The sequence below is a fragment of the Leguminivora glycinivorella genome, chromosome 24 (genome assembly GCF_023078275.1).
Source record: "Leguminivora glycinivorella isolate SPB_JAAS2020 chromosome 24, LegGlyc_1.1, whole genome shotgun sequence".
Classification (NCBI taxonomy): Eukaryota; Metazoa; Arthropoda; class Insecta; order Lepidoptera; family Tortricidae; genus Leguminivora; species Leguminivora glycinivorella.
Window position 1 is genome coordinate 157,333 of NC_062994.1, and position 144,179 is coordinate 301,511.

The 144,179-nt window shown below is 39.5% G+C and overlaps 4 protein-coding genes across 6 annotated transcripts; 1 reads left to right on the plus strand and 3 right to left on the minus strand.

The window, feature by feature from the left end:
- Positions 1-5,088: 5,088 nt before the first annotated feature.
- LOC125238643 (aldo-keto reductase AKR2E4-like) lies at positions 5,089-13,681 on the minus strand. The gene is made up of 8 exons (XM_048146010.1): positions 13,579-13,681; positions 11,994-12,089; positions 10,560-10,736; positions 9,728-9,835; positions 9,002-9,118; positions 7,501-7,668; positions 6,671-6,868; positions 5,089-5,402 (listed from the first exon to the last, which is right to left on the minus strand). The coding sequence occupies exons 1-8, from the start codon at positions 13,627-13,629 to the stop codon at positions 5,103-5,105; spliced, it is 1,215 nt and encodes a 404-aa protein (XP_048001967.1). The 5' UTR covers positions 13,630-13,681; the 3' UTR covers positions 5,089-5,102.
- Positions 13,682-15,670: 1,989 nt separating this feature from the next.
- Positions 15,671-35,014, plus strand: LOC125238813 (aldo-keto reductase AKR2E4-like). Of its 2 annotated transcripts, none has more exons than XM_048146257.1 (8): positions 15,671-15,813; positions 19,300-19,407; positions 24,092-24,199; positions 25,642-25,713; positions 26,935-27,051; positions 27,354-27,521; positions 28,564-28,767; positions 34,779-35,014. In XM_048146257.1, the coding sequence occupies exons 1-8, from the start codon at positions 15,712-15,714 to the stop codon at positions 34,965-34,967; spliced, it is 1,068 nt and encodes a 355-aa protein (XP_048002214.1). In that variant the 5' UTR covers positions 15,671-15,711; the 3' UTR covers positions 34,968-35,014. The 2 variants fall into 2 exon arrangements, with proteins under 2 accessions (XP_048002214.1, XP_048002215.1); XM_048146258.1 differs by lacking the exon at positions 34,779-35,014 and adding an exon at positions 33,164-33,367.
- A 3,524-nt stretch (positions 35,015-38,538) lies between these two features.
- On the minus strand, positions 38,539-78,458 carry LOC125238763. 2 transcript variants are annotated; one of them, XM_048146193.1, is made up of 14 exons: positions 78,352-78,458; positions 76,802-76,870; positions 76,364-76,411; positions 74,754-74,810; positions 74,236-74,289; positions 73,655-73,715; positions 72,141-72,223; positions 70,456-70,603; positions 46,448-46,499; positions 44,363-44,557; positions 41,892-41,998; positions 40,979-41,067; positions 40,200-40,297; positions 38,539-39,017 (listed from the first exon to the last, which is right to left on the minus strand). In XM_048146193.1, the coding sequence occupies exons 1-14, from the start codon at positions 78,455-78,457 to the stop codon at positions 38,808-38,810; spliced, it is 1,377 nt and encodes a 458-aa protein (XP_048002150.1). In that variant the 5' UTR covers position 78,458; the 3' UTR covers positions 38,539-38,807. The 2 variants fall into 2 exon arrangements, with proteins under 2 accessions (XP_048002150.1, XP_048002149.1); XM_048146192.1 differs by having other exon boundaries at positions 74,236-74,292.
- A 1,514-nt stretch (positions 78,459-79,972) lies between these two features.
- LOC125238733 lies at positions 79,973-101,074 on the minus strand. The gene is made up of 13 exons (XM_048146154.1): positions 100,999-101,074; positions 99,284-99,367; positions 98,570-98,669; positions 97,560-97,723; positions 95,503-95,687; positions 94,843-95,035; positions 92,863-92,947; positions 87,859-87,945; positions 87,321-87,447; positions 86,528-86,671; positions 83,944-84,077; positions 81,634-81,820; positions 79,973-80,716 (listed from the first exon to the last, which is right to left on the minus strand). The coding sequence occupies exons 1-13, from the start codon at positions 101,072-101,074 to the stop codon at positions 80,534-80,536; spliced, it is 1,749 nt and encodes a 582-aa protein (XP_048002111.1). The 3' UTR covers positions 79,973-80,533.
- Between the last annotated feature and the right edge of the window lie 43,105 nt (positions 101,075-144,179).

Below are 144,179 nucleotides of genomic sequence, written 5' to 3' on the forward strand. Positions count from 1 at the left end.
TCAAATATTAATATTAGCGCCATCTAGCCGAGCGTACCCCAAAGGTGTATCGCCATCTAGCTCACCGTACCTTTTTCTGTATGGTTTTGAGGTACGTTTTTTTCTTAGACTTTATCTGTCTATACGAAGTTATATAAGGTGACGGACCCAATCATGGACAGTTTAAGAAAAAACTTCGCCTGTTTTTGATATTTCACTGATAAATGTAAAAATTCTACCGCCAAGCGTGTTAAATCTTGAATGTCTTATCCTTCTTCTACATTTCAAGCGTATTGCAGAACAGATACTCCTATTGGTTTCTTCATAGTTAACAAATTAAAACTAGGTGTTTTTTCTCCAATTATGGACGGCAGTTCTCCAGTAATGGATCCCCCATTATGGACAGTGAAATAAGTTTAAAATTTTACTTTTAAAGCCAACTGATACGCAATTAGTCAATTTTATACACCATAAATACAACGAGTTTGGGTTATTTTAACATAGGATTGTTTCTTGTAAATTTTGGTTTTGTAAATTGTTCCTTGTCCATCATAGGAGGTAGGCAATTTTTCGGGTCCAGTAATGGACACTCGCAAAATAACGTCATTTCTTTATATCTTTGGAGCAACAAACTAGTATGTTTTATACCTTATCTCATGCTTAATGCAGTAAGTAAAACGCATTCAAGATTACACCGTGCGTTATTTTTTTATTATTTTATACATGAACTCATCTCTCTTAGCAACATTACTAAGAATTCGTCTTGATATTTTTTTCAGTAAACTAGTGAATTTTATCTTGTCTCCAAATCCTTCAGAAATAACCGAATTAATTGAAACTTCAAAATGAAACAGCTCTACAACTCTAGTTTATGGTACATAGCCGTCAGGTTTTAGAAACTTATTTTAGATACTTATTTTTAAGTATTTGTGTTTTTTTGTCCATAATGGCATCACCGTCCATTATGGGGTATTTCACCTTAGGTCTTTGATAATATTAAGTATGGATTGTCATTGTCAAGAGGTCGCTGTTATTCTGATATATGCGGTGACAGTTCAGTATAGTATGAAGATAATAGTTGTAATGAAATTCCGCAAGATGGCGCGTAGTCCTATATTTCTGGTGAAGCTTTAAATAGTTTTGACCACTGTGTTTATCTACTTTGCCAATACTCGAAATGAGATTATGATTACAAACCGATCGGATTTGGCGATTTCTCAGTTTCTCACATCAGTCACATCTACCGTAAGGGCATTTTCATAAATCGGGACACAAAATTAGTGACAGTTGTTAACAAAAAATAACTCGATGTCAGTTTTGTGACAAGAATAAAATTTGTCTAAAAACCAGCTTTTTTTATGTTCTAAATGTAGATTATTGCTTATAGTTTACGTAATTAACACAAAAGCAATGTTTTTATTGTAATTTCATTCTTAATTGTCGTCAAAAAACTGACATCGAGTTCATTTTTGTTAACAACTTTCACTAATTTTGGGTCACAATTTCTGAAAATGCCCGTAAACGAACCAATATAGTCACAAATATGTTATTATTCGATTATAGACAGCACAGTATTATTTTAAGAGGGGGTGCGGTCCGGTCTTTCAATGTAATGACAATGTCTAAAAAGTCCTTATAAAGAACGTTTTCATATTATCCGATCCGATATCGGATGTAGGACCGATATCAGATACCTTAAAGGCGCCATCTTCGATTTTTGCCTGTGTCATCCTTTCTACATCCGATATCGGATAGGATAATGTATAAATGCTCTAAGGATCTTTCAATAAGGTTATTTTTTGTTTAATTTATTTTTAAACTGTTTAACTTTATGCCATTGCTAATCCTAAAGTTAACTTGGTACATAAAAACATTTATAGGTACAGTCAACCAATTAGAATCCTAGGCCATTCTAGAACCCTGTCGTATTGACACCGTGCTTTATTTGCTATAGCAGTCACTTTGACTTTTACTGTGAAATGGTTCTACAGTGGCCTAGGATTCAGATTGGTTGACTGTACCTGACATTGTCATTAGATAAATCGACTTTAATATTGTAGAAGTTCATTTTTTACCACGTCGAGAGTAAGGAATAAATAATTTGTAAATAATATTTATATTTTTGTGTCCTGTAATAGTTTTATTTTTCTCATTTTTTTTTCTACGAAATTTTAACGGACGACGAAACTTATGTGAGGTTGTATTTTTTAGATAAATGAAGACTTGGTTGGCATTTATTCTACTTGGTTGTTAAGGAGAATTCTCGAGCGGTCTCGAGAATTTTTGAGATTTTTTCTCGAACATTCTCGGCAGTTTTAACCCTTCTTGACAGAAGCTACGCTCGGCTCCAGCACAATATTCCTTCCTTCCTGCATTGTGACGTGGGCGTTGCAAGGGTTAATAATAATGATGTCTTTAGACTGATAAGTAGTCAATTTATAGACGGCCCACATAGGGGTATTTGACTAAAAAAGCTGGCCAAAATTATTTATATACATTTTTATAAGTAGTTCCATTGTGTCAATCCAAATATGCTATTTTAATTTATTTTTATTTTTTCTTATTTGTATCGAGTAATGGCCAGGTTTTTTAGTGAAATACCCCTATGTGCGGCCAAGCAAATTTTGTCACTAAAATAAGCGCAAATTCGAAAAACGTAGGGCGTAGTTTTATCGCCCCATAAAAAAATTGAATTTCGCACCTTTTTAGGTGACTAAATGTTCTTGGCCGTCTAATATCTTTCATTACTTCGAGAATGTTAGATTATTTGCTTTTTGTTATTTCTTGGTTATATTTCTAGTTTGCGATTTGCTGGAAGTGCAGATATACTTGGTATTCTATTTCTTTTATTTCGTTTCTTCTATTTATAAGAACCAAATGTATCTACTCGGCTATCAGTCACAAGCTAGATGTCTTATTTTTGTATTTATTTATTTGTTTTGAGTTACCATTTGAGTTATTAACTTTTAGAAAATTCTCGAGGCGTCTCGAGAATTCTCCACTTATCTTGAAGGTTCTCGTTTCTCGCAACTTCTGGTATCGAATTTACTAGAAAGAGAATAAAATTGTAATAAAAAATACATTGTTTATTGTTTAACAATAAAGATGTGCCAAATAATAATTATGTGTTTTATTTATTAACAAGCTTTATAGTGCGCACAAAAAATGTAATATCAGTAGCTTTTTTTTTTTAATTTCTATCTGCGACCAAAAATTAGCGTAAGTTGTTAACAAAAATTAACTCGCTGTCAGTTTTGTGACGATAATTAAGCATGATAAAAATATTGTTTTTGTGTTAATTAATCTACATTCGGAACGTGAAAAAAAGTTGATTTTATAGACAAATTTTATTCTTAATTGTCACAAAACTGACAGCGAGTTAATTTTTGTTAACAACTTACGCTAATTTTTGGTCCCAAATTCTGAAAATGCCCATCTGAAATTCAAACAAATTTTCGTAAAATTTCATTTTCGTAGAATATGAATACCTATACACCGTGTGTTTTTATTTTCCGTTAAATTCGACACGTCGCGTCGTTAGGTTAATTATCAGGAACCACCCTGTATATCACGTTTAGTTATATTCGCAAAAAAATGTATACATAATAAATTAATTTATTAGTGTGAGAGACCCTTAAGAATAACATTCAAGTTAGTGTCAAGCAAAGAGGATCGAGTAAAGACTGTATCGTTAAATATGGAGACAACTTTGAGTAGCCGTATTTATTTGCTATTATATTTTTTTCTTATAACAAGACATGGGCTTAATAAGGTACGCATTTTGTCCTAGAAACTCGATGTAAAGCATGTGGTTTAGACAGCATTGACTTAATCCTCCCGAGTACCAATTACGATTTCGGACAAATGCTACTAGAAAATTCACAAAGGGCGTACAAGACGACACAATTCCAAAAAAAAATTGTACAGTGCGAACCTCAACGACACATGATCCACAAAGCAGAATATCTAGACATAGTCTAGCCACTGTTATTTAAAAAAAAAATAAAGTTCATGATCTGTGTATGGCGGCCATTTAGAGAATGTGGCATGGTGCTTACGCTAACTCCGACTTTGATGTCGAATTTAACTATCATACACTGTTTATATCGATCTGGTTTAGGCACTGTTCAAACACCATGAATGTCTATTAGACATTGGCCTATGCCTAATTTTTTTATCTATTTCTCTCATCCTGCTTGTATCAAAAATTTACGGCAAACCGGAACGTTGCTCAAAAATGCGTTTTTTTAAATTATATAAATTCACCGCATTTATTCTGCAAGTACCCAATTGAACAACCATGAAGAGGACTCTTAAAAAATATATTTTGGCAGCATATTAACCTATGTTTGTCGAAATCGTACAAAAAGTCTTTGAGATATTCTCAAATTAAGCCAGATTAGGGGTTGTCCGAAATGTATTTGCTAGACCTTAATGAAAGTACCATAAAGTCCCTAAAATAAAAAAAATATCAGACCTTCTTATATCAAATAGTACTTACCAATACCTTCAGATCATACTCTCGGACCATAATAATACAAAATTATGCACATGTCAACATTTAGACGAGGTTTGTTGTGTCCCTATAATTAACGATACAGTCCTTATTATAGAGAGTTACTGTCAAAGTAAAATGTGTAATCACAGTCCACAGACTGCCATCTCTCGACACAAGCTTACAATTTTTGAACCTCAGTTTTGACAATTTGGCCCATATTCTTTGCTTGATACGTGCTAAAATGTCGAATATTAATATTAGCGCCATCTAGCTGAGCGTACCCCAGAGGTGTAATGCCATCTAGCCCACCGTAGCTTTTTCTGTATGGTACTGAGCTACGTTTTTTTCTTAGACTTTATCTGTCTATACTTTATCTGTCTATATGTCTTTGGTGTCAAGTGATTGACGGCACATGTCAAAACAAATAACATTAGGAATTGTTAAAGGCTGTGACAAACGTGTTCAGCAATTATCTTCATTTTTTTACTAACTCGATAACCGCAAGAGTCAAGACGCTAGTTTCTTAGAGAAATTAATTGTATTTAATGTTATGAATCTTCCCTTAAAGTTAAAGGAATTCAGTAAAAACAGGGTGTCTATAATTTTCATAATTTAATCAATATTTTCAAACTATATCCCTAAACTTAATTCTAGAATTCAAGTCGTCCAAATTCATTTTATATAGCACATAGCGTTGAGTACGTGTACTGCGACTAGTGGTACTGGTGGTGGTAAGATTGCTTCTATCGAAGGGGTAGAAGGTGTGGTCGCGCCACTGCGCCTGCGGGGCGGTGCGGAAGCGCCGGTCGAAGCCCTGGAGGGTGATCTTGTCTGTCTCGTTGAGGTTAAAGTCGAAGATGTCGATGTTCTGGGATATTCGAGTGGTGGTGATGGACTTTGGGATGGGGGTTACTCCCATTTCGACCTGGAAAGAAGGAATAAGAAGTGATCAGATTTTAATATTTTAATTGAATTTAATATTACAGGACATTTTTACACAGATTAACTGAGTCCCACGGTAAGCTTAAGAAGGCTTGTATTGCAGGTACTCAGACAACGATATATATAATACAAATACTTATATACATAGAAAACATCCATGACTCAGGAACAAATATCTGTGCTCATCACACAAATAAATGCCCTTACCGGGATTCGAACCCGGGACCGCGGCGTAGCAGGCAGGGTCATTACGCGCTAGCGGAACTTTATGTGCTTAAGGTAATGAGGATAGGCACTCAAAGTAGAAGCATTCATTATGCGAAGGGTAGACTCTGGATGGAGCAGAAAGCTAGGGAAATTAAGCAAGAGACAACTCCGAATTATAACGGGGGTGTTCACAGGCCATTATGGCGTCAAAGGAATTTTGGCCAAGATGGAACAACACTGACTATCGTATGTGTGGTAAAGAGGAAGAGACGAACTTTGGAGCACCTGAAACCAAAGGACTTCAGAGAGCTACCCATGAGCAATGGACTACTAAGCGCGGTTTCACATTATCCGATTGGATGTCGCACTGATATCCGATACATTACAAGCGCCATCTTGGATTTTTTTCATTGAAGTCCATCCGACATCGGATCGGATAATGTGTAAACGGCTAAGGTGGTGCCATCTGTCATAACTTTTGAGTGTGCCTCCTCAAGTCCTCATTTCATGCTGTAGTTGTATCTATGTGTTTAAGCTCGTTTTCGAAAACGCGTATAATCGTATATACCAAATGCAATGAAAAATAGCATGCTTGTTTATGTAGTGAAAAAAAAAACGAAATGTAGCAAAATACAACAAATAAATGCGATAATATAGTCGGGAACATGCCCGACATTTGTCGGGATTTAAATTAGTTTCCAGACCTAAAATTCATCATCATCATCATATCAGCCCTTTATCGCCCACTGCTGAGCATAGGCCTCTCTTCTAGTACGCCACTACTCCCGGTGCTGGGCTAATCTCATCCAGTTGTGACCCCGCAGTTTTTCGGATGTCGTCGACCCAACGAGCCAACGGATGCCAGGCCCTTCTTACATTTGTTAGCGGCCACCATTCCGTTAACATTTTAGTCCACCTGCCATCAACGTAAAATTATACGCGATTAAGTCCCGTGTTGCAAATTGAGGTCCCCTGACAGTAGTAAGCTAATATACCTACTTGAATGCTGAAATACTGAAACTATAGATTAATAGACAAACTCACGGCGTATCGGAGCAGTATCTGCGGCACGTTCTTGCCGTACTTGGCGGCCATCTTGGCGAGCTGCGCGTCGCCGATGCGCGTCGGCGCGTCTGCGCGCTTCTTGTCCATGAGCGCGCCGAAGGGCGTGTAGCCCATCACGGAGATGTTGTGCTCGCGGCAGTAGGCGAGGAGGCTAGCTTGTTGGAGGTTGATGTTCCACTGGAAATACGGATCTTTTATGATTTTTACTGCCGTATAAATTATACTATAACATACATCATCATCATCATCATTCCTTTTCCCATTATTTGGGGTCGGCGCAGCAGATCATCTTCCTCCATTCCTCTCTATCAGCCGTCATTTCCATACCTTTCACTCTCATCATTGTTCACACATTCCATCCATCTTTTCTTAGGCCTTCCACTACCATTGTATCCATCCACCTTCATATTTACCACTCGTTTTATAACATTGCTTTCATCCCTCCGCATTACATAACCGTACCATGCTAATCTACTTCCTCTCAACTTCTCTGTCACTGGCGCTACTCTCAGGCCGTTTTCACATTATCCGATCCGATATCGGATGTCGGAAGGATTTCAATAGAAAAAATCCAAGATGGCGCCTGTAATGTATGGGATATCGGTCCGACATCCGATATCGGATCGGATAATGTGAAAACGCACTCAGGCTTACTCATTCCGAATCCTATCCAGTCTTGTCACACCACACATCCATCGTAACATTCTCAGTTCATTCACATGCAGTCTTCTCTCATCATTCGTCTATAGAGGTACTATAACATACATTATCATAAATAAATGCATTGCATAGTATTGTATTGTAGTTACCTCTATCTGCAACACAGCCGGCATGGTCAGGTTGCGTTTCCTGATGTTCTCCAGCATGCCCTTGTGGAAGTTGCAGACGCCGATGGACCTGGTCAGGTTGAGTTTCTGCGCCGCCATCATTGCTCGCCACGTAGCTATGTAGTGGGTTTTATCGTATGTGCCGTTTGCCTGAAATATTTAAGGGAGTACATACATACATAAAATCACGTCTGTAACCCATAAAGGGGTAGGCAGAGCACATGAGTTACCTTAAGTTTCAGAGCAAATCTTGGCAAATAAGCGGTTGAAAGAAAACGAAACTGTGACATTGCAGTGGTTTCCAGCCTCTCGCCTACGCCACAATTTAACCCATATCCCTCAGTCGCCTTCTATGACACCCACGGGAAGAAGAGCGTGGTGAAATTTTTAAGGTATTTAAGGAATTAGTCAGAAAATTTCCTTATTAGAATGGAAACATATGAGCCCTCCACTCTTCTTTTGGATATTACATCAGCGGTCCCAGCACACTGGTCGATAGGTATAGCTTATCGTGTCGGTGCGTCCTTTCCGCACTTACTGAAGGCGCGAAAAAGACGTGATTGGGCTATATTACACTAGTGTGCAGGTTACATTTGAAAACTCCCTCGCCCTTCTGCCGTGACGTCGTTACAATTACAGCAATCTCATTTGAAACTGGACTAATTCCAATAAGGCCTGGTTACCCTTCGGGTTGGAAGACTTGGAAGGTCAGAGAGAAAACTAGTGCCTACGCCAAATTTTGGGATTAGTTGTCAAAGCGGATTCCAAGCTGCCATGAGCCGTGACAAATGCCGGGATAACGCAAGGAGGATGATGAGTCGGAATTGTCAGAAATCTCATTTAGTACTTACCATAGAGGAAGACTTGTAACTCTATACATCAGTAAACGCGGGTTATTTGTATAGGCATAGTTAAGTGACATCTAGCGACAATCACGCGTTAATAACGCGTCAACTAGCGTAAATTATCAGTACTGCTACTTGTCAATAGATGTCGCGACGAACGAAAAATCTAATGCTCACCAATTTTTAGCTAATATTACAATAGCATTAATCAGCATTCTGTTTTCAATTGCTTCTGCTAGTAATATAAGTTGTAAACTGTTTTAATATTAAATTTTTGGCAGACGAAGACACAGTTGCCACCTAGTACCGAGTAGTGGTACTGATAATTCACGCTATTTGACGCGTGATTGACGCGTGATTGTCGCTAGATGTCACTTAACTATGCCTATACACATAACCCGCATTTACTGATGTGTTTACAACTCTTCCCTTACTTATTCCTAAATGGTACTTACTAAGGGTCTCTCTAAAAAACCTATCGACGCGAAATCGGCTTACACCGACAGAAAGAGGTCGCTAGGTTTGGGCGGGCGACCCTAACAACCAAAGAATAATGTATACGTGCGACCATGTGTTATGTAATTATCTTAATATCCAGGGAGGAGAATGAGGATTACGTTTTAACCTAGATTACTTACAAACTGCCCAAGTGGCCAGTGCATGAGGTAGAGATCGACGTAGCTCAACCTGAGTTCTTCGAGCGACCTGCGCAGAGCGGGAACCACCGCCTTCGGCGCGTGCGCGTCGTTCCAGAGCTGACAAACAAACATATCAGAGACGATTTGTTGTACAAGAGTGCAAAGGTGTATTTTAACGCCGAGTGTGGAATTGCCAAAATTGTGGAAGCCGTGGGCAAAAGCTAGTTATCTATAATTTAATATTAAACTTTTTAGATACTCCAGTGACAATAAAATATACATTTTAATAATAAATACATGTTTATGATCAACCTCCTATAATAAAACTTGAAAAATGAGCAAGTGAAAGGATGTAAGACCGATATCCCATACATTACAGGCGCCATCTTTGATTTTTGCCTTTGAAATCCTTTTTACATCCGATATCGGATCGGATAATGTGAAAACGCACTAAGGCATCCATTCCCCCGAGACAAAAGTCCAGGCTCATCCTGTCTCTAAAAACGTTCGGGAACCCCGGGATGTCCCGGCGTCCGATTCTTGTGGATATAATAGAGGATACCTATCTCTAAATTCCCAATCCTCCGACCAAAAAAAAAACGTTCGGGAACTTCGCCGATTCTCGGAATGTTTAACTTTGAATGGGAAGAAGCGAGGGCAGGCCTTTGCCCAGCAGTGGGGCACTACACCAGGATAGTAATAAAAAGAAAGTTTGACTTTCATTACCTTAGTTGTGATAAATATCTCCTCCCGTGAGACGGGAGGGACCTTGCTGTTGCTAGCCTTTTCGAGTCTCTTTTTGTACTTATTTATGTAGCACGCGACGTCACAGACCTGAAAATTACATTATGGCATCATAAGCACAGTTACTGTCGCACAGTATGGCCGCTCCCGCGCCCCGCTTAAAGTGCCGCCCACCACCTCTCGGTTATCTCATAGCTTGGTAGTATGAACTTACTACGAGCGCGACGTAGTTCTCGAAAAGTTTGTACAAAAATGAAGGAAAAAGTTAAATTTGTTTTTATTAATTCCTATTTTGTTACCAAGATTTTGTTGATGAATTGAGATTTTATTAAGTTTTATTTCGTCATTAAGGTTCTCTAGAATCTATATTTTCTTAATTATAACAATTAACCTGTATATATCTTACGAAAGTCGACTTATATTACTAAATTTTGGTAACAAAATACGATCAATTACGTGCTTTGCTGACGTGGCTATGTACAAAGTTGACGGGAATTGCTCCATTGGAAACTCGAATTCTGTATGGAAAATTTGGGACACATTTTTATAGCGTCGGGATCGAATCAGCTCGAAGAATGAGCCCAAACACATCCAGATCTGGTGAATTTCCATATTCGAGATTTATTTTGGAAAACGCCCAGTGTATGTTCTACCAAAATCGATCCAGCTACTTTCTAATTTTTCAACGGTTCAACGTTTTTCTGTTTGGATTTTTAACTACTGCGTAGGTCTCAAAATATGGCGTTGCATGAACTTTATTCCTTTGGTAGGATTGGCGAAAGAAAGAGAAAGAGCGAGAGAGAGTCCGTCTCACCTTTTGAGTGGTAGTAACCTCATGAAGCAAGTTGTAAGCGTGTACCACTCTGTTCACAGCGTCCCCCACTTGGTATTCGACCTGGTCGACCCAGGACGTGTCTATGTGTCTGTAGCCTGCTCCGAAGGCCCACAGCACGGCCTTTTCTGTTTCGTCCCCCTCTGGCTCTTTTCCACCCTGGAAATTAAAATTTTATGGGCTATGATTTAGGTTTTTTTTTTTATGAAAAAGGCAGCAAACGAGCAGACGAGCCGCCTGATGGGAAGCAGTCATCGCCGCCCATGGACATAAGCAGCATCAGGGGAGTCACCTATGCGTTGCCGACCTTTAAGAACCCTAAATACCTGCTTCTTGAAGAACCCCATGTCATAGGGCAAGGGAAACTCAGAAGGTAGCTCATTCCACAACTTGTATGTTCTGGGCAAAAACGAGCGAGAGGCCCGTTTGTTCTTGGTTTGCCACGTATCTAGAAAGTGAGGATGAACTTTGTTTCTTTGGCGGGAGGTGCGGTGATAAAAGCGCGACGGTGGCACCAGGTCAAAAAGTTCTTCAGAACAGTCCCCGTTGTACAGACCGCAGAACAAGCACAGAGAGCCAACATCTCTCCGGAGGCTAAGAGGATCTAAACCGACTGTGAGGTTGAGCCTTCACTTGTGGATTCCTGAATCCACAAGTGAAGATCCACACTGACCCCGGTCAATAGCCGATCAGTTTACAATAAAGTAAAAAGTAAAAATATAAACTTACAAATGCGGCTAAAATTGCATTATAATTGGAAATTCGATAAAAATTAAATTAGGAAAAAGAGAGGTAAAAGGTAGTAACGTCAACCGGGGTATGCATGCACCTGGGGCCCATTTCTCAAAACTGAAAGTTTCAAGCGGAAGTCTCTTTCCAATTTGTCATATTAGACATTGACAACCACTTGTAAATTGTAACTTGTAGCTTCGAGAAATGGCCCCTGCCCCTTTAGCACAACTTGACTTGTCGCGCGCGAGTCCATACATCAAGCGCGACTTCAAGTATGGACTCGCGCGCAACAAGGCAAGTTGTGCTAAAGGGGCCAGTGCTTTAAATGCGTCTTTAGAAGGTATCTTCTACCAAGCATGGCCACCAAACTTTAAATTTATACAGCTAATTCTAATATATATTAGAAATAAATAAGTAAATAACGGTTAGAAAATATGTTCAAATGACGCATTTACTCCACCAGACGCAAGTATTCCCGTTCACCTTAAGAATATGTGGTTACATGAATTAATTTTTATTAAGCAGAAACGTCTGCTAACTATTCTAAACATTTTTATATTAAAGGAAAAAATGGAAAAATTTACGCTTCCGGCGGGAAGCGTAAAATTTTTCCATTTTTTCCTTTAATATAAAAATGTGGTTACATGCTCTCTTAATGCAGTAGACGATCTGAAGGTGAAGTACCTTGGAGCTGTTCAGCAGAAAGGTCCCCAGCGCGATGGTTGGCATCGAGTGACCATCGTTCAGGGGCACCAGCGGCGCTTTCCCAGGGACCCCGTGCTGGAATCAACACACACCATAGGTAAAGGCGGACTATTCTATAAGTAGACTCTAAAAAATGGTAATTCTGACGTCAGCTTGGCTCGCACAGTCGTGTATCGCCCCAGCGTAAGCGCCAGTATGTCCTAGAATATATATCAATAAACTGTATTACCTTATTAAACTGCCAATAATAAAATTTAAATCACTCGTGATATCGGTTAAATCAACAACAACATTTTTTACTGCTCATTACCACCTTTCTTCCCGTGGGTGTCGTAGAAGTCGACTGTGGATATGGGTTTAAATGTGGCGTAGGCGAGAGGCTGGCACATGTCACTGCAATGTCACAATTTCGTTTTCTTTCAAGTTTTTTCAACCCCTTACTTGCCAAGAGTGGCAAGCTTGAGTACTTTCTGCCCTGCCTACCCCTTTATGGGATACAGGCATGATTGTGTGTATGTATGTAAAATAGGTTGTGTCAAGAAGGAACAAATGCACATATTTACAGCGAGGGCGCACATTGAATCCTAAGAGTAGTGAGGCCGTGTTAACGCCCAAAGTGGAACTAATTTTGCTACCATGTGACACATAAGGTAAGATGGGGGAAGTTTGAAGGGTTTTTCTTGCGGCAAAAGATGGAAAGCCGCCCGTGGTGCTTCATTATACGGAACATATTGCATCTTACCCTCAAGAAAAACCCTTCAATCTTTCCCCACCGTGCCTTACGGCGTTTCACATAATTATTTTATGAGGAAATTTTTCCTTATGTTCTAATTAATATTATTTAAACAAAAGATGCATGCAATGTACAGTAAGAAATAGTGTCCTACAACAGAGACTTCCCTCCTAGCAGGGAAGAAAAGTCCCTTTTCCGAATAAGCGATGTAAAAATATATCTTGCAATGCTTATTAATTTAGAAGTCTAAACACAAAACACGTTAAGTAGACATTTAATTTATGAATTCATGATTGAGTCAACTCGTGCATACTAAAGTATTAATTCGATTTTAGTTTCAAGCTAACCAGTAACGTAAATATTTCATCGGATTTTCTCAAACTTAACTTTTATAATTGTGTTTGTTTAATAAAAATCACTATTTTCTATATCGTATGTGTACCTTGTGTTTGAGAAATAATTCTTTACTTTTTGTGATACTTATTTGAGTTATCCATACTAATATTATAAATGGGAAAGTGTGCGTGTCTGTTTGTTTGTCCGTCTTTCACGGAAAAACGGAGCGACGAATTGTCGTGATTTTTTAAGTGGAGATACTTGAAGGAATGGAGAGTGACATAGGGTACTTTTTGTCGCTTTCTAACTCGAGCGAAGCCGCGGGCAAAATCTAGTTATCTATAATTAAATATTAAACTTTTTAGATACTCCAGTGACAAATATGCGTTTTATTTATAACAAAACTTTTATTTATAATTTAGATATTTCACAAATAATAGTTACGTAACCTATGTCTTTCAAGATTATTGTAAAGTAATATCAATTTCTACTCACTGTAAAAACAGTAAAAGAGAATATAAACACTACAATACACAGCACGTCCATCCCACGCGAAAATCTTACAAATACTAACTTAATTCATTCACGAGAACCTTAGGAAAATAAGAAATACAACCGATGTGCGTTTACCTCTAGAATAAACTGATTTCTTCGTTCATTATAAATACAAATAAACGTTTAGAATAATACCTAAGATGTACATAGTGCGTTTTCACATTATCCGATCCGATATCGGATGTAGGAAGGATTTCAAACGCAAAAATCAAAGATGGCGGCTTAAATATATGGAATATCGGTCCTACATCCGATATTGTGAAAACGCACTAAAGGGGACACAATCCGAATCGATTGACGATAAATATTTTAAGTCAACACGAGTTACGTATCCCCTCTTCGCACGTGTATCGTACGAACGGTTTGTATTACCAAAGAGGATCGAGTATTAAAGAGAGTTACTGTCAAAGTAAAATGTGTAATCACAGTACATAGACTGCCATCTCTCGACACAGGCTTAAAACTTTTGAACCTCAGTTTTGACAATTTGGCCCATATTCTTAGCTTGATATATTTTTAAATGTCAAATATTAATATTAGCGCCATATAGCCGAGTGTACCCCAAAGGTGTATCGCCATCTAGCTCACCGTACCTTTTTCTGTATGGTTTTGGGGTACGTTTTTTTCTTAGACTTTATCTGTCTATACGAAGTTATATAGCTCTTTGGTATTACATATGGCTGTTTGAAGTTTCGACTGACAAGAAACGTACTGGGTAATTCCATGTAACAGAGTAATGTAAGTGATCAATTATTTGCATGTTTTTTTATTCATGGTGCTAATTTAAATATCAATATATCTAAGGATTAAAAGTAGGCTTATCTAGAGATAAATTAAGACTTCAATTTGCATCATAAATAAAAAAACATGCAATGAAGTGGTCACTTACATTACAGTTGCGTGGAATTGCCCTACTGCCTACTTTGCGAACTAGTGTGGGAAAAAAACACCATGTCATTTATGTACCTATCCTATACTGACCTCATTATTATACCATGATTGTAGTGTAATAGTGCCAAAAAGAGGAAATTTGAAACGAGTGGCGATAAATTAAAACACGACCGAAGGGAGTGTTTTAAAGCGACAAGAGTTCAGAATTTCCTTTTCGTATCGTAAATCGTACGACGTTTTTCAGTACAGATGGCCCTCCGAAGTTTCGACCTGGCCAGAAATGACCCACTTCTCGCACTGGTGCGTAAAAAAGCACCATCTGTATTGAAAAATACTATTTGGCAAAGCAATATCAAAACCATCAAGGAACCAATCCTGATTCCTGAAATAATAAATTGATAAAATTGGAATCTTATTTTGATACGTTTGATACATTTCACGTGAAATGAAAGTTAAAGTCGCGCTTTTCAGGGTACCTACTAACTAGCCAACATTACAATGGCTTACGATTCATAAGCGTATCGTAGGGTATCTCTTTTTAAGTGACGCGGTAGAGCCAGACTGCAATTTCATCGCCAAAAAGTATCAACGATTGTCACTTCGACGCCGGAAGTTTCTAGAGAATACCTAGTGGTATTAAGTCCGCCTGTGAAGATGAAAGATATAAAGGCACGCTTTTGTGCAAAAGTCTAAAATAAATAAACTCAAAAATCAGCAGTTCTCAAAAAGTTTGTACAAAAATTAAGGAAAAGTTTCATTTTTTTTTAATTACTATTTTGTCTGAAATCTCAATTCATCAAAATATCTTGGATTTTTTTGATGAATTGAGATTTCAGACAGTTTTATTTCGTCATTAAGGTTCTCTAGTATCTATATTTTCTGAATTATAACAATTATCCTGTATAATATATGTATCTTACGAAAGTCGACTAAATGTTGGTAACAAAATATGATCGATTATCTGACATGGTCGTGGTCGTACAAACTTTTTGAGAAATAACTTTTTGAGAAAATGGTCAACTTGTGAAAATATAATCACGCCAGTATCCCATAAAGGGGTAGGCAGAGCACATGGATCAGTTATAGTGCCACAAACAGTGAAACAGGTTATGTTTTGTAAACAGAACCACTTATCGTCCGGCGTGTAGCCATAGCCGCGGCTCCCTGTGGCTGCCTCCGTGTATGTTTGGTTGGTTGCCTAACTATGCGCAAGCAGTTTGTGCTCGTCAGTCCGCGCCTGCGCACGTCATGAATTTACTGGCGGTATTTCTGTTGTTTGCGCCGGTAAGTTTATTCAAGTATCTTTTATTTTGAACAGTTAAGTCCATAGGGTTAGATAATAACTACAATTAACTTTTACGTAGGTAGGTACATAATAGGAAGAGTTATGTTTGGCTTGTGAAATTGATTGACTGAAGATTGTAATGATAAATGATGAATCTATTTTTTATTAATTTAACCCTTGGTCAGGAGGGGATATCATAATTGCTATCTAATTAGAGTAATTAGCTTGGTATAAGTGCGTTTTCACATTATCCGATCCGATATCGGATGTCGGACCGATATTCCATACATTACAGGCGCCATCTTTGATTTTTTCTATTGAAAACCTTCCGACATCCGATATCGGATCGGATAATGTGAAAACGGTCTAAGTCTGCCTAATTACTACTTAAGGTAAGTATTTATATTTTTCTAGGGAATTTGTTTTATCACCTTGCCTCGAAACCCTTGCAACGCTTGATTCCACGTAATTCAAATCTGTATAAAATGCAACATTACCTTCTAGTAGAAAAAATAAATAATTATAACTATACCTAGTTCTCTATTGTACATAATAACTACTACATTTCCAAGATTAAGTAGAAAGGTACATATTTCAACTTGTTTTATAAGTGGCTCATAAAAATAAGCAATCATACCGTCTAGCCTAAGAAAACCGCACACATACCTATTTATAAGTACTCTAGTATAAATTGTATAATAACATCTATACCTGCAATGCATTAATATCTTACACAACGAAGACTGCAAAAGGGCCATTTTTTTCAAAGTTGTCCACCCCACTTTTTTTGTGACATGGGTATTTTTTACGCGATTCATACTCAGAATTGCGAGATCTTTCGATCCTGACAGGAAAAAAAAATGTCCCAAGACTTCCATGCTTCCATTCCGTTACTGCTATACAAAATGTAGTTATGAAAAATGGTAACGGAATGGGAAAAACCTTGGGACACTTTTCTCCTATTAGTATTGATAGAGCTCGTGAAACCACATAAAAATTTCCAAATTCAAAAAAAGTGGGGGGGACTTTGAAAAAATGGCCTACATATATCTGACACGGTGTTATTTGCGCCATAAGAGCGTGTTATGTATTTTTGCGAACTCTGAAGAGTAACATTATTGCAGCTGTCTATACCATGTTAGATTCTCCAAACCAGCCATACTCAAAGTGTGCTCCGCGGATCCCTAGGGCTCCGCAAAGCCTCTCTGGGGGCTCCGTGTGAACTTTGGTTACCTGATATGCAACTTCAACTCTCTTCCATAAAACCAAATATTCACCAATTGTTAAAAAATAAAAAAAACAGTTTCAGGTAATACCTCACATTAGAATCTAATGATTAGATTTTACTAATATGATAACTTATAAAAATAAAGATTGCAACTATTTTTATTATTTAATTTAGGGGTCCCGTCAGATATTTTGCTTTCTAAAAGGGTTCCATGTGAAAATAAGATTGAGAACCGCTGCTCTAAACCTTGTTTAAAATGCAAATAGATATGTGAGCAGAAGAGCAAAAAGCTCCGAGGTAGGTATAATAAGCTACGCCAGGTGCCAAGGCCGACCGGTCACGATTACCGTCTCGTGCCAATGACCATTGTGCGTTGATGTAAGATGGAGTAGGTAGAAGCTACTACTCCAAAACAATGCACAAAGTACAGTTTTTATACCGGGTGGGCCCTGTCACAAAAGTAAAAAAATAAAACTACTCCCTATACTGACCGACATTTGTTTTGCGACCTGTACATATAAGGCCCATTTTTTTTTCAAAGTTGCCCACCCCACTTTTTTGTAAGATAGGCATTTTTACGCGATTCCGACAGAAACGCGAGGTTTTTCAATCCTGATGGAAGGAAAAATATATTATCCCAAGATTTCCATACATTTTTCAAATCTTCCATTCAGTTACCGCCATACAAAAAGTATGAAAGATGGTAACGGAATGGGAAAAAGCCTTGGGACACTTTTCTTCTCCTATTAGAATTGACAGAACTCGTGATTCTGAATGGAAACTACCTACATGAAAATTTCCAAATCCAAAAAAAGTGGGGTGGACAGTTTGAAAAAAAAATGGCCCATAATACAATGAAATACTATATTCTTTGTTATATCGTTCACATATGTAGTTTACAATGAATGCCCAAGAAACACAAATAAATAAATATATTTAAATATCGACATAAAATCTTTTAAAACATAGAAAATGGCTGTATCAATTTTGGTAGAACATGTCTAAGAACCATCGCTAGAAAACCCTCTTTGTTAATTCTAATACAAAAACTGCATCCAATTCGGTTCAGCCGTTTAGGAGCTACGGTGCCACAGACAGACACATTTAAAACTATCTTTTTAACCGACTTCTCAATTCGTCGGGATCTTTTTTTTTTCAGGTTAAAAACAAACAGTCTACAGAGTGAAGCTTAACAATTGGACATATTAATGACATTTTGTGTATTGTGTTTTTGTAAGAATAACCTATTGAGTAACCTGTTGTGTAGTTTGTGTATTACGAAGATATAAGTACGTTAAACTATTTTTCCCCTCACTAGCTCGGAAACACGTGTTTTGTCCTTTAATACCAGCGGGTAAAAACGCATTTTATCCACTAGTGGGTAAAGTAATTTGACCTTGAATAAAGTCAAATTAACTGCTTTAAAATTGATAAAAGTATTGTATGATTTACCACCGGTGGAACTACTGGAAGCAGTGATAAACGCATTTTTTGCGTTGTATTTTCCTCGCTATAGTGAGGGGAAAAGTTTAGTGTTACACTCGGGTGCAAATGTATTTAACTTCTCGTGTGTTAAAAAACTCGCAAGTTCAGGATTCTATTCTCGAACCACTTGCTTTGCCCGTTGTTCAATTTATAGAATCCTTTCACTTGCTCGTTTTTCAATTCCACACTCGGCGTTAAAAATACCTACAACTATGCCCCCTTGTATAACAAATAACTATTAAAGACTAATTACATCAAATAGTCTTGACCTCTCGCTATGTAAGATACGGAAGGTCAAAGTTTATCACTTTAATTCAAATGTAGTTATAGCATATAAATATATGTTGCCACGCCCTTATAGGGTCCATGAGCACGTATACCTACTTTGTAACATCTTATAACACCATGGATGCAATAAATAGATATGAATATGAATATGAATATGAATACCTAGTTAAGTATAGGTAAAACACATGTCATGTATGTACATGCCAGGCACTGATGTGGACTGTGGTGTGGACATATTAAATGATTCGCACTTACGTTGTGTACGAAAGGACACTTCCTACAAAAGCAAAGTTTGACAGCGGTTCAGGGACGAATAGTGTTGTCTCTTTGTAGCATGGCACTGTCTTTTTCGTCTTTTTAGGGTTGTCAAAAATGTAGTGATTGTTTATCAGTTATTTTTTAAATTCCTTAAAGTGAATAATAGGAATTGTCATAAGGATCATACATAGTCCGCGTTAAGTATTATTTGATGTTCGTTCCACAGATGGCGCTGGCGTTACACAGCGGCGGGCTGGCTCCGTGGCGCCCTCTCAACGACAACAACAAAGTCCCGAGCTTCGGGCTTGGAACATGGCTTGGCTTCTCAGACAAGGTGAGAAAAAAACATTACTCAATCTGGACATGAGCATGAAAATATCAACTTCCAATAGCTTGGTATAAATTGATCTATTATTTTAATTTTAACATTGTAACATTGTGATATTAAATAAAGCCATTCTATTTCCATGTCTATATTAGGGCTCTGGATACACGTGATTCACGCCGAACCGTAGCTACGTGATCTTAACACCGGCGGTATTAAGATCACGAATTTCACGAACACGGCAAGGTACGTACCTCGTACGCACGTACGTACGTACTTGCCTTAGCGCCCGGATTCACGTGACACGCCGCGGGCCGTGACACGCCGCCGCCCGAACTAAGTTCGTGTGCAGAGTACTTATACTACTTATCGTACGTTTTGTAGATTTAACTCGCCCGGGAGAAAACCAAATCATGACTATTATTGAATTATCACTTAATACCTATACTTAATACTGGACGAAACTTTTTTTACATATGAATTAAACTTATATTTATGTTTTGCTTCGATTTTTATACAATACATATAACTAGCGGCCCTCCCCGGCTACGCACGGGGATTATGATAAAAATTGTTATAATAAGTTATCCGTAAAAGATAGACATATGCCATCGCGGACTTTTTTGTAGACCTATTAGAGAGACACAATTTTCCAATACATTATTTTGATATAGCTCAAACGGTTTCTGCAGCGTTTTCGATTAAAGCTCTCAGCCAGCGGGATTTTGTCCAACTCGATTAGAAAATATCGTCATATTTCAACCAATTCAAACAAAACTTTAACAAATTATATACCTGAACTTTCCTCAAGAATTACTCTATTCATAAGTGAAAACCATATGAAAACCCGTTCAGTTTTTGAGTTTATCACGAACACACAGACAGACGCGGCTCCCCGGGAGTTTATTTTATAAGAGAAGATTAAGTGATTTATGGCGTTATTCTGTTTCCGATTTTATTGAAATTAAAACTAGCAAACTGTCCGATGCCTTACACTATCTATATACCTGTATGGTAAATGTCAACCTGTGTTACGTTACGTCTTAATATTGTTTATTTTTTGACATGTGCCGTCAGAATCCTCAAATACTTGACACTAACTTAAAACTGTATGTGGTGACAGTTTAGTATAGTATGGAGTAACTATTGTCCCAGAGCTGTAAGAAGTGTAAGAACCTCTTTTTCACACATGACAGCGTCCACAAAACGTAAAATCCTGTAATAATGGTTAAAAAAATCAAGTACTTAAAATAGTATTTTATACAATCGCGATATAATACAAAACTTTTCAGTCGAGTACCATGTTTAGGCCACGAAGCTTTGCTGAGTGGCCTAACAGTACGGTACGAGAGTGAAAAACTTAATTATATCACTATTGTATACAATACTTTTTCTACGAGTCATCATCTTCATCATCAATGGACGGAAATATCATCATTCATGCAAGTTTAAATTAATGTTAATAGCGTCATTCACCGTTGTATCAACATCGAATTACCTAGTAACCAATTGTTTGTAACAACCGTCTCTGATTGGCCGATAACGCCACAAATAAAAAAAATGTATTTCAGATGCAGAAAAATTTGCCAGGTATCGCAAATTAGTATATAAATTGTATGATGTTCTATTTTTGAAATTATTACAGTTAACTTAAAGTCAACTATAATGAGATTAAGTACATATATTATTATAGTTGAGTCGGAACTGCCATAGAGTATCCAACACTGAAAAGTTAGCACGTATAGTTTAGTCTGTGGTGTCCTAATTGACAGATTACAATCGACGAGTAGAAAAATAATATTTCGCTTACTTTAAACATAATCTAAAACATGTTACATTTTTGCGGATCTTCGTTAGTAAGTATTTTACGATATTAATTTATAACGCAAGATTTACTTATTAAACCATTTATCATTAATTTTTATTTTTAAACTAGTGCTGTGGCAGAGTGTAATTTCGATTCAAATGACATTTCAGTAAGTTGATAGAAATCGTATATTTGTTTAAGCGCCTCCTTGTCCATAGGGCCTAATCGATTCAACCAATTCTAAATTAATCGTTAGATTTGGCAAACGATACGTCTTAGCCACATCGCAACATATGTACTTCAAAACAAATGTGTCAAAAATGTGAACTTACGGATCCGGGACAATAGTTCTGATGAAATTCAGCAACACGACGCTTAGCCATATATTTCTGGTCAAGCATTATTATGTTATTTTTAAGGTTTTCACATTTATTCTTTCATTTATTATGTATGAAAATGAAAACCTACCAAGTGGCTTTAATTAATTAATATTTAAGCTTGCTCTTATGTAAGCATATAACGTAATCTTAAATGTAAACAAGACAAACAGGAGTGTAGGTGAACAAAAGAGCAAGTTTATGATGACTATTATACTCCAGGCAAAAAATATGCACATATGTGCGCGGGGCCACGGCTAAGACAAAAAAAATGACAGCTGCAGTTCTTATCAGTTTCAATACATTAAATAATACTTTTAGATAGTATATTCCTTTATAGCACTGTATTGTTCGACGAACGAGCTCAGCTATCTTACTGTGGTGGTATTTTGCAAATAATAAGCGCAGTTCCACCACGTGGTAATAAAGACAGTAAAATTTACGAGCAGCCTTTTGTACGTGAAGCTGAGTGAAGTGAGCGATGTGTTATTTTTACATTTTAGGATTTTTTATTTAATCTGGATGGGGCAGTTTAGAATTTTAGTTTATTTCAATTAGTCACTTGTAAGATCCCAGTTGATCAACACTTGAAGGCCTTGACTTTTTACTTTAGCGGTGAATTTAAAAGTTATTGTCTTGTTGTTTTGTTAAGTTTTTGTATTGTTACTGTTAATGTTTGAAACTCTTAACAACGAAGAAAAGTTTGGTGTGGAGATATGCCACCAGAGTCGGAGATTCAACTTTATGTAGTCTCTGCAAGGATCGGACAAACAATGAGTTTCCGTGTCGTCATGGTACTACAGGATCTATCGCGAGGCATTTGACGTCAGTTCATTTGAAATCTGCTGTTACTGTTACGACATCAAACGAGTAAGTTAATTTTTTAAATAGGTGTAATCCATAATAAGTAAATGAAAGCAGCAAAGGTCTAAGTTTAAATACCATGAAAAAATAATTTTAAAGTTATTGCATGTAAATAGTATAACGAAGCTCACTTTATTAAGCAGTGCCTATTTATTATTTTTGAAACAATATATCAGTCATAAAACAGTGTTTACATCTTAATAAAATGATAATCCTGCGCCTTGAATCCTCTTAAAGTAGACTTTTTTTTACTACCATCAATCTTATTACTATATAACGTAATTACACTAATTACCTAATTAAATAGTGGCTATAACAGTTAAGTAAGTTCGCGTAAAATGTATAACATAATTATTAACTAGGTATGTGTTAAAATTACGTTTCCGTGGATGTCATCCTATCGTCACATTCTTAATTTTTATACTAAATTGACAAATTTCTTACTCCTTGCATCAATAATTGAATGGTACCGTGGATACTTATCTTCCTATTAAATCTTATTAATCAGAGGGTAACTAGAGAGTTTTTGTCAACGAACATTGCAGACACATAATAAGCAGATTCAAGGGTATCACGGTGCACGGTTAAGCCCATATTACCACGTTAACGCATGGTATTTTTCAACCACAACCACTCAACAGATAAGCTTAACAAAGGATAAGGTATAGTCATGGTATAGTGCCATTTTAATAAACATAAAAGTAATATTTTAGTGAAAGTATAAGCATTTTTTGAATTTGTACTCGAAGCGTCGGTTGTAGCGTAGAGACAATGCTAACAGTGGTTATTTAATAATAAGTCGAATTTAGAATTATAACTGTTGAAAACCTTTGGATAGAGTAAAAAACAAATGACTGGAAGGAAACTTTATCTGAAACGGTTACCAAACCTAGCAGTTACCCTTACAAAAGGTTACCTACCCATATCGTTGGTATTTTTATAACCACTTCTAAATTAAGCCTATCGGAAACCCCGGATCGTTTATTTGGTTATATTTATTTATTACTTACATATTAATATTTGAAAAACCGCAGTATTGAATATAAATTTTAATTCAAAAGTAATTAAGATATAACCTCACGATACCTACATTTTTATTCATAACTTATAGAGACTGCACCCGATCTTATCTTCTCTCATGAAACGCCGCTGGCGGACCGAACGGGCGTGTCACGTGAATTCGTACGTACGTACGGACGGATCTACGAACGTACGTACCCTAATTTCACGTGATTTATTTTCACGTGACGAACGAACCAGAAATCCGTTGCCGTGTATCACGGCAACGTGCGTACGGCTACGTGTTCACGATACACGGTCACGACCGGGAGCCCTAGTCTATATCTAAAAATGTACTTACCTTACATAGATTATAAATTTATAATAGATCACTCGAGTATCGTTTCCGTGACTTCCCCTTCTGCCAAATACTATAAGTGTGAGTACACACACAACCTCCTCCAGACCCTTCGAAACTTTGTACGCATATAATGATATACCTACCTATTGTTACTTCGATTATATTGCATATAATTAATTTAAAGTATACATCGCATACACATACTTTACAGCGTTTTTGGTCAACAGGTGGGTAGTAGGCGTAGGTATATATTTTTATTAAATTTCATACTTGTCTGTCTGTCAGGGGCGCGTGGAGCCTCAAGGTCACGAGGTAGAAGATGCGGTGGCGTGGGCCATTGATGCTGGGTACCGACATATCGACACTGCACACATTTATGATACCGAGGACCAGGTGAGTTTAAGCGGATAAATTTAATTTAATTAATCACAGTACCTCATGTCATGTATTAGGGCATTTTTCGCGAGAACAATCACCAAAAACATTTTTTCTAAGGTAGGTAAATTTTATGTTTTTCCAAATCAGAATCACGAGCCCTTTCGATGAAGGACAAAAAACAAGAGACAAAAAAACGGTCCCAATATTTTCTATTATTTTGCAAACTTTCCACTTTGTAACCGCTGCACAAAGTGTTTGAAAAATGGTAACGAAGTAGAAAAAATAAATTTGGGACGCTTTTTTCCGCCTAGTACGATGAAAAGGGCTCGTAATTCTGATTAGGAAAAATATTAAATTTACCTATTTTAGAAAAAAAAGTTTTTGAATCTTTTTTCGCGAAAATGCCCATTACGAGAAAGGTATTTTTGTCATCTGCCTGTAAATCCTGTAATAAAATAGGCCAGGATTAAGCTTTAGATTTCTCTTACTTTTGTCATGCTTACAGAAGAGATATAACTAATGAATCATACTATAATATCTGTATGACCCAAAAATGGAGCAGCCTGTACCAAGTATTTGTGTGCCGACCGTTTCTTGTTTCGTTCGGCTGGTCTGCTATTGTTTCCTGTTAAAATGCGCTCAGTTAGTGATTTTTTTGCAGTGTAGGTGTAGGTATCTCTTTTGTTTACAAATTAGAGTTGTGAAGAATGTGGCTGTATAGGTATTTTCCTCGAAATCCTCCAAAATGGAAATCTTCGTAAGACGTGTGTAGGGAAGGGATTAATTAGGAATAAGCTTCGACGGGGCATCCTTGCAGGCGATCTAAGTACACCATAAATCGTCTGCAAATGCCAATGAAGATTATTAAATTATTTTAGTACCTACCTATTTTGGAATAAAATATCGAGACAAACCATGCTGCTATAATGGTTCTATTTAACACATTATTTATTGTAATAACCCTCGGTGGGTTATTACAATAACCCGGGCACCCGCTCATCCACCAACCCGCTGGGTGGACAGCGTTAAGAAGGCCTGCCATGGATTGACACAGGCGCCTATTATAGGCTACTTGCCTCCCAGTCAAATCAGCTTCTCTTTAAGAACTGTCAAAATGAATTTGAACGACTAATATGGAATTTATATGAAATCGAATTGAGTGACGTCACGGTCAACTCAGTTACTTTATATAATTCTACCTGACTTCTTAAATAGAAATTGGAATTAAAAATAACTTCTGTCCATGTCTTTCGTATAATTATCTGATGCTTTATTTCGCGCATGGTATAAAATATTTTAACTACAGTCAAGTTCCCTATTAGGACTGCAGAAGACCATGATCAATGGAGAGCTTTGGTGCACAAAATAACAACCTCATGTGGTCGCGACCCTCAGCCATGAGGAACCGAGGAAGAAGAAGTATTGTATAAATGATTTATCTCTTATATATTTTTCAGGTCGGACGAGCCATTAAGAAAAAGATAGACGACGGGACGGTGAAGAGGGAAGACCTGTTCGTCACGACTAAGGTGGGATCAATTGGAATTGTTTTTTTATTAATTTTTGACATGAAAAGATATCTCTATGGAGCAAGTCTCCACATAAATACGAAAAAATTAAAGGATCCCTACTATTTTTAAGCCCCGACGCAAAAAGAGGGGTTCCGAAAACGCCCAGTGTATGTTCTACCAAAATCGATCCAGCTACTTTCTAATTTTTCAACGGTTCAACGTTTTTGTGTCTAGAGTTTTATCTACTGCGTAGAACTTTATTCCTTTGGTAGGGTTGGCCTTTAGGACCAGGACGGATTTAAGATTTTTGATGTACATTTTAAAGCCACTTCAATGGAGCAGGGCCATTTTTTCAAAGTGGTCCACCCCACTTTTTTTGGATTTCGAATTTTTTATGTGGTTTCCATTCAGAATCGTCAGCTCTTTCAATCCTAATAGGAGAAAAAAGTGTCCCAAGGTTTTTTTCCATTCCGTTACCATTTTTAGGGTTCCGTAGTCAACTAGGAACCCTTATAGTTTCGCCATGTCTGTCTGTCCGTCCGTCCGTCCGTCCGTCCGTCCGTCCGTCCGTCCGCGGATAATCTCAGTAACCGTTAGCACTAGAAAGCTGAAATTTGGTACCAATATGTATATCAATCACGCCAACAAAGTGCAAAAATAAAAAATGGAAAAAAATGTTTTATTAGGGTACCCCCCCTACATGTAAAGTGGGGGCTGATATTTTTTTTCATTCTAACCCCAACGTGTGATATATTGTTGGATAGGTATTTAAAAATGAATAAGGGTTTACTAAAATCGTTTTTTGATAATATTAATATTTTCGGAAATAATCGCTCCTAAAGGAAAAAAAAGTGCGTCCTCCCCCCTCTAACTTTTGAACCATATGTTTAAAAAATATGAAAAAAATCACAAATGTAGAACTTTATAAAGACTTTCTAGGAAAATTGTTTTGAACTTGATAGGTTCAGTAGTTTTTGAGAAAAATACGGAAAACTACGGAACCCTACACTGAGCGTGGCCCGACACGCTCTTGGCCGGTTTTTTCATAAACTTTGTATGGCGGTAACGGAATGGAAGGTTTGAGAAATGCATGGAAATCTTGGGACATTTTTTTTCTCCTATCAGGATTGAAAGACCTCGCGATTCTGAGTATGAATCGCCTAAGAAATACCCATGTTATAAAAAAAGTGGGGTGAACAACTTTGAAAAAAAAAATGGACCAGCAAACTCTGATTTCAGCTGTGGAACGACGCACATGCGCGCGAGGCAGTGGAGCCAGCATTACGTCGATCTCTGCAGAAACTGGGGCTGAAGTATATCGACCTGTACCTGATTCACTGGCCTGTCGGAACTTATGTAAGTACATAATCCATACTAATAAATGGGAAAGTGTGTGTATCTGTTTGTTTGTCCATCTTTCACGGCAAAACTGAGCGATGGGTGGACGTTAGAAAATCAGTGGAGATAGTTGAAAGGATGGAGAGTATTATACGATACTTTTTGTCTCTTTCTAACCCCCCACTTCCCTAAAATAGGGGGAGGGGGAATAGGTAGAAGTGCCACAATTTTCGCATTTAACGCGAGCCAAACCATAAATTGTTAATTAGTAGAACAATATGTATTTTTTGATCTTTTCGACAGTGTGTATTCCATTCCAGGCCAACAATTCGTTCGACAGCACAGACTACGTGGACACGTGGCAGGGCATGATCGCAGCCAAGGAGAAGGGTCTCACCAGGTCCATCGGCGTCTCCAACTTCAACCAGCAGCAGCTGGAGAGGCTCATCAAGGCCAGCAACGTGAAGCCCGCCATGCTGCAAGTTGAGGTAAAAACATGTAAAACATTATTGGACTCGGAAATCAATATTTGACTATCAATGACATATCATGGATATGTATCGTCGATTTTACGATACGGACTGATCATTTGGGGCAACTCAGTAGATATTCAGAGAGCATTCATTACACAAAAAAAAGTGCATTAGAGCTGTATCAGGCGCTCAATATTTAGCCCACAGTATGCAAATATTTAAAGAGCTAAAAATTCTTCCCCTGCCCTGCTTATATATATATATATATATATATTTGGTTATTAATAAATTGTAATATTTCTACGCCGATGTAGGCAGAATATGACGCACCTATTGTAACTTGACCATCTTTCTATGTACCATTATACCATATTCTAAGAAATAAAGATTCTATTCTATTTTATTCTATTCTAAGAATATCAAAGCTTATTAAATACAGCAATGCTGTACAAATAAGTCTAAGTATTTAAATTGTTTTGATAACAGAGTTTTCTAAAATTTAGGACACCAATATTTCACAATAATGAGGGTAGTTTTTCTGATCCCTTGCGTTTTGGAGAGCCGAAGTGGAAAAATAATTAGATAACTTGAGTGCGACATAAATCGGCTTCTTGATCATTAACTGAGCCACCAAGACCTGATTTAGAATTACTGCCTTAATTTTAGATTGTAGAAAAAATTGATTGTTCTCTCCATTTGATATTTCTTTCTGCTACTTCCATCTTGGGTAAATCCATTCAAGGTTGAATATATAAAAAATGTAATAAGATCTGAAAGATAATCAACCTTATTGCAGAATGTCATATAAACTAGTAAGAACTAAAACAATAACATGAAAACTAAAATTAAACCTATAAACAAAACGAAATAACAAACTACATATTAAAAAAAATACTTACCTACAAAAATACCCCAGTTATAAAGAGAATGGATTGCAGAATGGATTTACCCAAGTTTGAAGTTAAGCGACACAATTCCGCTTCTTGATAATCAGTGTTTTCTTCTCACCAAATATTTTCAATACTATTGTATTTATTATTTAAAATTATCTTTCCAGCTGAACCTGAACCTCCAGCAGCCCTCTCTCCTCGCCTACTGCCGCTCGCAGGACATCCTGGTGACCGCCTACACTCCCTTCGGTTCCCTCTTCCCAAGCAAGGCCAAACCCGACGCGCCGCCACCACGGGTTGACGATCCGGAGCTCGTCTCTATAGCTGGGAAATATAACAAGACTGTGCCGCAGATCGCACTGAGATACTTGGTAAGCATTATATGTAAGCTTTATTCTACATAAAAAGAAATACAAGAGTATCAAAGACGAATTTATCCCGTAATAGAATCTCTGCATCATCATTCGATTGCTTCTTTCCACTGTATTCGCATGAGGATGGGGTCCCACTTCCCAAGCTAGGCCAAACCCGACGCGCCGCCGCCACGGGTTGACGATCCAGAGCTAGTCGCTCTAGCTGGGAAATATAACAAGACAAAGAAAGATAAAAAGATAAAAAAGAAAAAGAAAGATATATGTTATATCTTTTGACAAAACACTTCAAGAAAAGGAGATCTCCAGGAGAATCCAGCTCGGTTGGGCGGCATTCAATAAACTTGCGGATATCCTCAAACCCACTGACATTCCACAGTGCTTGAAAACCCGTCTCTTTAATCAATGTGTCCTGCCCACCATGACCTACGGTGCCGAGACATGGACGCTCACTAAGAAGGCTGTGCATAGGATACAAGTAGCACAGAGAGCCATGGAGCGCGCCATGCTCGGTATTAAGATGCAAGATCGAGTAAGGAATACCGAGATCCGTCGTCGCACTAAGGTGCAAGACGTAGGTTTCGTTATTACTAAACTAAAATGGAGTTGGGCGGGACATGTTGCTAGGCAGAGTGATGGCAGGTGGACCAAAATGTTAACGGAATGGTGGCCGCTAACAAATAGAAGAAGTGCCTGGCATCCGTTGGCTCGTTGGGTCGACGACATCCGAAAAACTGCGGGTCACAACTGGATGAGATTAGCCCAGGACCGGGAGAAGTGGCGTACTAGAAGAGAGGCCTATGCTCAGCAGTGGGCGATAAAAGGCTGATATGATGATGATGATGATGATGATAACAAGACTGTGCCGCAGATCGCGCTGAGATACTTGATAAGCATTATATGTAAGCCTTATTCTACATAAAATGTAACACAAGACTATCAAAGACGAATTTATCCCGTAATAGAATCTCTGCATCATCATTCGATTGCTTCGTTCCATTGTATTAACTTGAGGCGGTGAAATATAAGAACAGTGTCCCAAATCGCTGTTAGATACTTGGTAAGAATTATAAGTAAAAAGTAAGCTTTTATATTAAAAGAAACACAAAAGCAACAGTTAAAGAGTCAAACGAAGACGAATCCCGTAATAGAACCTCTGCATTATCATGTGATTGCTTCATTCCATTGTATTCACCTGAAGATCTTCGGGACTCTTCCACACTTTAAAAAACTGAAATAATAATTTTATAATACTTTTTATGACCGGTTTGGCGTAGTCGGTAGTGACGCTGCCTGCTAAGCCGACGGTCCTGGGTTCGAATCCCGGTAAAGGCATTTATGTGTGTATATACGTATTTACTTTTCTACATATATAAGTATGTATATCGACTATATTATCGTCGCCTTAGCACCCATACTTACAAGCTTTGTTTAGTTTGGGACTAGGTTGATCTGTGTAAGGTGTTTCCCAATATTTATTTAAGTATTTATTTATTTATATTTATATATTATATTATATGTACTAGCTTTTACCCGCGGCTTCGCCCGCGTAATAAAAGTATTCTTATTGAAACGTTTACAAAAAATAAGATTTTCATTTGGATCCGTAGGTTTCTTTGTAGGTACATCTATCTGTCCGCGATTATTTCGATTAAGGTAAAGCGGGGCAATTCTCGACTGGGGGGGCCATTGTAACTGATCTATTTGCGGTACGGTCAGCCATGAAAGTGGTTTCCCACTTTTCGACTCTATTGATCGAAAAGTGGTAAACCACTTTTTTGGCTGACTGTGCCTTACACATATTACTATTGTTTTAAAAGAAATTCTTGCAATGATTGTAGAATTGTTACACAGCGACCACAGCGTAGGTAGTAGGTACGAATATGTATGTATTTTACCTATATAAATATTTATACTGGGGAAACTTCATACAACCCACATAGCCAGTATCTCGACGCTATGGTCGGTAGGGTAAAAAGTACTTCCTTGCATTATCGCTTACAATTTTTTCCATTTTGCTTATACTTATTGCAAACGTAAACATAATTATAAAAGGCAAGCAAACAACGATCTTCTTACAGCACATTGAATGTAATAGTTATTATGGATGCAGGATACTCGCCGATGCATACTTACTAATCCCTTCCCACTGAGCCACCTGCATTTTACACTGCCTAGATATCGATTGCCGACCGATTATTCCGACCCCAATCCCTATTCTTATCCCCGTCCCTATCTCTATCCTTATCCCCGTCCCCGTCCCGTCCCTGCCCCTGTCCCTCCCCTATCCCTATCCCCGTCCCCGTCCCCTATCCCTATCCCTATCCCTATCCCTATCCCTATCCCTATCCCTATTCCTATCCCTATCCCTATCCGCATCCGCATCCCTATCCCTATCCCTACCCCTACCCCTACCCCTACCCCTTCCCTACCCCTACCCCTACCCCTAACCCCTACCCCCTACCCCTACCCCTATCCCTATCCCTAACCCTATCCCGTTCCTGTCCCTGTCCCTGACCCTGTCCCTGTCCCTGTCCCTGTCCTTGCCCCTGTCAAATTATCATGCTAGGAGGTGAACTTTGAAAAATCCTTTCTTAGTGCTCCTCTAAGGAACTTCCGTGTCAATTTGAAATCTCTTGAACCAGAAGTAAAGATAAAAACTAAACCTATACTTATGGCTATTTTGGATATTTTAACCCCATTGCACAACAACAGGGGAGAAAATTTCTTTTCCACCTCATTCGATTTTAAATATTTATCGTGATCAGCGACCCGATAAACCATAAAAACGATACCCATATTGTGTTTTTGACTTTACCCCCTTTGCTCCCCTTTAGGGGTCAAATTTTCAAAAAACCTGAAACATCTCTTTAGGAATCCTCCTGTGAAGTTTCGAATAAAATAGTCAAACTAATCTTGTTTCCCGATACAAACTTTGAACCCCCATTTCACCCTTTTAAGAGGAGAATTTTGAAAAATCCTTTCTTAGTGCTCCTCTACGCCATATAAGGAACCTATGTGCCAAATTTGAAATCTCTAGGACCAGCGGTTTCGGCTGTGTGTTGATATGTCAGTTAGTCAGTCAGTCAGTTTCTTCTTTTATATATTTTTTGATATTTAAACCCCATTGCACTACAACAGGGGAGAAGGTATTTCACTTCCGCCTCGTTAGATTTTAAAAGCGTTGTATTTATCGTGATCAGCGACCCGATTAATCATAAAAACGATACCCATATTGTTTTTTTTACTTTATCACCCCCTTTTCACCCTTTTAGGGATTAAACTTTCAATAATCCTGAAACATGTATTTAGTCTATGTCTTTGGGAATCTTCCTGTGAAGTTTCGAATAAAATAATCAAACTAATCTTGTTTCCACATACAAAATTTGAACCCCCATTTCACCCTCTTAGGAGAGGAATTTTGAAAAATCCTTTCTTAATGCTCCTCTACACTATATGAGGAACATATGTGCCAAATTTGAAATCTCTAGGACCAGCAGTTTCGGCTGTGCGTTGATATGTCAGTCAGTCAGTCAGTCAGTTTCTTCTTTTATATATTTTTTTGATATTTAAACCCCATTGCACCACAACAGGGGAGAAGGTATTTCACTTCCGCCTCGTTAGATTTTAAAAACGTTGTATTTATCGTGATCAGCGATCAGCCCAATAAACCCTAAAAATGATACCCATATTAGTTTTTTAACTTTACCACCACCTTTTCACCCTTTTAGGGGTTAAATTTTCAAAAAACCTGAAACACGTCTTTAGTCATATGTTTTTAGGATCCCTCTTGTGAAGTTTCGAATAAACCAGTGAAACTAACATTGTTTCCCCATACAAACTTTGAACCCCCATTTGACCCCCTTAGGAGGCGAATTTTGAAAAATCAGTCAGTCAATATCTTCTTTTATATATTTTTTTGATATTTATACCCCATTGCGCCACAACAGGGGAGAAGGTATTTCACTTCCGCCTCGTTAGATTTTAAAAACGTTGTATTTATCGTGATCAGCGACCCGATAAACCATAAAAACCATACCCATATTGATTTTTTGACTTTATCACCCCCCTTTTCACCCTTTTAGGGGTTAAATTTTCAAAAAACCTGAAACACGTATTCAGTCATATGTCTTAAGGAATCTTCCTGTGAAGTTTCGAATAAAATAGTCAAACTAATCTTGTTTCCCCATACAAACTTTGAACCCCCATTTGACCCCCTTAGGAGGTGAATTTTGGAAAATCCTTTCTTAGTGCTCCTCTATACTATATAAGGAACCTACGTGCCAAATTTGAGATCTCTAGGACCAGCGGTTTCTGCTGTGCGTTGATATGTCAGTCAGTCAGTCAGTCAGTCAGCTTCTTCTTTTATATATTTAGATATATATTATATCAACAGTGGGAGCTCGGAGTAACCCCAATCCCAAAGTCCACAACTCGTTCTCGAATAGAACAGAACATCCAGGTGTTCGACTTTGAGCTGAGCGCAGAAGAGAGGCAGAAGGTGGCGGCCTTTGACAGAGGATACCGCAGCTTTGACATTAAGGGGCAGAGAGACTCTCCGCACTACCCTTTTGAGAAGAATTGAGAGTTTTTCTGTACTTTTTTAATAAATTATTTTAATTCAATATGTAAATATTTTCTTTAAAATTACCTCCCTTCAAAAATACATATGTAGTAATAATTAATAATAATTTAATAATTTATTTATTATATCAGACAACAAAGGGCCCATAATGGTTAGTACTTATACATTATTGGATATTTTAAAAACTACCTGTTAGTATAACATAAACAAAAAGTCGACACAATAATACAACAATAAAACACTCACCTAGTGGCGGTCATGACACACTCAAAATGCCGCGCTATAGGTGAGTCATATCGGCAGGCTATAGTGGCCAGGATGGGGTTGGTACTGGCCCGCACAGTAATGAAAACAATTCGTTTACAGTCTTGTAGTAATCTAATATAAAGTAAAATCCATAATCCTACGGACTAAATTGACAAATGACTGACAGGTAAAGTGATACCAGGAACAGCAAAATAAAAATAGGGAAGGGTATATGTCGATAACAATATATCGATAAGTTGTAAAGTACATACAACAGACAAGTTTAAATCAAGAATAAGTATATTAGTTTCAAATAAGAGGTACACATTTTGGTTTGTTCTATGTATCTTCGAGGTAGTGGATGGAACCATGCGTTTTTACCCACTAGTTTTAAGACATAAAAAGGTTTCCGAGCCTGTAGGTAAAAATAAAATACCATGTCCGACGATAATAAAGTATCCGTCACGCTATGGCAAGTATATCATAAATATCTATATAATTTTCGAATAATATTATTGCTGCTTTGAAATAAAAAAAATATCTCTAATTAGGGGTCTACAGACCTTTTCATCTGTCGAAATCACAGAAAAAGTTGGTATATTGGTTAGCCGATCAAATTACCAATTTCATTGTCCCGTCTGGGTGCACCTTAAATCTACGATGTAATAATAATTTTAATATCGATAAGAACGACACTGGCCAAACTGTGGCAACATTTGTTCACACTTACTTGTCAATTTGGTCCGTAGGATTATGGATTTTACTTTAGGAAGGTGTTTCTTTAAGAAATGATTTGATTAATTATTTAAAAGTATAATTTATACATTCAGAGGAAGAGTGTAAAGTTAGTTTAGATTGAATTTAATTTAAAACAATCCGGAAACAAATTCATACTTATTTTTATTAATATTATAAATGGGAAAGTGTGTGTGTTTGTGTTCGTCCGTTTTTCGCGGCAAAACGGAGTCACGAATTGACGTGATATTTTAAGTGGAGATAGTCGAAGAGATGAAGAGTTACATAGGCTACTTTTTGTCTCTTTCTAAGCAACCACTTCCCTACAATGGGGAGTGGAAGTTTGTTTGAAGCATATCCCAATTTTCGAAATTAACGCGAGTGAAGCCGCGGGCAAAAGGCCAAAAGCTAGTATTTTATAATTAATATTATTTTTCATTAACAGTGGGAGCTCGGCGTAACCCCAATCCCGAAGTCCATCACTCGCTCTCGAGTGGAACAGAACATCCAGATCTTCGACTTTGGACTCAGCGCAGAAGAGAGGAAGAAGCTGGCGGCGTTCGACAGAGGATACCGTACCATCGACGTCAAATGGTGGAGGGAGTCTCCGCACTACCCTTTTGAGAAGAATTAAGCCTTTTACTGTATTTTTTTTAAATAAAAATCTTAATAATAAACTTATATCTTGTGATTTTATTTAGGACTAAACATAGGAGTCATAAAACCAGAAGGTAACATTAATAAATAATGTAAACGACGAAACATAACAGTTTAATTTAATCTACTACCATATAGGAATTCAAAAAAAAAATTAGCAAATAAAAATAGACCACAGGGGCACTTTAGGGGAATGTAACTAAAAATCATATACCTTGAGTAAAGTTGTGGAAATTATACTCTTACCTTACGTCTCACTACGTAGGCAATGTATCGTTAGAAAAGAGAGCAAAAATAATTTCAAATGCAAACGTTTTATGTAAGTAAAAACATTTTATTTAAGGCTAAAAGTAGCGATTGTAAACCGAGAAGAAACCGTCAAAAATGGTAAATAATAATGAAAACTACGAGACTTACAATAAAATTATAAAATAATACTCTTATATACTCATAGGTACTCAATCTATCAGTAGAAAAGATGAAAAAATAATTTCGAATGCAAGATTGAAATTGAATAAGTACCTACAATAAATCTCAATGAATAAATATCTACTATTGAATTGACAATATTTCTTTTTTTTTTTCACTGATCCAATTTTGATGCCGACTGCCAAGATAGACCGATGCATATTATCGTATCCAGAGCTAATATTTCACGAATATTACAGACCAGTACGAGCGGAAAGACTGTTGAGCAGCGCCACCTAGTATTCCTGTGTAAAACTACTCAGTGTCTTGCGGTTCATTCAGCTGTGGGGGACACAGGCGCCGCCAATCTTATTTATTGTTACGAAGTGTATAGTTTCGGCTTCCAATCTAATCTACAAGATGGCGGAACATACATAGAAAACGTACTTGAACTGTAGAGGGCAGCACTTGCTTTGGCTTGGCTTTGGCGCAGTGCATACAAGGTGTAACATAAGAAAACTGAATAATTTTGACTGTGTATTCCTGGGTACGTAGCCGAATGGCACAAACGCTCACGAAACGAGACGCTCGTAGATATCTATCTATCTCTATCGCTCTTGCGTATTGGCGCGACAGAGCCACTACCTTTCGCGGCGTTTCGTTTTCGTTTCGCGACGCAGAAATGCCATTCGGCTACGGCACCTGTTCACATTTTAAAACTAAAATGTCAGACAACTTTTTGGATTTCAACTACTTAGTTTCAGAATTATTGTTACTTGTTATTGTTACTCAGTACGAAAAGCCGTTTTTATCGGCGTTGATCTTTTTTTTCTTTTGCCCCAGAGATGCGTATTTAGAATTATTCGGTCTCCTCGTTTTATGTGCAGTTTGTTTCAGAATGCCCGGTAATACAAATTCTAATTCTGCCTATTAATTTTCTGCCAATTTCATAAATTCGTCCCATCCCTTTTTTCGTCTCACGTTCTTCATTCGTCACTTTCATCAGTAGTCTTTGTCATCTTTGATTATATCTCTTAATGGAATTCCTAATAGTTTAGCACCTTTTATTTCTGGCCGGGATTCGAACCCCGACCCTTTTAGGCACTGGTCCCACCGCGAGCTAGTAAGCTATGAGCTATCGGCTATAAAAACGAACAAAAGATAAGCAATCCCGTGCAAATAAAAGAGACACGGCGATTTTAATAGCTCACCGCTGGGCGAATAACTATAAACATCGCCGTGTCTCTTTTATTTGCACGGGATTGCTTATCTTTTGTTCGTTTTTATAGCCGATAGCTCATAGCTCACTAGCTCGCGGTGGGACCAGTGCCTTAAGTATGAGCTACGCACTCTGCAATAGTTTAGCCTTTTTTTTAGGAGGGGAAAAATGCATTACGCATACGGTTATGTGGGACTCCTTGTTAAGGGCTAATGAGACCTCAAGTTTACCCACTAAACAACCCCCCCATCTGCCGCCATTGTTCTGTAACGGTGGGCTGCAGGTACGCTCGCGCTTTACATCTACAGCACCACCAGAACCAGTCCGCTTTGCAGAGCACCACCTCCGGAGGCCCTTGATAGCCTCGGACACAAGTGGACCGTATCCAGTACGGTCGACCTCTGACCTGTGAGGGAAATGGTTTAGCCCCTATTTTAACCCTTATAGCTAAAGTGGTAAGAACGGAACCCGGAATTATTTTGAAGGGAAGAAAAATCGCCTTTCCGAAGGTGACACGTGAAAACTTGGAACAGTGCATTACAAGTGCTGAAAAGAGGAAATTCGAAACACGTGGCAATAAATCAAAACACGACTGAAGTGTTCGCAACATTACAATTCTTGTTAGGTCGAAACTTCAAAGCTTCGAAACCGTGTTAGTGTCTTGGTGTTTACTGTTAACTTATACTTATAAGTGAAATAAACGAAAATTAAATTAAAATTAAAATTAGAGGGCTTACCTACTCCAAAACGTCGGTTCCCATTCGGTCGTGTTTTAATTTATCGTCACTAATAAATCGTAATAGTTTCGAATTTCCTATTTTCAGCACTTGTATCGTAATGTACTATTTATTGCACTCCTAAAAATGAAAATGAAATATTTACCTTACGTTATCGTCCTACCTATGGGAAATATCGAATTCATCCCCTATTCCCTGTTACATTATATACCATATAACCATCAGGTGCGCCCTCCAATAGCGAACCACTGTTCTCTCGCTCAAAAACGATGTACCTCCATCCTTAACACAAACTACATACTACCTTTACAATAAACATTCGCTACATTGCGGTTTTCTAAATTATCCTAACTCCTAACAAAATGTATAAGAGATACGACCTTTATAAAGTACGATAGCTAAATGCGACAGTTCTAAAATGACGTAACTGCCTATGAATGGTGGAGGAGATACGATTTTTATAAAAGGAAGCATGCGACAGGACGACCTTTATAAAGTACAGTAGCTGAATGCGTTATTTCTAAAATGACGTAACTGCCTATGAATATAGGAACAGATACGTCGTTTATATTAGGAAGGATGCGACAGGTGGGCGCGAAGCTACGGCGGCCATCTTGGATTTTATCGATTCGACGCTGCGGTTTTCGTGGATGAAAATAGACACCTATAACTCCTATTAGCATCCTATAAGTAGGTAAAGCTTGGAAAGACGCCTCTCATTTTGGACATAATTTAGGACTTATTTGTGAGTGTGAGTTTGTTCGTCCGCAGTCTAGAGCAGTCATGAGTTTTGACATAAGTAAATAAGAGTCTTGGTCATTCTCAGATTTAGATGTACTTACGGGACAGGATAAATTTGTGGTGATGGTTTTCGGGGGTGAAAAATCGATCTAGATCTATATTAATAGTCTTAGTGCGTTTTCACATTATCCGATCCGATACCGGCGGACCGATATTATCCCATACGTTACAAACGTCATCTTGGTTTTTTTTCCATTGAAAACCTTCCGACATCCGATATTGGATCGGATAATGTGAAAACGGACTTAGATCTAGGGAAACGCGAATTTACGAGTTACTTTTTTGACCTTTTTGGCAGCTAGCATTATGGTCACGAAATCCCACAAAATACCTCCCGAACCCTGCGTTAAATAATAACAACAGTATATACTTGTAAGTATGCATAAGCTATATTTTAATTAAAAATACGAATTATAAACTACAACTATCTAAAAGTATTCATAAACCTAAACTAGAAACACTAATATTACAAATTACACCTTTTCAAATACATATCCTATATCTCGTAGATTTTCCTTGTATATTATTAAAAGTTTATTTTTTCAGAGAAGGCCCAATTAGACAATTACTAAAATATATAATACAATTCCGTTTAATTTAGTGAGTAACTTATGTAAAATGTCTTAAACTCATTAAAGTAGTATTAACTAAGTTAGACACTTAACTTCCCTTGCAAGACTCCATAGAGCAGTAAACTCAAAGCTAAAACTACCGTACTCCATTCCTCCATATACAGTCTCTCAGCGCGATTGCAATAGTTCTCTGAGCACACACAAGCATGGAACCGAGAAAAGAGCGAGATGCCGCGAGAGAGCGGGACGAGAGATGCCGTCGGGGAGGAGATACAGGCGTCCTTCTCTTTCTGTTGACAAAAGACTGTATCAAGAGAATAAACTGCGGTCGATCTTGGACGGTCTAGAACTCTAGAACGCAAGATGACTAGTCAGCAGAGTTAGCACATGTTTGGCGAGAGTTGTCGCGGCGAGATAGACTACCCGTCCTTATGTCATTAATAGGCTAGTTTATTATACTTAAAATTAAATATTTTATGCAGTTCACGAAATAAACACCACAAAAGTAGAAAAAAACATCGACAGTAGTTATGTTTAAACATAATTTATATGAGAAAGATATAAAATACATCAAAGAGAAACATATAAAGTAAATGAATTGCCCGTGACGTCACTCCTCAGTATTTCATAATAATTCCATATTAGCAAATCGTTTTGACAGTTCTTACAAAGAAGCTGATTTGACTAGTAGGAAACTAGCCTAGAAGAAGAAGACGTGTGATCTATCTCGCGGCAATCATGTGCTAACCCTGCAGCTAGTGTAATATTAAGTCTACATCGCAACGCAAACAATATAAATGAATGTATTTTCTTTCTTTCTTTTTTTCAAACGGTCTATAACGCAATATTACCACATTTATATAGGGAGGTTAGGTTCGTCAGGTATTTTTAAATGGGCGAAGGGCAATCTGCACAGAATAGGAGCCCCGCAGAAGCGGGGCTTCGTCGATATCGTTTTAAAGTACTTAGAGAGTGCTTTTGACACAAGATTTTATCGCCGACTGTACCTTTCTTTCAACAGTCATCTACTGCTCTCCGAGACGTTCCTAAAAGCCCCTTACCACCTTTCTGCTCCATCATCAGATCAGCTCCATGATAACATAATATTGCATTGTCACGTGATTTACATATGTGTGCAAAATTTCAGCTCAATCTTCCGATTTCCACCGGGAAGTGGATCAAATTTAGCTTCTACGTATTGACCCAAACTAACATACTAGCAAGGGTGAATCCACGTAAAAGTAACGTGAGTCACGACTTCATTGAGTGTTTATTTGAACTACAGTTGTAAATGAAAGGATCTATGCATATATCGGGAAAGAAACACTTTAGAGATAGATTATCACTTGAACTCGCGTCGTGAATAAATGGAACATGTTCGTAAAATCGTGACTCACGTTACTCTTGCCGTGGATTAACCCATAAGGCAATTTGAATAAAAGCTTGTAAAGATGGGCCGGATGATGACTCACTCGGAGAGCGTACTCGAGCTTGGCCATCCGTCGGCTAACGTAGTGGCTTCCTAACGCCGGCTCCCCGATGCTGCGACATGTCCGCTGGTGGTACACGTCTGAAACAGGACATTGACGACCGGTCTGGCGCAGTCGGTAGTGACCGTGCCTGCTACGCCGCGGTCCCGGGTTCGAATCCCGGTGAGGGCATTTATTTGTGTGATGAGCACAGATATTTGTTCCTGAGTCATGAATGTTTTCTATGTATGTAAGTATTTATATTATATAATATATATCGTTGTCTGAGTACCCACAACACAAGCCTTCTTGAGCTTACCGTGGGCCTCAGTCAATCTGTGTAAGAATGTCCTATAATATTTATTTATTTATTAAAGCGTGGCCAAAAAGAGTAGGTAGAAAATAATAGGGGCACCACCGTCTATGTGTTTATTTTAACGAAGTGTATGAGAAAAGTAAGTTAAAAAAAACGGGGTTTATCTAAATGTTGTTTTCACATTCCCGATCCGATATCGGATATAGAACCGATAATACCGATATCCCATACATTACAGGCGCCATCTTGGATTTTTTCCATTGAAATCCTTCCGACATCCGATATCGGGTCGGATAAAGTGAAAACGGACTAAGACTGTCAATGGAATGACTTGACCTGTAAAAGGATAACAATTTCGTTTACTTTCAACCCCTTAATTACTAAAACCGTCATTGGAAAATCAGCAGTTCTATGTGCTCCCTCTCCCCCTTTTCTGAACACAAGCATGAGTTTAGTATATACTGACTGCTGATATCCACGTATCGGAGTGAGCACCCGCCGGTCCAGCGGCCCCACATGTAGAAACCGCCGCTACCGTTTATGTGCCAGCCTTCTCTGCAACATTCATGAAAAACTAGTTTAGCAACATCCAGAGTAATAGTGAAACCCCCTTATTCATAAACGTTCACTAAAGTTATCCAGCCGATAAAGTTCGTTTATCCCTTTCTATCACACCAATACATCGGAACGGAAAGGGACAAACGAACTTTATCCGCTTGATAACTTTAGTGTACGTTTATGAATAAGGGGGAAAGGGTTTATCCTTTTTAGAGTTGTAGAAGTTTTTGTGGTAGAAACGAGTGTTTGAAAAAATTAAACTAATAAAAGGGATAACCTGGACTCCTTTTTGACATACTGGCAATTTGTAGATCTAGCTCGGGAAGAATGGAAGAAGAAAGGGGGAGACCTTTGCCCAGCAGTGGGACACAAATGGCTCGTAATAAGTAATAAATCAGGGCTTTTTTTGGCGAGCTGTTGGGGAAAGTCCTTACACCCTGGCGGGAGCTGCCCCTGATGCGTGCTCCCCGTGACATGGACAAGAGCAGCATCCGCTTGGTGTACTCCTTACATTTCATTAAAGTGCCAAAAGGGCCTTTACGCGTTGGCTTCGGCTCCGCGGACGCCTCCCAAAGGTTCGGACTACCCCGGAATGCCCTATAATGGTTTCCGAGATGGGAAAAACGTTATTTTGTTATTATTTACAAAGTGGGTAAATGTACTTGCCTCGCCAGTCTACCCGTGACCACAAACATAATTTGTGATGTTCGAAATGTTCGAAAAGTGTGTGTCAAGCCAAATATGTAAGTGTTTACGCGATTAAGTCCCGTTTAGTTCTAAAATTATGAGTGCAAATCGTGTTCAAATCAATATGTATTTGCCTGTTGAGAAACTTGCAGTGCCTCCTGTAGGAGTGTGAGAGGAAGGAATCTGCACACACGTGGTCCGCCTCCGGGATGCCGTCCTGCAGCATTCCGCACACGAAACACTGCAGCAAACAGACAAACGTACAATAATAACACAGAAGTAAGGTCAAACTCATATGGAATTGGGTGGGACATGTTGCCAGGCACTGATGGCAGGTGGACCAAAATCTTGCCCTGGTGAATGACATGCATGGATCCCATCAGCGAGCCCTCACGAACGGCAAAGAGGATGAAACGCCGGAGTGGATTTAGTTTAGTGGGTAGGACCAAGTTTCCCCCCTCTCGCCAGGGGAGGGGAAAGAAACGGCGAGTTGCACACATCGTGCGTAACTGCATTTCCACTCCGTCAAAAAAAGGTTGACCAAATTCTTGACCGAATGGTGGCCGTTTTCGGATGTAAGAAGCGCCATGGCATCCGTTGGTTGGACGACATTAATTTAGAAAAACTGCGGGGCACCTCTGGATGAGATTAGTCCAGGACCAGGATAAGTGGTGTACACGAAGGGAGGCCTATGCTCAGCAGTGGGCGATTAACGTTGGTGAACGTCAATACGGGTAAGTGTGTCTGGCCATCACATTTGGCCCGTTTAAACAATGATCGGGGCAAGCCCAAGCTGAGATGATTAGACGGCGTATACCAGGACATCAGGGGCCTAGGAGTGAAAAGTTGGAGAAGGAAGCCAAGGCCACAAATAGATCGGACTGGAGAGACCCAGGCTAAGGCTCACCCGCCACCCGTGGCTGTAATGCTTCAGATGCCCTATAGTGTAGTCACCTCAGCTATAGTCTCTCCGGAGCGATTATAAGGAGCCCAGGCTCCGTATCCGAATGGAATTTCTGCGACGCGCAACGAAGACGAAACGCCGCAAAAGGTAGTCTGGCTTTGTTGCGTCGATACGCAAGAGCGATAGAGACAGATATGTACGAGCGTTTCGTTTGCGTTTCGTGAGCGTTTGGGCCATTCGGCTACGTACCCTTACCCTGGTCTTCGACGGTAGCGTGCGGTAGACGTGGAGTGAGGGAGCGCCGCCAGCTGGTGGGGAATCCCGACAGGCTGCTGTTGGGCCCTATATACAGTGTGGAAAAATCGAATGCCACATGGATGGCAACTAATAACGTGCCGTATTTTATGATAATTATGATGCAGATTGAAAGGGTTACTGATAAGGTTCATTTTTCTCTGAATAACAAATACAATCAGAATAACGGAAGGCCATGAAAATTTAACACATTATTTGGCACGTTATTTTTTGTCACATTTGACCGGTTCGAGTCCCGACTGAGGCAAGCGATTTTTCATAAATCCTTAAATGCAGAATTTATTGTTTTTCAAAGGAAAGTCTCCCTCACACAAAATGTGCTATTTACAATATTTAAGGTAGTTTCCATTCAAATGTGGCATTCGATTTTTCCACGCTGTGGGTGGTTGTCCCAGAGCTGTAAGAACCTCTTTTTGACACATAACAGCGTCCACAAAACGTAAACTCGCGCAACCTAATGAAATTTTAAATAAAATTCTGTAATATATAATATTTAAAAAAATCAAGTACTTAAAAACAATATTTCGGTTACTTTTTTTTTAACATAAGCTAACACATGTTACATTTTTGCGGATCTTCGTTAGAGTATTCTACGATATTAATTTATCACGCAGGATTATGTCATTTATCATTCATTTTCATTTTTAAACTAGTGCTGTGGCAGAGTCTGTCATTTCGATTCAAATGACATTTCAGTAAGTTGACAGATATCGTATATTTGTTTAAGCGCCTTCTTGTACGTAGGGCCTAATCGATTCAATAAATTCGAAATTAATCGTTAGATTTGGCAAACGATACGTCTTAACCACATCGCAACATACTTCTAAACAAATGTGTCAAAAATGTGAACTTACAAATCCGGGACAATAGTGTAGTCACATTGGCTATAATAGTCTCGCTAGAGCGATTATGAGTCGACGTGGAGTTAGGGCAACAGGCTGCTGTTGGGCCCTATAGTGTAGTCACCTTGGCTATACTCTCTCCAGAGCGATGATGAGGCGCCCAGGTCTTCCACGGTGGTTCTGCTGTGGACGTGGTGCTAGGGCACTCTGGCCAGCTGTTGGGGTATCCCTACAGGCTGCTATTGGGCCCTATAGTGTAGTCACCTTGGCTATACTCTCTCCAGAGCGATGATGAGGCGCCCAGGTCTTCCACGGTGGTTCTGCTGTGGACGTGGTGCTAGGGCACTCTGGCCAGCTGTTGGGGTATCCCTACAGGCTGCTGTTGGGCCCTATAGTGTAGTCACCTTGGCTATACTCTCTCCAGAGCGATGATGAGGCGCCCAGGTCTTCCACGGTGGTTCTGCTGTGGACGTGGTGCTAGGGCACTCTGGCCAGCTGATGGGGTATCTGGACAGGCTGCTGTTGGGCCCTATAGTGTAGTCACCTTGGCTACAGTCTCTCCCGAACGGTTATGAGGCGCCCAGGTCTTCGACGGCGGCTCAGCAGTCGATGTTGTGTTAGGGCAGGCTGGCCAGCTGTTGGGGTACGCTGAAATGATGCTGTTGTTGAAGTTTATCCGGTACAGCGTGTCCCCACGGCTCCAGTACACGTCAGCTATGTCTGCGAGCATTTTCACTATCTGGAAGCAGAATTTTTTAAACATGTAACAAGACAAATTATAACTGCGCGCGACCTTGAGCGCGTCACAGCAACGAGCCGCCGAGCGCGCCCGAAGATCTGCGCGAGCCGAACGAATCAAATAAAAGGCCGCGTCCGCGCCGCATCAAATGACTTAGCTTGCGGCCGCCTTAGCGATAGGTTCACAGACTGTCCTTTGGCGAGTCACATTGGGCTGGGAGTTCGATAGCCCACATGCAGTCTTCTCCCAGGCTCGTTAGGTCCCTTGGCGACAGGTTCAGAGACTGTCCCTTGGTTTTCTACATCATGAGTTGACAAGCTCAATTTTGTCAACTACCCACTCTTGTAAAGAAGAAGTTGCATCTACCCTACATTATTTTTCTAAAGTACTCTACACATAAAATGGGACTACGCGAAATAAATAAGGAGGCAAACGACGTATCAACTACAAAGAGGGTAGTAACAAAATACTGTGAAGACGTCAGCAAAGGATTTCACAGTGACATTGCAGTTGTTCTCAATGTACTACTGAACCACCTTCACTCCAGGGGGAGGGTTGATGAACACCCTCTCATATCGACGAAATTGGTGAAGATCTCAGACATCGTGACACAGATCCTAATATCCTGGTATACTCACGGGACGTCATCGAGCACCAGAGGGGGAGAATGTAACACTATGGATTCTGGTACTCTTACGGGACGTTACCGAGCACCAGAGGGAGAGAATGTAACACTATGGATCCTGGTACTCTCACGGGACGTCATCGAGCACCAGAGGGGGAGAATGTAACACTATGGATTCTGGTACTCTTACGGGACGTTACCGAGTACCAGAGGGGGAGAATGTAACAAGACAAATTATAACTGCGCGCGACCTTGAGCGCGTCACAGCAACGAGCCGCCGAGCGCGCCCGAAGATCTGCGCGAGCCGAACGAATCAAATAAAAGGCCGCGTCCGCGCCGCATCAAATGAGTTAGCTAGCGACTGCCATAGCGATAGGTTCTCCGACTGTCCTTTGGCGAGTCTCGTTGGCTCGGGAGTTCGATAGCCCACCTGCAGTCTTCTCCCGATCCACCCTAGGTCGTAGCTAGTGCCTTGGCGATAGGTTCACAGACTGTCCCTTGGCTCTTTGCACCTATAGTGGATGAGCTCAACCTTGCCCGCCGCTATAAGGTTTTCCGTAGCTAGGAAGTACCTACCAGTTTGAATGACCTGCCATGTATGCAATGTACCTATACCTAAGTACCTATCTTTAATAAATATACACGTTGACATTGGCGTTTGTCTTACCTCCTGGTCGCCTACCCTACAAACATAATTATAATTGACGACATGGAGGAGGAAAAGAAGCTCTTAGTGGCAGAGAGGAAGATCTTCAGAAATAATAGGCCCTGTGAGGCGAGAGGATAGCTCTAGGAGAGTCAGGAAGAACTTAGAGGTGGAAGAACTAGTGAGCGAGTCATCGGCGACAGCAAAGCTGCTGGTCTGCGCTGGCTCGGCCATGTGGAGAGGATGGGAGAGGATCGTGAGATTCGAGTGGACAAAAGGGCTTACCTGTGCTGATCTACTGAAACGGCCAGCCGGAAGGCCGAGGCACCGATGGATCGATGAGGTTCAGAAAGACCCGAGTGACTTTAAAGTGACTAAGTGGCATCAGATCGCAGGATAGGAGCGAATGGCGGAGTATAATGTCGGATGCCAAGATCCACTTCAGGTCACCGAGACAGCGCAATAAGTAAGTAAGTACGTTTGCATGTTGAGTTGGGAAGATATTCGGAATAGTCTATGAATCGGGATGAGTAGTGGACTGGAAGGGAGGCCTATCCTTGCATTGCGTGATATAAATGGTTAATGATTAATGGTGACTAAGATAAGATAAGATAATTACCACAGCCAAGTCAGTTGGCGCTTGCGTCGTCGAGCCGTTCAAGCAATATCTCCTGCAACAATTATAACATTATAATTATTCTGTGATTTCCATTGGATCTGGTCCGTCCGGTGTTACACCTTTTTTTTTATTATCATAAATGGGCTTACTCTTAACCAGAGCTTGATTTCTGCACTTGTTGCATAAATTAAATAACTAATAAGTACAGTAGGTACACCAGTAGTCTTTGCACGTTCTGCACGGTACCTGGGTGCGTAGCCGAATGGCACAAACCCTCACGAAACACTCACGAATCACGAAACGAAACGCTCGTCTATCTCTATCGCTCGTGCGGATTGGCGGGACAGAGCCAGACTACCTTTCGCGGTGTTTCGTTTTCGTTCATTCGGCTACAGCACCTGGGAATTTTCACGAAAAGTATCCAAAAAAGTTTTTTAATAAGAATAAGTATTAAATTTAATGTTTTTCCTACTCCAAATCACGAGCCTTTTCGATCCTACTAGGTGAAGCGTCCCAAATTTAATTTTCCGACCTCGTTACCATTTTTCAAACACTTTGTACAGTGATTACAAAGTGGAAATATTGAAATATGAAAGGAGAAAAAATGTCCCAAGAATTCCAATCCTTTTTTAAATCTTCCATTCCGTTACCGCCATACAAAATGTATGAAAAAATGGTAACGGAATGGGAAAAAACCTTGGGACACTTTCTCCTATTATGATTGAAAGAGCTCGCAATTCTGAGTGGTTCCACACAAAATTTCCAAACCAAAAAAAGGTGGGGGGACTTTGAAAAAAAAAATAAAAATAAATAATAAACAAATAAATATTGGGGACACCTTACACAGATCAACTTAGCCCCAAACTAAGCAAAGCTTGTACTATAGGTGCTAAGCGACGATATACATACTTAAATAGATAAATACATCTGTAGTGTTCAATGAAACAGCACGAGTCCATGACAACAACTGATTTATTCAGTCATAAGAGGGTACATCTCAAAACCTATAGATACCCACAACATCTCCCCCAAAAGGAATTTCTTAAAATTATATGTAGATACAACTTGAGAAGACTTTTATAACTTTACCTACAATTAACATACATTACAGTCAACAACATCTTACTGATACCTCATCTTTTTTTTTAAAGTCTTACACTAAGTACATATATTATTAGTTACAAACATGATCAATTAAAAAAAAAAACAGTTTTTAGGTATATTTTTAGACCTACTAAACAACCCAATTAGTTTCTGATGTGACTAAATACCTATTTATTAAGTTATTGTAATTACATTACCACCAAACCAAGAACAGGTATTCGAGAATAATGTAGCTTATATCTATGTAAAAAAATGAAACTCACAAAAAAAAAGGAACTTAGACTACGATACAGTAAACAATCTTAAAATTAAGAGACTTTAAGGTTCAAATAAAATTATTTTGTTTTTATGTTGAAACTGGATTTTGAACCTTAAATGAGGTTAATAAGTGCTATTATTTTGGGTTTACCAAATAAACAGAGACTGATTTAATAATAAAATCCAAAGAGTTGGTTATATCCAGGGACCGGACAACCCCTTCCGCGCTACAAGCCTTTCATTGGGAATCCCTAACGTAAGGACGACCCAAACGAGAGACTCTCCCTTTCCAACTGCAAGCCCATTCATTTGACTAGCCCTTACAAAAAACTCAGCAAAACAATAAAGCTAGCCCTGTGCATTGGCTTACCGCTATCCGATACGGCTTGCAAGCCTTTAATAAGGGTTACCCTTATTTTAAGCGCTATTTATAAGGCTTTCCCTTTTGTTAAAGCGTAGTCGAGCCTTGCGTGAAAGAGACAGGATTATGAATCTAAGCTAGTGTAAGAACAGGAAGGAAAATGCGCTGTTGCCACTCCGCACTATGCGCCCCATTTTTAATTTTGCAACGAAACATGTTTTCGTTGGATAAAAGTAGAACACGGCTAGAAATTATTTTTAATGAACTGGGATACAAGGGACTGATGGATCGCCTGATGATGGTAAATGATCATCGTCGCCCATAGATCAGTATGTATGTTCGTACGTATGAATGTATGTAGGTATGTATGAATGTATGTAGGTATGTATGTATGAATATAATTATGCAAATATGTATGTATGCATGTAAATATACAGTGTTGGCCGAAAATCAATACAATTAATCATTAACATTACACATTGAAAACGTTAATTGCCAACATAAAAACAAGCCGTTTTCGTCATCTAACTCGCCTTGATGAGTTGATTGGGTGAGCAGTTCCTAAGATGGAGCTGATGCTGAACCCTGGCTTTTCCCAGGGAACGCGGGTTTGGTTTAACATAGGCAAGCGCTGTTTTCGTCATCGGACTTGTTTTGATGAGTACTTGAGTGAGCAGTAACCAAGGTAGAGCTGATGCTGAACCCTGGCTATTCCTAGGGGAACTCGGGTTTCGTGCAACATAGGCAAACGCTGTTTTCGTCATCGGACTTGTATTAATGAGTACTTGAGTGAGCAGTAACCAAGGTAGAGCTGATGCTGAACCCTGGCTTTTCCCAGGGGAACGCGGGTTTGGAGTAACATAGGCAAGCGCTGTTTTCGTCATCGGACTTGTCTTGATGAGTACTTGTGTGAGCAGTAACCAAGGTAGAGCTGATGCTGAACCCTGGCTATTCCTAAGGGAACTCGGGTTTCGTGCAACATAGGCAAACGCTGTTTTCGTCATCGGACTTGTCTTGATGAGTACTTGAGTGAGCAGTAACCAAGGTAGAGCTGATGCTGAACCCTGGCTTTTCCCAGGGGAACGCAGGTTTGGAGTAACATAGGCAAGCGCTGTTTTCGTCATCGGACTTGTCTTGATGAGTATTTGTGTGAGCAGTAACCAAGATAGAGCTGATGCTGAACCCTGGCTATTCATAGGGGAACTCGGGTTTCGTGCAACATACGCAAACGCTGTTTTCGTCATCGGACTTGTCTTGATGAGTACTTGAGTGAGCAGTAACCAATATAGAGCTGATGCTGAACCCTGGCTATTCCTAAGGGAACTCGGGTTTCGTGCAACATAGTCAAACGCTGTTTTCGTCATCGGACTTGTCTTGATGAGTACTTGAGTGAGCAGTAACCAAGGTAGAGCTGATGCTGAACCCTGGCTTTTCCCAGGGGAACGCGGGTTTGGAGTAACATAGGCAAGCGCTGTTTTCGTCATCGGACTTGTTTTGATGAGTACTTATGTGAGCAGTAACCAAGGTAGAGCTGATGCTGAACCCTGGCTATTCCTAAGGGAACTCGGGTTTCGTGCAACATAGGCAAACGCTGTTTTCGTCATCGGACTTGTATTGATGAGTACTTGAGTGAGCAGTAACCAAGGTAGAGCTGATGCTGAACCCTGGCTATTCCTAGGCGAACTCGGGTTTCGTGCAACATAGGCAAACGCTGTTTTCGTCATCGGACTTGTATTGATGAGTACTGGTGTGAGCAGTAACAAAGGTAGATCTGATGCTGAACCCTGGCTTTTCCCAGGGGAACGCAGGTTTGGAGTAACATAGGCAAGCGCTGTTTTCGTCATCGGACTTGTCTTAATGAGTATTTGTGTGAGCAGTAACCAAGATAGAGCTGATGCTGAACCCTGGCTATTCATAGGGGAACTCGGGTTTCGTGCAACATACGCAAACTCTGTTTTCGTCATCGGACTTGTCTTGATGAGTACTTGAGTGAGCAGTAACCAATATAGAGCTGATGCTGAACCCTGGCTATTCCTAAGGGAACTCGGGTTTCGTGCAACATAGTCAAACGCTGTTTTCGTCATCGGACTTGTCTTGATGAGTACTTGAGTGAGCAGTAACCAAGGTAGAGCTGATGCTGAACCCTGGCTTTTCCCAGGGGAACGCGGGTTTGGAGTAACATAGGCAAGCGCTGTTTTCGTCATCGGACTTGTTTTGATGAGTACTTATGTGAGCAGTAACTAGGGCTCCCGGTCGTGACCGTGTATCGTGAACACGTAGCCGTACGCACGTTGCCGTGATACACGGCAACGGATTTCTGGTTCGTTCGTCACGTGAAAATAAATCACGTGAAATTAGGGTACGTACGTTCGTAGATCCGTCCGTACGTACGTACGAATTCACGTGACACGCCCGTTCGGTCCGCCAGCGGCGTTTCATGAGAGAAGATAAGATCGGATGCAGTCTCTATAAGTTATGAATAAAAATGTAGGTATCGTGAGGTTATATCTTAATTACTTTTGAATTAAAATTTATATTCAATACTGCGGTTTTTCAAATATTAATATGTAAGTAATAAATAAATATAACCAAATAAACGATCCGGGGTTTCCGATAGGCTTAATTTAGAAGTGGTTATAAAAATACCAACGATATGGGTAGGTAACCTTTTGTAAGGGTAACTGCTAGATTTGGTAACCGTTTCAGATAAAGTTTCCTTCCAGTCATTTGAGTTTTTTACTCTATCCAAAGGTTTTCAACAGTTATAATTCTAAATTCGACTTATTATTAAATAACCACTGTTAGCATTGTCTCTACGCTACAACCGACGCTTCGAGTACAAATTCAAAAAATGCTTATACTTTCACTAAAATATTACTTTTATGTTTATTAAAATGGCACTATACCATGACTATACCTTATCCTTTGTTAAGCTTATCTGTTGAGTGGTTGTGGTTGAAAAATACCATGCGTTAACGTGGTAATATGGGCTTAACCGTGCACCGTGATACCCTTGAATCTGCTTATTATGTGTCTGCAATGTTCGTTGACAAAAACTCTCTAGTTACCCTCTGATTAATAAGATTTAATAGGAAGATAAGTATTCACGGTACCATTCAATTATTGATGCAAGGAGTAAGACATTTGTCAATTTAGTATAAAAATTAAGAATGTGACGATAGGATGACATCCACGGAAACGTAATTTTAACACATACCTAGTTAATAATTATGTTATACATTTTACGCGAACTTACTTAACTGTTATAGCCACTATTTAATTAGGTAATTAGTGTAATTACGTTATATAGTAATAAGATTGATGGTAGTAAAAAAAGTCTACTTTAAGAGGGTTCAAGGCGCAGGATTATCATTTTATTAAGATGTAAACACTGTTTTATGACTGATATATTGTTTCAAAAATAATAAATAGGCACTGCTTAATAAAGTGAGCTTCGTTATACTATTTACATGCAATAACTTTAAAATTATTTTTTCATGGTATTTAAACTTAGACCTTTGCTGCTTTCATTTACTTATTATGGATTACACCTATTTAAAAAATTGACTTACTCGTTTGATGTCGTAACAGTAACAGCAGATTTCAAATGAACTGACGTCAAATGCCTCGCGATAGATCCTGTAGTACCATGACGACACGGAAACTCATTGTTTGTCCGATCCTTGCAGAGACTACATAAAGTTGAATCTCCGACTCTGGTGGCATATCTCCACATCAAACTTTTCTTCGTTGTTAAGAGTTTCAAACATTAACAGTAACAATACAAAAAATTAACAAAACAACAAGACAATAACTTTTAAATTCACCGCTAAAGTAAAATGTCAAGGCCTTCAAGTGTTGATCAACTGGGATCTTACAAGTGACTAATTGAAATAAACTAAAATTCTAAACTGCCTCATCCAGATTAAATAAAAAATCATAAAATGTAAAAATAACACATCGCTCACTTCACTCAGCTTCACGTACAAAAGGCTGCTCGTAAATTTTACTGTCTTTATTACCACGTGGTGGAACTGCGCTTATTATTTGCAAAATACCACCACAGTAAGATAGCTGAGCTCGTTCGTCAAACAATACAGTGCTATAAAGGAATATACTATCTAAAAGTATTATTTAATGTACCGAAACTGATAAGAACTGCAGCTGTCATTTTTTTTGTCTTAGCCGTGGCCCCGCGCACATGTGTGCATATTTTTTGCCTGGAGTATAATAGTCATCATAAACTTGCTCTTTTGTTCACCTACACTCCTGTTTGTCTTGTTTACATTTAAGATTACGTTATATGCTTACATAAGAGCAAGCTTAAATATTAATTAATTAAAGCCACTTGGTAGGTTTTCATTTTCATACATAATAAATGAAAGAATAAATGTGAAAACCTTAAGAATAACATAATAATGCTTGATCAGAAATATATGGCTAAGCGTCGTGTTGCTGAATTTCATCAGAACTATTGTCCCGGATCCGTAAGTTCACATTTTTGACACATTTGTTTTGAAGTACATATGTTGCGATGTGGCTAAGGCGTATCGTTTGCCAAATCTAACGATTAATTTCGAATTGGTTGAATCGATTAGGCCCTATGGACAAGGAGGCGCTTAAACAAATATACGATTTCTATCAACTTACTGAAATGTCATTTGAATCGAAATTACACTCTGCCACAGCACTAGTTTAAAAATAAAAATTAATGATAAATGGTTTAATAAGTAAATCTTGCGTTATAAATTAATATCGTAAAATACTTACTAACGAAGATCCGCAAAAATGTAACATGTTTTAGATTATGTTTAAAGTAAGGGAAATATTATTTTTCTACTTGTCGATTGTAATCTGTCAATTAGGACACCACAGACTAAACTATAAGTGCTAACTTTTCAGTGTTGGATACTCTATGGCAGTTCCGACTCAACTATAATAATATATGTACTTAATCTCATTATAGTTGACTTTAAGTTAACTGTAATAATTTCAAAAATAGAACATCATACAACTTATATACTAATTTGCGATACCTGGCAAATTTTTCTGCATCTGAAATACATTTTTTTTATTTGTGGCGTTATCGGCCAATCAGAGACGGTTGTTACAAATAATTGGTTACTAGGTAATTCGATGTTGATACAACGGTGAACGACGCTATTAACATTAATTTAAACTTGCATGAATGATGATATTTCCGTCCATTGATGATGAAGATGATGACTCGTAGAAAAAGTATTGTATACAATAGTAATATAATTAAGTTTTTCACTCTCGTACCGTACTGTTAGGCCACTCAGCAAAGCTTCGTGGCCTAAACATGGTACTCGACTGAAAAGCTTTGTATTATATCGCGATTGTATAAAATACTATTTTAAGTACTTGATTTTTTTAACCATTATTACAGGATTTTACGTTTTGTGGACGCTGTCATGTGTGAAAAAGAGGTTCTTATACTTCTTACAGCTCTGGGACAATAGTTACTCCATACTATACTAAACTGTCACCACATACAGTTTTAAGTTAGTGTCAAGTATTTGAGGATTCTGACGGCACATGTCAAAAAATAAACAATATTAAGACGTAACGTAACACACGTTGACATTTACCATACAGGTATATAGATAGTGTAAGGCATCGGACAGTTTGCTAGTTTTAATTTCAATAAAATCGGAAACAGAATAACGCCGTAAATCACTTAATCTTCTCTTATAAAATAAACTCCCGGGGAGCCGCGTCTGTCTGTGTGTTCGTGATAAACTCAAAAACTGAACGGGTTTTCATATGGTTTTCACTTATGAATAGAGTAATTCTTGAGGAAAGTTCAGGTATATAATTTGTTAAAGTTTTGTTTGAATTGGTTGAAATATGACGATATTTTCTAACCGAGTTGGACAAAATCCCGCTGGCTGAGAGCTTTAATCGAAAACGCTGCCGAAACCGTTTGAGCTATATCAAAATAATGTATTGGAAAATTGTGTCTCTCTAATAGGTCTACAAAAACGTCCGCGATGGCATATGTCTATCTTTTACGGATAACTTATTATAACAATTTTTATCATAATCCCCGTGCGTAGCCGGGGAGAGCCGCTAGTTATATGTATTGTATAAAAATCGAAGCAAAACATAAATATAAGTTTAATTCATATGTAAAAAAAATTTCGTCCAGTATTAAGTATAGGTATTAAGTGATAATTCAATAATAGTCATGATTTGGTTTTCTCCCGGGCGAGTTAAATCTACAAAACGTACGATAAGTACTCTGCACACGAACTTAGTTCGGGCGGCGGCGTGTCACGGCCCGCGGCGTGTCACGTGAATCCGGGCGCTAAGGCAAGTACGTACGTACGTGCGTACGAGGTACGTACCTTGCCGTGTTCGTGAAATTCGTGATCTTAGTACCGCCGGTGTTAAGATCACGTAGCTACGGTTCGGCGTGAATCACGTGTATCCAGAGCCCTAGCAGTAACCAAGGTAGAGCTGATGCTGAACCCTGGCTATTCCTAAGGGAACTCGGGTTTCGTGCAACATAGGCAAACGCTGTTTTCGTCATCGGACTTGTATTGATGAGTACTTGAGTGAGCAGTAACCAAGGTAGAGCTGATGCTGAACCCTGGCTATTCCTAGGCGAACTCGGGTTACGTGCAACATAGGCAAACGCTGTTTTCGTCATCGGACTTGTATTGTTGAGTACTTGTGTGAGCAGTAACCAAGGTAGAGCTGATGCTGAACCCTGGCTTTTCCCAGGGGAACGCGGGTTTGGAGTAACATAGGCAAGGACTGTTTTCGTCATCGGACTTGTTTTGATGAGTACTTATGTGAGCAGTAACCAAGGTAGAGCTGATGCTGAACCCTGGCTATTCCTAAGGGAACTCGGGTTTCGTGCAACATAGGCAAACGCTGTTTTCGTCATCGGACTTGTATTGATGAGTACTGGTGTGAGCAGTAACAAAGGTAGATCTGATGCTGAACCCTGACTATTCCTAGGGGAACTCGGGTTTCGTGCAACATACGCAAACGCTGTTTTCGTCATCGGACTTGTCTTGATGAGTACTTGAGTGAGCAGTAACCAAGGTAGAGCTGATGCCGAACCCTGGCTGTTCCTAAGGGAACTCGGGTTTCGTGCAACATAGGCAAACGCTGTTTTCGTAATCGGACTTGTCTTGATGAGTACTGGTAAAGCTGATGTTGAACCCTTGCTGTACCTAGGCGAACATAGGTTTGGTGCAACATAGACAAACCCGGTTTTCGTTATAGGCCCTGCCTTAATGAGGACTTGGGTGCGCAGTACCCAAGCCAGCGCTGTAGCTGAGACCTGGTGGTACCTAGGGGAACTCAGGTTCGGTGCAATATAAATAAACGCTGTTTTCTGTTCATAGTATTTTTCGTGTGATATATCTTAGACTTGTCTTTATGACTGGTACTTGGTTGAGTTGAGTAGTACCATAGAATCTGTCAAACTATTTCTGTTGATTGTTGTGAATTCTATAAAGATCGTTTGAAACAGAAATACTTTTCTGGTGGCAATCAAGCATACAGCCCGTCTGATAGTAAGTAGTAGTAGTAGTAGTAATACACTTTATTGTACAAAGATAAGAACACACACAGTAAAGAAAAAAAGAACACACACATCATACCGCAAGTAAGTAGTTACCGCAGTCTATGGACGCTAGGAACTCCAGTATTCTCTTTATTCTCTGTGTTACTATTAGTGAAATCGACTGTACTTAATTTTGATATTCAAATGGATATACATACGTATTTTTTTTATAAATAAATAAAGTGTTTCATGTATGGCAAATTAATAAATTTGTTCTACTTGATGTTAATATTCACTTCTGGTAGGATTTTTGTTTAGTTAATATTATGTTTTTATGCCTAACTTGACATTGCAAGAAATATTTCTATATTATAATACACTGAAACCAGAGTTGCCCTAGGTACCGCCAGGGCTCAGCTACAGCGCTGTCTTGGCTACTGCGCACCCGTCCTCGTCAAGACAAGTCCGATGACGGAAACAGCGTTTGCCTGGGTTACACTAAACCCCAGTTTCCCTAGATGCAGCCAGGGTTCAGCATCAGCTGGACTTCGGGTACTGCTCAATCGAGTACTCATCTAGACAAGTCCGATGACGAAAACAGCGTTTGCCTGTGTTACACTAAACCCGAGTTCCCCTAGGTGCAGCCAGGGTTCAGCATCAGCTGGACTTTGGGTACTGCTCACTCGAGTACTCATCAAAAAAAGTCCGATGACGAAAACAGCGTTTGCCTGGGTTACACTAAACCCGAGTTCCCCTAGGTGCAGCCAGGGTTCAGCATCAGCTGGACTTTGGGTACTGCTCACTCGAGTACTCATCAAGACAAGTCCGATGACGAAAACAGCGTTTGCCTGTGTTACACTAAACCAGAGTTCCCCTAGGTGCAGCCAGGGTTCAGCATCAGCTGGACTTTGGGTACTGCTCACTCGAGTACTCATCAAGAGAAGTCCGATGACGAAAACAGCGTTTGCCTGGGTTACACTAAACCCGAGTTCCCCTAGGTGCAGCCAGGGTTCAGCATCAGCTGGAATTCGGGTACTGCTCACTCGAGTACTCATCAAGACAAGTCCGATGACGAAAACAGCGTTTGCCTGTGTTACACTAAACCCGAGTTCCCCTAGGTGCAGCCAGGGTTCAGCATTAGCTGGACTTTGGGTACTGCTCACTCGAGTACTCATCAAGAGAAGTCCGATGACGAAAACAGCGTTTGCCTGGGTTACACTAAACCCGAGTTCCCCTAGGTGCAGCCAGGGTTCAGCATCAGCTGGAATTCAGGTACTGCTCACTCGAGTACTCATCAAGACAAGTCCGATGACGAAAACAGCGTTTGCCTGTGTTACACTAAACCAGAGTTCCCCTAGGTGCAGCCAGGGTTCAGCATCAGCTGGACTTTGGGTACTGCTCACTCGAGTACTCATCAAGAGAAGTCCGATGACGAAAACAGCGTTTGCCTGGGTTACACTAAACCCGAGTTCCCCTAGGTGCAGCCAGGGTTCAGCATCAGCTGGAATTCGGGTACTGCTCACTCGAGTACTCATCAAGACAAGTCCGATGACGAAAACAGCGTTTGCCTGTGTTACACTAAACCCGAGTTCCCCTAGGTGCAGCCAGGGTTCAGCATTAGCTGGACTTTGGGTACTGCTCACTCGAGTACTCATCAAGACAAGTCCGATGACGAAAACAGCGTTGGCCTGTGTTACACTAAACCCGAGTTCCCCTAGGTGCAGCCAGGGTTCAGCATTAGCTGGACTTTGGGTACTGCTCTCTCGAGTACTCATCAAGACAAGTCCGATGACGAAAACAGCGTTTGCCTGGGTTACACTAAACCCGAGTTCCGCTAGGTGCAGCCAGGGTTCAGCATCAGTTGGACTTTGGGTACTGCTCACTCGAGTACTCATCAAGACAAGTCCGATGACGAAAACAGCGTTTGCCTGTGTTACACTAAACCAGAGTTCCCCTAGGTGCAGCCAGGATTCAGCATCAGCTGGACTTTGGGTACTGCTCACTCGAGTACTCATCAAGAGAAGTCCGATGACGAAAACAGCGTTTGCCTGGGTTACACTAAACCCGAGTTCCCCTAGGTGCAGCCAGGGTTCAGCATCAGCTGGAATTCGGGTACTGCTCACTCGAGTACTCATCAAGACAAGTCCGATGACGAAAACAGCGTTTGCCTGTGTTACACTAAACCCGAGTTCCCCTAGTTGCAGCCAGGGTTCAGCATCAACTGGACTTCGGGTACTGCTTACTCAAGTACTCATCAAGACAAGTCCGATGACGAAAACAGCGTTTGCCTGTGTTACACTAAACCCGAGTTCCCATAGGTGCAGCCAGGGTTCAGCATCAGCTGGACTTTTGGTACTGCTCACTCGAGTACTCATCAATAAAAGTCCGATGACGAAAACAGCGTTTGCCTGTGTTACACTAAACCCGAGTTCCCTTAGGTGCAGCCAGGGTTCAGCATCAGCTGGACTTCGGGTACTGCTCACTCGAGTACTCATCAAGACAAGTCCGATGACGAAAATAGCGTTTGCCTGTATTACACTAAACCCGAGTTCCCCTAGGTGCAGCCAGGGTTCAGCATCAGCTAGACTTCGGGTACTCATCAAGACAAGTCCGATAAAAAAAAGCAGCGTTTGCCTGTGTTACACCTGAGCTAGCAGGAGCCTATCATAACTATAAGTATTTAGTTGGTATTTATTTGGTATTGAAAATTGAACCTTATTTTATCTACAGCAGTTTCCATCAAACAGAAACGCGCAAATATCACACAGTGCCGCCGTAGGTAACGATCGTATGTTATTTCGTTCGGAGTAATGTGTGCTTTATGAGCGAGGTACATGATTTAAACTCGCACGATATGCTCTATAAGGGAAAGCAAATAAAACCCAATATAAGGCTTACCCTTATGGCGTTAGGCTGAGCCGATGATAAGGGTTTTGAAAGGGTATTGGGCTATTTTAGGTAAGCGCTTTCGTTAGGGCTTTAAAAGCAAAATGAAAGGGTATCGCGTCAAAAGGGTAGGGTAAGTTAAGCCTAACGAAATACCCATACAAAACCCCGTATAAGGGATAGCGGGCCGGTCCCTGGTTATATCTATTCTTAATGTGTATATATATCTATGTAGTGTATAGGTACAGTAGTTTTGTTTTTTTTTTTTTTTTACATATTTCACTTCTTAGATTGATTATCGGCTAATAATTTTGCCTTTCTACGCGTCATTATAATCGTCGGTCCATCGGAATCATGTGCTTGTTGATTATCTGCCTTAGGGCCGTTATCATAAGACTGGTTTTCACATGGTTCCGAGTGACCTATATCATTGCAGGCAACCTTGAACTCGGCGCCGCAGTCAGCTGATGGCTGGTGCGGCTCGCACTTCGAGGATGCCGGCTCCTCACCGCCCATACATTTTATCAAGTGACGACGATTGCGTCGGAATTTACCCCCCACTTTATTCTGAACTATGTAAGATCGAGGAGTCGCGGCTTTGCTCACTACGGTGGCACGCGTCCTAGATTTTCCTTCTACACATACTACGTTATCACCAGGCTTAAGTGGAGGTAATTCCTTGCAATGTAAGTCGTATCTTGTCTTGGCCTTATGCTGATTAAGTAACATTGTGTCATGTTCAGACGAGTCAACAAGTTGAGGCTTTAACAATTCTGGGTGAACTGGTAGCTTACATCTTAATCTACGACTCATCAAAAGTTGCGCAGGGGAGCTCAACCCGTCCCGGGGCGTATTCCGGTAATTTAAGAGTGCCAAATAAAAATCGCCATCACTTAAAAGTGATTTTTTGAGCATTAATTTAACTGTTTGAACTGATCTTTCACTTTTTCCATTAGCTTGGGAATAATTTGGCGATGATGTCACGTGATTGAAATCCCAATTTTGTGTAAACACTTTGAAATCGCGGCTGCTAAATTGGGTTCCATTGTCTGTTATCAAAGTCTCGGGTATTCCGTGGCGTGCAAATATTTCCTTTATATTATTTATCACCATGTTGGAGGAAATATTTGGTAAACTGCACACTTCAACATAGTTGGAATAATAATCCACCAAAATTAGAAAGTATTTTTTTCTTATTTCGAAAATATCTGCACCAACTTTTTCCCACGGCAGTTTAGGTATAGTGAGGGGCAAAAGCGGCTCCTTAGACGGGGCGTTTGAGCACTCCTGACAGGTAGCACATCGTCTCACCATGAGTTCGATGTCACGTGACATGTTAGGCCAGTACATCACTTGTCTCGCGCGCCGTTTGCATCGGTCTATGCCCATATGGCCCTCGTGTACTATATTTAACATTGTTGATCTCAGAGCTCGCGGTATCAACACAGACATATTTTTAAAAATCACCCCATTAACTATATACAATTCTTCTCTAAACGACCAGTATATCTTGAGATCAGATGCCACTTGCGACTTATGGTCGGGCCAGCCCATATTAATATACTCGGTTAACTTTACAATTTCGGAATCACGTTGTGATTCTTTTTTAATTAATGACAGTTTTGCATTCGAGATAGGCATATTATTAACTATTAATTGTATTTGATGCACGTTATTATTATGTATTTCTTCACTGTAAAGGTCCGGCAAAGGCGCTCGAGACAATGTGTCCGGTATATACATATACTTTCCAGGCTTATAATTAACAACTAAATCGTAATGCTGTAGACGCAGCATCATACGTTGCAAGCGTGCCGGGACAGACATAAGAGGTTTCTTAAAAATGCTCTCTAAAGGTTTGTGGTCAGATTCAACGGTTACTTTGTCCCTGCCAAATATATATTGGTGGAATCGTTCACAAGCGAAAACAATCGCGAGCAATTCTTTTTCAACTTGCGCGTACCGGCGCTGTGCGTCTGTGAGCGTGCGCGAGGCAAACTCCACGGGCCGCCCGCCCTGCAGCAGCACCGCGCCCAGCGCGTCGCGCGACGCGTCCACCGACAGCGTCACCGGCGCCGCCACGTCGTACAGCGCCAGCACGCCGGCCCCACAAACACACTCCTTCAACTCCTTAAACGCCCCTTGTTCCGCGGGCCCCCATTGCCAGTTATTCTCTTTTTTGAGTAAGTTAGTCAAAGGTGTCGCTCGTTGTGAATAATTAGGTATGAACTTCGACAAATAATTAACCGCTCCGAGAAAACGTTCTAAACTCTTTCTATCGCCCGGCGGTGGCATTTGACTTATTGCCCTAATTTTCTCACTATCTGGTCTCATACCGTCAGCGTCAAAAATGTGCCCTAAATAAGTAACTTGTTGAACAGCAATTTTACACTTGTCCTTGTTAAATTTGAGATTTATCTCTCTCGCTCGGTTTAATAATGCATGTAATCTCTCATCATGTTCCCGTTTAGTCTTACCCCATACAATTATATCGTCTATAAAACTATCTACGCCTTCAAGATCTTCAAGAAGTTGCCGCATTTTGGCATGGAAAACCTCCGAGGAACAGTTAATTCCAAACGGTAAACGGAGGAACTGATATCTCCCAAATGGAGTTGCAAATGTACAAAGGTCCGCGCTTTCCTCGTCCAGCTGCACGGCCCAGAAACCCGAATTAGCGTCCAGCACCGAGAAGTAGGTGGCGCCTCGCAGGCGCGTGGCCAGCTCCGTCAGTGAGGACAGCTGGTAGTGCGCGCGGCGCACCGCGACGTTCAACGCACGCGGGTCGAGACATACGCGAATACCGTTATTCTTCTTTGCCACAAGTACTAAAGGATGGACCCATTTTGTCGGATGTGACACCTTCCTAATCACTCCTAATTCCTCCATTTTTTTTAATTCGTCCGACAACCTGTCCCTCAACCCTAGAGGTATCTTCCTATTGGCACATATAACCGGCGGAACCGATTTGTCAACAACAATGTGATATTTGCCTGGTAAACAACCCAAACCTTTAAAGAGATCAGAATAAGACGCTAAGTTTATGGCATAAACTCGTTTTACCATACCCATTTCCTCACAAGAGTCTCGTCCCAGCACACTTTGGCATTTCATGTTAGCAATTGCGAAATGCAAAGGATAAGATTTATTTTTATACAAAAAAGTTATATCACACTCGCCTACAATAGGAATTTCATTATTGGTATATGATTCTAAATTGACTTCAACCGGTTGTAACATTTGTTCATTAAATCCCAGCGATAAAAACTTTTCTAAAGACATCACATTCATATCTGCACCAGAATCAAGTTTAAAACGCTCGGCTCCACCACTCTCACACAATAAGGTCTCAAACCATTGACTTTTCTTTTTATTACTTTTCACCATATCCACGTAAAACGGTTCTAGCTCGCCGGAACCACTGCTATACGAGTCGTTCTGTTCGATCTCATACACTTTTTTAACTCCGTTGTCAGTGTGAACAAAACGAGACTTACACATTCTGGAGAAGTGTCCACGATTCCCACACGTAAAACAAGTAGCGTACGAGGCGGGACATTCCCGGTTGTCACAACGCGTTCCGCCGCAGCCCGCGCACTCGCTCGGCGGGCCGCGCGCGCCGCCGCCGCGCCCGCGCCCGCGCCGCGCGCCGGCCGCCGCCGCCTCCGCCTCGCGCGCGCCTCGCCACACCATGCACCTGCACTGCACTTGAACACTCGACACTTTTACTAATCTGTTTGCCGCTCTCTTGCGACACTTCCTCGGCTTGGCACAACTTAACCGCTTTAGTTAAATTGAGATCGTCACCAGTCTCTTCGGAGGCGTGGGTTCGTATCCCACCGCTGCCACCATGTAGTGTTCAATGAAACAGCACGAGTCCATGACAACAACTGATTTATTCAGTCATAAGAGGGTACATCTCAAAACCTATAGATACCCACAACAACATCTATACATTATAATGCAGTTATTGCTGATTTACAACAGATAGACTGGATTAGTGTGCTCGGTAATCCTGATGTAGACGAAGTAACTAATACATTCTTATATGTAGTAAATAAAACCATGGAAAAACACACAAGATACACTAAACTTTCTCGGAGGAAACAAAATTTGAAACCATGGATAACTCCAGGGTTATTAAGATGTCTAAAAAATAGAGATAAGTTACATCAAAAACTCAAATTAGACCCTAATAACTTGATTGTATCTATTACATATAAGAGGTATAGGAACACTTGCAACAATCTTCTTAAAAATTTGAAAAGAGCCTATCAAAGATCACAAATTAATGAACATAAAAATAACCTAAAAGAACAATGGAAAGTTATTAAACAAGTTTGTCACCTTAAGCCTAGCACAGATACACAAAATGATATTCTTAATATTAAATCTACTCCGCAGGACTCACTTGATTATATAAACAGATATTTTACTAGTATAGGAAAACTCTTAGCCTGTGACACCATTAACAGAACCGGTGTATCGGAGGAACTACGAGCACAAAACCTAGTGCCAAAGGTATCCCCCGTCAACTCTATGGTTATGCTAGATACAGATGAACTAGAAGTGAAATACTTTATAAAAAATCTTAAAAATAGTGCTTCTACTGGATGGGATGGTATTTCCTCATTTTTCCTAAAGCAGGCCGTGGATACGTTGGCACTACCTATAACTATCATATGTAATTTGTGCTTAAGAACTGGTAAGTTCCCCGACGCACTGAAAAAGTCAGTGGTTATTCCCATATACAAGGCTGGGGACAGAGACTGTATCTCAAATTATAGACCCATATCCTTATTGCCAACGCTTGCAAAAATATTAGAAAAAATTATAAATACATACATACATACATACATACATACATACATACAATCACGCCTGTTTCCCAGAGGGGTAGGCAGAGATCACGGATTTCCATTTACTACGATCCTGACAAACCACTTTCGCTTCACACACTTTCATAACATTTCTCATACACGCTCGTCGGTTTCGAGTACTTCTGACCTGGCCTCTTTGCAATATTTCCCCGATTTGATCAAGAAAAGTTCGCCTAGGTCTTCCACTACCAACTGACCCTTCCACTCCTTTTTCATATACTTTCTTCGTTAATCTCCTCTCATCCATCCTCTCTACATGCCCAAACCACCTTAACATACCCATCTCAATCTTTGTCACCACATCTACATCCACTCCACACTTCTCTCTTATCACGCTATTTCTGATCCTATCACTCAACTTTACACCAGTCATGCTTCTTAACGCTCTCATTTCTACGGCATTCACTTGACTTTGAAGTCTTTTCTCCCACACCCAACTTTCACTACCATACATAAGTGTAGGCACCAAAACTCCTCTATGCACCGCCAGACGTGCTTTTTGCGACACTTTCTGGCTGCCCATAAAAGCGTTTAGTGCTCCATTCACTCTATTCCCAGCATTCACTCTCCTTTCAATATCTTTTCCATGTTTACCGTCCCTTGTAAACAACGTTCCCAAATACACAAACTCTTTCACTTGTTCCAAACTTTCATTATCGATCTCAATTTCACAATCTGTCATAATCTCATCTCTTTCAAATACCATTACTTTCGTCTTACTGACATTCATTCTCATTCCTTTCCTCTCGAAGGATGCATGCACTCTTGTCACCATCAGTTGTAACTCCTCGGCCGACGACGCAAGTAATACTAGGTCATCGGCATATAGGAGACATTTGACCAGTAACCCTTCCATTCTCAACCCACAATCATAATATTTCAGATCTTGCAAACAACTATCCATGAATAAATTAAACAGCCACGGCGACGCTACACATCCCTGTCTAACACCCTTTTCGATGCTAAACCACTCAGTGTATGACCCGTTTATTCTCACGCAAGCACTGGAATCCTCATAAAGAGATTTCAGTGCTTGAACGAGTTGACTGCCTACTCCATACATGGACACTACCGACCACAATTCATTCCTCATCACTCTATCATACGCCTTTTCCAAGTCCACGAAAGCGCAATAGACCTTTTGACCTTTGGCCAAAAACTTTTCGGCTATGCATCGTAAGGAAAAGACTTGATCCGAACATCCCATACCCTTTCTAAATCCCGCCTGTGCATCCCATACTTTATCGTCGGTTACTCTCACTACTCTCTCAATCAACACTTTCGCATACAGTTTTCCGACGATGCTGAGTAAGCTAATGCCCCTGTAGTTTTTGCAGTCCAGTCGTGAGCCTTTTCCCTTGTAAAGAGGAACGATGACGGCCTTGCACCAGTCCTTAGGTACCCGGCCGGTACTGAAGCACAAATTGAAAAGGCGATACAACTGACTCGCTACAATGCCCTGTCCAGCCTTCAGCATCTCGGCGGAGACCTTGTCATATCCTGCAGCCTTACCTGATTTCATACCTTTCAATGCTTTCACAATCTCATCCATGCTAATTTCATCCATTGATAAGTTTCCATTCAAACCTGAGGTTAGCATATTTGCTTCCTCCCTTTCAAACAAGCTTTCAAAATACTCCTGCCATCTCTTTAGAATACATTCTTCCCCATTCAGCAAACTTCCATTCGAATCTTTCACCGATTTTAGCTCAGAGTCTGAACTCTTACCTCTGGCTAGGCGAACGGATTTCCAGAAGAACTTTATGTTCGTCTGAAAATCTTGCGACAATCTTTCATCCATTTGATCATTAAGTTCATCTTTCTTTCTTTTAACTAATTCTTTCACACGCACTTTCATACTTCTATAGTTATCCTTCGCTACATTCACCTCATCAAAAGAGGCTTTATGGGCTCTTTGATTAGCTCGTGCTGCTAACCAATCCCGCCATAGCTTCTTCTTCTCACATACCGCCTCTTGCACTTCCTTATCGAACCACACATTCTTCACCTTTCCTCCTTTGTTCCTTTTACTCACACCACACACTACCCTAGCCACACTTACAACTTTATTTTTAAAGTTGCTCCATAATTCTTTAATTATAAATACAAGGTTAAAAAACTATCTCGAAGCAAATAATCTATTAAGTAACAATCAACATGGTTTTAGAGTGGGTAAATCTACGGAAGACGCAGTTATACAACTAACTAATCATATTGTTGATAAACTTGATCGTAACAAAAAATGTATCGGGATATTTTTAGACATAAAAAAAGCATTTGATACAGTCTCTGTCCCATTGCTTCTTAAAAAATTGGAAAATATTGGTATACGAGGCACGCCGTTGCAACTCTTCAATAATTACCTCAAAAATAGGTCACAACTTGTAAGAGTTGGAGATTTTTGTAGTAAAGAAGAAAATGTAGAATACGGCGTGCCGCAAGGTAGTGTCCTGGGTCCAACATTATTCCTCATTTACATTGATGAACTATGTCGTCTAAAAATGGATAATGGTCAAATAATATCGTTTGCTGACGACACCGCTTGTTTGTATCATGGGGATACTTGGGCTGAGGTCAACAACTTGGCACAAAACGGTTTCAACCAGGTTAATGAGTGGCTGTCCTATAATCTTCTTACATTAAATTATGACAAAACCAAATATTTAACATTTAGCATCAAAAATAACAAGCAAGCACTATGTAAGGACATAACACTTAAAATACATACTTGCCAGAATGACATAAACTGTCCCAACTTATGCCAGTCTATAGCCGAAACACCATGTATAAGGTACTTGGGAGTTCTAGTGGACAAAAATCTGTCTTGGCGTCAGCATGTCTCAAACCTCGCGGGAAAAATTAGAAAGCTCATTTTCATTTTTAAAAACCTTAGGCATGTCTGTGACAGGAAGCTTTTGTTGTCCATCTATTACGCTCTTTGTCAATCTGTTACCACCTACTGTATTGCTGTGTGGGGAGGAGCGTCAAAAACTTCAATACTTACACTTGAAAGAGCACAGCGTTCAGTCCTTAAGGTTCTAACATTTAATAAATTTCAATACCCAACAACAGCACTTTACCAGGACACCTTAGTTCTCACAGTTAGACAGCTTTTTATTAAGCAGTTGCTAACCAGACAGCACAAAAATACTCCATCTTCGCCATCAAACGAGAAGGAGAAACGACATCGTTTATATAATCCCGTCGCATAAAACTAAATTTTCAAAAAAATTCGCGTATGTACTCGGCCCAACTTTATACAATAAAATAAGTAAACAAATTCAGTTGCGATCACTCAATTTACACACATTAAAAAAGTCACTAAAACAGTATTTGCAAGAATTAACTTACGACAACACAGAAAAGTTGCTGGAAATCTTAGTATAACACACACACACACACACACACACACACACACACACACACACACACACACACACACACACACACACACACACACACACACACACACACACACACACACACACACACACACACACACACACACACACACACACACACACACACACACACACACACACACACACACACACACACACACACACACACACACGCACACGCACGCACGCACATACACACGCACACATCTCTTCCGTAAATTCATAATTCACACCACACATGATTATGATGATGATGTGATCTATTATTCTTCATTAGGTCAAGAATCTTCCTCTTTTCACTATCCTGGGTTTATCTTGTATACTTAAATTAAATAGTATTATTGATCTTATAAAATTTATCTTCACTTTCTGCGTACACTACATGTTTACTCCTAACTCGGCCTAGCGACCGCCGCATTCCAGTGGATTTTTTGTTAAGGTTCGCGATATTGTTATTTATAGGTATAAGTTTCATTTAGTTACTCATTTAATAATGTGTTAGTTTAATAAGTTATATTACAGACTTGAATGTAAAAAACAAGTGGTGAGTTCGGTGAATACTGGCCCACCGTAATACAGTTTATACTAGTACTAGCTTTTACCCGCGGCTTCGCCCGCGTAATAAAAGTATTCTTATTGAAACGTTTACAAAAAATAAGATTTTCATTTGGATCCGTAGGTTTCTTTGTAGGTACATCTGTCCGCGATTATTTCGACTGGAGGGCCATTGTAACTGATCTATTTGCTGTACGGTCCGGTTTTGGCTGACTGTACCTTACACATATTAATATTGTTTTAAAAGAAATTCTTGCAATGATTGTAGAATTGTTACACAGCGACCACAGCGTAGGTGCGAATATGTATGTATTTTACCTATATAAATATTTATACTGGGGAAACTTCATACAACCCACATAGCCAGTATCTCGACGCTATGGTCGGTAGGGTAAAAAGTACTTCCTTGCATTATCGCTTACAATTTTTTCCATTTTGCTTATACTTATTGCAAACGTAAACATATAAAAGGCAAGCAAACAACGATCTTCTTACAGCACATTGAATGTAATAGTTTACGGATGCAGGATACTCGCCGATGCCTACTTACTAATACCTTCCCACTGGGCCACCTGCATTTTACACTGCCTAAATATCGATTGCCGACCGATTATTCCGACCCCAATCCCTATTCTTATCCCCGTCCCTATCTCTATCTTTGTCCCTGTCCCCGTCCCTCCCCTATCCCTATCCCCGTCCCCGTCCCCTATTTTTATCCCTATTTCTATCCCTATCCCTATCCCGATCCCGATCCCGATCCCTATCCCCACCCCTACCCCTACCCCTACCCCTACCCCTATCCTTATCCCAATCCCTATCCCTATCCCTATCCCTATCCCTATCCCTATCCATATCCATATCCCTATCCCTATCCCTATCCCTATCCCTATCCCTATCCCTATCCCTATCCCTATCCCTATCCATATCCCTATCCCTATCCATATCCCTATCCCTATCCCTATCCCTATCCCAATCCCAATCCCTATCCCTATCCCTATCCCTATCCCTATCCCAATCCCAATGCCTATCCCGAACCCTATCCCTATCCCTATCCATATCCCTATCCCTATCCCAATTCCAATTCCAATTCCAATTCCAATTCCAATTCCAATTCCAATTCCAATTCCAATTCCAATTCCAATTCCAATTCCAATCCCTATCCCTATCCCTATCCCTATCCCTATCCCTATCCCTATCCCTATCCCTAACCCTATCCCTATCCCTATCCCTATCCCTATCCCAATCCCAATCCCAATCCCAATCCCAATCCCAATCCCAATCCCAATCCCAATCCCAATCCCTATGCCTATGCCTATGCCTATGCCTATCCATATCCATATCCCTATCCCTATCCCTATCCCTATCCCTATCCCAATCCCAATCCCAATCCCAATCCCTATCCCTATCCCTATCCCTATCCCTATCCCTATCCCTAACCCTATCCCGTTCCTGTCCCTGTCCCTGTCCCTGACCCTGTCCCTGTCTCTGTCCCTGTCCCTGTCCCTGTCCCTGTCCCTGTCCCTGTCCCTGTCCCTGTCCCTGTCCCTGTCCCTGTCCCTGTCCCTGTCCCTGTCCCTGTCCCTGTCCCTGTCCCTGGCCCTGTCCCTGTCCTTGCCCCTGTCAAATTATCATGCTAGGAGGTGAACTTTGAAAAATCCTTTCTTAGTGCTCCTCTAAGGAACTTCCGTGTCAATTTGAAATCTCTTGAACCAGAAGTAAAGATAAAACTATACTTATGGCTATTTTGGATATTTTAACCCCATTGCACAATAACAGGGGAGAAAATTTCTTTTCCACCTCATTAGATTTAAAAATCGTTGTAAGTATTTATCGTGATCAGCGACCCGATAAACCATAAAAACGATACCCATATTGTGTTTTTGACTTTACCCCCTTTGCACCCCTTTAGGGGTCAAATTTTCAAAAAACCTGTAACATGTATTTAGTCATATGTCTTTAGGAATCCTCCTGTGAAGTTTCGAATAAAATAGTCAAACTAATCTTGTTTCCCCATACAAACTTTGAACCCCCATTTCACCCTTTTAAGAGGAGAATTTTGAAAAATCCTTTCTTAGTGCTCCTCTACGCCATATAAGGAACCTATGTGCCAAATTTGAAATCTCTAGGACCAGCGGTTTCGGCTGTGTGTTGATATGTCAGTCAGTCAGTCAGCTTCTTCTTTTATATATTTAGATTTAAACCCCATTGCACCACAACAGGGGAGAAGGTATTTCACTCCCGCCTCGTTAGATTTTAAAAACGTTGTATTTATCGTGATCAGCGACCCGATAAACCATAAAAACGATACCCATATTGATTTTTTGACTTTATCACCCCCTTTTCACCCTTTTAGGGGTGAAATTTTCAAAAAACCTGAAACACGTATTCAGTCATATGTCTTAAGGAATCTTCCTGTGAAGTTTCGAATAAAATAGTCAAACTAATCTTGTTTCCCCATACAAACTTTGAACCCCCATTTGACCCCCTTAGGAGGTGAATTTTGGAAAATCTGTTCTTAGTGCTCCTCTACACTATATAAGGAACCTACGTGCCAAATTTGAAATCTCTAGGACCAGCGGTTTCGTCTGTGCGTTGATATGTCAGTCAGTCAGTCAGTCAGTCAGTCAGTCAGTCAGTCAGTCAGTCAGTCAGTCAGTCAGTCAGCTTCTTCTTTTATATATTTAGACGGGGGTCAGAAATACACTTACTTAACTTTGTCTTGGTTTTTACCATAGAATAGTTATGACAAATAAAAATGTAAGTAGTTTAAGCACCTTTTCTGGCACAATAAAAGATTTTTATTTATTTATTATTTATTATACTAATATTATAAATGGGAAAGTGCAAAACGGTGCGACGAATAGTCGTGATTTTTAAGGGAAGATACTTAAAGGCATGGAGAGTGACATAGGCTACTTTTTGTCTCTTTCTAACGCGAGCGAAGCCGCGGGAAAAAGCTAGTATTTATAATAGAAAACATCCATGACTCAGGAATAAATAATGGTCAAAACGGTCCACACCTGTATCCCCTGGGGTCTGTGCAGGTGCTGCAGGTTATGCTGCAGGTGGGGTCGTCGGTGACGGTCCCGGGGTACGAGTAGTCCTCCTCGTTCTGGTACTGCTTCGTGGTCGTGACCGTGGTCGTGTCCGCTCGCTGCTGGATGGCCACTGGAAAACAATGGCGAGCAAGGTGAGCAAGAAGTAGCTAACAGGTGGTTGGACTATTTTTTTTAAAGCTGTTAGAAAAGAAATAGAAATACACTACCGTCAAAAAGTTTAAGACCAAACACAATGTTCAGTGTCATTGTTATAAACCCTTCTAAAAATCATCAAACTAAATTTGTAATCAATAGAAAACAACGATCCCAAACACTCAGCAAAGACCTGTAGAAGCTACACAGTCAATAAAGAACGCCAAGGTGTGTTAAAAAATATGATTTGGCCACCGCAATCCCCAGACCTTAACCCGATCGAACTTTTATGGGATGAACTCGACCGTAGAGTCCGAAGACAATGTCCGACATCTGCAACAGCTCTATGGGAGATACTGCAATACGAGTGGAAATCCATTAGCCAAGAAACGCTACACAAACTTATAGCAAGAATGCCAAGAATCTGCTCGAAGTGAAAAAGCGTCGAGGAGGATTTTTCGATGAGAAAAACGTTTAGCTTTTATTTCTTATCATGATCCCTTTTTAAAAATTGTTATACGCTTTATTTTGTCGGTTGTAAGTAGGTACTGAAAAGTAATATTCTCATAGGAACTTCATGAAATGTTGATTATTTGCATATATCGTGTTTGGTCTTAAACTTTTTGACGGTAGTGTATAATAGAAATTTTATGTGGTTTCCAAACTCAAATGGAACTGGGCGGGGCATGTTGCCAGGCAGAGTGATGGCAGGTGGACCAAAATGTTGACCGAATGGTGGCCGCTATCGGATGTACTCGTAAGAAGCGCCTGGCATCCGTTGGCTCGTTGGGTGGACGACATTCGAAAAACTGCGGGGCACTTCTGGATGAGATTAGTCCAGGACCGGGATAAGTGGCGTACACGAAGGGAGGCTCAGCAGTGGGCAATTAATGAATGAAATGATGATGATGATGTGGTTTCCATTTAGAATCGCGAGCTCTCAATCCTAATAGGAGAGAAAAGTGTCAGAGTAAAAAAAAAAGAAATCCGTACATTTTGTATGGCGGTAACAGAATGGAAGGTTTTAGAAATTTAAGACTTGGGATATTTCTCCTATCAGGATCGAAAGAACTCTCGATTCTGAGTATCCCGTAAAAGATACCCATGTTACAAAAAAAGTGGGGTGGACAACTTTGAAAAAAATGGCCCACTTACACACACATGGAAAACAAGTACATATATGGCCATGGCTCGTTACTTCGCCAGTAGCTGGAGGTCTCCAAAATCACGTCAATTCGTCGTACAAACAGACACACACGATGTCATCATGTCACAAGAAAAAGCCCTTACCGGAACCCAGACTGGCTTACGGCTCAGCCACGACATTGGTCTAAGCGCGGCAGCGGGGAGCGGCGGCCATACATTGGAGCGAGACATAGCGATGGGACTTTTCATTCGCACGTACGGTTGCCGCTCACCGCTGTCGCGCTTAGACCAATGTCGTGGCCGGGCCGTTAGTAGGCAAGTGTTCGACGAGGCCAGGCCGGTGCGGTGGTCAAAGATGGTGTACTCACCGGTGGTGAACTCTATGGTGGTGGTCACCCTGCTGAATTTGGTGGTGGTCGGCGCCGGGGTCAGCCCGGTGAAGTTCATGCCCCTGGATATATCAATCAAGTATTTTAATATTTAGTGGCTCTGTGAGCTGTAGACCAAGACCAGAACCAAAAAGCGATGGTGGCCTAACGGTAAAAGAGTGCGACTTTCAATCCGGAGGTCGCGGGTTCGAACCTCGGCTCGTACAGCCAACCAATCTGAATCCTAGGCCACTCTGTAGAACCCTTACACTGTAAAAGTCAAAGTGACTGCTATAGCACGGTGTCAATACGACAGGGTTCTAGAGTGGCTTGTAAATTGGTTGACTGTACCTATCAATATTTTTTTGGAACTTACGTGCGAAATGTCATTTGATATTTGCCAGTCGCTTTTTAGTGAAGGAAAACATCGTGAGGAAACCGGACAACTAAAAAAAAATAAATAAGGTAACTACCCCTCGGGTTGGAAGGTCAAATGGCAGTCGCTTTCGTAAAACTAATGTCTACTCCAGATCTTGGGATTAGGTAGTTATCAAAGTGGATCCCAGTGTGCGTAGCCAAATGCTTGTGCTTCATGAAACGCCCACGAATCCTGAGCGAATCGTGAAGCATTTGGGCATTAGGCTACGCACACTGGTTCCCATGACCGTTATGCCGGGATAACGCAAGAGTGATGATGAAAAACGTCTACAAGCGATACTAAAAGTTGCCACCTTTTCCTTAACCATGTGAAGTTTTGGATAACCAGATAAAAAAAAATATCTACCGTTTTATATGCGCTCAGTATTTATTTATTTATTTAAACTTTATTGCACAAATTATCAATAAAAAGTATCCTCCAAGTTAAATACACATATACATAATAAATAAATAAATGTACCTAGGTCGAGACATCACGTAGACTTTAATTTCGAATGTTTGTAAATAAGTGCTTACGCAATTTGCAATATCAGTTTTCAGCGAATATAAAACGGTAGGCAGTTTGAAGTCGATGCCAAGCCAAATTGGTTGAGAAATGCCGTGAGCTCTGATTATGCCTGTAATGTAAATAATAATAATAAATCCGTTTATTGCAGACAACATATGGTCCAATTAAAATAACAGTACAATTAAAATAAATAAATGACAGTTCAGAAAATACATAATTTACCAGCAGTTTCAAAAATTAAAATTATATTTGCGACAATACTGACATTTTTTTTCTGTTTATATTATAGCATTTTAAAAGATAAAATCATAAAAACTCACAGATTAAATTAGAATTACATATATTATTATTAAGTCCTAGGCTACTTAAAATTCAAATAAATATAATTTTAAGTCAAGATATAAAAATGTCAGAAATGTCAGCAATAAATTAAATCTAAATTAAAATATAATTATAAATTACATTTGATTTAAATTATACAATTAAATTTAAATTTAATTACAATCTATCCCACCTCTTTTTTGAAGTCGGTTAAAAAGGCAAATTTAACAGTCGTAGAAAAACTTACCATACTGTCGTTCTGGTATGTACTGGCACATCGCGACCCTTGAATATGTCCAGAAGTATTCCTGTAAGCAGTTCCTTCTTTTAAAATACAGGTTGTTTGGTGAACAAAAATAAATAGGTATTTGGTCAGCTAAAATTGATACTTGGTCAGCAACTTAAGGTTAGCAATTATTTCAAAACCAGTTTACATTTTAATGTGATGCTGAGAATTTAGACGCGGAGGTTTAATTCCCATAGAAAATTAGAATTCCGCGCCTTTTCTAGTGCCAAGGGCTGTATATACAACCTGGCAAATAATTAATGCTTACCAACTCAATTTTAAGTTGGTAAGCATTAATTATTTGCCAGGTTGTATATACAGCCCTTGGCACTAGAAAAGGCGCGGAATTCTAATTTTCTATGGGAATTAAACCTCCGCGTCTAAATTCTTAATCAATTGCTATGGCTCGGCGATGATTCCGCCCACGTCAAGGTTTATGAAGGCACGCGTGTCATGAAAACAATTGACGGCACAGCCCTATATTTTTAAAATTTACCGCCCTTTTTTAGTACCACTATGTGTAGGTATTTTAATGTTCTGACCTGGAATATCCACGCTGCGGTTCTGCACGCTCGGAGTCAGTGGTACCACCGGTGCTACTAATGGAAAACAGAGGCGAATCAATAAAGAAATAATAAAAGATAATTATATCTTTAACCGACTTGACGTCGCTTCTGTCTCGTATCAGCGAGTGCAGCAAATACTCTTGTCGTGGATTGACCCTGGATCAGATCTACTTGAGGTTATTAGTATGATATACCTAAGTATTAAAGAATTTAATACTATAGCCAGTGTGGTGACGGGTTAAGAATTTCACCATCCCCTTTCTTCCCGTGGGTGTCGTAGAAGGCGACTATGGGATATGGGTTAAATTGTGGCGTAGGCGAGAGGCTGGCAACCCTGTCACTGCAATGTCACAGTTTCGTTTTCTTTCAACCCCTTATTTGCCAAAGAGTGGCACTGAAGCTTTAGTAGTTTCATGTGTTCTGCCTACCCCTTTATGGGATACAGGCGTGATTGTATGTATGTATGTATGTATTGTAATACTATAGAGATTTACCTTCATACGGAACGTTGCCATAATCTCCTCCCACAGGTGTGGGAATAGAGCGGGTAGCTGTAAAACAACAATTTTATCAACAAGATAGGAACCAATAACTTGCTTAGTATTAAAAAATAAGTTTTATTGCAAAAAAAAAAAACATTTTTGGTACAAGCTTTTATCGCCACTATACAATACAATACAATACTCTTTATTGCACACCTCACATAGTTTACAAGTAATACACAAGAACCAAAACAAATTAAACAGAGGTAACAACAGGCGATCTTATCGCTTAAGAGCGATCTCTTCCAGACAACCTTTGGGTACTGGAGTTAATATAATCAGAATATATGGTAGGTGGCTCTAAGAAATATGAGAAGTAGAATTTAAATACAACCAAACAACACAAAACACTCATTCAAATAGACATACATAAATAAGTATAACCATAAACATACACACAAAAATACACATATAAAAAGGTTTATATTCATAAAGAAACAAACAACAGTGTCATTCATAAAATCTAAGGAAGGGAAAGATAGTATACCTACCACTATTCTTTTAACAGTCATCTACTGCTCTCCGAGATGTTTCTAAAAACCCCTTACTCGATGTTACGACGTTTAATAACAGAGTTCCTATGACCACCTTTCTGCTCCATCATCAGATCAGCTCCGTGATACCATAGTATTACACTGTCAAGTGATTTACATAAGTAAGTGTGCAGTGTGTTCAGGTCAATCGGAAACCGGGAAGTGGGTCAAATTTAGCTTTTACGTTTTGACCCAAACTAACATACTAACAATGCAAGTTGAATAAAAGCTTGTAAAAAATACTGTTCTTTTGCAATTTTCACTGTCACTATTTCTTTATATAACCTAGTTGAAAACAATTTATTTCTTTTCACAAAAACAAAGTACCTCGAGATGAACAATGTTTATAACTTCACACTCAAAATTTAATATCGATCGTTTAACTTTGAAAAAAACCCCGACATAGTGGACAGTGGACCGATTTTCATAAAACATGGCTAAGAACGCTCCCGACTAATTCAGTTTGCAAACAAAAAAACTAAATCTAAATCGGTTCATCCGTTCGGGAGGTACGATGCCACAGACAGACACACACACAGACAGACAGACAGACAGACAGAGAGACAAACAGACAGACGGACACGTCAAACTTATAACACCCCGTCGTTTTTGCGTCGGGGGTATAAAAGTATGTCGGTAAACGCCCGAAGTAGGTTTAAAAGTTTAAACAACAAATTTATTTCTTACTACGGGCTTTTACCAATCGACATCGGTGTAACCTATATAGGTTTTATCTTACTTCGGGTTTTTAATTTTTCATAGTTGGTAACTATTTTTTTCCGTCTTTTGTCCTTTGAGTCGTCGGCAACCCGAACCCTGCTTAGAACTTGTACTCTTTTTTGCTGTGTACCTACTTAACACAGTAAAAGGGAGTGTACAAGCTTCTAATGGGGTGGCAACGCGCTTGTGACACTCCTTGAGTTGCAGGCGTCCATAGATTTCGGTGACCGCTTTCCATCAGGCGGGCCGTATGCTTGTTTGTCACTGACGTAGTATAAAAAATGATTAAAGTACTAAGGTATTCCTTACTCTCTTCGTATGGAACATTTCCATATTCATCGGTCGTCTTGGTAATCACTGAAACGAACAAAATTCATTGATATTTACAATTACGAGATAAATGATACGCTCCTAAATCTCCTAATGTATAAAATTTGCTTTCTGAGAGTTATTACATGGGAGTTATATGACTAGTGCTGCCATCATGTTGTTGGCTGTTGTCACTTGTCATGTTGGCTTTACCATATTAAATCATAATGGTGTCAAATTAGTTCTAACGGCCGCGCTAGCATATATATTAATGTGGGACATGTCCATAAAATGACGTGTGTTTTTGACAATCAGTGCGACTCTGTCACGCACGTTGCCAATAGGTTACGGACAATGTTACTTATAAAAGTTACAAACAATCAGAAACATGGTATGCTTGTTTGCCACAAATGTAGTATATTGAACGAACGAACTTACCTTTTTCATAAGGGATGCCTCCATAATCACTCTCTGGAATTGCCGAAGCGAGGGAAACTTGAGGGCTAGCTGAAGAACAAAAACTTGATTTAAGTACACCTACATTTAGTTGCAAGGCAAAGAATAGAAATATTCATAAGCACAAATTAATGCCAATCAGCCATATACTTAAGTAGCACGTTTTCACAGTACCCAATCCGATATCGGATGTAAGACCGATATCCCATACATTTAAGCCGCCATCTTTGATTGTTGCCTTTGAAATCCTTCCGACATCCGATCTCAGATCGGATAATGTGTTAATGTGAAAACACAAGGGTGATAAGTGAATATTGTCCACTCGTTTCGAACTTTATTTTTCCACACTTTTATCGTAGCTAAGCATACTAAGCATTCGGGTACGTAATAGCCGAATAGCACAAACGCTCACGAAACGAAACGCTCGTAGATATCTATCTCTATCGCTCTTGCGTATTGACACGACAGAGCCAGACTACCTTCATCCAGAAATGCCTTTCGGCTACGGCACCAGTATTTAGTTTCTATTCTTGTGTATTTGTGGTTTTTACTTTATCCGCGTCAAGAGTAGGGCTGCCATCCGTCCGGGTTTCCCCGGATTTGTCCTAGTTTGGAGGCCGTCCGGGGGCCGTCCGGGGGCCGTCCGGGCGGGGAATCAAGAAGTGTCCGGGGAAAACCCGGACACTTTTCACGTAAGGAAGCACCTCATTGAATTTAAGTATTATCAGCGAATTTAAGTTGACTGATTAACTAATATCTGTTTACATAATAAAAAACCGGCCAACGACTCGGACTCGCCCACCGAAGGTTCCGTATTCGAACAAACTTTCAAAGGTACTAATGAGCATTATTGTGTATAGTATAGTGCCATCTCTCGGTGAATTCTCTAACTTATTTGCGCGACCTGTATTGTATGATGGTTTTTCACAGATAATTAATAGCCTATATTGTTTCCCACTGCTGGGCAAAGGCCTCCCCTGTTTTCCGCCACTCGTCACGGCTCTTCCTTCAAAATTCTTTTTTTTTTCTACAAAAAAAGTATAAGGAACAGTTTTGATATGTGCAATTTAAGCTTTTTCTAACGATACCCCATTTGACCTAGTAAGTTAGTAACCTAAAAAGAGACATATTTTTTTAAGAAACATTGTTTTTTTTGTTATTGTTTATTGAAAATTACATATAGTATAGGTCATGTTTCTAAAAATAAATTTTGACTTGTCCGGGGAAAAAATGCGATTTACGCCAAATGTCCGGGTTTTTTCATGTTGTTGTCCGGGTTTGGCGAAATTTGAGATGGCAGCCCTAGTCAAGAGTAACGAGTCACGAACTCACGATTTATGACATGTTCTATTTATTCACGACGCAAGTTCAAGTGATAATCTATCTCTAAATAAGTGTTACTTTCCCGATATATGCATAGATCCTTTTTGCAGCTGTAGTTCAAATAAGCACGCAATGAAGTCGTAACTCACATTACTTTTACGTGGATTTACCCTACAGGGCTTAAAAAATTAGTTTGCAGACAGAAATACCTGCATTCTCATAGGGAATGGCTCCAATATCCGCAGCTCCAAAATCATCCTTTAAGTTCGCTCGCACGAACGTGTACAAACACAACAAGAGCACTTGAACAATCATTATTAATAATTATTATTAAAATAACACAATAAACTTATTTAAAAATATTGATAGTGTCAACGTCAGGTTGACAAGTTAAATAGAATAATCTTTCATGAAGAGAAAATAAATAAATTAAATCCTTCTTTGACGTCGAGCGGAAAAAGAGGTGTGTGTTTATACTCTGTCAAACAAGTCTGTCAGTAAATAAGAACTAAGAAAACTATAGGTATCCTTTTCTCCAGCACCCTAAAGAAAAGGATGCAAACAGTTTTCAATAATAATAATCAATAATAATCATATTTATTGGTAAAATCATATTACATGTCAAATCACATTTACACTTATGTATAAGTACAATAATATAAAATACAACAGTATAATGAGAGTACAATAAAATTATCTTATTATAAATAACTCATTGTAGTTATAGAAGGCCTGCTCGACAAGCCAGTTTTTCAATTTAATTTTAAACACTGACGCACTAGGAGCCGCGACGACCTCACTCGGAAGATGAGAGAGATTTTCTTTGTTCTTATTTACTGACAGACTTGTTTGACAGAGTATATACGTCAAACACGTCAAACTAAAGCCTGACTAGAAATACACGGTGTCACATGAGGAGACCGAATAATTTTAACAGCGTATTCCTCATCATAAAGAGTAAAATGTCATAAACTTTCCTGGATTTCATCTACTTTCAGAGTTATAAGCATTTAAAAATATAACAATTACTTATTATTCCTCAGGACAAAACGCTGTTTTCGTTATCGAACATAATCTAATCTGGGTAACTATCCTCTTCTATATATCAAAAAGTAACTAGTGACTTATTACAAAACTAAAAAGCAAAAAATAATAAACCTTTGAATTTAGATTTCTTATCGGATTGCAATAATCTAAAGTCCGTACCAGACCTGTTCGTCGCCTTGCTATTTCCTGTTTGCCCCACCCAACCATACGCAGGCTGGCCCCGACTCCAAAAATAATTGATTTGTTTATAATTTGGATGTTTAGATTATTGCAATCCGATCAGAAATCTAAATTCAAAGGTTTATTATTTTTTGCTTTTTAGTTTCTCCGTGTTTTGTTGGGGTTGCTGGAGAGAATCTTCCCAGCAACCCCCTACTCAATTTCCACATAGGCTTCAACATCATTTGGCTTTTACTCCTAAACTAAAGGGGTACAAAATATTTCAAGGAAGTACAATAGTGCACTAAATCCTCGTGTAATGATTTTTTAACCCAAAACGCAAAGTAGGATTGCTGGAGAGCATCACATGTATTTCTTCTTGAGAAAGACTGATTAAAATCACACCTCGGACAGGGCTCGAACCTGCAACCTGCACCCTTTAAACCACTCCACTCTGACCAAACGAGCTATGGAGGCCTGCCAGATCTCCATTTACCTTCTTTTTATACCCACATGAGTCTCGAAAAGGTTTGTTATAAGTACGATAGATTAGTAATAAAAAAGGTATTTTTTTAAAGTATCATATATATTTAACATTACAAGTATAGACACTAAAAATACATTAATATAAAATACACATTTATTAAATAATTAAAGTTGCTGTTACAAATTAAATGTACGTACGAATATTAATGGAGTGAACGAGTATGTTACTAGTGGCATCAGTGTGTGAGCCACCCTTAAAACGTTTATGGGAGTCATACCAAGCTAAGTTACAAATTATTTTGTAGCATCATCTGCGCAAGAGTTCAGTAAATGTCAGCATTTCGTAGTCTGATGTTTCATTTTTTTTTAAATAATAACTCAGCAATTAGGTATATGATTAAGTGAATAATTTGCGGTGTTAATCCTCTAAATACAAATTTTCATACTGTCACGTTTTCTCATTTACGATCTGTCTCTTTTGCACTCATAGGATTTTCATATAGGCAGGTACGTGACAGCTTCTCTTTCGCACACTTCAGCAGTCTTTAAGCTCAAGCGAAATTCAATGATTTTCATCGGATGTCAAACTTGCTGGCAACTTAACTTCGTATGATTCTAAACGTGTTTCCATACAATCATTCGTTCTAGATCTAATGAATAGACCTACATACCACACAACTCTTTTCAGAGTTTTTTCAGTTAAAATCTTAGAAGTATTATCAATAAGCAAAAGATCAAGCCCCATGACACCTCCTTGCGCGACCCCGCGTTACAAAAAAGGCCTTTACATACGCAGACATGGAAGCGAGCGTAGAGCGAGACAGCGCGCGAGAAAGGAACGAGAGTAGCCATCGGACTCTCCACGCAGCCTTCTCGGACCTCCTGAAAAGATAATCAGCTGTTTTATACATTGTAAATGCTCTCAGCACTTTGTTTAGAAAAGTTATTTCATTATTAAATGTCAGGCAGAGAAGAATAGGGTCAAGCCAGACACAGATACACAACAGTGTGTACGTACACTGAGAGTGTGAGTATAGATTTTAGAGTGACAGACAGACGGACAAACAGACACAAATTCAAACATTGCAGATGAAAAACAGACACAAATAAAAACAGGCAAAGATAAATTGTTGAACAGATAGACGGACAGACACAGACAATCAGCGCCAGCTCGAGCCTGGCCATCCTCTTGCTCAGGAAGTGGTGTCCCTACGCCGGTGCGGTCACGCTGCGTGTCCGCTGCGTGTACAGCCCGGACAAGTTCAACCACCGCTTGCAGCCGCCACTCGCTACATGACCGCTGCTGAATGGCTGAGCGATGGACATTAGACAGACACTTAACTGAACTGGCGGAAACTTGGACATTAAAAGAGCAAACGGTGGCCAAAATAGATGCGTTCGAAATGTGGTGTTGGCGTATAATGTTGAGAATTTCATGGACAGCACGTCGCACTAACGTATCTATTCTACAAGAGCTTAATGTCAAGACTCGCCTCTCTGCTATCTGCCGGGAGAGAATTATAGGCTTCTTTGGCCATTTGGCCAGACGAGATCCTGACAGCCTTGAGAAGGCGTTGATCGTTGGACCAGTGGAGGGCCATCGTAAAAGAGCCGGATTACCCACGCGCTGGTTCAGCACAATCATGAAGGTCATACGCGTTGGTCTCCAGGGATCCCTTAAGAAGGCAAAAGATCGGCCTGCGTGGAGAGCACTGCAACGTACAGCGTCTTATGGTGGTCACGACCCTCAGTCATGAGGTTTCGACGAAGAAGAAGATTAGACAGACAGACAGACAGACCCTCAGCGCCAGCTCAAGCCTGGCCATCCTCTTGCTCAGGAAGTGGTGTCCCTGGGCGGGCACGGTCACGCTGCGACATGTCCGCTGCGTGTAGAGCCCGGACAGGTCTATCCAGCGTTTGGCGCAGCCCCCCGTCCACTCGCCAAAGACTGAGAGCGGGTCGGAGCGGTTAAACCAGAGGGGGACACTGGAAAAAAGAAAGTAATTAAAAATTTAGACTTGACGACCGATCTGGCTCAGTCGGTAGTGACCCTGCTAAGCCGCGGTCCTGGGTTCGAATCCCGGTAAGGGGATTTATTTGAGTGATGAGCACTGATATTTGTTCCCTGAGTCATGGATGTTTTCTATGTATATAAGTATGTATTTATCTATTTAAGTATGTATATCGTCGCCTAGCACCCATAGTACAAGCTTTGCTTAGTTTGGGGCTAAGTTGATCTGTGTAAGGTGTCCCCAATATTTATTTATTTTTGTTTATTTAGACTTAAACACCAGTGAATAATTTTAACAGCGTATTTTTCGTCATATTAGAAGAGAAAAATATAAAGTTATTGGAACCTTTCGCTTGCTCGGATATCAATATTCCACGTGCGGTTAAACAACAACTTTGCTCCCTTGTAAAACCTCGTGAATAGAATCCTGAACTTTCGAGTTTTTTAACACACAAGAACTAAAATACATTTGCACCCGAGTGTAACATAACACTTTTCCCCTCACTATAGCGAGGAAACTACAACGCAAAAAACGCGTTTATCACTGCTTCCAGTAGTTCCACAGGTGGTAAATCGTCTTTCTTACTAGATTCACCTACTTTTATCAATTTTAAATCAGTTAATTTGACTTTATTCAAGGTCAAATTACTTTACTCACTAGTGGGTAAAATGCGTTTTTACCCGCTGGTATTAAAGGACAAAACACAGGTTTCCGAGCTAGTGAGGGGAAAATGACTATTATTGTTTTTTTACTTACTTACTCGTCCAAGTACCGGTAGTACTGATGTAGTGAGAAAATATTTGCCTTCGTATTGTTACGGAAACGTACGAACGTGTCATGCTATTTCAGTCAGTGTCAGTACAAGATGTACTGACATTGACTGAACTAGCATGACAAATACGAACGTTTCCGAAGGAAACCCTTTTCGCACTACATCTGTACCGCTTGTAAGAATTCTTCTCAGTCAGAGCTGCCGCGGTCTGACAACCTCCAAGTCAGACATGAGACAGACAGACAGACAGACAGAGAATACTTACACGTCCCTGTACCGGCAGTACCGCCTGTATGAATTCTTCACAGTCAGAGCTGCCGCGGTCTGACAACTTCCAAGTCAGACATGAGACAGACAGACAGACAGAGAATACTCACTCGTCCATGTACCGGCAGTACCGCCTGTAAGAATTCTTCTCTGTCAGAGCTGCCGCGGTCTGACAACCTCCAAGTCAGACATGAGACAGACAGACAGACAGACAGACAGGGAATACTCACTCGTCCATGTATCGGCAGTACCGCCTGTAAGAATTCTTCTCTGTCAGAGCTGCCGCGGTCTGACAACCTCCAAGTCAGACATGAGACAGACAGACAGACAGAGAATACTCACTCGTCCATGTACCGGCAGTACCGCCTGTAAGAATTCTTCTCTGTCAGAGCTGCCGCGGTCTGACAACCTCCAAGTCAGACATGAGACAGACAGACAGACAGACAGACAGGGAATACTCACTCGTCCATGTATCGGCAGTACCGCCTGTAAGAATTCTTCTCTGTCAGAGCTGCCGCGGTCTGACAACCTCCAAGTCAGACATGAGACAGACAGACAGACAGGGAATACTCACTCGTCCATGTATCGGCAGTACCGCCTGTAAGAATTCTTCTCTGTCAGAGCTGCCGCGGTCTGACAACCTCCAAGTCAGACATGAGACAGACAGACAGACAGACAGACAGAGAATACTCACTCGTCCATGTACCGGCAGTACCGCCTGTAAGAATTCTTCTCTGTCAGAGCTGCCGCGGTCTGACAACCTCCAAGTCAGACATGAGACAGACAGACAGACATACAGAGAATACTCACTCGTCCATGTACCGGCAGTACCGCCTGTAAGAATTCTTCTCTGTCAGAGCTGCCGCGGTCTGACAACCTCCAAGTCAGACATGAGACAGACAGACAGACAGACAGAGAATACTCACTCGTCCATGTACCGGCAGTACCGCCTGTATGAATTCTTCTCAGTCAGAGCTGCCGCGGTCTGACAACCTCCAAGTCAGACATGAGACAGACAGACAGACAGACAGACAGACAGACAGACAGAGAATACTCACTCGTCCATGTACCGGCAGTACCGCCTGTATGAATTCTTCTCAGTCAGAGCTGCCGCGGTTTGAGCACTTCCGAAATTATCAGCGCAGTGCGAGTTCTGAGGGATACCAAACTCTTGGAGGCCGCATACCCAGCACTGCCAAACATACATACTAATGTTATAAATGGGAAAGTGTGTGTCTGTTTGTTTGTCCGTCCTTCACGACAAAACGGAGCGCCGAATAGACGTGATTTTTCAAGTGGAGATAGTTGAAGGGATGGAGAGTGACGTAGGCTACTTTTTGTCTCCGTCTGACGCGAGCGAAGCCGCGGGCAAAAGCTAGTACATAATAAAGTAAACCCAAGGTAAGCTTGCACCAATTTTAACCATACTAGGTTGCAAAAAACGGATTTTTTTTACGGGGAATGTGCAGCTGTGAAGCACGTATACCTTGGCTATGATCCGCCCAGTCTTGGGACTGAGAAGCGCTTCTTCGCAGTAGATAGATAAACGGTGCTGCGAAGCATGTATGCCTTGGTTATAATCCGTCCAATCTTGGGACTGAGAAGCCCTTCTTCAGAGTAGATAGATACACGGTACTGCGAAGCACGTATACCTTGGCTATGATCCGCCCAGTCTTGGGACTAAGAAGCGCTTCTTCGCAGTAGATAGATAAACGGTGCTGCGAAGCATGTATACCTTGGCTATGATCTGCCCAGTCTTGGGACTAAGAAGCGCTTCTTCGCAGTAGATAGATAAACGGTGCTGCGAAACATGTATACCTTGGCTATGATCCGCCTAGTCTTGGGACTAAGAAGCGCTTCTTCACAGTAGATAGATAAACGGTTTCCTGTCGGTCCCAGACTGTTCGTGTGGACCCAGCCCAGTCTGACTGGAATGACTTAAGCACAGGGGTGCCACAGGGAGGTATTCTGTCCCCTCTTTTATTCTCCGTGTTTATTAACCTCATTACATCCAAGTTTAAAAGCCCTCACCATTTGTACGCCGACGATCTGCAACTGTACGCCCAAGCTGAAGTATCTCAGTTAAATGCAACTATTTCTGTCCTCAATGATGACCTGGCTCATATCGCTGACTGGTCGCGTAATTTTGGTATATCTGTTAACCCTTCAAAGTGCCAGGCCATCATTGTGGGGAGCTCGCGTCAACTTTTTAAGTTGGAAGCTGTTCCAGTCGCATCGATCATGTTTGACGGCTCGGTGATCCCAGTCTCTAATCAAGTAAAGGACCTCGGTCTTATAATTGACAAAAATCTTTCATGGGATGGCCACCTCACAGAAGTCACGCGTAAAGTCACTGCAACACTACGTTTTTTATATAGATTTAAGCACTTCTTGCCGGTGAGTACCAAGAAATTATTGGTGCAAGCCTTGATTTTGCCATTGATCGATTATGCTGATGTGTGCACTACCAATGTTACCCAGGATTCTCTAAATAGGCTCGAGCGTACACTCAATAATTGCATTCGTTTCATTTTCAATTTGCGCAAATTTGACCATGTCTCGCTTTATCGCCACAGACTTAAATGGCTTCCTGTACGTCAGCGCAGATCTCTTAGAGTTCTGTGCAGCCTTTTTTCTATTTTATTTGATCCTTCCGCTCCCAATTATCTTAAGTCCAAATTTAACTTCATGACCCCCGTCCGGGCTGTGAACTACGTTCCTCCCGATCCCTTGTTCTTGCAGTACTTCCTCACCACAGTGGTTTCCTCTCAAATTCTTTCACTGCACAAGCTATTCGACTCTGGAATGCACTTCCCCTGACTATAAGACAGGCCCCAAGTAAGTTAATTTTCAAACGCATGCTGCACCAGCATCTGCTGAGTGCGGCACAAGTTAATTAGTTCTCCTTCGCCCATATGCATAATGTTTATAATATATTATTTGTATGTATATTTGTATTTATATTTGTGTATAAGTATACGTGTAATGATATGAATGTATTATTTATGTATTATATTGATTGTATGTAAATAATATTGCTATACTTGTCAATAGTTGTCATGCTTTCTAAATTTATTTTTCTCACTGCACCCACATTCGCGAATTTCTGTTTGGCCCTATGGTTGACTGGTAGAGAATGCCTCAAGGCATTAAGTCCGCCATTTGTACTTTTTTTTCCAATTGTGCAATAAAGTTTAAATAAATAAATAAATAAATGATCTGCCCAGTCTTGGGACTAAGAAGCGCTTCTTCGCAGTAGATAGATAAACGGTAGGCCTGTGTGGTGACGGGTTAAGACTTTCACCACCCCCTTTCTTCCCGTGGGTGTCGTAGAAGGCGACTATGGGATATGGGTTAAATTGTGGCGTAGGCGAGAGGCTGGCAACCTGTCACTGCAATGTCACAGTTTCGTTTTCTTTCAACCCCTTATTTGCCAAGAGTGGCACTGAAGCTTTAGTAGTTTCATGTGTTCTGCCTACCCCTTTATGGGATACAGGCGTGATAGTATGTATGTATGTATGTATGTATGTAGATAAACGGTGCTGCGAAGCATGTATACCTTGGCTATGATCCGTCCAGTCTTGGGACTAAGAAAACCTTCTTCGCAGTAGATAGATAAACAGTGCTGCGAAGCATGTATACCTTGGCTATGATCCGCCCAGTCTTGGGACTGAGAAGCGCCGCTTCGTCGTAGTAAAGCGGGAGGAGCGGTGGGAGCGTGGTCGTGGTAGTTGTCCAAGTTCTGCATTCTCGGTATTTCTTCTCTATAAGTTTCGCGCTGTAGCTCTGTAAGGATAAAACGACTTATTTATTGGGAAGAAGGACGTTTTAAAGGATTCTTTGATTTTTTTATGATATAGGCAGCAAACGAGCAGGCGAGCCGCCTGATGGGAAGCAGTCATCGCCGCCCATGGACATAAGCAACATCAGGGGAGTCACTTATGCGTTGCCGGCCTTTCGTCCAGGGGCAGTGCACTCTGTGGGGGGGGGGGGGTCTGTGAGCAACTGAGCATGTATTAATGTTCATATATTTCTTTTTTTCGCCATTTTTTACTTTTTGGGATTTTTAGGTCAATACTCAGAATCACGAGCACTTTCTATCTCAACAGGAGACAAAAAGTGTCCCAGAATTTCCATACATTTTTGTTAATTTCCTCTTTTGTTATCCGACACGAAATGTTATGGAAAATAGTAACAAAGTTAATTTTTTTACCTACATTAGGATTGAAAAAAGCTGGTGATTCTCTGATCAAAAATGTCACATTTAAAAAAGAGGTATAAAAAGAAACGCGAGCCGATAACGTACAGACCCGGAGCTGGATCGTGAATAACAAGCTGTGAGACTGTGGTTTGAGTTGGGACAAGATTCTGAAGGAACGAGGAGAAAGGCCTGTATTTCTGTCTCATCTGCTTTAGTAAGCTTGTCTGAACGTACCATGAAGAGTAGTGACATGTCGTAGCTAGTCAGCCGCTTCTCCCGGTGTATGGCCCAGAACAGGCCGGTGAAGTTGAGCCGCGCTGGCTCCTCAGTAGGTGGCCGCGTGTCCCAGGGACAATTGACTCTGTAACCAACACCATGGTCAACCGGGATAAACTGAAAAATACCCCTGTCTCTAAACTATGAACACTTTTCAGGTTCAGGCGGAGGTACGATATTCCAGCAATGGGAGGCGGCATAGCAATAACTTCCTTGAAAAGCTGCATATACATGGACCGGACCGGATTGCGATCCCTACTCTAAAATATGAACTAATTAAGCTTTCAAACAAAAAAAAACTAAATCTAAATCGGTTCATCCGTTCAGGAGCTACGATGCCACAGACAGACACACACACACACAAACAGACAGACAGACAAACAGACAGGCACGTCAAACTTATAACACCCCGTCGTTTTTGCGTCGGGGGTTAACAATTCGGCTACGGAGGCCCTGCCATAAAGCGAACGCTGAGTCGGCCGGTTGCCATGGTTACCTGTATCCTTTCCGGTCGAAGCAAAGAAACAGGCACTCGTAGTAGGAATCCGTGCAGTTCGGGTGTCGCTTCGTTCGCCGAGTGTACCTGAGTTAGAAAATAAATATCATTTAATACTTTTCACCTCACTCATTTGGAAAAAGTACTTTTCTACCCTGCTATCAGGGAGCAAGGGCGCATTTTTCGTCCTTGCTAGGGGAGGAAAAGTTACCTTATTCTGTTGAAGGACACATTTTTGTAACTTTATTATTTGTTTTAACATTATTTTTTTACTGTAAATAAGATAATATAACGTATACATTTCCCCATTGGCTGAGTGCAAAGTAGGTGGTGGGAAGAACCACGAATCGATCGCAGCGCGCACAGTGGCCAAAAAAGGAACTTTCGGCAGACCAACTGCCAATTTTTACAGCGAAAACTACGTTCCGTGCATTTAAAGTAAAAATAAATAAATATGAGTCACGATACTTGCTGCGTACTGTAAGAACACTGGGCACTGGGAATAACAACGATTACCAGGGAGCGTACTTTTCGTGCCGATGACATCAATTTGACGTCACGCTCCATATAGGGTGATCACAAATTGTTTTATTGTAAATTATTAATCATTAGTCATCAATCATTTTAAGTTATGAATTTCTTTGCGTGGTAATGAATGCAAGAAGGATGGTGTGCTTTACGTTAGAGAGGAATTCTCTTTTCTATGCATTTATTGTTATGTATTGTTAACAATACTATTTAATTAATTTTTTTTATAAAAACAAATCAAATAATTTTATTCACGTTTCACATTTCAAGTAGGTATTATTTATGCCACATGTAAATGGACTACTGTATTTGAAGTAATTTATACACGATTAAAATGATTGACGACTAATGATTAATAATTTACAATAAAACTATTTGTGATCATCCTATACGGAGCGTGACGTCAGATTAATGTCATCGGCATGAAAAGTATGCTCCCTGACGATTACAAATTTTATAAATTTGGAAACGAGACCAACGAATTAAATGGATAATTGCTGTAAGAGTAAAAAGTAAGTACAGTAGAACCCGGTTAAAACGATCACGTTTAATACGATTTCCCGCATATTACGCCATTTTACGCCGGTCCCTACAATTTGAGACTTGTTTTCAGACATTTTTTCACGGTTAATACGACTCGCGTCCCCGCTTAATACACCATCTAAAACCAGTACCTTGCATTACTTTACAACTTTATTTATGCGGGTGACAAAAATCAGAACTAATTGTACTGTACTAATTACGCGATTCTGGCGATCCCGCCACCCGTAAAGATAAATTTGTAATTTGTCGTCCTAACTCAGCGGTTAGTGCAATAGTTTGTCCCTACCTACATACACTTCGCTCATTATCACTGCTGCGGTGTTGAGTTTCTGAATTCTTTGTCCCATCTTTGGTTCAGCGATGTCAAAAATAAGAAGAAAAGCATTATCGCTCCAAGAAAAAATAACCATATTAAAAGTTTACGATAAAAAAATCACATTTTTTTCACGTTTAATACGATTTCCCGTATAATACGCTTTTTTGGCTGGGTCCCCTCAGAATCGTTTTAAGCGGGTTCTACTGTAATTTAACATACGCAACAAATATTTTCATTTGTGTTTTTTATGTAGTCACACTACTATATATAAATTAAAAATCGAAATAAGATTCGAACCGGCGTCTTTTAGCAATCCGGGCCAAACGCCATCACCCCTAGGCCACCTCGCCACAGCAGAAGCCGTCGATTTTTAACATACTTTATAAATTTAACATACATACATACATACAATCACGCCTGTATCCCATGAAGGGGTAGGCAGAGCACATGAAACTACTAAAGTATAAGTGCCACTCTTGGCAAATAAGGGGTTGACAGAAAACGAAACTGTGACATTGCAGTGACAGGTTGCCAGCCTCTCGCCTACGCCACAATTTAACCCATATCCCACAGTCGCCTTTTACGACACCCACGGGAAGAAAGGGGGTGGTGAAATTCTTAACCCGTCACCACACTAAATTTAACATACTTTTAAAACAACATACGTTTAAAATAGACAATAATCCTGCATTATTAACGACATTACAGACATAAATAATCGTTTCTTATCCTATTGGAAGTAGACCGATTTTAGGAAATAACGCATTTCATATACAGGGTGGAAAGGCGCGACGATCCTTCTCTCAAAGGGGAGTTAATTTAAGTGATGGAGAATCGAATCGTAATATTTAGATTTTTATTCCGAACAATCAGTAAAAATATTAAAATTAATTAATTTTCTTCTTAGTGACAACCCTACCATTACTACTTATACCTACCCATAGAGTATTATCGAATAGTAGAGTTATCAGTCAAGATTTTCGAATGCAGCGCCATTTACGACAACTTTTCATGTGACTTTCCATGCCTGACGGTTCCTTGTGCACATGAAGCATGTGGACCCTTTAGACATGGAACGCCACATGGTGGTATTTTTAAATAGGTTAGATGTTTTCATCTTTCCCTACAAACTTATTTGCCAAAAAAAGATCCCATAGAATGTCACTCGCTAGTTTGCAGGTGGTACAGCAACATCTAGCGAATAACTTGCACTGCGGTATATTTGTACTTTTGTACGCATTAGTTTGGGTGTTTAGTTTAGATTAATTTGTTTTTCACGCCCTCTATCGTTTACTTACTTAAACATATCCTAAGTACATCGGATTTACTATTTCCTTTGACTGAAAACACCGTTGATGTTTACAAAAATATTTACTTTGTCATAAAGATGTGTGTAGAGATGCAATGGAAACAATTTCGAACAAACAATAACTATTTTATTAAATTCTATGTTCTAAGTTGCCTCTGTGTCTAATAATGCAGGCTGCAGCCCGTGCGCGAGTATGCCGGTGTAGCTTTGCTAATATTCGCTCTCCAACGTTTCTACGGCGCAGGCTGTCGAAAGCAACGGTTAACCTTTGCCTCATTTCTTCGGCGGTGCCACACTCCGTTTTGTACACAATATCTTTGATAGTCCCCCAAACAGAAAAGTCCAAGAGCGTCAGATCCGGAGATCTTGGCGGCCAGCAATGCGGTCCAAACCGGCCGATCCATCTATCTCTGAATTCGTCGCTCATTGCTGGAACCATACTTCTCTACGCTCGGTAACAAATTTAAATGTAAGCAAATTTCCGTAGTCGCAAGTATCACGGGGAGGAATGAGTCAATTTTAAATAGTATGTATAACATAGGCAAATTTAGTTGAATAATTATGACATTAGGTAAAATGACAGAATCTATCATTTGAAGCGTCAAACATCATCTCAATTTTCGACCACGCAAAGAGTTTCCTTAGTCATTGAAAATGTAACCTATTAATTTTGCGAACCAAATAATACTTAAGAACTAGCATGAAAAACTGTATTTCTCTCGTCTGGCGTTAAAAATAGTGATGTGAAAAGCGGTTATACCTATTATTAAATTATATCAGTCTAACACTACAGACGGGGCAGGTCGGGGTTCGGGTAGACCAAAAAGGAGATAGCGGGATGACCTGGACGCATTCTAATGGTGGAGAAACGCCGACAACATTACAGGTTCGAGTGAAAAAAAACGAGGGGAGGCCTTTGCCCAGCAGTGGGACACAAAAAGAGGCTAATTAAAAAAAGTAAGATATACATAACTGTTTTCATGATGAAAGAGGTATCAGGCGGTATCATCTTAAATTGTTTATGACTTCATGTTTATGATTAGTAGTCAGTGGTTGTCATATCGAATGTCACTTGAACTATTTGTGTTGATATTATTAAAAATATGTAACATAAGCTTTCACCTGAGAATTACACAAATGGAGCCACAAAGAGAATGGTCCCTGAAAATCCTGCGACGTTTGTTACCGGTGTAAAATGGTACATCATCAAATTAACAAGAGTAAATGTTCTGTCATCTAACGATTGTTTACAAGTAAGGTCATTAACCCTGTCACCACTTTAGGGTTTGCACTTAGTACATTTTTACAAAAATGTTTGAAAGGCTATAACTTGAACATAGTTAAAGTAAATTGTATAGTTTCTGGGAAGAAAATGTTGTGTTCATTTCCAGAAAGGATCGTCGCGCCTTTCCACCCTGTATAAACCGTGTTTTTTTTGTTTTCCGTTAAATTCGACACGTAGCTAGGGTAATTATCAGGAACCATCCTGTATATCACTTTTAGTTAAAATCGCAAAAAAATTTTTTTCATCATTTTCATACATAATAAATGAATTTATTAGTGTGAGAGACCCTTAAGAATAACATTCAAGTTAGTGTCAAGTGATTGACGGACCATGTCAAAACAAATAACATTAGGATGTGGTAAAGGCTGTGTTCAGTAATTATCTTTATTTTTTTTTAATAACTCGACAACCGTAAGTCCATTTTCACATTATCCGTTCCGATATCGGATTTCGGAAGGATTTCAATGGAAAAAATCCAAGATGGCGCCTGTAATGTATGGGATATCGGTCCGACACCCGATATCGGATCGGACAATGTGAAAACGCACTAAGAGTTAAGACGCTAGTCGCTTAGAGAAATTGATTGTATTTGATCTAAAGAACCTTCCCTTAAAGTTACCGGAATTCAATAAAAACAGGGTGTATATATATTTATATGGAATGCGTTATTCCCTAAAATCGGTTTACTTCCTTACCTACACTACCTGAAATTTATTGTGACGATTTATACTTAAATTTAAAAAAAGTGAATGTTATTATCGACACTACAAATTTATATGATCGGATTAAACATATTTCATTAAAATTATTTGTTTATTTATTTACTGTTACGTTACGTAAATACTGACAAAAAGCCATTTGGCGTTTCTAAGTCCGCCGTAGTTGTAACCGCCAGGTGACGCTGTCATCGTGCACCCAGCCAATATTGCGAAAAGGGAATTCGAAAAGAGTAGCGATAAATTAAAACACTGACTCTCGTGCGCTCGTTTGCTGCCTATGTCATAAAGCAAAAGAGGTACGTACTCGTATTTAAAGCGGATAGGATGCGTCACGGGCGTGGGCCGCGGCCGGCGGGTTGGGGGCGATAGGAGAGCGCCGGGCACCGTCACTGAAAACAACCACTTTTAGCCCTTTGGATGTCTAATACCTCTGCCACACAATCGACGAGCGGCGTGGGAAGTGGCGAGGGAAGTAGGCAGAGACATAGTGTGGCCGCGCTACTCGTCATGCCCACCGCTCCCTATTTTGTCGGTTTTTTGGCGCGAGTCGTCGGGCCGGCAACAACCCGGCGCGATAATCGCGCGAGTAGGGCAGTGTGTGGCTAGAGGGCAACATCGTGGAAAGAAGAATGGACCGCTGCGGCCTCATGTTCAGGAATCGTGGACCCCACACTCCAGCCGCCAGGGTTTGACCTTCCCCGAAAACTATGGTGCCGTCTTAACAGAATCAGAACGGGCCATGGTATTTGCAATTATACCTTGCACAAGTGGGGGTGGGAAGGATTCAGCCTTGTGCGAATGCGGCGCGATCCAAACCATGGACCACATCATCGAACGCTGCCCTCTGCACTCATACACCGGGGCTAGAGAAGACCTACTGCAACTCACACCAGACGCTGCCGAGTGGCTCAATTGTCTATGTTGACCTATAGCTTTTATATTTGTATTATTTTTGACTGGTTTTATTGTATAAAACTTGTTATTTGCCTATTTTCAAAAACTTGTTATTTGCCATACGATTAAATAAACATCGCGGCAAGATGAGGAGCAGCGCGAGGAGCATAGTGTGGCAGAGGTACACGATGTTGAAGCATTCCACGAGAATGTCGCTTATGACATGCAATTCTTCTGATAACGTTAAGAAAACGAAGTTGGGTTTGACAATCTTTTAAGGGTAACAAAGTGGCAGTATTTTCTCGAGCTTTACGGATTAGATTGAAATTGCTGCCATACAAAGCAAAAGCATGTCGTGAGCGACATTGTCGTCGAATACCCCCTTATAGCATAGAGTCAAATCACCTGAATGACTAAGAATTACAATGAATAAGAAGTCAAACACCTGAAAGTAGGCATAAATAATTATTTTTATCCAAAAAGCCGAAAGTGACATGCGATGATTGTCATGAACACGATGGCTTAACTGGCTGAAGCTAGGTAATTAATTAAACTCCGACCAGAAATATATAACTACGCGCCATGTTGCGGAACTTCATTACAACTATTTTCTTCATACTATTCTGAACTGTCACCGCGTACATCAGAATAACAGCGACCTCTTGACAATAGTCATAAATATTTCTAGTCAAACTTAATAATAATATTAAATGCTCGTCGACATCACCATCCCCCATACATGATGAGAACATCGTGAAAGCCGAGAAGGACACATCCAGTAAGTACTTAGACTTGGCTTACGAGATAACCGCCATGTGGGATGTTGATTCGACGATCATTGTCCCGATAGTCGTTTCAGCGAACGGTCTCATAGCGAAGAGTCTCGACCAACACCTTAAGAGACTCTCGCTAGGTGTCTGGATCAAGGGCCAGATGCGTGCGGCGGTGATCTTGAACACGGCGCGGATAGTCCGACGGTTCCTCTCTCTGCAGCCCTAACCACCGGCAGCTTGGGCTCTGTCCCGCTGCTGGCGGCACCCTAGGTTAGGTTTTTTATAATGTGTTTATATGTTCTATATTAACCTTTTGACCGCCGTGGTCTGATATATCAGACAATCAATATCCAGCCCACCTCGCCGGAGTCTGATATATAAGACAAAGGTCTGATTTGGTTTTTATAGTGTATAAAGTGGTCCCATCCAAATGCAAGCTCTAATCTGCGTGGTGAAATTTTGTATTGGTGGCGCTACGGGCACGCTCGATGAAAAATTCTCGGCGTTCAAAAGGTTAAATGTTATTTAAGTGTTTTTTTTATTTTACTTTTATACTCATATTGTAAAAAACCTAGCCTAGCAGAAAAGATAAATAAATGAATATAAATCCAACTAACACAAGTAGTATCGTCTTGAATCGTTCACAGTGGTAAGCGGCAGCACTCTCAAGTTCTCCCCATACTCAGTAGTTTTGTACCGGAACCCTCCTTCGTTGTACGCAGTCGCCGTACGGTTGCCCGGCCGCACCGCTCCAACACCCTTCCGTACCGGTAACACGTCCGTCCGTATCGCTCTGCCATCTTTCCGTACCTGGAAAATTTGTAAGGCGATGTATGAAAGGAGGCAGTGACATTTTATCAAATTTGACATTAACATTTTTATACCTCGGAACTTTTATTATTATTATTTTCAATTTTTATTTTATTCTACGTAAATTAATGATTATTTTACTGACATTTATTTTAGTTCTATTTGATTTAATTTCTTTTCCATGGTCTTCAATTAATATATTTCGTAATGACATTGTTAGATAATTTAGATTTGAAGAATTCATTAACATGACAACTAATTATATGTACCTTTAGACTCACCCAGATCCCACAGTCAAACTGTGTAAACAGTTTTGGGGGACATTGTATTTACATTTAAGTTTTTATGTAAGATGTTTTATTAAATATAATAATAAAAATATAATAAATACGTACGTACGTATGTAATTGCGTACTAACAACAAAAATCTCAGTTGGTCCTTTGAATAAATGAAATTGAAATTGTACCGGTAAGACGTCCGTCCGTACCGCTCCGTCGTTCCGTACCGGCAACACGTCCGTCCGTATCGGAACGACGCCGGTCGGGGACACGTATTCCGTGCGTGACGGGGTGTGCAGGCCGGGAGCCCGACGCGGCTCGTAGCGGACGATCTCGTGGCCTTTCACGAGGCTCTCGATCACGCCTGGTTTAACTGTAAAAACAAATAAAAAAGCTAAACGCTATACACTGTGTTTTTTTTTTGTTTTCCGTTAAATTCGACGGTTTATGCGTCGTTGGACTAAAAGTAAATATGGCGATGTATAAAAATGTCTACATATAAAATAAAAATTGGTCCGAATATTAGAAAGCCAGTACTTCAAAATGTTTAAGTCTTATCAAGTCGGAATATAAAAATGACTACTTTTAAAGTATACAAATGTCTAAGTCTTATCAAGTCGGAATATAAAAATGACTACTTTCTTTACATAGGTCCAGGCCCCTATTTCACCAAGTTGACAGGTTCTACAAACTATCTAATCTTGGCTCACTGCCTGCGGACGACCTTCTTGAGAAAGCGATTATTGTTATAATTTTAGCCATTTATTCCTTAATAAATTTTACATGCATACATTTTCGTTTCTCATAATAAATATAATAAAGAGTAATTTTAAAATACATCGCCATATTTACTTTTAGTGCCGCAACATATTTATATTTGGTCTAATATACAGATGCACATTTTTAGGGTTCCGTAGTCAACTAGGAACCCTTATAGTTTCGCCATGTCTGTCTGTCCGTCCGTCCGTCCGTCCGTCCGTCCGCGGATAATCTCAGTAACCGTAAGCACTAGAAAGCTGAAATTTGGTACCAATATGTATATCAATCACGCCAACAAAGTACAAAAATAAAAATTGGAAAAAAATGTTTTATTAGGGTACCCCCCCTACATGCAAAGTGGGGGCTGATATTTTTTTTCATTCCAACCCCAACGTTTGATATATTGTTGGATAGGTATTTAAAAATTAATAAGGGTTTACTAAGATCGTTTTTTGATAATATTAATATTTTCGGAAATAATCGCTCCTAAAGGAAAAAAAAGTGCGTCCCCCCCTCTAACTTTTGAACCATATGTTTAAAAAATATGAAAAAAATCACAAAAGTAGAACTTTATAAATACTTTCTAGGAAAATTGTTTTTAACTTGATAGGTTCAGTAGTTTTTGAGAAAAATACGGAAAACTACGGAACCCTACACTGAGCGTGGCCCGACACGCTCTTGGCCGGTTTTTATACTTCGTCAAAATTATATACACCCGAACTTATGTAAGTGGACATTTTTATACATTGTCATATTTACTTTTAGTCTAGTGCCGCGACATATTTATATTTGGTCTAATATACAGGTGGACATTTTTATACTTCGTCGAAATTATATACGCACGAACTTATGCAAGTAGACATTTTTATACATCGCCATATTTACTTTTAGTCCAACGACGCATAAACCACATCGATTTCATGCATAATAAATGAATTAATAAGTGTGAGAGACCCTTAAGAATAATATTCAAGTTAGTTGTCAAGTGAAGTGATGGCAATATTAGCGCCATCTAGCTTACTGAACGCGTGTGTGACAGCCTTTACCACTTCCCAATATTATTTGTTTTGACATACAAATAACATTGGGAAGTGGTAAAGGCTGTCACACACGTGTCCAGTAAGCTGGATGGCGCTAATATTTGACATTTTAAGACATATCAAGCTAAGAATATGGGCCAAATTGTCAAAACTGAGGTTCAAAAGTTTGAAACCTGTGTCGAGAGATGGCAGTCTATGCACTGTGATTACACATTTTACTTCGACAGTAACTCTCTATAATACTCAATCCTCTTTGGTATAACTAAAAATACGAAGGAAAAGTTTTTCGCACTACATCTGAAAAAGCTGCAACGTATGTGAAATACCATAAATAAATACAAATACGCCGAAGTTATACGAAGACTAATCTTAATTATCTTCGGAGATTAAAAAAAAAATAATAATACATCCGTTAAATTTATAATAAAAAATAAAGAAGATCTTACTTTTCTGTCCTACTTGAGGGTAGTTGTCGTCCCACTGGTGCACTCTGACGCTGTAGATGACCTCGGTGGTCCTGTGTCTTCCATGGCGTGTCTTCGACTTGGATTTCTTGACGCTGCTCAGGCCTATGACCTTTTGGTCCCATGGCTCGGATTCGGTAGATATGCTGGGGAATTAAGCATACATGTAGGTAGGTACTAGCTTTCACCTCCATACAAACCCCCCCCATTTTAAGGAAGTGGGAGGTTTAAAAGAGACAAAAATTAGCCCATGTCACTCTCCATCCCTTCAACTATTTGCACATAAAAATCACGTCAATTAGTCACTCCATTTTGCCGTGAAAGACGGACAAACAAAGACAAAAAACTTTGTTTTGTCTTACAAATGTATTTTTATATATCACTTGGAGCTTTTACCGAAATTGTATCGTAGGCTTTAGTCCGTTTTCAGATTATCCAATCCCATATCGGGTGGCAGAAGGATTTCAATAGAAAAAATCCAAGATGACGCCTGTAATGTATGGGATATCGGTCCGACATCCGATATCGGATCGGATAATGTGAAAACGCACAGGGAGAAATTTTGTACCAGATGCCCATTTCTCAAAACTGAAAGTTACAAGGCTACAAGCGGAAGTCTCTTTCCAATTTGTTTATTGCAGTTTCGAGAAATGGACCCCAGGATGTTTTTTTTTCACATAGTCGTATTCTTAAGAAAATTCCCAAAAACAGGTTTCAGAGCTCTTCCCGTCCGTCTTACCTCGCAGACTTGGTCGGGCATCTGACTCCTCCTATTGGATTATAGGCTGCCCCAGCAGTTTCTCTATATGTATTGTATTGTATTGTAGATGTCAGGGCTATCCCTTCGGTCTTACCTCGCAGGCTTGGTGGGGCGTCTGGTGGACTCCACGGCAGGTTCGTCATTTGGCTCCTCATACTGGATTATAGGCTGCCCCAGCAGTTTCTCTACATGTATTGTATTGTAGATGTCAGGGCTATCCCTTCGGTCTTACCTCGCAGGCTTGGTGGGGCGTCTCGTGGACTCCACGGCAGGTTCGTCATTTGGCTCCTCATACTGGATTATAGGCTGACCCAGCAGTTTCTCTATTTTACCTGCACATTTTAAAAGAAAGACAGTGTTGCGAAACCAGCCCCTCTAGCACAACTCGCCTTGTCACGCGCGAGTCCATACTTGAAGTCGCGCTTGATGTATGGACTCGCGCGCGACAAGACAAGTTGTGCTAAAGGGGCAGATAACTTAAGTTTTTACCAAAAAATCGCACTCGTTTCGAACTTCCTCTTTAACCCTTTGTCCGCCAAGAACGCCTAGAGGCGTCGTGTCCCGTCGTACACCAACGCCTAAGTGCGTTTTCACATTATCCGATCCGATATCGGATGTCGGAAGGATTTCAATGGAAAAAATCTAAGATAGCGCCTATAATGTATGGGATATCGGTCCGACATCCGATATCGGATCGGATAATATGAAAACGCACTAAGTTGCTATGGCGGACGCAAGCGTTCAAAAGGTTAACACTTGTATTGTAATGCACTATTATCTAACATTTCGTACAAGTTTCTAATGGGTCGGCAACGCACACGTGACACCCCTTGAGTTGCAGGCGTCCATAGGTTACGGTGACCGCTTTCCATCAGGCGGACCGTATACCTGTTTGCCACCGACGTGGTATAAAAAAAAATTGTTGTAGCAATGAAGGGAAACTGACCCTGAAAATCTTTTTTCCTTCCCTCCGTGGAGACCCAAATGGGGCTGGTAGATATCTCTTCTTCTTCCTCATTATCGATGAAATCTGTGAACCAGAGGCGTGTATAAGGGGGAGGGTGGAAGGGCTTAAAGGGGGAGGGGAGAGGAATATCTACCTTTTTCTATATAGATACAAAACGCTCTCGACTAATAAATAAAAGAACATAACCTAAAAAACGATCTCGACTGTTTCCTCACTAGTTTTTGTAGTTAGAGCAATGTTTTTTTAACACTGATAATTAACACTAATATCTGTTTCTGTTCACTTCCGAACAAACTCATCATCATCATCATCATCATTTCAGCCATTAATCGCCCACTGCTGAACATAGGCCTCCCTTCGTGTACGCCACTTATCCCGGTCCTGGGCTAATCTCATCCAGAAGTGCCCCGCAGTTTTTCGAATGTCGTCTACCCAACGAGCCAACGGATGCCAGGCGCTTCTTACATCCGATAGCGGACAAACTACTATACAATATAATCTGTCTCGGACAAATACAGTCGCTAAAACCTTTCAAACATGGCCATTGGCCAAAAATGGCCTCAGAGTAGCGCTATTCAAACCTGCATTCTTAGCAGGGTTATTAAAGACTTTTCGCAGATTGATCTATTTTTTTACGAACACCTTCCACCGATACATACTCTAAACCTTCAAGAAAAGAGCGTACACCCATCTTAAAGGCCGGCAACCCAACTCCAACACTTCTGGTGTTTCGGGTGTCCATGGGCAGCACTCATAAAAAAACAACGGTTTAGACCGCGGTGTTAGTAGCACTTGCTATAATTACCCTACGTACAGGCACAGTATAATAAAGAGTACTATCGTACAGTATGGCCACTCCCGCTCCCCGCTGAAAGTGCCGCCCACCCCCTCTCGGTTACCTCACAGTTACCGCCTGTCAAAAACGCGACAAGTCGACCTGTCATATGTCACTCACACAAGAATGGTACGCGTTCACCTACACGAGCTTAGACTGTGTGCTAGGAACGCGCTTCTTTCATATAATTGATCGCCAGTGTCCGAGATGTGGTACAGGTACCTATTAAAACCGCTGGTAGCCTAGCGGTAAGTGCGTGCGACTTTCATTCCGTAGGTCACCGGTTCAAACCCCGGCTCGCACCAATGAGTTTTTCGGAACTTATGTGCGAAATGTCATGATTTGATATTGGCCAGTCGCTGTTCGGTGAAGGAAAACATCGTAAGAAAACCTGACTAATTCCAATAAGGTCTAGGCTTCAGGTTGGAAGGTCAGATGGCAGTTGCTTTCGTAAAAACTAGTGCCTTCGCCAAATATTGAGATTAGTTGTCAAAGCGGACCCCAGGCTCCCATGAGCCGTGGCAAATCCCGGGATAACGCAAGGAAAATGATGAGGTTCCTAGTAATACTTTTTCCCTAGTGCTTATTATAATAAACTAGCTTTCGCCCGCGGCTTCGCTTGCGTTAAATTCGAAAATTGCGGAATGCTCCATCCATATAAACTTCCACCCCCCACTCTAGGGAAGTGGGGGGTTAGAAAAAGACAAAAAGTAGCCTACGTCACTCTCCATCCCTTCAACTATCTCCACTTAAAAAATCACGTTAATACGTCGCTCCATTTTGCCGTGAAAGACGGACAAACAAACAGACACACACACTTTGCCATTTATAATATTAGTATGGATCTACCACTGCTTACCGTTTTGGTCGTTAGGATTGAACTGCTGAGCCACGACGACCACAGCCACCGCCAGCACCGCCGTTTGCCACCACATCTTTAAAATCAACTTACACTTTACACAGTCCTTTTTAAAGAGCTGAGCTCATAGAAACTATACCGGTGACCAGAGAGCTGGCAGCTTTCTCTCACAGCGCATAAGCATTGCTATTCAGCGAAGGAATGCTGCCAGCATCTTTGGCACAATGCCGCGGAGGCCCTATTTAGATGTATATTCATAAAGATTACTTTTTAATTTTTATTACCTTCATCAACTGTCACTAATCATTAATTAAAATAGTTAGGTACACTCTAAGAACAAATTAAATTATTTTCATACAAAATACCACGAGCCTTGGAAAATGTCATATACTTGGAATTTTCAACCTTTGCCTTTGTGGCCCGATGGCCGAGCGGTTTAGGCATCTGTCCGGTAAACGGAGGATGCTGGTTCGATTCCAGCTCGGAACACTTGGAGGCCTTGGTCACTTATTCTTTGCATATGACATTTACTTCAGGTTTAAGTTACACTACCTGTTCTAAATCTTTATAGGTCTATTCATGTACCCTGTCAAATGGAAAATGCTAGTAAATAAACTGTAAAGTTATTGAATAATGTTATAAAAAGAGCGTCATTAAAGATAGACGTTGGCTATGTTGACGTGCTGTCAAACACGCAAACGCTTGACGTTTCTAGAAGAATATTCGTTAGTTTGAGAACAAAAAGTTTTTGTTAATATATTTTTGTTAGAACCTTTAAGGTGCGACCACACCGCTGCTTAAAAAACGGTGACGGTACGGATACGATCAAGATACGGTACGTCACTGCGATTCCGTACCGGCTGCGTATTTTGAGCAGCGGTCTGTGAAGCATGCGGTAAAAACGGTACGGATACGATACGTCACTGCAATTCCGTACCGTCGCCGTTTTTTAAGCAGCGATGTGTGGTCGCACCTATATTGTACAGGGTCAAAGAGCATTGAATCACTACGTTATAGTACAGGGTGTCTTTTAGTTATCCATACTCGTACTTAATAATTTTAATATTATAAATGGGAAAGTGTGTGTGTCTGTTTGTCCGTCTTTTACGGAAAAACGAAGCGACCAATTGATGTGGTTTTTTAAGTGGAGATAGGAGAGTGACATAGGCTCCTTTTTGTCTCTTTCTAACCCCCCTCTTCCCATAAATTGGGGGTGGAAGTTTGTATGGAGCATTCCGCCATTTCCGAATTTCGCGCGATCGAAGCTGCGGGCAAAAACATACATACATACATACATACAATCACGCCTGTATCCCATAAAGGGGTAGGCAGAACACATGAAACTACTAAAGCTTCAGTGCCACTCTTGGCAAATAAGGGTTGAAAGAAAACGAAACTGTGACATTGCAGTGACAGGTTGCCAGCCTCTCGCCTACGCCACAATTTAATCCATTTCCCATAGTCGCCTTCTACGACACCCACGGGAAGAAAGGGGGTGGTGAAATTCTTAACCCGTCTCCACACAGGCAAAAACTGTAGTTATGGAGATTAGAGGTATTATTAGAGGTACCTCTCTATTCTTCCCGATCTGCAGTAAAAAAAATGTCGTACAATATACATGTGAAAAGGAAATTCGTAGCTCGTGTCAATTTAAAACACTCTCTTTGGTCGTGTTTTAATTTACCTTCACTCATTTCGAACTTCCTCTTTTCCGCACTTGCATTATCCCGGCATTTGCCACGGTTTATGACAGTCTTGGGTCCGCTTTGACAACTAATCCCAAGATTTGGCGTAGGCACTAGTTTTTACGAAAGCGACTGCCATCTGACCTTCCAACCCGATGGGTAATTAGGCCTTATTGGGATTACTCCGGTTTCCTCACGATGTTTTCCTACACCGAAAAGCGACTGGCAAATATCAAATGACATTTCGCACATAAGTTCCGAAAAACTCAGGCACGAGCCGGGGATCGAACCCGCGACCTCCGGATTGAAAGTCGCACGCTCTTACCGCTAGGCCACCAACTTCCATTATGTACTATTCCATAGAAATCAATAAAATGGTACCTAAAGTTCATTCTGTTCTTAAGTTTATAATTAAGAAAATCATTCTTAACTATAACGACTCAATTCGACTCCCTTACATTATGATAACAAACTATGCCACTCTCCTCTATAACCATGCCCTTTTCCTAAACGCCGACTCAGCAAATACAAATCTCATCCATATTTCACCAAAATATATGTAAATAAACCTCATTGGCGCCCTCCTTTGCGAAAATGCCGCAACTTCGCAGATAAATTAGCTGCCATAACGGGCCTACGGAAGCCTACCCCCCTCCTTTCACCACCCCTCTTCACCCCCGATTCAAGATGGCGTCGGACTGTCTGGCGCCAAAACTAACCTATTCCATAGAACGAAAATGTCTTATGAAACAGTGAGTAAAATGTGGAAATCGGACTGTAAAGGAAAGAATTTGAGTTTGTTTTTGATTATTTTGAAAATGCAGCTTCGTATTGACTTTTCTATATAATTTTCTCTATGCATTTTCACTGGCGGGAACATTTGTAGTTTCCCAACAATTTCCAAACGGTTTAGAAATGTAACTGGTTGTAATATAGTTGGTTTTTCTTTGTGTGTTGGTAGTTAACGTGAAAGCAAAGTTATTTTTCGATGTCTGGGTGGTGCCAAAAGTTAGTAAAGTATCGTTTAGGGGATTTTAGCATGTTTCGCTTGGGGATACAAGCGGTTTTAGGGCGGAGAGGGGTGGTAAAAGTTACATCGAGATAGTCTGAATAGATGGTGGGTAGGGGCGATAGGGGGCATAATTTAAAAGGTTTTGTTACTTTATGTATTGCTGAGACGAGATTAGGAGACGTTATGTGGTTTATGTGAAAATATATTTAAGAAAAACCTAGTTTATCCTACCGGTTGCGCCATTTAAGGAAATATAAAAACTACCATTAGCGAGCATCATCATCTTCCATGCGATATCCCAGCATCCGTCACGGCTCATGGGAGCCTGGAGTCCGCTGTGACAGCTAATCCCAAGTTTTGGCGTAAGCATTAGTTTTATGAAAACGACTGCCATTTGAGCTTCCAACTCAAAGGGTTACTAGGCTTTCTTGGAATTAGTTCGAAAAATTCACTCATTGGTACGAGCCGGGATCGAACCCGTGACCGGAAAGTCGCACGCTCTTACCGCTAGGCCACCAGCCCTTATGCAATCTGGGGCGCTTATGTAATCTTTAAATACCTAATACAAACCATAAACACAGTTAAAAGAAATAAAAATAAAATAAAATAAATAAATATTATAGGACATTCTTACACAGATTGACTGAGGCCTACGGTAAGCTCAAGAAGGCTTGTGTTGTGGGTACTCAGACAACGATATATATAATATATAAATACTTATATACATAGAAAACATCCATGACTCAGGAACAAATATTTGTGCTCATCACACAAATAAATGCCCTTACCGGGATTCGAACCCGGGACCGCGGCGCAGCAGGCAGGGTCACTACCGACTGCGCCAGACCAGTCGTCAAAAAAAAAAAAAATCTCTTATGTAATAAGTTAATAAAAACATGATCCCTAACCGCACATCATTAAACAAAGCTATAATTGTCGCACACAACAAATTAGAGGAAACTAGGGAGAGTCGGGCCAGAGGGTATAATCGGCCGCACGCGTCGCCGATCAACTTAGATTATTATTTTAATTGTCATGAAATTTAAAAAGTTATTTTTATGAGGTTGGGGAGTAATAAGGAGATGATAATGGCGTTTTTCTCATTATGTTTGTGGTTCAATAATTTTATAGTCTTTCGACGAATCTGTTTGTTTTTGTTTGTGTAAACTTATCAGAATTACCTTAGTAAATTTATAAATTTCACCAATTTTATGTGATATAAATACTCGTTACTTTTCGTTTACGAGAAAAAAGAAAAAATACGTGTCTAAAATTCTTTGATAATCTAACTGACGGACTAATTAGTTTCTTTTAGACGTCTCGCCTATTTGGTATTTGACGACCGGTCTGGCGCGGTCGGTAGTGACCCTGCCTGCTAAGCCGCGGTCCTGAGTTTGAATCCCGGTACGGACAGACAGACAGACAGACAGAGAGGTCAAACTTATAACACCCTGTCGTTTTTGCGTCGGGGGTTAAAAATTTAAATCAGAAATCTTTTTATTGTATAATTCTATTTCCCCGATTATTTTGTTTATCTCGGTGAACCTATAAGAGCACTCTTTTGATTACGCCTCACAAACTTTAAATGAGTGATAATAAAAAGAGCAATATCAGAATGAGCCGTCACACTTAACGCCCGCGACCGCGCGACCCCTGGCGGGACAAAAACAAACTAATTTTCATAATGAATTTAATTGGCTGCTCAATAAACATAATTCACGACCCTTCAGTTAACCCCCTCGATAACTAGAGCTGTTCAACCCTTGTTGAATACTCAACTTGTGACAAAGTAGTAAAATCAGAAATATTTATTTTATATACAGTGTAGAATAGAAAAACAAAACCCTTTTTACCACGCCAATAGGCTAGTTTCCTATACTTAAAATAAAATATTTTATGTAATGCACAAATTAAAGCACCACATAATTAGAAGAAAAATATGGACAGTAGTTATATTTTTTAAACATAATTTCTATTTAATAAGATAATAAGTCAAAGAGAAAGGTATACCTAAAGTAAATGAATTGACCGCGACGTAACTCCTCAGTATTTCATAGTAATTCCATATTAGCAAATCGTTTTTGACAGTTCTTAAAAAGAAGCTGATTTGACTATAATAGTAGGAAACTAGCCTATTGCTAAAGGCTCTCTTGATACTTGAATAACGAATAGCAAAGTTACATTTTATCCACAAGAGTGCAAAGTAATTTCATACAAATTTTAATTTGATGCCCAAAGCTGGCTGGTAGAATTGACGTATAAATTCATTTTGAATCATAATTGTAAAAAAAAGACTTTTTTAGTTTGATGTTTACTGCTAATATTTATCTCGTGTTGGTGTGGTGAAATATTTTGAGTTTCACTCGGCAGTCGGCGGCAAAATTTGTTTAGCTTACATTACGTGCCTTGAAATCCCCGCAACAGCGTGCGTAGACGAATGGCATTTCTCTGACGCGAAACGAAAACGAAACGCCGCAAAAGGTAGTCTGGATCTGTCATGCCAACACGCAAGAGCGTATATACGAGCGTTTCGTGTTGTGAGCGTGCCATTCGGCTAAGTACCCGGGAAAGATAAATAAAAAAAATAAATAGATAAATAAATATGACATTCTTACACAGATTGACTGAGGCCCACGGTAAGCTCAAGAAGGCTTGTGTTGTGGGTACTCAGACAACGATAAATATTTATAAATACTTATATACGTAGAAAACATCCATGACTCAGGAACAAATATCTGTGCTCATCACACAAATAAATGCCCTTACCGGGATTCGAACCCGGGACCGCGGCGCAGCAGGCAGGGTCACTACCGACTGCGCCAGACCGGTCGCCAGATCCATCTATTCAATACCACTCTATTAAATTAAATTAATATCTATATTAATAACTTGACAAATTAATTAAATCAGCGATTTTACATGTAAAACAACACAGATACTGTTAAGATTCCTAAATTAATCATTGACTTATGTAATGTGTTACTCCCTCCCATCATGTAACATCCCTAGTGAGCAAACAGTTCAAGTTGATAATCAAAACCAAGTGCGGGTAGTTCGAAAAACTCGCGCGGCTGTCAGAAGGTGTTGATGTCATTTCAAGCCAGTCTTCTCCGAGACCACGGAGACAACGCCGTCCCTGAAACGTTGGAGGTCAGTTTAATATGTAGTCATACGCGATTAAGTCCCGTTTTTAAAAATAATTATTCATACACCCTTGTTGCTACATCAATACAGTTTTCATTTACACTTTAAACTTTCCCTATGTATTACAATGACTCACTTCCCCTCAAACATTTGTTATTTCAACCACTAACATCTTTTTAATTGTCTCTGGCGCGCCGCCACAGACAACGAAGGGGGCCAAATGATAGTTATTGTTTTTGCAGAGTGACTGGCGCGGATGCTGAGTTTTTTGCCAGAATAATAAGGGGTAGTCTATAAAATTGGTATTAAGACGAGTCATGATGTTATACAATGATCGACAGCTTATACAGTATGTTAGCAATAGTAGATTGCTTGTTCAGAAACTTGAGCATCTATATATCTGATCTGATCTATACACCGTGTTTCACTTAACACTAAAAACCTGAAAACAGTTTGTTCACAATCGAGAGTAGAATCGATTGAGCTATATCTTGATGGGGGTAATATTTTTATTTAAATTTGTATTATTAGTTATTTTTTACGTGCCTATTCTATTGTACTCGTATGACAACATTGTGTATATCGCATTGCTAGAGGTTGTTTACCTTTTTCAGTATTTAGGGGTATTAATACTGGCTGGTTAGTTGGACGATTATTTTTTCCGATACGAGTTTGACGTTGTTTGTCAGTTTAATCTTAATGTTTATCATAAGTCATAACAAATTTAACTCGTACCTAATTACAACCTTGTAATTTTAAATATTGGGTTTAAATTTTGCTTACTGCGATTACCTGTCCAATTTGAAGTTTACTGTGACAAAGCTTTAAAGTGTTTTACAGTGACATCTTAGCTGTCTATTGTTAAACCTTATGTCGTTGCAGTAACGTACACAAATAAATAGTTTTATGGTTTATGGTGGAAGTTAGCAATTATTTTATTGAGTGTAGAGCTAAAAGTCAAGTAGAGCTGTACAGAAAATCAAAAATTCAATTTTAAAAAAAGTAACCATCAGATTAAAAGATGAATACTCTAGATGAGTTTAAAAAAATAAAAATCAGTTGGGGTGTCTGATGTTTTGAGTGTTACCGGAAACACGTTGTATAAAAAGATTCAAAACCTTATGTTGTAACAAATTTAATTCTTCCACTTCGTTACCATTTTTCAAACACTTTGTACCTACAGCTTCTACAAATGTTTTAAAAAAAATTTGGGACCATTTTTTTGTCTCTTGTTTTTGTTCTAGATCGAAAAGGCTCGTGATTCTGAGTAGGAAAAACATAAAGTTTACCTACCTTATAAACTTTTTTTTTTATGGTTGTTCTTGCGAAAATGCCCGAATACGAATATTTCTTCATTCAATCTTTATCGCACAATAAAAAATACATCGAATAATAGGCGAACTTAATGCCATAAGGCATTCTCTACCAGTCAACCATTAGGCAAAGCAGAAAACTTGTAGGCGGTGCAAAAACGAAACTACATATATGTAAAATAACTAAAGAAAAGATACATTCGAGCCCCAAATCCAAAAGATGGTCATGTCGTAAAGAAAGCCGGTGACAAACTGCAAATGGCGGCGCTTCCGGCGGGCGCTTCCGGCGTGACGTCACGTCCGCGGAAGCGGAGACGAGTAGGGACACCATAAAAAAAAAGGAATTTTGGGAAAAACTGTTATTGAACCAAAAAATGTTATTGTACAATTTGTTAGTTTATTTTAAGACACCTAGTTCTTAATAGTAATTGTATTTTTTCCTGTAATATTTTTTTTTAAACCTTGTACAAAAAAAAGAAAAAAATTAAAGCACAAAAGGCGGACTTAATGCCAAAAAGCATTCTGTACCAGTCAACCTTCAGGGATAGGGAAATGCAGAGATATTATGGGTGGTGCTACTATACTTACTACCAAAATAAAGCAACATACCTACAGTTTTTGGGCAGATTTTAACTTTTATGTCTGTTTACCTTTTTTTTTCAAATGAGAGACATTTTTTTTTCTAAAAGATCTCATGATTCTAAACTAAATAAAAATATACACCATACATGTCAACGCGATCTACACTCTGAACACTTCAATTCAGGTTACAAAATTAGTTTGCACTTTTCCAAAAAGTATCTCGCCTTCAAATACATAAATAATCTATCGCCTTCAAATCGTAAATATATCGCCATAACATCACTATTTAAGGTTGAATTTCGTATATAAAACTTTCTAGATTGCCGGGGCTGGAAAAGGGTTAAACATCGTTTTTTATATACATATTTGGAGTTTAGCTTAAGATACAAACCCGATATTTCCGTAAACACGTATTTTAGAACGTAAAATGTCAAAATGATTTTTTGTCCCGCCTCGTTGTCACCCCTGTCTCCCCGTCTGTCTCAATTTGCTCCGTCGCAGTTTTATTGTTCATATTTGTATGTATTTACGCGAGGGGGTGCGGCCGGAGTGAAAACACTACTTCATGTTACTTATACTATTAGATTTTGGCTTTTGGAAATATCTATTGATTTGATAGAATTATTTCATAAAGACTCTATGTGAGAATTTGAGATTATTATATTGATTGAGATTATTATAGCCAACGGCCACTTTTCATCATCGCACCGCTCGCCATCGACAGGGCGCTCATCCACACACCTTGCAACCTAAATGGTCGCGCACCGTGCGGTTTCAGAGGAATTTCCTCCCACGAACGCTCCGGCTGTGGAATGAGCTCCCTGTCGAGGTATTCCCGATGAACTACAGTATGGGGTTCTTCAAAAAACGAGTGTACAAGTTTCTAATGGGTCGGCAACGCGCACGTGACACCCCTTGAGTTGCGGGCGTCCATAGGTTACGGTGACCGCTTTCCATCAGGCGGGCCGTATACCTGTTTGCCACCGACATGGTATAAAAAAAAAAAAATATACGACTAAGTAACACAAATATTAAAATTGTGGAAATTTCTTAAAAGGAGGACACGACCATATAAGAAGGTTAAAGATAGGTTGCTTGCCCCGTGAGCTTGGTTTTTTTATTTGGTTGATTAACCGACAAATGTGGTCACTTCCCGAAAATGTACAAATTACTTGTTTACGTTCTTCCAAATATCTAAAAGTACACAGTATACAGATTTTTAGTAATGTTGGCATTCCTAAGCATACTTGTAGCTTTTTGCCCATACCTTGCCACTAAAATCTATCAAAAAAACCTAACGACAATGGTTATGTTATTAAGCTCAAATATGTATGCGTTTTTACCATTTTCCGTGATTTTTACGCTATCAATGACGTATTAAAAACTCATGGTCTGCCGCATTTTGGATCAAAGCGTCATATAAAATTCCTACACCCCTCTTCACAAATCGGTGAAAATCACCGAAAATCACTAGACATTCAAACGACATGTCATCCAAGACATTAGCATGAGAGATATCTCCTCCCCCGCGTTCGAGGGCGGCACGAGTCATTGAGCACGGCGAAGGGCTCTAAGGCGTCCACATTCACGATTCACGACCCTTAGAGACTGATAGATGTGTGGCAAATGAGCGTAGTCTGGGATAAGTGGCTATCTTCGGTATATAGTGATAATAATTAATAACTGTAATAAGTTCATAATATTGGAGAAGTGTATTTTAGTTAAAGGACTTAGGTAAGACAGTCAACGTGCAAAAAAGATTTTTGAGGAATTCATTTATCAGAATGCATTTGATGCTAAATTCCAGTTTGCTTTATACATATACTAGTTTTTGCCCGCGGCTTCGCTAGCGTATAATTCGAAAATTGCTGAGTGCTCCATACTAACGTCCACCCCCATTTTAGGAAAGTGGGGGGTTCTAAAGAGACAAAAAATAGCCTAAGATGTCACTCTCCATTCGTTCAACTATCTCCACTTAAAAAAATCACGTAAATTCGTGGCTCTGTCTTGCCGTGAAAGACGGACAAACAAACGGACACACACACTTTCCCATTTATAATAATATTAGTATGGATCCCAGGAGGTTGCATACATTTTGGGCGCAAGAAAAGATACATTTGCCTCAAATTGTTCAACAACATGATATCAAAAGGAACGGGAAATAAGACACTTCTAAAAAGGTATTTTCGCATTTTTATCATTATAAAAAAATCAAGAAATTTAAAATAGCCCCTAATATTACTATGATTTGAGAAAAAAATCTGTCGCATGTACCGTTTTTGAGCTAAGCACAAAAAGTAGCAAACAAAAATCAATTTTTGTTTTCTAGTGACGAAAACGACTTGCCAGACTACATTTTCACAACTCAACTAAGTGTTTCAACTTGTATAGATGTCTGTCGTGACCGGATCAACCCCCTCGTGATTTACGGACACCGCGGTGATTGAGTTAGCCGCTATGTCAACAGCTTAACCGCCCCGCTGCCACTTAGATTTTTTGAGGAATTGAAATCCGAACCTCCACTATGTTTTTTTTTTAATAATTTTTAAGAGTACGTTATTTTATGGCGTAGATTATGGTACCTAATATACCTATAGGCCGACTGGTACGTAGATTTTACCTACAAATGATGACAGGGGATTTTGAATCATAAATACTTAAATAGTGAATGATGGATTTATACCATTTTTAGGCTTCATACCATAGCTAATGGTAATGGTAACCAATTTGTAGAAGTGATCAAAAAACATCTTCCCTTATTCTGAAAATTGTATATTACACAATTCGAAAATAAATAGGGAGCACAAAACCGTTTACTTAAATGTGTTTTAAATTAAATAAAATCCTAAACTACCCCCCAGCACTTAGCTCAACCGATCGTAAATATAATTAAATATCTACCCCCATTTATCCTGACGTTAAAAAGTTACCATAAAACTCGGTAACTCAATTATTGGGACCGTAAATCAAGGTCCGGGGATGTTGAAACGTCGAGGTGCTTATAGATAATAATTAAAAGTTTACGACAATAACTTAATGTTACCAAATGTTGGATACCAAAGCAGAATATGCAAAAATAAATATGCTAAGTAAGAAGATAGAAGACAGCCGATTTTCCATAAAAATTCCTCATGTTCTGGATATTGAGATTTAAAAAAAAAATTTTTATAATGTCGAGGAATACTTAACTCGAAATATGAATGAATGTATAATATGAAATCTAATTCACAAAATAAATAAATGTATACCTATATAAATTAACGAATTGTTCTGTGATTGTAATTATAATATGTAAGATTGACCTGTAATTGATATTATTAATAAATATGAGTATGAGTATGAGTATGAGTATTCATAGCTATTTATGACCATAGATTGGATTTTTTTGACTAAGAGTTAAAAAAAATATGGATTAACTTTTTGGCTCTAATTTTTATATTGCCTACAAAAATGGTATAACTTTTAAAATAGGTAAATAAAAACATTTTCTATAAATCTGTACTCTGTTTTTCAATCAAATTAAATATTCAATCGTAATAAATCTTAAATCGAATTGCATTAGATAAAAACTGAAACCAATGATGCACAAACGTGCCATAAAGACATAAAACCAAATCAATACCATTTATGATAATTTTATGGCATATATTGTAAAGAAACATTTCACTTATTTTAACAAAACTATCTATATTAAAACATGTAATTTTTAATTCCAAATTTACCAGTCAGACATAAGATTTTATTTGGAAAAAATACTTTTTTGTACTTACGTCATTTTGCGTGAATAATTTGATTTGTGTTTCACAAGGGGCTAGGGAGACGTATATAAAAAGTTTGTAACTGTCTGTCTGTCCCCCTGCGATAGCTATCTATGACGTTGTTGTGAAAACATGGGCGATTACTGATTGCAATCTTTATTTTTGCTTCACTCAGTCTGTTTTGGAGCTCAGGGTAGTCTAAATAACCTAAATTCTGACCATTTGGATTAGTAATAAATGTGAATCAATAGTAAAAAGGCATTCAAGTTTCTTGTTACAATTAAATTTATTAGTTATTATTATAAGATACAACAAAACAATATGACCTCATGAAAATGAACATCGCATTTTTCTAGTAAGAAAGTACAAGAGATGAAATGAATAATGATTAAATAAAAATATTTAAAGCTTTTAGTACTTGCAATTCTTCTTTAGGGTCTGCATCGCAGACAACACTTATATTACTCATCGCTTGCGTCTTGTTAGTAGTACCCTTGGTGCGTAAAGTAATAGTAGCAGGATCCGACCAGTAGTCACCGTATTTATTCTTACGAGTATTTTGAAGTTTACTGAACACTCTTATTTCATAAAGTGTACCGGGACAGGGTAGTTTCAGCTCCGCTTTGCAAATAGTAGAATCTCTGCAAATGACTCGTAGTGTGGATGAGTTCAGTTCACGTTGTGGCCCCCTGGGAGTTGATACGTCACTTTGTATTCCAGCTTTCCCATATCGTGGCTGTGTCTAAGTTCAATCCAGCTCACAAGAGCACTTTTCCACGTGGTCCTTAAGACTTTTAATTCAACTGGAGGTCTACTTTTAAATGCATTATCCATCCTGATATGATGTGTCTCATTCGAACAAAACATAAAAGTGCAAGATTGCATAACGAAACTCACATTCTTAGTTATTGACAATTCCTTTTCCCATATTTCAGCCATGTTAAGGGGCTACTAAAGGAGCGACTGACAGCTCATAGGCCACGCTTGTCAATTACCTCAGCCCCCGCAAGCACGCACACATAGAAGCGCCGAAATGCGTTCCGCGGAGCAATAGCCCAGCTAAAGCTCCATCTAGCTTCATAAATGTAAACTACAACTATCGGCAGTCAGCCAAAGAAAAATATTTCGGCAAAATGACATTGACAATTTCACGCTTCACAGATGGCGTTGTAACTAATATTGTATTCAATTCATTCGCCCAATGTCAAATAACAAAACGAATGGTTCTTAATGTTTCTATCAAAGCTACTATACGTTACTATAGCTTATGGAGTTTTTTCTACACTCCATATTATGCGCCTTAGGAGATTTATAGAGACAGCTATAATATCTATATTAACGAATTATTCTTGGGTATAGGTTTAAGTAGTTTATTTAACCCCTCTTACAAATAACATTTCCTTGCTACCTAGCTAGGTATCTAAATCGCGTTGTGTTTTTTTTATTGTTTTGCAATACTTACTTTACTTACCCTTTGGAATATACCATACGTTCTGCAACACTGCTAGCCCCGTGATGTAGGTAAGTGCGTTTTCACATTATCCTATCCGATATCACATGTAGGACCGATATCCCATATACTCGTATTTACGCCGTCATCTTTAAATTTTTCCTTGTACTTCTTTCCTACATATATCCGATGTTAGATTGGATAATGTGAAAACGCACTACGTACCTACAGCGAGTCACTAGCCCCGCAATTCCCGTTTAGTTTGTACATTTGGATCACGTCTCTGATTTGGATAAAAATTGGTAGGCTGATAGTCCATGATGCTGAGCAAGATTCACTAGGTTTCCCAAAATGTCCTAGATTGATTGTATGAAACTTTCCTTTTTTGTTACCGAAAATGCATAGAAATCTGGTAACAACAAAGGAAGGTTCTTGCTCAGCATCATGGACTCTATCAGCCTACCAATTTTTATCCAAATCGGAGACGTGATCCAACTGTACAAACTTAATGGGAATTGCACAGCCGGCCTCTTCACCATTTTTTAGTTCTATTGTTCACACCCGTGGCGCAGCAGCTACCAGATCTTGCTATGCCACTATGCGAATACAGGTGATGCTATACGGAAACGGTCTAAGGAAACTTCTAGATTTGAAATTAATGAAAATTGGCGTAATTTACAGATTTTGCAAGAAAAAAACACTTCATTTTAATAACTGTCAAAATTAATTTTCTGAACTTTTTGCTGATACGGAATTAATATGAAATTGAGTCTCACTCAATTGTTCTAAAATGATCAATGGACTCTATTGTCAAATTAAAGGTGACAGCTAGTAACTAGAGCTGCCAAAAGCAACTGAGTAGCTACTGACGCCACGGCCAACTCATTTATTTACTTTACATATTTTTATCAGACTTAATAAAATTTTAATTCAAAATGTTCATGTTTCTCGAACAGTTGTCCCTTATGTTTTATTTCTGAATGGTATATAGTACCTACATTACGATACAAGTGCAGAAACTCGTGTCGAATTTTTGACAGCTTGTTTAGGATTTCCTCTTCGCACGTGTATCGTACGATGTTTTTCAGTGCCTACCCTACATATGACCCTTTGAAATTTCGACCTGACAGAAATAGCCTGGTATGCGAACTTGTTCTGAAAAACACCATACATGTAAGAACTGAAATAGTAGGTACATTATTAACTAAAATAATCAGCAAAAATATTTTTTCTAAGGTAGATAAAATTTATGGTTTTCCTACTCAGAATCACGAGCCCTTTCGATCTGGGGCAAAAAACAAGAGATAAAAAAATGGTCCCGAAATTTTCTATTATTTCGCATACTTTTCACTTTGTAACCGCAGCACAAAGTGTTTGAAAAATGGTAACGAAATGGGAAAAATTAAGTTTTTTTTGCAAATTCAACAAGCTGCAAATTCCACTTCATGCCAATTGAAATTTAAGAAAATTCATCTTTAGGTATGCAAATTCGTCATTTTAACACAACATGCTGCAAATACTTTTTTTTTTGCAAATGCAACATTTCAGAAATTCAACTTCTGGCTGGACACCACCTCAACTCACTGGCACCTCAGATACTACGCGAAGACCAATCAACATAGACTTACATTAGATTATAATTATATTGTCTTCGGTTAGGACGATAGTTATTTATTACTCATGAAATAAAACTAGCTTTTAATGTCGTCGTCGGAAAACATCAGGATATATTTATAAGTAAATTAATTATACGCGATTTAATCTCTTTTCATTCTTAGAAAGAACGTTGAGTTTGCGGTCCCTTCATTGTTACACGGATCCGAATTAGGGTCCATGTAATGAACGTCCGTGTACCCGTGTTACGTCGTATTTCCAAATTCATGGAATTTAATTTTGAAATGAATATTGCTAATCACAACAATAAATTGCTGTAATATTTAAAAAAAAGATGATAATTGCTTATTAATAACAATAAATATGGCAGGGATGGAACTTGGCAGGAAGAAGAAGTAATAGCTTGTATAATTAATTAATTATGCAATCATGCGCTTATTGTTTTGATTTTTTAATGTAAGGTACAGCGGGGCAAATCTCTACTGGGGACAAATGTAACTGATCCATTTTTTTCATGTTTTACAATGCTTGAATTATTAATTAGAGTGTCCACTGGGGGCGATACGGGATTTTGTCACTAAAATACCGGTTGAAAATAAGAATTTTCTGAATTCGAACGCGTGAGACTCAAAAGCCGGCCCGCTTATATATGGTAGGCGTGTGCAGTGGATCTATGTAGAACTCATCATCATGTATGTAATAAATAAACGTTTCTTAGAAATAAACAGATTTTTTTTTATCATAATATAAAATGGATCAGTTACAATTTCCCCCCAGTCAAGATTTGCCTCTCTGTACCTTACCTGGTACTATGATTATAACAGATATACCCATTTTAGACTAGCGGTCCCGTATGGTATCACTTAAATTCATTTGATTGAATTGATTGAAGTTTGTGTGTCTTGTAATTCGATAAAAGCTACTAACATTACGTACACTTTGTTTTATTGTAAATTATTAATTTTCTGTATTTACATTACAATTAGGGAACAAATCAAATTATTTTATTGAATATTTTTCGATTTGTTTTTTTTTTCAAGTAGTCACACTAGTTCACACTACTATATATAAATTATAAATTTAAATAGATATCATACACGAAAGAAAAACGACAGGGCCCACCAGGGGCCACTGGTGGCTGAGCCGGGAATCGAACCCGGGTTTTCAGCTTACGCGGCTAACGTTCTTACCGCTAGACCACTCGCCCGCCCCCGGGTGGCGCCCCCGGCTATATTTAAATTTTATTTAAATTTATAATTTCTTTATTTACATTAATTATCGCCTAGCCAACTTACTCCGAAGATGGGGTAGGTTAACTAAGAGTCTGGAGTTTAGAAAATCGAATAGATACGTGTTATAATTGCAAATAAATACTTGCGTCAAAAATAAAGGGTTTAGAGACCCGAATAGTTCTTCTATCTGTAACAACAATTATTTTCATTAAATTGATTCAAACATCAAAGATACTTATGAGCTGAAGCCAAAAGTTAGTCAACTATCCCCGGTCTCCCCTAACCTACTTTTTAGGGTTCCGTAGTCAACTAGGAACCCTTATAGTTTCGCCATGTCTGTCTGTCCGTCCGTCCGTCCGTCCGTCCGCGGATAATCTCAGTAACCGTTAGCACTAGAAAGCTGAAATTTGGTACCAATATGTATATCAATCACGCCAACAAAGTGCAAAAATAAAAAATGGAAAAAAAATGTTTTATTAGGGTACCCCCCCTACATGTAAAGTGGGGGCTGATATTTTTTTTATTCCAACCCCAACGTGTGATATATTGTTGGATAGGTATTTAAAAATAAATTAGGGTTTACTAAGATCGTTTTTTGATAATATTAATATTTTCGGAAATAATCGCTCCTAAAGGAAAAAAAGTGCGTCCCCCCCCCCTCTAACTTTTGAACCATATGTTTAAAAAATATGAAAAAATCACAAAAGTACAACTTTATAAAGACTTTCTAGGAAAATTATTTTGAACTTGATAGGTTCAGTAGTTTTTGAGAAAAATACGAAAAACTACGGAACCCCACATTGAGCGTGGCCCGACACGCTCTTGGCCGGTTTTTATTAAATGTAGTCTAACATGTCTACCTATTACATATTATTATGTTGAAAAGGTCTGTTTGTTAATAAATAATTATAACAGATTTTTATAGTATTTTCTTACTTTTACCAGGGGCGGCTCACTCCGCGCTTTTATCGCCGCGCTACAAGTACATGTCGGCGGCCGCGAATTCGCGGCCCATTCAGTGGTGACGACTTTCGCGCCGCGCAATAAAATTCAATGTCGCCTGCTCGCGTGCGGTCCGTTTGTTAATGTAGGTAAAAAATTAGAATGGCGGCATTTTGTGGACATCAAAGGAGTGAGCCTTCTGTACTTGTACTATTATATATTCTGTGCTTTTACCTCTGTGTGAGGCTAGCGGTCTCATATGGTACCAGCAATCATTACAAAAACCGAAGGTCACACATTTTTTTACTGAAATATTGTTACCTTTAGTCAAATAAACCATAGATATATTTAAAGAACTACAAACATTGGATTTAACAAAAAACACTCACTCAATGGGGCTAAGTATCTTGATTGTGTACACTTATGAGGACACCGTGAATCAATATACATTTTAAATAAAGAATAACGATTAAATGGCGGTATGGTCTCAGTCGTTGGAGGTATACATACAGTACCTGTACAAGATAAAATATACTACTGTGTATAATGTATAATACAAACTATGCCAAGCATAACCAAATAAGGATGTAATTCTGAAAATAAGTGATTGAAATAAACAATTTGGTAGTTATGTTGTTTTATTTTATATGTGTTCAAGGAGATGAAGAATACAGGTATGCTATGTGCAAATTTCTTTTTTGATGATTTTTAATTGCAAGAATCCATTTGGCCTCAATGGTCTGGAATCCAATTAAAATCATAGGCAAGCTCGGGTGCCAAGTAAATGATATTATAAGATTAGGAATAATAGGAATGCATCCTTAAAATTAACGTAACTAAGAAAACACCGTGTAGAATATTCATAATTATGTCTTGAGAGAATCTGTATCTCTCTCAGTTTTTCTCACTCAGAAGGTGGATCTTCAACACGTCTCGGGTAGTCCGGCGGTTCCTCTTTCTGCAGCCAAGATGAAAGCGAAACCTTGTCCTGATTGTTGACATTTAACTGAAAGTTTAAAGAAATTTAGTAGGTAAGGTAGTAAAATCACGTTTTTAAAACAAAGATGTCAAATCAGGAAAACAGCTGAACATAAAAAAATCTCTTTAATCGAACTGAAAGAGAGAGAGGCTTTATAACAACAAAAATAGAGTGTGAAATTATTGAAGAATTCGATACGACTGGACGATAATTTCAAGAACAGAGGATTGCGGCCCAAATTAATAAGTAGTTATGACTTATGAATGCTAATTGTTACCAGAACTGGTTTCAGACAATACGTATGTTGTCCCATAAACATAGTAAAAAATCTAGGTATTAGGAACCCTTTTACTCAAAAACTGTCCGTAGTTGAAGCTGTAGACAGATCCTTAGTCATTAACATATTATCTTCATTAATTTTCACAGCTAGGTAGTACCTATCTAGTACGTATAGAGTACCTATCTCTGCTGACATTAGAATCCCCTTAGTCAAAGTCCAATCCATCAGAAAGGTATTAATTTTATTTATTATTTTAAGCCAAGCTCAGTTTAGTCAAGACTAATTTAAAACTGTAAATTAAACATAAACGCACTGGCTAGCTCAAACTAACGTACAAGGTAAATCAACTGATGATTATTTTATTTTACATTTTGTCAGAGTTTCGTTTCCTTTTAACCCCTTATTTGCCAAGTCTGGCATAGAAACATGAGTAGTTTCATGCGCTCTGCCTACCTCTTTATGGGATACAGGCTGATTGTATGTATATTTGTAAATATTATTTTATGTAAACTTTATTGCACAATTCATTAAAAAAGTACAAAATTCGAACTTATTTACTGACAAGTTTTATGTGATAGATCAGTAAAAAACCTGAAGCTGTAAAAACAACCTAACAAAACCATCATATTTAGAATAAAACTGATGTAATATAAAACAAAATTAAAGTTTTTGAAATATAGAACGTTAACTAAGGTTTTTTTAGCAAAGTTATTTTTTAATCTTTAGTATAGTATGATTTAGGGAGTGTACAAGTTTGTAATGGGGTGGCAACGCGCATGTGACACTCTTTGAGTTGCAGGCGTCCATAGGTTACGGTAACCGCTTTCCATCAGGCGGACCGTATGCTTGTTTGCCACCGACATAGTATAAAAAAATAAATAAAAAAACCTAGATTATTTAGTTAAAAAGGTACAAATTTTGTTTAGTTTTTTTTTATATTGTGAGATGTGTATCATAACCTAGAGGAACTACACTGTTCAGTTTTATAAATAGTGGCTAAAAATTAGTGGAAATTAATATATGAAATAAAAGTTTATCCTAATACAGACTTAGGTATATACCTACGCTTACTTTGTACCTTATGCTCGTTTAGCATGTCGTGTACTGGATATAATGAACTAATAAATATTATGCATTATTTGTATAAAATCCTTTAACTGATGGTATCTGAAATAAAAACTTAGGTACACAGTAAATATAGACTAACTTAAAAATAACCAAATAATCCACCAAAATGAATTCCCACGGGAAGTACGAGTAATTAGTCAACTATGCCTATTACATCAATATTACTCGCTAAATTCTATGGCCAAGGAATGGACCAAGCCTAGGGTTTCCTAGTACTATCGAAGAGGACCTTCTTTATATATTATCTGAAGTAACTCTCTAACTTCACCATACCAGTCCAGTCTACTACATATTAGTAATGATCAATCCTTCTAAGTAGTACTAGTACCTATCAAATACCAGAAGTGATGTTATGCCTTATCGTATACTCCTTATGCTAAGAAATGAAGATGGTTACACGTCGTCCTGTAGAAACAAACCCATTCGTTGTTTGTGAAATTTCTTAAAAATATTTATTAACATGTAAATATTTGTCTCTTAACTATTTAAAAACGCACTATAGAATAAATAGCTTTTTGGTTTTTCACCGAGCAAGTTGCCCAGAGATTCCTTGTACTTACTTACTTACTTTTACAGACATGATTTATGTTTTAGTTATGAAGATGACGGTTAATGCAGTACAAAGATATTTTCCATACCATCTTCGATTCCTATTTCTATATACCTCTATATAGAAAAAAATGGAGTAGGTATATATAATTGGTCGCTTATCTACCTAACAAATAAATAAAAAGTGGTAACGGTTCGGGAATCAGCAGATATCACATACGTCAGTATACCACAGGTCGATATTCAAGTCTCTACACTTTTTATTGCATTTTTCTAAACACTCTCTCATCCGTCACTATCCGATGACATCACGGCGCTTTTTAGTGGCAAGGACGAACCTGTTTAGTCGGACCTGATTACAGTCTTCTAATCACATGTAAAAGCTACCACATAAGTACCATTCTTTAACACATGAGCTTCTTCTACTCCATGCTTTTAACATTGTGCTTAAAACTATAAACTTAAAACTATACATACATACATACAACATACATACAATCACGCCTGTATCCCATGAAGGGGTAGGCAGAGCACATAAAACTACTCAACTCCTCTACTTAAAACTATGTGTATATTAAAAGACGTAGTACCTTGAAGTTTCTGGGCCTTATAGTATTGTTCGAAAATAAATGAATATTCTATTTCGGAACACCTGAACCTTGCAAAAAAAATTTACCGGATTATCAAATGAAAGTAAGAAAACTAATTAACGTTTGCCTCCTAGATAGTTATGATTACCAAGACCTGTTCTCTGTCAAAAGAAAAAGGTACCCGTTCTAAATGTCTGCTTGTGTATTCGTGTAGTCCCGGCAGTGCTAAGTTGCCGAGGTACCGAACCCGTCCTTTACAGAATGATTTACATTCCTCACTGTTATAAAATTAAAAACGCATCCATTCTACTGTACGTAGAAAGCAAACTGGACTGTACTTAGAATCCGTGAATCCGGACATATTAAACTTGGGTACCCGGACCTTGATAACACGGACCTAGCCACAAATCCGGATTTATATAACACTACATAAAAGCGAGCCAGGCACCTCATACACGAAACGCACATGCGACTGCGATCGATACTGAAGAAATAATAAACTTTAATGTTTAGAGACACATGAAATGATGACGACCGGTCTGGCCTAGCGCGTAGTGACCCTGCTACGCCGCGGTCCCGGGTTCGAATCCCGATAAGGGCATTTATTTGTGTAATGAACACAGATATTTGTTCCTGAGTCATGGATGTTTTCTATGTATATATTTATATAATTAAGTATATCGTCGTCGCCTAGCACCCATAGTACAAGCTTTGCTTAGTTAGGGGCCAGGTTGATCTGTGTAAGGTATCCCCCAATATTTATTATTTATTTATTTATTTACATACACACAAACGCATAAATGAGCAAATCCCTAACATGAGCTATGTGTCACTGAAGGGCTCCTAATCGGATCATCATCAGCAGTCCTTTCATCAATCTCTTAACACGAGCTATGCGTTTTTGAGGAGTTCCGTTCTGATCATCATCAGTTCCACTTCGTCAAATGTAAGTCCTTGTCCTTATTCATAATCCAAAACATTAGAGAGACTTTGGTGATAATACAAAAGTCACTACAAGTGTGCCGTTCAAATTTGAGAAGTTCCCTTGATCTTTTATGGATTGGTATCCAAAAGAGATCACCAAAACTCCAGCATGATCGAAATCTGACTTGAAACCTCAAAGTGCTTAAAAAACTTAACTCGTTAAATTCGTCGTTGAAGAGTTCCGCTCTGATCATCATAAACTGTTCCACTTCACCATATGTGACTGTTTTGAATGGAAATGCATGATGTTCTAATAAAACACAAAAATCACTATATATTATGCGCCTTTCAGACTTTAGGAGTTTTCTCGATTTCTCCAGAATCCAATTATCAGAGCTTTCAATAATATGTACATACACTAAAAAAAAATCGAAACCTGTCTACTTAGTAACAAACATCAAACATTACACACGAATTGATAAATGATAACCTCCTCGAATTTGGAAGTTGGTTAAAAACACAAGTTTTTAAAATTGATAATTAAAACTAGGTACCTTATATTATTTAAATTACCTTTTACAATTTTTTTATACCACGTCGGCGGCAGGTAAGAGGAAAAGAGGTCACCGGAAACTATGGACACCTGCAACTCAAGGGGTGTCACATGCGCGTTGCCGACCCATTAGAAACTAAGTACACTCCTTTTTTGAAGAATCCATACTGTAGTTCATCGGAAATACCAAAACTATGCTTTATTTCGTGCTACCCTAATAAGGAATTCTGGTAGTGATCGCATACATCGATAAGACCGCCTGTTGCTGCCTTTATTTTCAATGTAATTCTGTTATTAAATTTGTAAACCTGTTATCTTTGTGGGGCAATAAAGAAGATTAACTTATTTACTTACTTAAAAAGTAAAGTAGTGTGTAAGTGCGTTTTCACATTATCCGATCCGATATCGGATGTAGGAAAGATTTCAAAATAAAAAAATTAAAGATGGTGGCGTAAATATACGGGACATGGGATGGGTCCGACATCCGATATCGGAACGGATGATGTGAAAACGCACTAAGAGAAACTATGTAAGAGACATAGAGTCATCGAGTATTTTGCCGAACACGCAGAAAATAGACGGGCCGAACCGCACCAGAAAGGTTAATTTTGTGCCTATGTTTGGTATGAAACCCTAAAAAAGAGAAAGCCAATTCTTAGGTTTATTATACAGTTCTGGATTAAGCTTGAGTCTAGCTATATATAAACAATAATAATAACATTTGTCGGACACTATCCCGGTGAGTCACTCGGGCACATTGCACAGACATGACCTCATAACTAGGATAATTCACCAGCAGTTAGTATTTTCCATACAATCTTGTGGACCGCGAAGTACCGTACTACAAGTAGGTACTTACCTGCGCCAGTTCTCGAAAATGGTCGAGATACTTGGTTGATTCGACGATCATCGTCGTTTTGGCGAACGATCTCATAGGCAAAAGTGAGCGACACTCGCTAGGGGTGAGATGCAGAAGGCGGTACTCCTGTACACGGCGCGTAGGTCGGTCACCTTGGGCCCTGCCTGCCCCGCTGCTGGATGTATTTAAAAAATAACCATGTACCTGGGAGTCTGTCTTTTCCCTTTCTTATACCATTGTTTTTGTATCTTTTGTATTTTTAGCATAAGCTACAGAAAATATTTTGACATACCAACGTCAACGAGTTTTAATCACAGACAACCGCAGAACAGAAAGATCACTGCACAGACCATACAGGTTGTTTGATAGCGAAGTACGTACTAAGTAGAAAATATCAAAGAATTATAGCAGAGAACGACATAATTACTTATGTTTTAATAGCCAAGCCGAAACGGCAGATTTAACATTTTAAAATTGTACTGAAACACATCCAACTTATCAGTACGTATAAAACCATGAGTCGTTTATGTAAATGGCCTTGGAGATGATGAAATGAGAAAATGAGCCAAATAAATATCTGTAAGTACTCCTCACACTAATAAATACCCTTGGCGGGATTCGAACAAGGGACATCAGCTTTAGCAGGCCGGCAGGGCCAGTCCAATCCAATATGTACAAGGATTTCACTCCAGAGTTGTGGGTTCAAATCCCGTTGCGTGGCCAACCAACTTAAACATTGTAATTTTTTTTATTGCAATATCTATTCTTATTCTTCAATGAATGTATTTTTTTATTTTTGTTTTATTTTATTTCACTTATAATTGTGTAAATTATGTACAACACACAAAACAACATTGTATACATTAGGTTAGGCTCCCTCAGAAAAGGTTTTCTTCTTTTAAAGATGAATTAATATTAATTTCTTTATTTTATAATTTATTTGGTATAATAAGAAAGAAAAAAAAAACAAAAAGTAGAAATTTCGAAATAAAATGGAAAAAAATCACCTAGAAGTTAGCATATTTAGCTGATGGCTGGTACCACAGGGCCACGGACACATTATCGTTCCTGTCGAAATTTCATAGCATCTTGTAACTCAAATAGTATAGAGTTTGACGTAGCTTTGGCAATACGCACACATGCGTATATATAATAAATATACAAAATGAACGTAGTTTATGGAAAAGGATCTAACCCACAAACATTGCCAATAGAATTTAAACTTTCTGACAATAACAATAGTCATTCATTTCAATGGCAATTTTATGGAGATAAATCCTTTTCGCTAAACTACGTCCAAATTTTCGTAATTATAAATTGTCAAAAACGCTGCGCGATTTGACATAGGTCTTGCCTCCTCGAGGCCCGCCGGCCGTCTGACATTTTTGACAATAAGGACACATGTATACGATTGACGTATGAAAGAAAGAGAAACGAAACCGCATAAAATGGCCGTTTTCTGTTGAATTCATGATATCGTAAATGATGATAAATCTTTGTATATACGATAATAAAAAATATTTCCTTCTACGAGAGACTAGATAATTTGGAAACCTTCACTTTAAAGTAGGTTAGACTGATTAAAGTTGCATATTTTTTTCACAATGTTAGTTAAACGAAAAATTAAGGCCTTACTTTACACCGGTCAAATCTTACATGAAAATCGGCTAAAAAAACAAAGTGTGATGTAAAGCTGGATTTTTGGTATGTTATTTGGAGTCCTTGGGGGAATGTAAGACTATATTTTGCAAGCAAAAAAAAAGTGTGCTAACTTCGTAATTTAAAAAAAAAAGTAAAAAAATCGGACTTTTTTTGGTTTTTATTTTTTTATTAAAAAACTATGCGTTTTTGGTCAAAATGTGCTTTGTAATGTTGAAAGCGCATTAAATTTCAAACAGTTTGACATCTTTTTTATCAATGTCCGTCAAATAGTTTTCGAGATATGAAGCGTCAAAAAAGGTTAATTTTTGACGCATTTATAAAATGTAGCGTTTTGCCAATATTTTTAGACAAATATATCTGCAAAATACTTCATGATATGATATATATTGCAATATAACATTGTATAAAATTTAATTTGCTTTAGTTTTAGTGCAAATAAAGGTCAGTAAGACGAATAGTTACTTTGGTAAACAAAAAAAAATCTATAAATAGAGAAGCCAAGAGTCTGGTAGATTGGTTAAGGTAAAATAGTTTACGGTAAAAGTTTTAGGTTGAAAGTGCTATCTATTCGATCTTACTTTCTTTGATATCCGTTTATCTGAAAAAATTGTCTAAGCTAACTTTGCATCGATTTGACTATTACTAATGAAGAAATAAAATACAGTAAAATTTTGAAGTTTAGTAAATTAGAAAAATAAAACAGAATTAGTTACATTTTCCTGGTTCTGCATCTTGATGGCACAACTCCTGTAGTGATAGAAAGTCCACTTGAGTTGTATTTGACCACCAATTGCTGTGGAATAAACTACGGGAACGGAAAGCGCCCACGCCAATTATTAAGATACTGGAGAAGTGGTATTCCCAGCAGAAGAACGTAGTAAGATGGAAGTCAACTCTGTCCACCGCCAGCGGGCTAAACTGTGGCGTGAGACAAGGAGGCAGTATGTCTCCGGCTCTCTTCAGCGTGTACATGGATGTGCTGTCGCAGGCTTTGACCAGTACAGAGGTTGGCTGCTCCATCAATGGGCAAATGATAAATCACATCGCATATGCAGACGATATGGTCCTACTAGCACCATCTGTGGGAGCTATGCGTAAGTTACTTGCAGAATGCGAGAGATACGCCAGCCAGCATAACATGAGATAATATCCGGACAAGTCTGAATTAATGCTCATGGAGGCAGCACATATGCCCACACATGTACCACCTCTTTTGCTTGATGGAGTTCAATTGCGGAGAGTACACGAAGTCAAATATCTTGGCCACATCTTGTTCTTCAGTTTAAAAGACCAGGAGGACATAGAAAGGCAGAGGCGAGCCACCGCAGTAAGGGCAAACATGTTGGCTAGAATAATAATAATAATAATAATAATAAAAAAAAAAAAAAAAAAAAAAATGACGCTGTCAACTACAAACATGTTTTGCTAATCTCTCTTAATTTTTTTGGATATTTTGTATTTACATGTTGATTTTTGAGTTACTTTTTATGGAAACCAGAACCCAAGTCAGTTCTACATGTGACCAAACTTGTATTGGGTATATTTCATAAAAATTATCGACATGTACGACAAGACAAATATCACGGAATGATCACAAGAAGCAAAACACGCGGACAATCAGCGGTTCTACAAAGCGCACGCCCACCACCCTCGCCCGCCTCGTCCGTCTCCTCGCAACCGCCGTCGAGCGACGAGTTCGCTACCGCGGCCGACACCAGCGAGTCGAGCGACGAGAGCGGGCCGCCGCCGCCGCCGCCACGACCACCAGCGCGACGAGGGCGGCCACCGCTGCCGGCACGCTTGGGGCCTGCGGGACATCCTGCCCCGCCCACGGCTCCCGCTGCCGGTGGTGTAGTGCGCCGCATGAGATGGTCTCAGTTGATGAACGAGAATGTCATGCGAGCGTACTATGGGGCTACAGAGGGGGGAACTAGGCTGTCCGCGTATCGTTCAAGAATGCTGCTTCTGTTTCAGACGCTTGAACCCACCACCACCGTATCGGAGCAGCGACTGTCGGATCAGGTGCGTGTCATTCAGCGGTCAAAGCGGTTGGATGACGCCACACTTGATCGGCTTCGCCAGGAGGCTCTCGCTACTCGCGCGGACCCCGCCTCGGGGCGGGATTTGCCCGCCATGTCGCCGGACCCGGTGCCCGAACCCGACCTGGCACCGGAGGCGCCGCGGGTTGATTCCGGTAACGACGGCGGGGACTTCGCGAGTCAGAGCGAGAGTGAGCCTGCCAATGAGCAACTGAGGAGGTCTTTGGAAGAGGCGATTACGCAGTATCGCTCCACAAACAACCCTAGGCCACGATTACCACGTCTGCCCATGAATAGACGCAATCTAGCGCTAATAGGAGCCTTAAATGCTTTACTAGATCCATATATGCGGACTAGTAAAGATCTAGATGATACACACTCGATCATGTACTGCGGGGCCATCGCGGCGTGCCGTGTTGCTCGAGTCAAGTTTCCGGACGCTGACCGTGCAACTAGGACCGCCGGAGGTGTCCCTGCATGGCAAGTACGGATCGAGCGTCGTATCAACTCGTTTAGGACTCTCATTGCAAAGCTGATCTGCTTCAGAGGGGGTAATAATCGCCCCCGAGTAATGCGCTTTGTGAACCAGGCGTTCGCGGGGACGGGCATCAGGCCCCGCGACTATTTGGCCAATGTCACAGAGCGCATCGACTTCCTGAAGCAGAAAGTCTATGCATGGGCAAGCCGTATTCGCCGCTACAGAAAGCGTGTGGACCGATTCCAGCAGAATCGTCTTTTTCAAAGCGACCAAAGGAAAGTATACCGAAGGTGGGAGGAAACCGACCCTCGTGTGTCCGACGTGCGGCTGCCGGATGCTACTGCCATGTCTGATTTCTGGCGTAGCATCTGGTCGGTGCCCGTTGAGCACACGGAGGGCGAGTGGATGGCCGTTGTCGAACGTGAGTGCGAGAACATCGAGCCTATGGGGGCTATCACCATCAGCCCCGACGACGTAAGTTGTGCTACCCGTACGGCCCAGAACTGGAAAAGTCCTGGACCGGACGGATTGCACAACTTCTGGCTAAAATGGTTTCGATGCTCGCACTCGCGTTTGGCAACGCAATTTCAACAAGCCCTCGATCTTGGTTCTCTCCCACCTTCCCTAACAACTGGTGTTACTTTCCTGCTCTATAAGTCCGGTAGTACCACGGAAGCAAAAAACTACAGACCCATTACGTGCTTGCCTACACTTTACAAGCTCCTTACATCCATTTTGAGAGCAAAAATTAACGCGCATATTGTCGCTAACAACATTCTGGCTCCCGCTCAAAATGGATGTAGGGTTGGGTCCCGTGGTACTAAAGAGCTCCTCCTCATAGACATGACCATCTGCCAACAAGTTCGGCGGAACAGGGGAGCCATCTCGGCCGCTTGGATTGACTATAAGAAGGCCTATGATTCGGTGCCTCATTCATGGCTGAGAAGGGTATTGGAGCTGTATAAACTTGATGCAGCTTTAATATCCTTCCTGGCTGCATGTATGAGGCAGTGGACCACAGTCCTTCGTCAACCAGGAGGCAGGGATGACCCCCTGGCCCGCAGGACTTCATAAGGATTGAGCGAGGAATATTCCAGGGTGACAGTTTGAGTCCATTATGGTTCTGCCTAGCTCTGAATCCCCTCAGCACGCTGCTGAAGGATTCTGGGCTAGGTTGCCGGCTTCGGAGAGAGGGTGAAGTCATCTCTCACCTTCTGTACATGGACGATCTCAAACTATTTGCACCGAACGCCCAAGACCTGATGGTGCTATTGAAAACCACAGAAGTTTTCAGTACCGCCATCAGAATGGAGTTTGGTGTCGATAAGTGTGCGGTTATGCATGTACAGCGGGGGAGGTTGTAAATTCAGAAAATTTACAACTTTCTGAGACGATGTCGTTCAGATCTATCTCTGAATCAGAAACCTATAAGTACCTTGGTATGTCACAGTCGTTGGGTATTGAGGATGTTGGCATTAGACGGTCGGTGAAGGAGCGCTTTTTCAGTCGGCTCACAAAAGTCCTTAACAGTCTTTTGTCAGGAGGCAACAAAGTGCGCGCCTTTAACGCCTGGGTAATGCCTCTACTCACATACTCCTTTGGCATACTACGGTGGACCCAGACTGAGCTGGACGCCCTGGATCGGAGGGTCCGTTCACTGCTTACCACACATCGTATGTTACACCCGCGCTCGTCTGTTATGAGATTGTACATCCCACGGAAGTGCGGAGGTCGAGGCTTCCTAAACGCCAAAGATCTCCACAACCGTGAGGTGTACAATCTCAGGAATTACTTCCTTAACAACGAGTGTGGGATGCATCGTGATGTGGTGGCAGTTGACGGAAACCTCACGCCGCTCTCCTTGGCGAAAGAGAACTGGCGCAAACCTGTGGTACTAAGTACTGCGGACCGCAAGGCGGTATGGGAGAGCAAGCAGCTACACGGGCGGTTCTACAAGGCCCTCACGGGACCCGATGTAGACCTGCTCGCATCGGTGAACTGGTTACGATTCGGGGACCTCTTCGGAGAAACCGAGGGTTTTGCCTGTGCAATTGCGGACGAAGTTATGATGACGAACAACTACCGGAAATATATCCTGAAGGACGGTACGGTCGACATTTGTCGGGCATGCCGCCGTCCCGGAGAGTCACTCAGGCATATCATTTCCGGTTGTTCTCATCTTGCTAACGGCGAGTACCTGCACAGACATAATCTCGTAGCCAGGATTATTCACCAGCAACTTGCTCTTCAATACGGCCTTGTGGACCGCGAAGTACCGTACTACAAGTACTTGCCTGCGCCAGTTCTTGAAAATGGTCGTGCCACGCTCTATTGGGATCGATCTATTATCACTGACAGGACTATTGTAGCCAATAAGCCTGACATTGTGATAATAGATCGACCGCAACGTTGGCCGTGCTCGTTGACATCACCATCCCCCATGATGAGAATCTCGTGAAAGCCGAGAAGGACAAGTCCAGTAAGTACCTAGACTTGGCTCACGAGATAACCGCCATGTGGGATGTTGATTCAACGATCATTGTTCCGATAGTCGTTTCAGCGAACGGTCTCATAGCGAAGAGTCTCGATCAACATCTTAAGAGACTCTCGCTAGGTGGCTGGATCAAGGGCCAGATGCAGAAGGCGGTGATCTTGGACACGGCGCGGATAGTCCGACGGTTCCTCTCTCTGCAGCCCTAACCACCGGCAGCTTGGGCCCTGCCCGCTGCTGGCGGCACCCTAGGTTAGGTTTTTTATAATGTGTTTATATGTTTTTTATATTGTTTTGTATGTGTTTTTGTATTTTACTTTTATATTCATATTATAAAAAGCTTAACCTAAGAAGCAAAATAAATAAAGGAAATAATAAGGCTTGTGTTGTGGGTAAATGCCCTTACCGGGATTCGAACCCGGGACCGCGGCGCAGCAGGCAGGGTCACTACCGACTGCGCCAGACCGGTCGTCAAATATATGTAAACTATCCCATTTGGCCATTACCATCCACCGATTATTTCTGATCCAGTTATACTAGACTTATGATATAATCCTATTTTTTTTTAATAACTGGCACTCCATTGGTCTTATTGAAACTTTCTACATTTTTATTTTACAATTTATGTAGTAGCCTGAGTTCTTTTGCTGATATCTGTCTCAAAATATTAGCAAAACGAATATTTTCATAGAAAGGGGAAAAATGCTCTTTTTTTGACGCTTCATATCTCAAAAAATATTTGACGGACATTGATAAAAAAGATGTCAAACTGTTTGGAATTTAATGCGCTTTCAACATTACAAAGAAACTTTTGACCAAAAATGCATAGTTTTTTAATAAAACGGCAAAAACCAAAAAAAGTCTGATTTTTTTACTTTTTTTTTTAAATTACGAAGTTAGCACACCATTTTTTTGCTTGCAAAATATAGCCCTACATTCCCCCAAGGACCCCAAATAACATACCAAAAATGCAGCTTTACATCACACTTTGTTTTTTTATTTCTCTTTGGATTAAATTTCTATCGAGAAAATTGTAAGCATTCGTGTTTCGAACTGTACAAAAATTTCAATCATATAGTCAAGATATACATATCCAAAAATCAGATCTCTAGGTTTCCGGGGCTAAGCACACCAGTGAATCTAAAATCCTAATATTTATCGATGCATGGCCTTAAAGCCACAGCTTCTATTTTCCTTAGTCATTTTGTGATCCTCATACACACGCATAGATTTTCCACTGGAGTCTACGTAAAACAGTGTTTGTGATACGTACACACTTAATAAGCTCCAGGAACAATTAACCTCCATGTCAAATCCTGTGACGCACCAGAAATTTTGAGCTGCTGGGATATGATTGAAATAAACATATATTCCTACAGTTTCGCTTGCATTTTTATCTTTATCATTACATGTATAATGTAGTAATGCATATTTATCTTCCTTTAACAGTTTTGAAACAATAGTGGTCTCATTTACACGAGTAGTTTCTATATTGTGCTCATCTTGATACTCCTGTTCTACAACAATATTGTTATTTGTATCTCCAGAACAAAATACTTCATATTCTTCATCTACTGGCACAAAATAAGCTTTTAAATTACCACGGCGAAGATATTGTACATTAGGTGAAACTATTTTTATCGCAGTTTCAACAGACACTGACATTTTCACAGAGCAATTTGTATCTTCCTCTGTACAGATATATTCATAAGAGTTTATACCAGGTTTTTCCATAAACAGGTTTATTGTTGTCATATTGGCAATTTCAGTCTTCTGTTCAGTGTCTTCTCGACCATATTTTATATCTAGCTGTAGCTTGAGGTTTTTAGAATCGTGTCCCGAACAGAAAATGGTGACGTCATCGCCATACCTCGCTATAAGAGTCCCGTTCTCGTTATCAATTGCCACAGATTTTTCATTTCGTATATTTTCTGCCACTCCCGAGATACTTAAGTTACAGCAATTGGAACTAGGAAAGGCTATAAAACACAGAACTAACAGAATGCTAGTATGCATGTTCGCAGTAGGTCTAAGTGTGAATAATAATGGCCTAGCGCTTGTCGTGTCAGTTTTATACAAGGACTAAATTAGGCGTAATGATTAATAACACTAATTAACAATAGAGATGAGTAAGGTTAGGTTCATGTTAAACACTAAACAGTTATTTAAACATACGGATGTACTCACGTTGATGTATCGTATGGCGATTGGCAACATGTTTCGAGTCATATAGAAACCCATAATCAGGCATGACCCCGCTAGACTATCTCATTATCGAGTAAAGTATTCTAAGCTCATGGTAGTATCACAGATGTTGCTATTCAGACTGATGGCAGGTGGACTAAAATAACGGAATGGTGGCCGCTTAGAGATGTAAGAAGCGCTTGCATGGCATCCGTTGGCTCGTTGGGTGGACGACATCCGGAAAATTGCGGGTTACAACTGGATAAGACTGGCTCAGGACCGGGACAAGTGGCGCACTGGAAGGTCTATACTCAGCAGTGGGCGATAAAAAGGTTGATATGGTGATGATGATGATGAGTTTCATAGGCCACTATAGTAACGCATTTGCCGCAGTTGAAATTAATTGGTCCAATTAAAAGTTTTTACAATTCATTTACGGGTTTATCCCATTAAAACAATTGTGAAGCAGCAATAGAATATGTATTTTTAAAAGTGTAGTTTTATTGCTAACTAGCTTTCGCCCGCGGCTTCGCTCGCGTTAAATTCGAAAATTGCGCAAACTTACATCCCCCATTTAAGGGAAGTGGGGGGTTGGAAAAATACAAAAAGTAGCCTATGTCACTTTCTATCCCTTCAGCTTCGTCACTCCGTTTTGCCGTGAAAGACGGACAAACTTTCCCATTTATAATATACTATGGATTTCCTATATATTTCTGAGTTGTCGGTAGTGACCCTGCCTGATAAGCCGCGGTCCCGGGTTCGAATCACGGTAAGGACATTTAATTGGTGTGATGAACACAGACACTTGTTCCTGAGTCATGGATGTTTTCTATCTAAGTATAAGTATATCGTCGCTCGTCGCTTATAGCATCCAATCACCCATATTTATTTATCTGTGAATATGATTGGGTAAAAAATCTGTCGGTTCTGAGTAAAATAAGCCAAAAACCAGACTTGTGAGAATTAAGGTTTTCAATATGGAATTCAACTATGGAAACGGATTAAATCGCGTATACTTAATCGGTCATGGTTCGTTAATATTTCTTGTATACATGTGGGTAGCTTTTGCACATTGTAATTTTTCCTCAGTCACCCGTTGACCACGAATGCTGTAAAGTGTTCGAAACGTCGGGATGAATTGTAAATTCATTATACGCGATATAATCCGTTTCCATAGTTTTATTTCATGAGTAACTATCGCGGTAACCGAAGACAATATTATTTTCAATATGGATTTTAGAAAATGCTCAGCCTAATTTTATCACTTTTCTGTAATATTTTGCCATTTTGTCAACATTTACGTGACTGTACAAACTGTACAGCCTTAACAGCCAAGACAAACATTACCCAACAAAACAGATGTCCTGTAATGGCTGTAATCCTCTCCATCTCAGTTCTCGCTACTTACTTAGCGGAACCACAAACATTAATCATACAAATTGTTGACCACCCTCCGAAATGACTAATAACTCCACATTAACATTTCCGCTTCTCTAATAAAACTATCCATACAAAACATAACCTAAAAACTTTGACAGTTAAGTCTTTTCTAACCTCAAAATTATACAAATATGACAAGAAAAGTCTTAAGCGGCAGATGTTTTGAGTATATTTTCGCAAAGAATAGGAGAATAAAAGAAATATCGCAACAATAGGAGACGAATTCGCGATATCATCTCAAGATCATAAAAATCTTTGCATCATTGGCTCAGACCGAAGATGAAATTACAAATTTTGTATTTACCGTATTCTAATAAATATTTAAAGGAAAATAAACTCTATCACGGTCTGTTAATGTATAGTAAGTTAAGTAAAAAGCGCCAAATGCTTTGGTAAAAATACGACTGCAGTGTTACAAATTGTTGCCAAAGGAAAGTCAGTCTTATTGCCGTTCTAGTAAAATATCTCATTTGATTGTGGGTCCTTGTTTATTTTTGTTATAGTTTGGGGGTTGAATCACTTAGTTGCGTCCGCGGGGTTACTTTAATACAATTTTTTTTTTATAGACTTTGGTGGCAAACAAGCAAACGGAGGTCTGGTAATATCTACATCATGCGCGTTGCCGATCCTAACACTCCACACCCTCACTACTTTAATTGAGCTCTGGCAAATTTACTCACCGATAGGATCACAACAACACTATGAACAGCGTTCGTATGTAGGTATTCTGTAAATTTTTGCGATAAATCTAACTTTTTCTAAACTTTCACGGCAGAGCCTCTAAATAACTAATGTCAATTTTATTAGATAAGCTGTGTTTCCAAAGGGTTCCCTCTATTTCTCATAACTTTAATTGTCAGAAACGATTTTCGCATAAATGTTAATTTGGCAGAAAACTCATTTGTCATAATCTAAAATAACACGAATATTACTTTGTCCGAAAATAAGTTCGCATAATACTGTTTACGCCGATTATGTTTAAATGAATAAATCGCATAATAGGGATAGGGATGACGACTACACAAAAAAATGGCATTCTGTTTAGTCCGTCAGTTAGATTCGTCCAAAAATACTGAACACATATTTTTCGCTTTTTCTAGTTAATGAAAAAATACAAGTTCCGGAGTGGGGGCTTGTGACGTCACTTTTAAGTTAAAGTTGTACCTAGACGTGTCGTCTTAATTGCCAACATTTTAATTGCCAAGCTTAAGCAGACTAACTCACTCTCTTTTTTCCAAATTAAGGGTCAATAAATACTGCCCAGGGTCCATTAATTCGAGTCTAAATCTCCAAATTGAGTTGAAGATGACCCTCAAAGTGTAACGAGAGTGCTCCCCCGCCATAAAAACGCAATCGGATCGGACGGTCATTCCAAACCAAACACAATTAAAGATAGGGCAATGACCTTCGCTAATTTAAAGAGTATTCTGCAGCAAATCCAAATATGTATTTAATTAAAAACCATAGCTAATAGGCTAGTTTCCTATACTTAAAATATTTTATGCAGGGCACGAAATAAAGTACCACATAATAGGCTAGTTTCCTACACTTAAAATAAAATATGTTATGCAGTGCACGAAATAAAGCACCACATAATTAAAAGAAAAATATGGACAGAAGTTATGTTTAAACATAATTTCTATTTAATAAGTCAAAGAGAAAGATATAAAGTAAATGAATTGACCGTGACGTCACTCCTCAGTATTTCATAGTAATTCCATATTAGCACATCGTTTTGACAGTTCTTAAAAAGAAGCTGATTTGACTAGTAGGAAACTAGCCTATTTAAGAAACGGTGATTGGGAGACCAAGCTTTGCTGGGAGACATAAAAATAAGCGTTTTTTCAACTGTGCCGCAAACCATAGATTTGTAAGAGCCGGTGCCAAAAGCCACCGAAACGCCACAGAAATGTAGTCGGCTCTGTCGCTCCAATCCGCAAGAGCGACAGAGATAGATAGCTACGAAAGAGATATTATCGTGAGCGTTCCTGCATTCGGCTACGCACACAGGAATGATTATCAATTCCTAACAGTATTTTCTTACACATAATAAAATTATGCATATAAAAATCAGCCTTGAGAAATTAAGGAAATTTTTCATTTATTTAAAAAAAAAACCTTGCACAGTCAGCAGCAGAAGTTGCTATACACCCAGGGCACAGTATAATAAAGAGTACTATCGTACAGTATGGCCACTCCCGCTCCCCGCTGAAAGTGCCCCCACCCCCTCTCGGTTACCTCACAGTTACCGCCTGTCAAAAACGCAAACAGTCGACTTGTCATATTTCACTAATACAAAATACAAGCATAGTACGCGTTCACCTACACGAGCTTAGACTGTGTGCTAGGAACGCGCCTCTTTCATATATTTGATCGCCAGTGTCCGAGTTGTGCCGGTGCTCAAAGAGCGGTTATCGTTTAAATTGACAAAAAGTTGTTGACTGTCATGGTAGCATTTATTTGTGAGCGCTCAGCGTGTCACAAATATCTTGACAGTCGCTATTCATTAATTGCTATACTTACAATAAGTCATTCTTACCTGAGCTCCTAATAATAAACGCTCACGATAATTTATTTATTTATTTAATCTTTATTGTACACAAAGAAAAAAAAACTTATAGTACAAAAGGCGGACTTAATGCCAGACAGCATTATCTACCAGTCAACCTTTAGGCAAAGCAGAGATATTGAAAGTAGAGATATAATATCTCTTTCGTAGCTATATATTTCTATCGCTCTTGCGATTTGGCGCGACAGAGCTAGACTATATTACTGAGACATGAATCGTCGATACTATTAACTCTACATTATCCCAAAGTTTCATCCGTGAGAAAACAACTCTATTATGGTAGGTTAATTCTTGGGAAGTTTTCTCGCCTCTACTTACTTAATTTTATAGTTTCACATTCTAAGTTTGACCCCCAGTGTCTAATGTCATCGGAATTGCAGTCACAGTGGGCCCATAAAGTGCAATCTGATCTGGCCCCGTAGCCGAATGCCATTTCTGCGAAACGAAACGCCATTGAAACGCTGCAGAAATATAGTCGCGCCAATACAAACAAACAACACTTACTTTTATTTGCTTTTATTTGCCAAATCTACTTTTATTTGCCAAATCTACATTACAGTAATAATAGAAAAATTACTACTAAGTAATAATAGAAATAATAAACTATAGAAATATACAAGAACTTCTTAGAACAAACAGAAGCCCTCACACTAGGTCTAGCCTGTATCGTGAGGACTGGAGCTTTGATCCTACGATTTACCGACTAAGTGCGGAGAATACAGATCTGATAATTTTACAGGCACTACAGGCAATTTTATAACAATATTTTCGCAATTATATTATACGCAAGAGCGATAGAGATAGATAGCTAAGAAAGCTAAGCGTTTCGTGAGCGTTCGTGCATTTGGCTACGCACACTGATTGCAGACACTATCAAAAGATGACGGGTCAATGACATTATGCGTTGCAATGTTTAGGGTCTCTGATGATAGGGGAATGGGGGTGGCCGGTCGAAATATTATGCAGATGGCGCTAACATAATTTTGCCTTGTGAACCCGAATATTGTGCAAAATTCTTGCTTTTTCCGGAGTTTTTTGTCCTGGATTCCAGCTCTATAGGATAACTGGAAGATGCCTCTTATAAGTACAGTCAACCAATTCGGGAGCTACGATGCCACAGACAGACACACACACACAGTTTTAGCGTCGGGGGTTAAAAATGAGCTAGAAGTGGAGCAACAACTGTACATTGGTTTTATTTACAACACAAATCAAGACGCAAGAATGAAAATAAAATAAAATAGAGGTAAGTATAATATACTGATAAACCTTCTACAAACCTTAGTAAATAAATAAACAAAACAACACACTTAGTGCGTTTTCACATTATCCAATCCGGTAACGGATGTCGGACCGATATCCCATACATTGCAGGCGCCATCTTGGATTTTTTCAATTGAAATCATGTTTACATCCGATCATCATCCTCCCTGTGTTATCCCGGAATTTGCCATGGCTCATGGGAGTCTGGAGTCCGCTATGACAACTAATCCCAAGATTTGTCGTAGGCACTAGTTTTACGAAAGCGACTGCCAACCCGAAGGGTAACTAGCCTGCCGACACTCGATATCGGATCGGATAATGTGAAAACGGACTTATGGTATCTCCTTCTTCTCCTTTTCAATTCCAATCTCCTTCGAGATCCAATCGAAATAAGACGTCACATTGGTAAACACAGCCACTTTGTTCTCACAATCATTTGGCATGAGTCTTAAGACCCCTAACACACGTTCCGGCGGCGTGAAAATCGGTCCGAACTCCGTGATAAAACAGTCATTTTCTCGCGTCATATTGACGCATATGAGTGTGTCGTCGTCTAAGGTGAATCCGTACCGTTGGTAGCAGTGCACAGGGTTGATTAGATGTACTTCGTATATTTCCATGTCGTTGGTGAGGTATGTGCGGCGATCCATTGTGATTATTGTTTTCCACACGCTGGCGAGAACCTGGAAGGAATGGTGTTGTCAGGACACAGTCCCCTACTGGACGGAGCTTTCAAGTCACCATACATGATATCCCATATACAGGTTGTCTCTAAAACCAACGCCGAAACGATAAGGGGTGATTGGACATCTCATTAGCTTCATAAACATGAAATATATGTCATTTACAAAGAAAAAGTGGCCAAGGCCACTTAGAGGTAGACTAAGGTGCCCAGAACTCCCAGAAGGCACCTTACCTACCGGCGAGGATTTAAGCCAAATTTTTTATTTATAACTTTTTAGCATTAGTTCATATTTTATAAGGTTTTAGTATTTTTTTTGTTTTAATGTGTTATTGAATGTTTTAATAAATTTCATAATTTATCTATTCGTAGTTGATCATTATTAGTATACCTACAATATATGGCACCTAAAAATGGTACCACAATTGTATAACAGGTACCTTCTGATTTTCCATGATGTTCGTAGAGACAGGCACCGTGATGTTCAAGTCCTTGTCGACTTTGGCCAGCGCTATATCATGCCAGGGTATCGTGCTATTGTGGAGGAACCCGGGGTACGCTTTCCAGCTGAATTGAAACGTCATTTTACTACAATTTCACACTTATTAATAATTTATTATGTGTGAAAACGATGATAGAAAAAACTGATATACCAGTGGTCTATTTCACAATAGTGACAATTGTCGACCGACAATGACACTTCGCTATTCATTGCTTGTTTAACAAGAAAATATTAACGCTCAATAATAATGTTACTTATCGACCCAGAAATAGGCACAGAACTGTCAGTGTCAAGTGTTAATGTTAATGTCACTGTGGTGAAGTAGCCCACAAACGCCGTCATTCTACGTTTCATACTTAGGGAACATACCCAAAGTACGTGACCATATTTTTGCCGTTTTTTGACCCCCCTTCCCCCTCTGGATGACCAAGCGTAGTATATGCCAAGATCCCCTCCCTCCCCCTGTAGTTTTCACGTAGTATTTATAAATGAAGTTTTAAATCAATTTGTGCAATATGCGTCCCACTGCTGGCCACGGCCGGCTGGGCCAATATTCCACAGGTTACGTGACAAGAAAATAGACCTCCCCCCCCTCCCCCTCTGTGACCAAGCGTATTTTGACGTGACCTTTTTCTCTATGGTTCTGAGGTACGTTTTTTTCTTAAACTTTATCTGTCTATACGGAGTTACATTAGTTAGTAAATAATAAATAGAAAGTTTGTAAAAATCACCTCTTGATTGGATGGGTGATGGTCCGGTTGAGAATGTAGTCGTAGTAGAGGAGCGCTCGGAACGTATTACCTGGCGGTCAAAGGATAAAATTAGAATACAGAATAAAAATCAATAACAATTTGTGATTGTTATTGTATATATTATTTTGGATATGTGACAATATTATGAGCCAAGAAGCTTGAAATAAATGTTTTTTTAGTAACATAAAAAGCATCGGTTTCAACTAAAGGTTATACACGTGTGGTACCGCCAACTGGTAAATACTATAAGTTATACAACTATGGTACTAAAAGTTATACACGTATGGTACCGTGTTCCAGGCAGTGAGCAGCCGTGATGATCCACCTCGTGGAAATGACGCTACCGAAGCAGACGAAGTCCCAGGTCGCATTATTGGTAGCGCTTCGTACTATTATAGCGGCGAGGTACGGGTATCTGTGGAAATAATTATATAATACGTACAGTCAAGTGCAAAAATATGTATCGAAATAATCGTCTCATAAATATGGTAGGTACTACGCTCTTAATACACCGGACTAGGATGCTATGGGACATATTTCTGAGTAAGATGTGTACACCCATATTTTTACACTTGACTGTACAGATGTATATAATACGAACTTGTCCGTAAAATACGAAGGAACGCTTTTCGCAATACATCTGTATATAAACGCATGCATTCCCAAAAAGGGTAGGCACATGAAATTGCTCTTCAGTGACACTCTTAGCAATAAAGAAGTTTTTAGAAAACGGATTCATGATATTGCAGTGATAGGCTGCTAAGAAGCTAGCACATCGCTCATGACACGATTGAACCAAATATTTATATATGATACTTTAGTAAGCGATTCGAACATGTTTAGAAACAATCAACCTTTTCCCCTCACTAGCTCGGAAACACGTGTTTTGTCCTTTAATACCAGCGTGTAGAAACGCATTTTATAAATTGATAAAAGTAGGTGTGAATCTAGTAATAAAGATGATTTACCAACTGTGGAACTACTGGAAGCAGTGATAAACGCATTTTTTGCGTTGTAGTTTCCTCGCTATAGTGAGGGGAAAGTTTTGTGTTACACACGGGTGCGTAACGCAAAACTTTCTGTACATCTCGTGTGTTAAAAAACTCGCAAGTTCAGGATTCTGGTGTACCCTTGTTTCGCCGACAAACTTTTCATCGAATATCATTTCATCGACAACAAATCATCGAAAGTTTAGTTCGAGTAAAATTGTTTCGAGTAATTTTGTTTCAACTACTATTTATTTGAAATTTTCTTAGTTATTATAAATACTATTCAACTAATATTTCTTCATCGCTGATTCGTTTCAAAGTACTTCAAATAGCAGAACTACAAAACATCGCAATTCATTTATTCGACGTATTATTACAAAACTTTCTCATTTGTCGTACTACACATTTATAGATGTTTCTATTCTAGGAAACATCAAATTGTCGATTTCATCGTGGCACATCACATACGTCCATAATTAAACTATGACCATTGGCTTAAATCCTACATTAGAGTAGGTTTAGGTTAGAAGTGTGATCACACAGAAACAAACGGCTTACCAAGTAGGTTTAGGTTAGGTTAGAACTGCGACCTTCGCAACATCGAATGGCTTTTAAAAGTTTTAAATTAGGTTTAGGTTAGGTTAGAACTGTGACCACACAAAAAAACAAATAGTTTACAGAGTAGGTTTAGGTTAGGTTCGACCTGTGATTTACAAAGAAGCAAACGTATTGCAGAGTAGGTTTAGATTAGGTTAGAACTGTGACCACACACAAAAACAAATAGTTTACAGAGTAGGTTTAGGTTAGGTTCGACCTGTGATTTACACAGAAGCAAACGTATTGCAGAGCAGGTTTAGGTTAGGTTAGAACTGTGACCACACACAAAAACAAACAGTTTACAGAGTAGGTTTAGGTTAGGTTAGAAAAGCGACCCCACACATAATAACGATTTTTATTTAAAGTAGGTTTAGGTTAAGTTAGAACTGTGACCAATCAAACAGTTTACAAATTGTAAAATTATAGAAAAAATCATAATTGAAATAATGTTATGCGTAATGAATTGTATTTAATGTAAAACAAAATGAAATGAAAAAACACGAAACGAAATACCGCGATATAAAGTATACTCGGAATAACTTATCTACGAAATAAAAGTCTACGGTTTGATTTTACTTGTATCGATTGTTCTACGATATAAACTGTCGATGAAATGAAATTATTTGAAACGTTGTCTTTGAAATAATATTCGAACAAGTGTCTGTCGGCGATTCAAAGGTAAACCCAGGATTCTATTCTCGAACCACTCGCTTCGCTCGTGGTTCAACTATAGAATCCTTTCACTTGCTCGTTTTTCAATTCCACACTCGGCGTTAAAATACAACTTTGCCCCCTTGTATAACAAATAACTATTATTTCCACCGCCGGTAGCCCATACCTTACTATTAGCTTTTGATGGGACCAGTGCCTTATCCCCGTCATCTCAGAGAGTGTGGTCGTGGACAGTAGTCTTCTCCGAGACCTAGGGGACTACGCATATCTCGACACGTTGGAGGTTAGTAAAAAGGTGAATCCTATACTGCTAAAAACTCACCGTTTGGACGCCCGAATAGACCGTTTCATATTACTTTTATACCCCACATCCGCGAGTTTCAACACAGGCAGCTCAAACTGCTCAGCCAACTCATCAGGGGCGGACAGTGCCTGCGTCTCATGGCTGTCTCCGACCTCTGTCGCGAATTTTATTATTGAAAAGAGGGAGAAGAGAAGTAGAACTGATGTGAAACCTATTGCGAACCAAGTTGCTTTCATGGCTTGTGAATAATGTCTTGGTGTTGCAAAGGATTGTCATATAACTTTATAATTAGAGCTAAAGCTCTGTTAAAAATAGAGATTTATTTGTACATGTGGTTCAGGGAGTATAGAAGTATAAAGGAGGAACATCTGTCGAAGTACAACAATCGCAAAAATGACCGGCTGAGGCCTTGTAATTGCAGTTACAAATCTCTCCGCTTGGAGCGCATGTCTCGCTCAATGATCAGTGATGTGACATGACATTAGACGTTCTTTTCTCTAGGCTGATTTCGTCAGACTGAGCAAGTCTAGACGTAGTCCCGTGGTAGTGCGCTGGCTTCGTACGCAGATGTTCTCGGGTTCGATTCTGACAGCGATCTTTTTGCTTTGTTTTTTTTATACATTAATTTTCTTTTTGTGTATTTTTATTTGTGTTTATTTATTGTTTTATTCAGACAAATGTTAATTTAAGCCCTTTAACATTGTTTGCCCCATGTTAGGATTCTTAGGTAATGTTGTAAGTCTTGCGAATGAAATTTCGAAAAGTAGTAACAAAACAAAATATTTTTGGACATTAAAAAAATAAAAAAAATTGAAGAAAAATATTAGTAGAAAAAATAAAAAAGATCTCATCAGGATTTGAACCCGGGACCTCTTGCTCCGTAGGCGGGGTCACTACCGATAAGGCTAAGAGATTGTCAAACCCTTATCTCCCTGCTATTGCAGCGCCACCTATCTTTTCTTTTATATGTGCACTTCTGATACTTAAAGCTTTCGCTCCTTATATTTCTAAACTCCATAATGTGGTTTGTGATATTTGACGTGGTAATGACATTTATATAGATTAATAAATGATAGAGCAAAGAGTTGCAATCTATGGGAACACTTTGATAGAGTTTTTATTAAATAGCCGTATTTCTGTGAAGCCGTTTCAAATCAAACAGCGTTATTTTTGAAGAAGATAAAACAAGTGTGTTATATGCTCCCTATGTTCTCCCTGTTTGTACGCCTTTTTTGCATAATATTATCATGAAAAATTTATGTCATAATGAACCTCAAGATACGTAGGTACACTATGGTCTACGTATGGTCTGTGGTTTTCAGTCGTCATGTCAAATGTGTTTCAAATCTATGTTTCAAAACAAACAAAATATAAAAAAAATATTGAATTCTGTGATCATCTTACACCGATCCAGCTCCAAATTAAGCAAAGAATAAGCTAATTTAGGGTAAGCATTATTTAGAATTATAGCAATCTACTTACGGTGTACATTAATAGGATTGTAGAAATACAGAGATAATAAAAAACTTTGGTCTGTCTCCCCCACAAACTGCATTTAGTATCCAGTGGACTGTGTTTTTCGTACGTGTATGGTACCTACCTGTTTCAGTTTAGAACCTAACTAAACTAACTATTTTGGCTCAGTGATCCAAAATGAATGTGAACCTGTCCCAATCCAGAGCAGCCTATTGCCAGTCACTGACTAAGTATATTTACAAAAACCACAGTATAATAAAGAGTACTATTGTACAGTATGGCCACTCCCGCTCCCCGCTGAAAGTGCCGCCTACCCCCTCTCGGTTATCTCACAGTTACCGCCTGTCAAAAACGCAAACAGTCGACTTGTCATATTTCACTCACACAAGCATAGTACGCGTTCACCTACACGAGCTTAGACTGTGTGCTAGGAACGCGCCGCGCCTCTTTCATATATTGGAACGTCAGTGTCCGAGATGTCTAAAAC

Excerpts from the sequence above, each read along its gene's own strand:
- LOC125238813 (XM_048146257.1), top strand. The coding sequence starts at position 15,712 with ATGTTTGGTTGGTTGCCTAACTATGCGCAAGCAGTTTGTGCTCGTCAG. Across the intron at positions 15,814-19,299 it reads TATTTCTGTTGTTTGCGCCG|ATGGCGCTGGCGTTACACAG; the intron begins GTAAGTTTATTC and ends TTCGTTCCACAG. Across the intron at positions 24,200-25,641 it reads TTTATGATACCGAGGACCAG|GTCGGACGAGCCATTAAGAA; the intron begins GTGAGTTTAAGC and ends TATATTTTTCAG.
- LOC125238763 (XM_048146192.1), bottom strand. The coding sequence starts at position 78,457 with ATGATTGTTCAAGTGCTCTTGTTGTGTTTGTACACGTTCGTGCGAGCG. Across the intron at positions 46,500-70,455 it reads ACAGACCCCAGGGGATACAG|GAGATATTGCTTGAACGGCT; the intron begins GTGTGGACCGTT and ends TAATTGTTGCAG. Across the intron at positions 41,068-41,891 it reads CACTGCAAGTTTCTCAACAG|AGAAGGCTGGCACATAAACG; the intron begins GCAAATACATAT and ends TGAATGTTGCAG.
- LOC125238733 (XM_048146154.1), bottom strand. The coding sequence starts at position 101,074 with ATGTGGTGGCAAACGGCGGTGCTGGCGGTGGCTGTGGTCGTCGTGGCT. Across the intron at positions 95,688-97,559 it reads CCCTCAAGTAGGACAGAAAA|TTAAACCAGGCGTGATCGAG; the intron begins GTAAGATCTTCT and ends TTGTTTTTACAG. Across the intron at positions 87,946-92,862 it reads CCTATCCGCTTTAAATACGA|GTACACTCGGCGAACGAAGC; the intron begins GTACGTACCTCT and ends TTTCTAACTCAG.
- LOC125238643 (XM_048146010.1), bottom strand. The coding sequence starts at position 13,629 with ATGGACGTGCTGTGTATTGTAGTGTTTATATTCTCTTTTACTGTTTTT. Across the intron at positions 12,090-13,578 it reads TCTCTTTTACTGTTTTTACA|CACGGGGTCCCTGGGAAAGC; the intron begins GTGAGTAGAAAT and ends TGTTGATTCCAG. Across the intron at positions 10,737-11,993 it reads TTCTGCTGAACAGCTCCAAG|GGTGGAAAAGAGCCAGAGGG; the intron begins GTACTTCACCTT and ends TTTAATTTCCAG.